A 144,179-nucleotide genomic window follows, 5' to 3' on the forward strand; every position below is an offset into this window, starting at 1 on the left:
TTAAGCTCCAGATCTTTTTTGCAATCCCAGATGGAAACTCTACCCATTAAACAATAACTCCCAGTTCCCCCAAGCCCCTGGCAACCTCTATTGCATTTTCTGTCTCTATGCATTTGCCAATTCTAACACCTAATGTAAGTGGAATCATACAGTATGTGCCCTTTTGTGTCTGGCTTATTTCACTTAGCATCATGTCCTCAAGGTTCATACACATTGGAGCATGTGTCAGAATTTCAATCCTATTAAAAGCTGAATATATCCCATTATATATGTATGTATACACATATATACACACATATTATGTATATGTATCACATTTTATATATTTTATATAGTATATAATCTTATGAATTATATATACACCACATTTTATTTATCCATTCATCTGTTGATGGACATTTTGGATTCTTTCCACATTTTGGCTATTGTAAATAATGCTGCTATTAACATTAGTGTACAAGTATCAGTTCAAGTCTCTGCTTTCAATTCTTCGGGGTCTACCCCCAGGTGGGAAATTGCTGATTCATAAGATTCTATGTTAACTTTCTGAGGAATTGCCTAACTGTTTTCCATAATGGCCTTGCCATTTTACACGCCTACCAGCAATGCACATGGGTTCTAATTTCTCCATGTCGTCACTAACACTAGATACTTGCCATTTTTAAAATGATACCTATCTTAATGAGTGTGACTTGGTATCCCATTGTAGTTTTGAGTTGCATTTCCCTAATGATTAATAATGTTGAGCATCGTTTTGTGTATTTACTGGCCATTTGTGTATCTTCTTTGGAGAAATATGGATGTAAAGGATGTTCAAGTTCATCCTTTGCCCATTTTTAAATCCAGTCATTTATTTGTTGTTGTTGTTGTTGAGTTGAATGAATTAAAAATAACTCATCACTGTGTTAGGTGCTGGAAGTATAGACACTTGCAGGCTAGTGGGAGAAGCAGACAATATTCTATTTTTTAAAAGATTTTATTTATTTATTTATTTGACAGAGAGAGAGGATTGAGCACAAGCAGGGGGAGCAGCATATGGAGAGGGAGAAGCAGTCACCCTGCTGAGCAGGGAGCCCGACGTGGGACTCCATCCCAGGACTCTGGGATCATGATCTGAGCCAAAGGCAGACGCTTCACTGACTGAGCCCTCCAGGAGCCCAAAGTAGACAATATTCTAATGCGGTGTGGTAAATCCAATGACAGTTATATGCAGAAGGTATTATGTCAGTTTCAAAGAGGGGCACACTAGTGGAGGTGGGAAGCAGACATAGAAGTTTTCCTGAGGGGAAGCAGACATAGAAGTTTTCCTGAGGGATATGGTGCTTTGGGATTATGTTGGTTTCAAAGGATCCTAGGCAGGCAAAAGGGGGAAGGGCAGACATTCCAGGCAGAAAGAAAATCATGAGCAATGGCTCGCAGGCATGAAACATTCTGGAAACTACAAGCATCTATCTGCTATTGAAGAAGCAAGTCCAAGGCAGGCAGTGGCAAGAGATGAGGCTGGAGAGATAGACGGGGACTGGATTATGCTAGATGTTATGGGCTATTGTAAGGTGTGTTTAAGGCTTTATGCTGAGACCTATGCAGTGATTGAAAGGTTTTAAGCATAGGAGTTACATAGTCAAACTTGTGTTTTAGATTAGAGCTTCTCAATCTTTTTTCTTATTCCATCATAGTATATATACATAGCATGAGAATTTTGTATGGCATTCTGAGGTAGGTAGACCTGCAGCTGTATGCTGCATGAGATGACAGGCCCAGGCTTTTGCTGCCTCCAACCCAACACAGCTGTCCCGAAAGCTGAGATATGGGGGCAGGGAGTCAAGGTAAGATTCCCAGGTTTTTTGCTTGGACAACTGGGTGGAGGAGCCACATGTTTGAGAAAGGTGATGCATCTAGAGATAGGTGTAAAGATTTACTTTGAGATGAGTGGCTGGAGATGCTGATAAATGGTCATTATGTCCTTGTTGGCTCTATTGGCTATGGAGCCATGAAGCATAAAGACCGAGGAGCTAGTGCAGTGTGGAAATTCATCTAGCTTTGAAAGGAACTCTGGGAGTGATTGTGATGGAGATCCACCTCCTTTGAAATGTTTCCCAGCCCACAGCCTCAAAGAGGCAACCTTTCATATTTACCATTTGACTCCAGCCTTTTGGACACAACCGAATGTTACAGGGATTAATATTTGATTTACAAATCAAATTCTCTCTCCTGAGAATCAGGCATTGGGCCCCAGAGACTGAATCAACTGTGGGAGAACCAAGGCTGAAGGTCAAGTAGATCAATCATTCTCAAACAGTGTCCCCAGGTTATCCGAATCATTTGGGAACTTGTTAGAAATGTAAATTTTCATGCCTCACCCCACAGCTACTGAATCAGAGACTCTTGGGTCCGTCCCAGCAACCTGTGTTTTACAAGCCTTCCAGGTGCTTGTGCAGGTTGTCACTGATATGGACTCCTGGGATAAGATTACCATTCTGGAAGTAGCCCTGATCAATCACCTGAGTGTGATAAGTAGGCAGAAAAAGCTGGTCTTCAGAGAAGCAGGAGACTGAAGCAGAGACTGAAGAGAGGGACTGAGAGAATAGAAGAGAAGAGAGAGACAGGCACAGACGTATACAGAGAGGGAGAGAAGAAACAAGCTACCTGATAACTTTTCAGTCCTATGAGGCCCAATTGTTCTTCCTACGATCAGAATTTGTGAAATTTCCCTCTATCATTACATAAATCTCTTTTATTTGACTGAGGTTTTCTTTTCTTTTCCTTTTTTTTTTTTACAATAAAAGTGCTCTGATTCCCTAGTTGACTATTTCTCCAAAAATCTATTATGCATTTATTGCATGGCTACTGTCAAGGGTATCAAGATCAAGTAGACCTGGTTCTTGCCCTTGAGAACCCCAGTTTAATGGAGGAGGAATATAGACAATGTCAGGAGGGTAGGGAACGTGGTTACTGAGCTTTGAGGTTACTTGCTAAGCACTAAATAAATATTAGCTGTATCTCAGTGGTACCTGGTAAAGCCAGAAAAGACCTCAAGGAAGACTTAATAGTTGATATATACCTTGAATGACAAGTTTTTAAGAAGAGGAGGAAGATGGAAGGTGTTTCAAGTGGAGAGTAAATTGCACAGAGGTATGGGAGATAATGGTATGTACCTGGGAAACGTGAGTGGTGTAAGGGCAAATACAAATTAAAAATAAGAGGCTTAATTTTCGTTGTCAGAAATAAGGGAGGAGATTCCTCCCACCTCTCTCCCTTTTCTTACAAAATTTCTTCCTCTGTCCTTGGGTATGTAAATCTTAAGCAATAGCTAAACAAGTCTGCTAGCTTCACAATTCCCCCACCTTTCCACAGGGACCAGGGAGCCACCTCTTTTTTTTTCTTTTTATGATTTTATTTATTTATATCATGAGAGACATACAGAGAGAGGCAGAGACATAGGCAGTGGGGGAAGCAAGCTCCCTGCAGGGAGCGTGATGCAGGACTTGAACTCAGGACCCTGGGATCAGGACCTGAGCCAAAGGCAGACAGATGCTCAACCACTAAGCCACCCAGGTGCCCAGAAGCCACCTCTTTGAAATGCAAACATCAAGGTTCTGGAGCCCCCATCTCAGTTCCTGTAGCAGGGTCACAGCCTAGCTTCCCCAGGGAACCTTGCTCCAATTTGCAAAACTGTCTCTTGGAGGTAAAGATATGAAAAGTTTGTTTCTCCTATGGATAAAGTCAACACAGGTCATCTCCCCAGTTACAGGATAAAGTTAAGATGAACTATGAAAAGAAAAAAAAAAGATGAACCACAAATGACAAAAGGTGCTGTCAAGTCCTCTTACTTAAGGACCAGCTGTTGTTTATCTTGTAAACATGTATGTAATGGGTTCTATCTGCTGGCTATACAAGGGGATGATTCCTCTCTGCCTTCACAATTTCTTAGTGGATTGCCAATGGTGTGCATCCCATTTTGGTTTGATGTTCATTCAATAAAAACAGTGTTTGCTTCCACTGCTACCTCTGTGGGGAGGATTTATTGGGCTAGAAGGTCTTGGTCTTAATTGTATTTCCCCAGTGGTGCTTTGGTTGGGCTGGAGTTGGGCAGGTTACAGAAGGCAGGGGAGAGGAGAAGCTTGAGGGCAAGACTAAAGCCTGACTGAGTACAGGAGTTTGGTGTGTTTGAGTGTAGGCTTTATCCCATAAGACAGGGAAAAGAGCTGGGATATTTTTATTTTATTTATTTATTTTTAAATATTTTATTTATTTATTCATGAGAGACACACAGAGAGAGGCAGAGACACAGGCAGAGGGAGAAGCAGGCTTCCCATGGGGAGCTTGATGCAGTGCTCAATCCCAGGACCCCGGGATCACACCCTGAGCCAAAGGCAGATGCTCAATTGCTCAGGTGCTCCGAGATCTGGAATATTTTTAGCCAGGGAAGAGAAATCATGAATTTTCCAGCTTAGAAAAATGACACTAGTAGTAATGTGGAGGGTGGATGGTGGGGGGTGGGGAGGGAAGGGCCAAGTGGCATGGCACTAACTGTGGGCAAGGTAATAATCTTAGAATACAATTTAAGGGTTTTCTTAATCTGTTATCACTCAGAGGTTATTCTTGGATTGACCTTTCCCTAAGCCCCAAAACAATATCTGAACCTGTGTATTTTTATTTTTACCATAGGGGCATCTCCCCAGGATCCAGAGAATAGAGGACAAAAGTAGCAGTTGTGCCTGCATGTCTGCCACTTCTGGGCCACTTTTCTTGAATGGTCTGAGTGTCCCTCAGGCTCCAGTCTCATCCCAATGACTCTTGAGGTCCCCTAGCTTCTTTAGGATCTACAATATCTCTGACAGTGTTCAGCAGGAGAAGGAAAATTGCTTATCACAGTGGTCTCTACCGTTGGCTGGTGCTCGGTTTATGGTGAACACTCGCTGGAGATTCAGTGAGGTCTGAATGCCTCATTGATTACAGCGCCTACCTGTTGCCACGGATTGTGACTTCGAATGTCGGGATTCACGTGAGTTCAGCTCTTCCTATGCTAACAACCCACAAATGGATTTAACATAGGACTTTGTACATAGAAATTGAGAAGAACCAAAGCACTTTGAATGAACTGCGCATATGTTTATTAAATAGTTGACAAAGGGACATCAACAACCACTTATTACATATATATGTATATATATATATATATAATTAACACAGATATGTTTCTCTCTTAACTGTCAATTTCCCCAAGAAAGAATTGTTCAACTGTTCAGTTCATGAAAGCTAAAGGCAAAGTCTCAGTCCCAATCCTATTCTTCCCCACCCTCTTCTTACGACCTACATTGATTCTCAATGAGTTGACCATCACCTTCTGTAGTCATAGCATCCCCAGAAGCATGCTGACAGCAGAGACTCCTCAGATTCCTTCTGTGTTCTCTTAAGCCCTGCTGGTAATGAGCAGGCTGTCCACTTTAACCAGTGTTGTTGCCACTGCTTGTTGCTGTCCAACCACTGTCAGCCTGTGATTTTTCACCAATCTCTTTGTTCGTATACATACATACAAAGCACTGAATCATTTATGGGGAGAAACCTCCCTCATCGTCATCAGGAAAACATGATTTCTCTTGCATCTGTTCTGTTTTTGTCCCAGGCACACCCTGCCTGCCTCTGCACTGCACTCCATTTTCCATTTACAACACAAAAATGCTGGGCTACGCTGACCAGAACTTCCTTCTTAGACTGATTTCTTCTTATTCTGATTTCCATTTTGGAATGCTCTGCTTTTGTTTCAGGCATCTGTTTGTAAGGACAGGAATTGGACCTTCTGTTCCTCTCATAAACCTCACCTTTCCATCCAGGTGGCTTCCTTTTTGTTATTGGAGCTCTTGGCTATTATTCTCCACATACACACTGTCTTCCTGCCTAAGAGAAAGGTGTAAGTCCAGGCACTGAGAGGAAGATCTGGGTGGGCTCAGTTAAATTAGAATTTCTAGTGCAAGAAAGAGTAAAGAAAAAAAAATCTATGTGTACCCAACTGTTGAATATTAGCAAGTGCAGGCATTATTAGACTGCTCTAGGAACGTGATCATGTATCAGGCCTATCCTGTGTCATGCTCTTTACCACAGACATTGACCATGTGGGTGGATTTTAACATGTGGAGTTTCAGAATGTTTACTATCTACTCAATATTTTAGGTTCATTATTATATCATAACTTTCCTGACAATAACAAAAATACAGGAGCTTTCTTTTTTGGCCTTCTTGAGATGGTGAATGAATATACCACTCATCTGTAGGAATCTGCTGCCTAAATGCTGTTTGTTGCAGTAAAACATATATCCCTCATCTAGGCACATGACCACTGGAGAGTCATGCCTTTTAATTTTTTATCGATTTATTTTTTAAGTAAGAGCTACACCCAACGTGGAGCTCGAACTCATGACCCCGAGATCAAGAGTTGCATAGCTCTATGACCAAGTCAGCTAGGCACCATGAGTTAGGCCTTTTTAAATACAAACACTCCCAGGAGGCAGCACATAAACACTGCCAGTCTCACACCATAGTGTGATTGTTCTCTTAGTTCTCAGCTCTGAGATGCTCTCCATAGCTTGAGGTGCCCCAACAGGGAAGTTATGAAGGAGAAAAGTCCAGATATGTTTGGGGGAAGCAGGCCTGGTAAGTTGCTACCATGGAGCTTCTAGAGAGCCAGAGGTCACCATGGGGGATGAGGAAAGGAGGCTCTTAGAAGGATAGTGAATAAAGAGGTTGAAAAATGCCAAAGTAAACAGTTTACATCCAGTTTTGCCTGTGGGTCAACTTCCCTCTGGCCAACAAAGACTCCATTTTGATGGTGGTTGGGAATGCCTGCCCTGAATTCTTATCATTCAGCAGTTTCAAAAAGGAAGACATAAACTCAATATTGAAGAGGCCCAAAGACCTTTTGCAAATGTCTATATACTGAACTGGTATTCATGCTGGGATTACCAGACTCACAGAATCATATACAACACACCCAAAGGCTCTTAGTTGGCTCATTGAGAAACGCCAGGGTGGGAACCACACTCAGAAAGGGACAAAGTTGCTCTTAGCTCTGTATGATTCAGCTGACGCTGGACCTCCTCCTTGGCCCTTGGCACAGTTATGGACATGTGAAGGATACTCAAATCTGCCCTAGCCTCTTATCCAAAGCCTCTTCACCTCCATTTTCTATCAGCCTGGCTATCAAACAGTGGCCAATGTGGAGATGTTCACAACTAGTGTTTTTTTAAGTATTTAGAAATCTGACAGAGTAAAATATCACCTAGTTACATTTTGCTTTCTTAAGGAACAAAAATTATCTTTTCATTCCAGTGCCATTTTTTGGCGAAAAGCAATTTTAAGCGAGAGAAAACATTGTGATAGAAAAATTCATGCATCTCATTGTTATGAAACCATTGATGCTCATCTTGAAAAAAACAAAACACACAACACTGGTTTCATGTGTTCCACTGAAGATGCAAGATAGAAATGAATAACTGGAAAATACAAACTTCTAATAATGTATCTTAGGAAATACCTCAGAATTGCTGGAGCACAATAGAAGCCAGTAAGCATTATCTCAAAATGTTGAGTTCTCTTTTACTAAAATACAAATGTGCCTTTCTTGTGTAATTTCAATATCAGAGGAATAATACATCTAATACAATGAATGTATTATCTATATAATTCATAATACTGCAGGTATAATTGGAAATGCATTTCTTCTATGTATGAAGTAGAACTTGGGACCAAATCACAAATTTAAATTTTATATTAGAATTACTAAATTTGAGGATTAATATACTAGAACAGGAATAGCTTTTAAGTAAACTCTTAATGTGTGAATATGGATTCATAAAAAAAGACAGAACCATGAAATTTACACATTTTATTAAAAGAACCAAAAACAAAAACACAGAAGTAGCATACTAAAATGAGTTGCATAATGCACATTTCTAAACACAAACAAGCAGTACAGCACTATAACTTGGGGAGAAAAAAATCAAAGCATCTACCCTAATAATAGCAGTTGAGGGAATGAGCCATTGCATCTTGCAGGCAAAACATGATGGGAAGAGTTTTTACATCTGTGAAACATCGTGGTCATTATTAAATTTATAATTGTTGCACATGGCTAATAATTTTCTCATCCACAGGTAGTTTTAAACTGACATTCTTCTGTCCCAAATACATGCTTCATTTTCTACATTGTACTGGATTGTTATATAAACACACAAAGTTAGCCCTTAAAAAGGGAGTACATTTAGGAACATCTTTTCTTAAAATTTGAATGACTGTAATTTAGGGGTATGATAACAAACTCATTCATTTGCTAATAATTAAAGAAGCAACAACAATAATAAAAGGAAATTTATTTTGAAAAGGGCAATCCCAGAACCCAATGATATGATGGTCATATCATTCTCTCAACCGCTAGACACAAAAGAGCAACAGAATAATTTGGTTTCCATTATGAACAGATAGCATCTGCATACAGAAATAAAGCTTTGCATCCATGCAGTTCTATGTTAGATAAATCTTTCAGTTGTGTGTTTTGGGAGAAAAAGAGCATGGCCTAAAGTTGGGTTACTTTTTGGTCTTGTTACAGAGGTACTTTTTTTAAAGATTAAAGTAATATGATGTAGAAGGTGACTAGTGAGAATTTCTGCAATACCTTCAAATAGTTGTGATGTAGTTCACAGTGATACATTTCTTTTCTTTTCAGGATGCTATAATTGAGGATATGTCCTATCTAAAGATAAAATTTCTCTGGCATCATCCTGCTTTGGAGTATGAATGGGTGATTATTTTCTAGGCAAGATCAAGTAGAGGAGCTGGCTGAAAAGTGTATGAATTAGTCAAACCAAGCCCTTTCCCGGGTTTAATAAAAGAGGTCCCTTTTTGGCCTCAAGTCATTCATGTTTTGTTATGCTTCATTCTCTAATTTGACTCACTGAAACACAGCCACTGTGTTTAAGCTCCAAAGAGGGTGATCCAGTGGCTGTCAGCATGTACAACATGCCATCAGCTAATTGGTTATCTTTTGTGATGCTTCTAAGTTCATTCTTACTATTTTATAGGTGATTCTTCTTCACTTAAAATTTTATACTTCTCTTGTCCTTATGAAAATATATCCTTGTGGCTCATAGATTCACAGGGAAATACCAACACAAGGACATGGGGTAAGCTGGGCAAATACATTGGTGATGAGGTTGAAATTGGAGTCCCTAACTACAGAATGCATGAATGCTGACATTTTGTACTGGTGGAAATGCTGGTCAGATGGTCAGGCTGTTAGTTGTGTAGCTGACTCTGATTAAGGGCTGAAGGTGGGGCAGGCAGGGAAGAGAAATTTCTAATCAACTGGCCCTGAGCTATTGGACAACTGTAAGGCTTGGATTACTTTCTGGCTCTGGCTTATTTTTCCGTCTCTGTGAGACCATCAAAATGGATATTGATACTAGTACCAACTCCCCTAATCCCAAAATGGGTTCCTTCTCCAAGGCAAGGGCGACACGCCCCCAGGATGTGAAGGACTCAATTTACCAGTGGTGATCTATCCTTACACCTTTCTAACCTCATTGCCTAGAGGCAACAAAAAGTTAAATGGTGAATAGTAGATGATCAGGGAGCTAGAATCCACAGAGACGGTCTGATTGAAACATTCTTTTCCAGCTCCTATGTATGTGAGATTTGGGCGGGTTCTCTCCTGTTGAGTTAAAACAGTGGGAGGCTATAGTGGCAGAGTAAAGCACTTTCTAATCTGGTAGGGGCAAGTCAAAAAACAGTTTCCATTCAATAGGTATAAGGTAAATAAAGCCATTTATAAAGTGCCAGAAGCACTTTTTTTCTTTTGTTGGAGGGAACAAAATGCCTCATGCTGGCCATACTTAACTGTAAAATTCAGTCTCTCAATGGTTGCCAATGGGTTTTGGGATCTGAATTTTAAAGGGGAAGTAGTGGTGAATGTTAATTCTTTGATTGCCACTTAAGTGGATATTAATTGATGTAACTGATACATCTCAGTTGGTCATGTTCTGTCAAAGAACTATCCATCTTGCAACTTACAGGGCATCTCACTGCTTGCAACCATTGAAAAAAACAAAACCTTTGCCAGAAACCTACCTGGTGAGTGTGTGTGTGTGTGTGTGTGTGTGTGTGTGTGTGTGTTTACAATGGAGATGAATCTAAAAGGCAAACAATCTTTGCTACTGGTTTTGCCAAAAGATGAAGGACCTTTGCTCTTGGTAAGCTGAAGGTGACTTGTGTTACCTGTTACCAGTCTTCTCTTTTGGTGAACTGTAGCAAACCAGAAAGCCTCCCCAACAGCAAAGCGACACCATGCTTTAGTTAATTAAGTCTTCTAGCAAAACTCCCCTCCTTCTCAAGGCTTTAGGAATAACTCTATCTTACTAACATTTCCGCTATTATCACAGATCTCTTATATTAAAAAAAAAAAGCTCCAAGCATAGCGTTCATGGACTATGTACATAAGTGCAAAAAAGGTGTGTCTCACACTGTCGCACCCTAACTGAGACCATCAATGAACTGCAGCATATGTCTCTCAAACACTGTCAAGGGGTCATTCCACAGTATCTGCATGGTTTTACAAATGGAAATTAATCTTAAAATACACTTCTATCATTCTTTAATCCGCATTTGGATGTATCGGTGGTATATGATTCCAGAAGAGACAATTTTTTGTAGTGATAGCTATGTCTTGTGCATAGAGTAATTTGGAATAAAAAATGTTATGAAAAAAGGTCAGGTAATAGGTTATAAAGGCAACGATCATGTTTTGAAGTCTAAATACTGTGGAACAACCCTATCCACACAACAAATTCCATTAAGCTATAAAGCCTGACTCTAGAATCCATGTGTTGTAAACTTTTTGATTAAAAAGTCATATAAGGACACAAATTCAGCTATCACCTCGCGATTTGGGCTTAAAGAAAAATTTAGCCATATCTATTCTCTGAGTTTTGAGCTGTACCTTCTATATGGTCATACTGTCAAAAACCATGTATAGTTTACAAGTAAAATTAACAGCAAAAAAAAAAACACCAACAATAAACAAAAACAATGTGTCTAAAGGTAGCCATGTTGTAGTTTTGTTGCTAAAGCAACGACTAAATATAATTAGTTAAAATTATTATTCATATATAAAGTTAAGTTTGTTCTTAAACTGTGAAGTGTAACGAATAGTTACACGAACTATAATCTATATCTTATTATGCGCCGGTGTCAGTTTAGAACCTATCTAGGTGGGTTGAGTACATGTAGTAAAATCTTAAAACTTTTCTCTAACTCTCCTGCGAAGTTACTTAGTTATAAACTTTTCTCTAACTCTCCTGCATTAGTTACTTAGAAATATAAAAATGTAGTAAAATAAAAACCTTAAAAACTAAAGAGAAAAACAAAGGACATGGCACCAATTAGTGACTTGGTGCTCCAAATCTATATTCATAATTATTATCTACAGTTTGATGATGTTATCAACTAAGTTTGCAAAAAAGTTGTGATACTCTTTTAGATACTATTCATTCTGGTGCCTTTGACAGGCACTGGTGAAATTAAAAATGAGGCCACTATCTTCCTACATCTATTCAACAGAACTGGGAAATTGTATTTCTCCTCTTCTATTTCAATGTGTGTAGAAATGGAGAAAGCAAAAAGAAAGAAGATTCTAGTTTCTAATCATTCTGTACATTACATCCTACCCTACAGACTAAAATAAGTCGGAACTTTAGTGAACACAGCCTAACGGTGTAGGACAACACTTAACGGCAAGATCAAAGTGCTTTCGTATGTTCAAAAACGGATGGTGAAGGTTGATGGAGAAGGGAGAAGATGGCTTTTCACATGACAATGAACTACAAATTAGACTCTACTCTAGACAAATGAGATGAAATGCAATAGCTGGTTACAGAATCATGCTCTGATTGCAAAGGTAAATACTGTATTCAAATAGCAATTTTATGAATCCATTTGGTTTTAATTTCATCTTAATCCCTCTTTTAAAATATACTTCTGTTCACATAGTACCTTTTTAACAAAAAAAAATTTTGATACTACTAAAACCCTCTTAACAGATACTTTTAGATTATTTTCTCTGTATACCTGACCTGTTTTATCCAAGTTTCAGGACTCTTGCCTATTTTTGCAAAAGGCTGAGAGAAATGGACAAAAACAATAATTTTGGATAAATAAGAATAGAAGTCCTTGTAAAATACAAAGCTTATAAAATGTTAACTAAGAATCACAAGTGGTTAGAATTTTATATATACAATTCATCCAGTAAATTGTTGTTTAGAGTCACTGATTAGTTTGTGACTTGGCTTTTTAACTTGAAATTTATAGTCTAATGACTCTCCTTTCTTCTTTTCTTTTCTTGAGTAAAGAGAATTTGAGTAAGCCATTCATTGCACAACTCGTTTGAAGAGTGCTATCTTAAAATTGCATTTTTGTTGATGTTCTTTAGCATCCGATCGAAATGTTAGTGCTTTGAATTTTCTTTCTTTAAATTCACTTAACAAAGTAACTGTTAAAATGCCGGCAATATCAAATATCGTGGCACTGAAACTACAACTATCCTGAATATCCTTCACTAAACCTCTTACTAAAAAATAAGTCATTACTGCTGTCTTCCAGTGCTCATAGCATCACAAAAACCACCGTACGACTCTGGGCTTATTGTCTATGTAACATCTTCATTAGAAGGTTAAAAGGTTAAATGAGACAGTACGTTGTATGAAAACATCTAGCTATGCAAAAGAGTTCATTTTGCACTGAAGACATCTCTATCACCTTAAAGGAAGACACCAAACTAGCTCAGGTGCATCCTTCCTGGATTTGTGTGATTAGCTCTGCCCTTCTGGAGAGGCATTGGCACAGGTTAGACAAAACTCAGTTCTATACACAAGTCATTTCACAAAGGCATATTCTACTTTCTTCTCTAACAACATTAAGATTTTGGGAAACAGAAATTAAGTGGTTCAAGGAATCAACAGGTAAAAGTCAGGACACTTCTTGTTCTCTCACTCCAGGCAATACTGTTAACAGGTGACAATGTCTTGATGCAAGCCAAGACCATTTAGAAATTACTGATGATCATGATATAGGATTGATCATTAAGAACAACAGGATACCAACTACCAAACAGCTAATTTTTTGCTAAGCGAAGTGGATCTGCTTTGGAATGGAGTCTCAAATGTTCTGAAACACAGACAATGTGAAACAGAGGAAGCAATGAAAGTTGGGAGATTTTTCTGGGTCTGACTGCCACCGATTACAGAATGGATTAGGTAGCTATGGGCAGGTCACATGTCCCGGGCCTCAGTTTCATCAATTGTCAAAAGGTTGTGCCAACTCCACTGTTCTGTGATTAAACACTGCTAGCCAGCTTAAGGTATTCTAAATCTGATTTTCTCTTTGCTTGTTATTTTCGTGAAGGGAAACAAACCTGCTATACATATTAAATTTGATGATTGTATGCTTTCTAGCAGGAGAATATATATTTAGTAGAAAATATTAAATCTAAGTTGATATGAAATATCATATGGTTCAGCACTAACAATAGTAACTAATGAAAACCTCTCTATTATCATTTTCAAATACATATAAAACAAATTTAAATGAAGAAACAAAAAATGGTTTGGTTATGATATGACTGTTGTTAATAAAGTCTGGGAAGGGCAACACTTGACACAGGCGCTCGCTCCTTCACAAAGTGTTCAACGGAACTGGAAATTTGGTTGAACTGAAGCTAAAGACAACTGTGGACAGCCTTCCTAGAAGTTTTAAGTAAATCAAAGAATACTTTTACATGCCTCCCTACCCCTTCTCCCCACCCTCACCATTTCTCCAAACCTATATACTTCTGCTCCAACTGTGATCAGTGGAGAAGACTGTCCATTTGGGGAGGAAAGGCCTCATTGGAACCAATTCTCTTTCACCGTGACTTTTGCAAGATTGCGTCTTATTATTCAGAGTAGTCTAAAGAGCACTAGCCATTTTCATTCACAGAATGGCACTTGTGAAAAAGGTTGCATTGCAATGGTTTTCACACATTTTCCTCCAAAACATGAAAACTACCTCCATGCCTCCACCTCCCTGTTTAATTTAGAACCTACAATTAGCATACCTTTAAGCCTCCAAGTACCAATTTTCAGGTAAAGTTGACAAGTGGCTCAGCTTTAGACACTCAATCTAGGAGATAGGATCCTTGAACCACAGAAAAATGTAATGGGCATTTTACATAAATGCTGAGAAATTCATTTAAGGGTAAATTGCAATTTTGCAAGCTTTTTATGGAGTGAGACTAGAGGTTCATATTTTAAGAAGTTCTCTGGGGGTTTTTTGGTGGGTAATTATTTCTCTCTCCCCCAAAAAACCTAGGCATGTGATTGTATTATGCAAGGTCAGATCTGCAGGTATTACACGCATATTTATGAACAGGTTTTGTGCACACTCAAAAGTGAGGTCTTTTGAATGTCTGCCATAAGAAACCTACAGAAATTTTCTAAAGAGAGAGAAAGCATATTAACATTAATCTGTCATGTTTTTCAAACACAGATACTTCTGTTTCCCATTAATAATATTTTAGTTGAAATCTAACACCACACATCTAGAGGAAAACACTATAGTATGTAAAAATCTAACACACCACGCCACACCACAATAGATACAAGAGTGGGGAAAATGCTACTGGATACATTTGTTACATTCTAAATAAACCCAACAGACTATTGTGTAAACAAAACAGTAAGGTAACACTTCAAAACAGATGAACATTTACCCACCAAGAATGCACAGTAAGCCAACAGTGCACTGTGGAGATTCACTCAGCATAATGGTTATTGGAAAATCACAAAGAATAATGTAACAAACTACAAAACTTTATGGTCATGTTCTACCTACTAATTCAAATAAGATAAATGGTAGTTATTAATTTTCTATTCATGTTTTAACACCTCTGTTGACTGGTTAGTGCTTCATTGTTTTTCTTTGAATGTGTTGATATGTGCACTTTGTTTAATATATTGACCGCACCATACTTATTGTTGCGTTGGTAGAAGAGGACCTATGAGAATATATATAGAAAGGCCATATGGAGGTTCTCACGGAGAGATCTTGATACTCCGTAACTCTGTTGTTCAGAATTTCAACTGAAATGGAAAAAAAAAAAGAGAGAAAGAATGAGAAATATTAAGGGGTCATGGAAGAAGGAGTCAGGATACTGGCTTCTTGTGCCATTTCTGTATGCGAACTGCCAATATACTCCCCACTCTGAGTTTCATATTCTACATTTGTGAAAATGGGGCTGTTGGAAAGGGTCACAAAGAGTCATATAGCATGACAGTTTATGGTTCTCACTGAGTGCTAGTGCACAGAATCGCCCTAAGTTAACAGAGATATGCTCAGTAGCTTAAGGCATCATCCACACAATGCCTCAACGTATTGATAAGCCTCCACCCATCTACCCACTTCCTTCAATTTCCTTCAAACATATGTTGAGAACACATGTTTGATACCAACCATTGTGAAATATGCAAATGTTAAACACACTTTAAACTTTTTAATCTGGACGTTTCGGACCATGTAGGAAATAGCCAAGGTGTGAAATCTAGGTATACAGTATTTTACAAAATTATGTTGCTGAACTTTGGAGAAATTTCCAACATCTGTTACATGTGGAAGATCATGATTATGGTGTGCCAAATATGTCTAAATTTTCTAGTGGAATATAGCAAAAAGGAATCCCCTCAAATATGTTCTGTTGGAAACTTTATCATTGTACAGGACAACTTTTGTTTACCATAATGTAAAGTAGCCCATGAGAATCAGGCAAGTATTTGCAAAACCCATATTCTCATGTTTGATGCTAATTCCAAGTTGCTGCTATCCCAAATGATACTCCTGGACACAATTACAATTTATAGCTACTTCTGTTATTCTGTGTACTCAAAGGGGTCTCTTTAAAACATTCCTTATGATTGAAAAGGCTTGTTTGTCTAATATGCAGTCAGCTATAGGCTCTGTCCAGGACAGAGTTTGCATGCTGGGCCAGGTTCTGGGGAACCAGTCTGTCAAGTGAACAGAACCATCACCTCCGTCAATTAAATGAAACGCTCCAGTTGTGAGAGCTTCAAACTTTCATTGATGAATAGATGCAATTCAGAATTCATACACCTGTTTAGTAAGTCCCTATTGGTAATTAATTAAGATACCTAGGAGTCTGAAGTGGCTTGAAAAGTCACATTTTCCAAATGAAATACTGCTCAAATTAAGTGTGTGCTCTGTCTGGCTCTGGACTAGGCAAACAGGAGATTAAATGTTCAAAGGTGTGGGTGGTGGGGGAAGGGGAATCCAACAACAGTTGTTGGGTTTTTTTTTTAAAGCCACGATTTGAAGGAAAATGATTACATTACTAAATTATGTCACTCAAAAATTCAAAACAGCTGGAGCATTTCTGATAGACCTATATGGTAAACAACACAAAATGGCAGAGTGTAAAAAGCACGATCTTTTACAACATCATGGGAGTAGCATATTCCTGAGTGCCTTTAAGATATTCATCATAGTCAGACCAACAAAATTACTTTGCTTTACTTCAACAAGGACAAAAAAAAAACCAAAGCTAGAAAAGTGTTAAAGAATTAATATTCAAAAGTGATTTGTGTAGTGGGCTGACAAATCAACCTCCTTTAATAACAGGAAAACATTTCAGAATTTGTAAGCTCATTGGGAAAATATAGTACCAGCTGTCATTTTTCATAGAAAAAGTTGCATATTTGCTTCCCACATCTCAATTTGGAAAATTTAAAATGCTTAACTCAAGCTCTAAGTTATAAGGACACCTATTAATAAAAATATTTACCAAAGCCTTTAGCAAATGTAATTGTGTAAATAAAAAATATAACCTATAAATATTATTCATATGAATACTTAAAGAAACTTACTGTTCTACTGGTAACTTCTACATCTGTGAAACAAACATGCTGCTATTCAGTTCATCTACTGATAATGGGGTTATCTATAGTAGTAAAAAAGATTTTAGATTAAAATAGTTTCTTGAGAGAATCCCATTTATTTTGTTCACTGTTTGGACATGGTAATTAAAAATCATAATCAATTTCACAGAAAAATTTAGACTTATTGACCATATCCACTAATAGTTAATTTTGCAAAGCACAGATTAGAATGTGGCTTATTCCCCCAGTGGATTAATGCTCTACGTGCTGTGTGGTTATCATGGTAATTGAAGCAGCTGTGGAATGTGTAGTCTTGAAGCATGGTTACCACCTTAATAAGGCAAAACAGCCTTCACATTACATGATGATTATTTTATGTATCTCATTACAATTTTGAGACTCTCTCCCAATTTAAAATTTGTCTTTGGACTCTGCCTGTAAATACCTTAAAGCAAATGAAAATCACAATAACACAGGCACATCTAATGTCAGTGTGAGATCTCTGATGTCACCGATGAGTGTCACCGAGTGTCAGAGTGTCAGTGTGACATCTTTGATGTCATCACAGGGTAATGATAAGGGTATCTGTGTGCTGGAAAGAAGTGTGTTATCTGGCTTTCTTTCCAGCAGATCTGAAGGTAAAAGGTGATGATTGTACCAAGTGCAAGTTAAAATGGAATAACCAAAAAAAAAGGGGGTAGTAAAATAAAATAAATTCTTCTCTTGACCAATGAGGAAGCATTTAAGGAGTATTTAGTATATGTGTTTGAGGATTGGTTTGACAGTGACAATTGTGAATATGACATATGAAGAGCAACTTCTGGTAACTGATTAAAAATGAGAAAACTGCTGATTCACCTCAGGATGGGTGGCAGATACACCCCTCTAGAGTATACACAAGACCAAAAATTCTAAATGTAACGACTTCTTAGGAAACAAACAGGAATAGGGATCAATGTCTCTTGCCAATCCCAAAAGCATATACTGTGCCTTACCAACACACGGTAGTTATCTAGGTCTGAACAGGTAAAATAAATGGCCAAACCTGATTGCCTGTAGCTGTTGCAGCGAAGGGAACGCTGGTAGCAGGTGGTGTTGCTGCAGACACAGTGGTAGGAGTTGCGCCGTGCATCATGGGCACTTTCAGTAGGAAACCATGGGAGCAACACATGGGAGGGTGGAGAATTTACACAACCATGACATAAACGATGGGATGGGGCGTGGTAGGTATCACAGCAACAAGCCATGTGACATCATCGTGATGGACACACCAAGGTGCAACATGCAATCACAGTCAGTGCAAAGCAACACAGCGTGGAAGGGGGAAAAATTTAAAAAGAGAAAGGGGAAAGCCAATTATAGTTACCATTAAGGAAAATGGAATCATTCTCAACAGTTAGTTGTTTATCAGAATCCCATTATATAGTTGAGTTAAAAGGCCAAATTTTCGGAAGGGGTTATGATGAGCACATATGACAAAATCTGATTTTACCAAGGCTGGCTATAGGAACACCTTGCTGAGCAGACAAGTGACTGGGTTGCACATTTGAAATGTAGGTAGGGAAGTGTGAATTGGTGTTTGGCTTCAGTAACCTAAGAGACTTGAGCATGGTCACTATATTGTCAGATACCAAGAGACAGCTACAGGTATACTTACCTGATCTACATGCAAAAAAAAAATTGGCAGTTTGATTGGTGGGTATATGATGGGGAAGCAGATATGAAGAATACAGTGGAGTATGTATGGAGGTTTTTAAGTATGTCTCTGGCAAATCCCTTGGAAATCTAGGCTATTCATCAAACACACACATGGCAGCACTTCCTACTAAAAATCTGACAAAATCTTGTCTTCATTGCAATTAATAAAGTGATGGCAGTATGACTAGCAGCTATAATGCCTGTTTCAGGATGTTTTCTTTTGCTCTTTCTAGTTTCTACCTCATTTTAAAAGCTTTTTGGATGCTTTTCTCATTTCTAGCTCATTTTGGAAAGCAAATTAAGGAATTAATGTGTGAATGGTACTGTGTGAATGGTGAGCATGCATATGTAATAATTTATGTCTATATCCACTGAATTCAGATTTTATTTTCTTTTTTTTTTTTTGAATTCAGATTTTCTGAAAGTCTACAGAGAAAGCAAATGGCCTGGAGAGAGAAAAATCAATATACACAATGTTACAGAAATCACAAATGTGCCCCAAATGGTGATTAACAGAAATCCCATAGTGATCTCTTATGTGTCCAGTTACACATTACTTATAGACATCCATTATCAGATCACATGCCGATTCTAAAAACACTCTTGTTTTCCCTTTAGACCACAGCAACTATGCAGGAAGCAGTGCCACGGAAGCATGCAGTTTGCATTCCTACACAGAGCTGTTAGGTGAAAAGACAGGGGAGGAGAGTCACAAAATGCGAAGACAGAGATACATTTCACCAACTTGCAGAAGTCTATTCTAATCATATGCATATGATGCTCCTGTTAGGATCAGGTGGAAATGTTTTTACTTCCTACAGGGGACAGCCAATCCCTCAATAGCAGAGGCCTCCCCTCATAGCCAGGGTTCACCCCCTGCCTCTGTCTTTGACCGCTACTACTATGTGGTTGTTATTCTGACCTTCTGTTTTATCTCAATAAACCTGTTTGGCCCTTTTGGGATCTACATCTACTCTGGTCAACCAACAGGATGGAGGCTAAGCTGTGGTCAACTTCCAAAAATGATGAAAAGCACTGGACTGATAGGACACGGGTAGGGGTGGGTATGGTGGGGTAACTCCTCCATCTATCAAACAGAGCTACTTTCCTCTGGTCTGTGCCCATGGACTGTAGGAGCCAAGAACTCCTACAATGAAAACAAGACTCTTTCTTGTCTTCTTCAGTAGTAGTAACAGAAAAATGGTCTTGAGATGGCTACCAGATTGTATTGGTGACTAATTGAAGGATCTGTGTGTAAGTGATCATGAATAATTACATACTTCCAAAGAGTCATTTTGAAATCATTCTGTTGTGCCTGGGTTCCACGCACATGACACTGCATCCTAGAACGCCACAGAATTCATCACATAACACTACAGAATGCCCTAGCTTTGCATAACTCCTCCTTTGTCAACATGTGAGTATTGAATGATTTAGATCTTCTAGATAACTTTGGAGGGGGGAAAGCTTGGTGATACTTTAAAATACGAAAAGTGCAGAATTCTCTTATTTTCTTCTTATTTGGGATGAAGTACCCTAACCTGCTCACACTTTACAATGCAACTGGTTTTCTATATCATCTGTATGTATAAATTATTCCAATCATGACATATTTGCATTATAATTGTAGGAAGAGGGGAAGGTCTGGTAGCCATAGTGGTGAAACCGGAGGAAAAAAAAAGCTTCTTGAAACTTTTGTCATAAATATGCTCAGCCTTCCATTTGGCAATGGTAGACCCCCAATAACATTTTCCAAGCTTCTTTACCTGCTGTTTTCTCTCCTCATCATGCCCCGACTCTTTCCAAATGCCCCCTCCTCCCAAGCTGGTGGCCCATGAGCCACATCACCCAGTCACTCATCTCTTTCACAGTCTTAACAGAGAAATACTTTTTTCAGATTAGAAAAAGGTGAGAATGTTCATACAAAACCTACCAACACTTGAAGCGGGTGCCATGCACAGTATTGGCCCTGTACACCATGCAGAAAAGCGTGAAAAGTAAAGGAGAGAGATTTCATTATTAATTCTTTACGGAGAGAAATAATTTTTAACTAGAAAGATATTCTTTGCATATTAATTAACGAGCACATGCAAATCCAGTAAACTCCATGCTTACAATTACAGCTTAGTTTCAAGCTCCCCAACCCAGGTAATCAAAGTAATTCTTGGACTCTTAGGTATAAAAATGACCATAATTTTTCTTTAAAGGAATTACCTCACTTAAATTGCAATTTTATTTTGGTCACATTATCACAGCCTCCTCCACATCACGACCATGAACTTTGCTAGGCACAAAGGGCAAATAGGCTTTCCATCAAGAGGGGGTGCTAAGCCTGACAGGTTTTAATTTTGCTGTTAATTAAGGGGAAACGAATGCTTCTGACATTTGGCTCCTAAATCTAGACTTTAAATTAGCCATCTCCAGCAAAAGAAGTCTAAAAATTTTAAAATTGTGTTTTTTAAATAAAGAACTACTGTGGTTAGTTAACTAAAGACTGGCTTTTTATGGCTTTCTAAATTAATTAGCTAATCAATTTATCCATTAACCACTGGGTGTTTTCAAGTATAGGTATACAATACCATGTGTTCGCTATGTTTATGTAATTAATAAGGCTTTCTAAACTAATTTGAAAGCATGTCAGTTTCATTTAATAATGGCTTCCAAACTGGGGCATTTATGACTCTGGTAAAAAAAAAATCTGTTCACTCAGTGGTTAGTATTTTCAATTTATTCCTAAGAGACTCTATGCTCATTCTTAAAGTATTGAACCACAGGAAGAAAAGTATTTCCCCTCATATATGATATTTATTTGAGCAGAATTTTCTATTCAATTTGGTACAAAACTGTTATGCTATTACATTTGAATGTTGAAGGTAACAAAATATCCTGATAGTATCAGGAAAATATGATAAACTGCTGTATTTTAAATATTAATTGGTATTTAAGAGTTAAAGGCTAAAAGTATGTGATATATATATGTGTGTGTGATATGTACGTATATATATACATACATACATATATATATATCACAAACACATAAACTATACTGTCTTATAACCACTATAAGTTCAAGGGTAGTTTTATTATAACTGTCTTTGGCATATTGAAGATATATAAATTACATGTTTTTACAATGCTGAAGCTAGGAAACATTTTTTTGAGGGGTAACCAGTGTCTTTTATTTATTTATTTTAAAGATTTTACTCATTTATTCATGAGAGACACAGAGAAAGAGAGAGGCAGAGACACAGGCAGAGGGAGAAGCAGGCTCCATGCAGGGAGCCAGACGTGTGACTTGATCTCGGGTCTCCAGGATCATGCCCTGGACCGAAGGCGGCACCAAACCGCTGAGCCACCCGGGCTGCCCTAACCAGTGTCTTTTAAGGGGATACCTAAGAGTCAAGGAATTAGTTTGAGACTGAACCAAGTGAAACATTCATCAGAAGCAAAAGCTGAGAAATGCTTTTAAGAAAAATGTTGACAGATTTTCCTAGTTTGATTTCAAATCATTACTTTTGAGGAACCATAGAAAAATTTGGTTCTATGGATGAGCAGATCAAGTACAACTGCCTTGTTGTATTTCCCACCCAAACACCTGTTGACAGTTCTCCCATAAAAACTCTTGGGCAGCTCGTGTGCCCTATGTATACATGCACAACATGGCTAAACTGACAGTGCCCAGAGCCCTGTACTCACCTGTAGGGATAAATGCCGGCTGTGGGAGCTGCAGGTTAGCCAGAGCCTGCTGGCAGTGGAAAACATTGGGGTTAAAGACAGGGGTGGCACCATTGGTCTTTTCAAGTGCTGATCTCTTTGGTATCAGTTGAAGCGTACCAGGCTGCAGGGCCTGTGAGGGAGGGATGGATTAATAAATAGTACCAGAGAAAGGAAAAACAGGTACTCAAAGCAAGCAAGCAGCAGTTAGATAACGTGTGGCCCTAGAAACCTCTGCAAGGGTATCCTATCCACTGAGCAATTTGCTAGGTGAGTACTCAGTCCAAAACGGGAAATAAACACACAAGGGGAAAAAAAACCCATGATTTTTCAACTTCACTCATTTAGGCAAATAAAAAAGTACCTCATCATTTGAGCCAAGATGTGACCTGAAGCTTAACAGCAAATAATCACTTAAAATTCACATCTCAGAGATGTTCACCCATGAATCTATTACAATGAGATGAGCAGAAGCAACAGATACATCAAGAAAGAGATTTTTGCTAGTTAAAATTCCAACATAGATCTAGGAGGTCAATGGTATATAGGTGATAAAACAGATGTCGAGGGGTCAGAGTCTGATACTGTGGCCCCATAAAACAAAATCCAATTTATAGAAGGACTTCAAGTCTAAATCCTAGAACTGTGCTTCTCCCAACTACCATGTAAGGGAAAAGCAAATAAATTATTTTCTTCCCCACTACCTGCCTCACCCAGATAACATAGACAGCAAAATATGTGCAATTCTCATTTGTAGATGCTTGCTGTGCATTTCGGGATGTACCACTGGTTTCATTAAGTCCTTGTCAAGTTTAATTCTAAAATGCATTAGAATCTAAAATCCTTCTTTCATGTCTACACTTCTTTCAAAATCCCACTGTGCTTATTATACCCAGTCAAATTTGCTCCTGGGTCAGATTCACTGGAGAAGTTTGACATGACTTGTATTTTTCTGTCAGAAAATTACACGTGACTTAAAAAACATGCCCCAGCGACAAGAATTAGGTATGCTCCAAATTCCTAAGGAGACAGGAACACTTGTGTTGAGTGACTAGCATTCCATATGCCAAAAAGGGGGCAAGCCATGACCTCCTTTTGCCTATGGATAACAAAGTCTAAACCTATCTCTATATTCCTTTGGGAACTAAATATTTACCCTTCACCTCTTTTGCTTTTATTTTTTTTCTCTTTTGCTTTTAAATGCAGGGATGAAGTCAACCTGAGCTAGGCACATGAACATGAAGAAAGCAGAAAAAAAACCCCAATATTTTACCAAGCATTTCAACTCTTGAATCTTTAAAAATACAGAAAGCTTACATTTCTTCAGGGAGCCTTCTTTATTTGATCTTACCTCAAACCAATTCTGGTAGACCGATCTTGCCTTCCCCCTAAGATTCTGCTCTGATCAGTTACTCAGAAAGGAATTTTATATGATATTCATAAATACTCAATGAAGGTAATAGTTAACTCTATATGGAAATTTGGGGCTGACTTAAATGTAGCCTACCAAACACAGCTGAATCATGAAAACAGACACATACATATGAAGGCCCCATGCCCGAGCATGGAAGAGGTGCACAATGGCATAAGCAAACCATTCCTTGTACACCCCAAACACATGAGAACCTTTCCTTTTAGAGGGCCTACTGTTTTCCTCTTCTTTATTATAGGCTTACACTGCTTCTAAACAATATGTCACCAACAGCAGTAAAATCAAAGAATTGAAGATCTAAAATCTGCACTGAACATTTTGGATACCTTGTTATTTTCATGGCTTAAAATCCCTTCATTCAGTATAATTTAAGACAAAAACCACTTGGTGAAGTCTTTTTAGAACTCATCAACAGGGATGCCTGGGTGTCTCAGTGGTTGAGCGTCTGCCTTCGGCTCGGGTCATGATCCTGGGTCCTGGGATCGAGTCCTGCATTGGGCTCCCCACGGGGAACCTCCTTCTCCCTCTGCCTATGTCTCTGGCTCTCTCTCTTTGTCTCTCATGAATAAATAAATAAAATCTTAAAAAAAAAACCCAAACCAAAACCACTCAAAAATAGTTTCCTGTTTATTTATTTATTTATTTATTGATTGATTGATTGATTTATTTTTTCTGTTTATTTATTTTTTTAAAAAAAGATTTTATTTATTTATGAGAAACTCAGAGAGAGACAGAGAGAGGCAGAGATACAGGCAGAGGGAGAAGCAGGCTCCATGCAGGGAGCCTGATGTGGGACTCAATCCCAGGACTCCAGGATCATGCCCTGGGCCGAAGGCAAGCGCTAAACCACTAAGCAACCCAGGAATCCCCTAGTTTCCTGTTTAAATGACATAGTTTACCCTCTCTCTAAAGATGGGGGCAAAAGCACAGTCAATTAAAAGCCTTAGTAAAGCTTTGAAACAATGAAACAATTATCTTTAGAACATTTTAGAGAATGAAGCAGAATAAATAGGTGCTCTCTTTTCCAGCTTATAACCCTGGCTATTTATCTTAAGATTCATTCATGACTATCTAAGATTATGGTTACAAGTATTAGACAAGTTGAGGAATATACTATTATTTACCCAAACAGTTCACAACTCCAGGCCCCTTCTTACCATTGTGGTGGCAGCTGAGTGGTTCATCTGGTGATGAGCTGCCCTGAGTTTGGCTTGCAAATGGGCAGGAGGATGAAAGTACTTGCATTTCTCCCGGGAGCATCGCCCTTTGATGTAATCCATGCAGATCGTCACAGTATTATCACTTGCCTCAATCATAGAAACATCCGTAGGGTGAGCATAGCGACAGTCATTTTCACCACGGGTACAGTTTCCACGCTGGAATTCTCGGCAAACCTTATATTAAAAAAACAAAAACAAAAACAAAACAAAACCCCAAAATACACATCACATTGATGCCTGGAAGGTGATTAGTTTTTACTTATTTTGCCAGTAAATCCAAGAGTAATAGTTTACATGATTTTGTCATCTATTTAGGAAAAATCTATAAAGCTGAGGGATAATGTAATGCCATATTCACCGTGAGATGTAAACATAGACATTTCCAGTCCTAGAAAAAAATTCCCCACTGTCTCTGAAGGAAAGTTGTCTGTTGTCCTTATGTTGAAATTAAAGCGCTTAAAAGTATTGTTGCAAACCACTTCATCATCTTCCAGTTAATTCACAGCCTGAAGTGTGATTAGCCAAATTTGCAAGAGGGGGTTGTTTTGCTAAAGTCCAAGATGAGTCTCCCATCATACAGCAACGCAGTTTTCCCCCAGCAAAATCGTGGATCATGACTGAGCTACATGTACAATCAGATTCTATTATGACACACTGCCAGGCATTGTAAGTCAGCCAATGGCACTGACTCTATGAAATGGACTAGTTATTTATTTCAACATATGAAGAATGACAAGGGAAGACTGAAGAACTTCTGTGAGTCAAAGCACTGTGTGAAGTTTCTTTTACATTGCCTTTTTGTAGGCAGTGGGCATATTTATTATCTACTCCATCATTCTTAAGATGGAGAAAAAGGCTTAGACACTATGATAGTCATTTAACATTCTGCATTCATAGAGTTAGATTAGTCTACTTCTCCTCTCAGTCTGATCATTCTAGTAAGTAGAGACTCATTAGCAATACAGTTAATTGCAATCTGTAAAGTGGGAGCCTGGGCAAAAGGAGCCTTCCCACCAGGTTTCCTGCACCATAGCAAAGGGGATGCATAGTGTGTGGCTGCGCACAGTAAGACACTGTCTGATCTGTTGTACAACTGAATCAATGCACTTCATAGTAGGGTACAGCTGCAGTAGTAAACCATTTACCATTTTCCTGACATTACACTTCATAGGCTAGAAACCCAGGTGCACTTATTTAAAGCATTCAAAACACTGGGCTCTGAGAAAGTTGCTTTATGCATGAGACTAATATCTACCCTATAGATATTTATATATTTCTACACCAATACCTCCAGTTTATCCGAACGCATCATCTTGGGACCAGGAGCTCCTGGCAATGCAAGAGGTGGGTTTCCAGAAATCAGAACTGGTCCATTTGGTAAGAGTTCAGCAGGAACCAGGCCCATCCCAGGATGAGGTAAGTAGGGATTGAAAGCCATGGCAGGATTAGCTGCAAGTGACGGATTCATAGGAAAAGAAGTCTATATGTTTAAAAGAGAAAAAAAGTATTAGAGGTAAATAGATTCTACTATTACACAAGGACAGTCTTTCAGAAAGCGTCAGTCATATCCAAATTTACCACTATTTCTTTTTGAGTCTCATATTAATTACAACATAAGGAGTTACTTTAAACCAACAAATCTTGTTGAGTAGCAAATTCATTGGGAAACTGATAAAACCAGCCACATAATTTTAAGTCATGAATTGGCCAAATGAAGTCTCATTGATGAAATCTCTTTGAAATGTGTTTTCTCTCACACTTCCATTTTTTAAAAGATTTTATTTATTCATGATAGTCATAGAAAGAGAGAGAGAGAGAGAGAGAGAGAGAGAGACAGGCAGAGGGAGAAGCAGGCTCCATGCCGGGAGCCCGACACGGGACTTGATCCCGGGACTCTAGGATCACGCCCTGGGCCAAAGGCAGGCGCTGAACCACTGAGCCACCCAGGGATCCCCACGCACTTCCGTTCTTAACCTAAAAACCATACCACCGATAGAGGCAATGTGCCCTGCAGACCAATTTCAGGTTCTCCTGAAAGCCCCTTCATTCCACCTTCCTTCTTTGGCATCAGCACTGCCAAGCTCTAAGCCTGCCAATCCTACCAAAGTTCCCACCAACCCTATGGATAACGGACTTCTCCTCTGGGCCCACAATCAATTATGGAAGACAGCAAGGAGTGTGGAAGAAAGGGGTAGATTAAAGAAAAGTGAGAGTTCTAACTTCTTGCTGTCCACCTAAAATGAGATTGGTATGGTCATTTTATTTTTTAATTTTTTTAATTTTTTAAAAGATTTTATTTATTTATTCATGAGAGACACAGACAGAGAGAGAGAGGTAGAGACATAGGCAGAGGGAGAAACAGGCTCCATGCAGGAAGCCTGAAGCGGAACTTGATCCCGGGTCTCCAGGATCACACCACGGGCTGGAGGCAGCACTAAACCGTTGAGCCACCTAGTCTGCCCTCATTTTTTTTTTTTTAATTAGGGATTCTATTTCACAAACAAATCTGACTGGTCCAGCCTTGTCTTTACATAGGGGGCCAGAAGATATCCACAGTTCAAAAAGGGGTCCTATAAAAGTACTCCAAGGATCTCTGTTAGGCAAGAAGAAATGAGATGACAAGACTTTATTTAATGGCTATCAACCAGACAGAGCACAACTTGTAAAGAAAAGCATTAACAATGCAAATGGATCCCACGGTTTCTTCTGTCTTGTGAAAAGTCCTAATCTCAAGAAGCTTGATATATGTATTGCCTTCATTGTCTGTAGCCATGTAATTGGTCACTTTATGCACTATTTTCCAGGTTGTTCCTAAGTGGGCATCATCTTTTCTTCTCAATGTGATTCTAATTTCTTCAATAGTTCTCATCTCCACTATTGTATCTCATTCTTAGCAAATGACTGATAGAATCCAAAATAAGGTTTAAAAATAAATTAAAGTATTTAATGAGTTAATGACAAACCAGGGTTAAATGCAGTACATTTCTAGCAGGGACTCTAGGAGGTAGTTAGCGCACTGGTGTGCACCTGGTGGGGTGTCACCGTGTGTTACGAATGGCATGTATTCTTGTCTTCTTTTTTTTGTGTGTGAATTTATTTATTTTAATTTTTTAATTTATATTTTTTTGTATTTTTTTATTGGAATTCGATTTGCCAACATATAGTATAACACCCAGTACTCTCTATTTTTTTCACTGAAGAATGGATCTTCTGCTCTGTCAAGATGTGCCTGAACTTTCTGCTAAATCACATGAATAGGAACAGCTTAAAATACAGGTAGAATGGGAGGCTGTGGAGTATGAAGTGAGGGGCAATATATATTCACCAACCCACCCCTTAGTCACCAACCCACCCCTTAGTCTGATTTGAAATCTTCACCTGCACAGCCTCCTCCACAAAGCTCAACCCAGGGCCCTGAGATCTTGATCTGAGCTGAAATCAAGCATCGGATGCTTAACCAACTTAGCCACCCAGGCACCGCCAAAACTACTTAATTAAGTGAAAGACTTGTAGGTGAGTGGGTTTTCCATATTAAATATCATTAGTCATTAATACATACTGATCAATTAATAATATTGAAGCCTAATATCTGAGTAAGCGATGTTTCCTATTTTTTGATAGCTCTGAACTTCTGTATTTTTTTCCTTCCTTTTTCAGGGAAATTTTCCTGGTTAACTTCCACTTCCTTTGGAATATATTGTAACCTTTTTAGGTTTGTTATATGCTTTAAGTGTGTGAAAAGAAGTCGTAAATTACTTAGAAGTCTATATCTATATAAAAAGTGCAAGGGGCTTGCTGAAAATGTTTGGACTTTTTTGAGGTTGCACCACAAACTATATGGTGCTATCTTCAGGTTTTAAAATGAGTATTAAAACTTTTATAACCATTTCCTCCTTGATTATAAACTTCATTCTGTAACACTGTTTATTGAGAAGAAGCAAGTTTTTCTGTTCACAACCCTCAGGCATAGGCAGGAACTCCTGATCTCCTTATTTACTTTCTTTTTTTTTTTTAAAGATTTCATTTATTTATTTGAAAGAAAGAGAGAGAGCGCAAGTGGGGTGGGGGTGGGGCACAGAGGGAGAAGCAGACTCTTCCTTGAGCAAGGAGCCCAAGTAGGGCTGGGATCATCACCTGAGCCAAAGGCAGACTCTTAACTGACTGAGCCACCTGGGTGCCCCTGGATTACCCACTGTCTAAGAGCTTACGTTCTAGGGTAAGGGTTGGCAAACTCCAGCCCCTGAGCCAAATCTGGCCTGCCTGATCCAGATGCCTGGCCAGATGGTGAGAATGGTTTCTACATTTTTAAGTGGTTGGAAAAAAGTAAAAGATGAATATTTCATTACACATGAAAAGCATATGAAATTCATATTTCAGCATCCCTAAATAAATTCTACTGTGTTCATTAGGAGACCTGTATTAACAAAAAGTCGTAGATAGGCTTCTTGTCCCACGAAGTCTAAAATATTTACTATTTTGTCATTTACAGAAACAATTGCTGACCCTCATTCTAGAGGATTCCAAAAAAGTAAAGCACACCATCAATTTCTGGAGTAAAGCGCTAATTCTATATGTATATGTATATAAATCTAATGCTTGTGACAAGATTCTGCAAGTTGAAAAAGTTTGGCTTTAGAAACCAATACTATAGTGTTCACTAAAATATTTTTTAATCGGTACTAAAATTAGGATTCTAAAAAATAAAATAAAACAAAATTAGGATTCTATTTACTTAAACAACAATAATCACTCAGTGACTAAGAATGGGAAGACAGAAGGAGTCTTGTAAAGGTAAAATTTTAGGAGCCACTACATATTGGGTCTTAAAGGATTCTGAAACATCTTTGAATCATAATTCAATTCAATAAAAAAAATGCCTGAAATAAATATCTCTGGTTTACACATACATTTTAGGAATGTCAACTTATTATTTAAAATGGGTTATCCCTCAAACTAGTATAAAGAAATAGAAGTGAAATGATATTCCAGAGCAATCTTTGTGACTTCCCAACAGCTTACATCTATATGTACTTCAGTAATATCCAAGATCAGTTACAGTTACTGTTGGATGAATGAAAAATACTTTAAGTCACTTAGGTTAATCCTGGCCTGAAGTCAACATAATTGAGGCCTTCCCTCTCTGAGCTCCTGTTTAGAGGCAGATGACCAAATGTTTTCTTTTATAGGATGGCAAACATTTGGTAACAATTTGTTGACCCGAATTTAATACCAGAAAAATACCACTCTTCATTTTTACTTGTACTCATTATACCTTAACTTTATTGCTCAGTGACAAGCATTTTTATAGTATAAAAGGAAGCCCCGCTCAACTGTCAGTCACCATGTGAATTTCTGTACTTAGAGCACAGTGAAATGTATAATTTTAGTTTCCCTTAGACTTTACTGATTTCACGTGGAGCACAAGAGAATAATCTTTGTTTCAGAGTTTTTGCTTGGTCACCTCCACACTCTCTGAGTGATGTTCTGTGGGGACTAAGGTGGCCAAATGGCATGCTGTAGGAGGCCCCTGCAACCTTCAGACTGGTTAATTGGTCCCTTAATAATAGAGAGTTAACTTTATAAACAGATGCAAGCTGATAGTGGTGTTTATGTTCTAATCATACTTGCTAATGAATAAGTCACTGTGGCTCAAGAGAGAGCTAGAAAAAATAAATAAATTCAAGGACCCAAAGGGAATGGTTGTCCTCATCTAGATCTGACTTTTCTGACCTTAATCACAGAAGTTTCCACTGAAGGTAGGCAGGTAGGCAAAGGATCAATAGATTAACTCTGAATGTAAAAGGTGCACCTAAACACAGATCTGCATGACACCAGATGATTACTACAGGTAAGAATTCAGCAAGGGGCAATTGGCTTCTTTTTTTAGATGCACAAGGCAATTATAATTGTTCCTGAAAAGTGATCAAGGACTCAACCTAAAAATCACTTCTTGGTGAGGTGCTATGTCATTATAGTGATAAACAATGAACTAGTCTTCCACTAGAAAAGGAAAAGTATTAAAAAATCAAGTGGTAACCCAATTTTAACAAAGGGTATTAAACGAAATGTAGATAAAGGGGGGATGACAAGAGCTAAGAAAAGCAAAGAACCTACAAGAAGCCTGGAGACTATAAACATTTCAATAGGAATCCAGGATAAATGGATGCTAAGGGTTATAATTTTCAATGGTTCAAATAACCTCCACCACCATCACCACCATCAATACAACAGCACAAATCAGAGTAAAACTTTGCATGGCTAATGGAAAGATGAGAAAAAAAAATTCCAAGGCTATAAAAAAATACAGAAGATCAGGTAGAAATCAGAAATTAAGAGGATGGGAACCCTGGGTGGCTCAGCGGTTGAGCATCTGCCTTCATCCCAGGGTGTGATCCCGGGGTCCTGGATCGAGTCCTGCATCAGGCTCCCTGCATGAAGCCTGCTTCTCCCTCTGCCTGTGTCACTGCCTCTCTCTCTGTGTCTCTCATGAATAAATAAATAAAATCTTTTTAAAAAAAGAAACTAAGAGGATCACCAAAACATTAATTTTCCATCTTACTATTGTTAGATCATACATTCCTAGAGGGTAGAGACTGAAGTTTATCTTTTTATCTACCTCTTACCCTCTTAGATGCCTGGCACAGAGTAAATGCTCAATAAATATTTACTGAGTGTAATGAAAAGAGATTCCTAAGTCATTGATGACTTCTGGGTTTACCAGTTAGAAAAATCCAATTCAAGCATCACAGTACAAAAGAAATATTCAGGGATCAGAAGTGGTGGCACAGAGATAGAATAAATCCATCAATTTTGCTATCTGCTGAGGAAGACTTTAAGCAGGCCACTCCCAAACTGTCTTTTCACATAGATGTGAAATGCTAAATCAAATAGTATGAGAAGCACAGGATACTTTATATACACAGTATGTGCCTGTGCAAGCAGACACAACTTTGCATATGTATGTGCATTTTATTTACTTTTTTAAATGATTTTTTTATTTTTTTGAGAAAAAGCAAGAGAGCATGAACAGGGGGTAGGGGCAGAGGGAGAGAGAGAGAGAGAAGCAGACTCCCTGCTGAGCAGGGAGCCAACTTGGGGCTCAATCCCAGGACCCCGGGATCATGACTTAGGCCAAAGGCAGATGCTTAACCAATGGAGCCACCCAGGTGCACCTGTATGTGTGCATTTTTAACTGGAGTAACTAAATCATCACTATCAGAGGGGATACAATGCAAAGTTCTGAAAAAAATGGCTTAGTGATATCAAAAGATGCAACTTTTTATTACAATATGTGTGGTTCCAGGGGACTTGTGAATTGTTAATATGACTGGCATCCACAGAATGGTTTAAGAGCAGAGACTAGGTAAAGAAGAGTTTAAAATGTCTAGCAGGTGTGGGGCACCTGAGTGGCTCAGTCGGTTAAACGCCTGACTCTTGATTTCAGCTCAACTCATGATCTCAGTGTTGTGGGATTAAGCCCTGCCTTGGGCTCCACATTCAGTGGGGAGTCTACTGGATATTCATTCATTCTTTCTTTCTTTTTTCTTTCTTTCTCTCTCTCTCTTTCTCTCTCTTCATTTTTACTTGTACTTTCTTTCTCTCTCTCTCTCTCTCCCTCTGCCCCTCTCTTCCACTCCCCTTCTCTCGTGTGCTCTTTCTCTCTCCCTCTCAAGTAAGTAAATAAATCTTTAAAAGAATTTAGCAGATACATAAAGTATATTAAGGCAAAATAGGATCATTTGGGGGACCAATTTAAGATTATGATCAGCTGCTGGGGACAACCACAGGCACTTTACACTCGGTCTCCTGATGGCTCTCTTTACTGAACTATATTGATCTAAGCAAGGAGATGGTTTTGATAAGAAAAAAAAAATCATCCCAGATAGGTGAGATTGTCAAGTACTGATTTTGTTGGCTGTTATTTTATCTTACATTAGGAAAGATTTTCACAGAGCCCTCCAAACTTCCTGCCCTCAACTCACTGGTGATCAACAAGCAATTCTGAGGTAGCTGGCTGTAGCTTAGACTGTGATCTAGAACAGAGAAGCTAACAGGCCCACATGGTCTCATTAGCTCCAGGCTCTAGCCAACTGAGCTAAGCAGCCCCAGGGGAGGAGGACACAAAATGGGCTGAGAGGAGATTACGTTGAATTTACCCCACGGGAATATACGAGGGAGGCTAACGGGAGGATGTTGAGATTTGTTACTATCAGAGGACCGGGGCACCATAAAAAATATCCTGTACAAATGCTCTCTGGCCACAAAATTGTAGCATTTCTGTTTAACCTCCGCAAAAACAAGGTTTTAGTTGGGGCAAGGCGGCAAACCTGCTGCTGGTGGGAATTCTTTGGTTTTACCAAAAAAGGAGCTTTGAGCTGTGTGACATGCACAGCCTAGGGAAAGGACCTGAATAATGAATTCTTGGGACCAATAACTGCCATCAAGAGTGAATCTAGGAAAAAAAAAGTGAATCTAGGATCCCCAGGGCCTGAAGTTTAGGCAGTAGGGTAGAGGAGGGGAGTCTTAAGAACATAGAATACAAATAGATCTTGCAAATTTTACAAACATGTTGTAAACACATGGCTAGGTCTCCTTCCAGGACCTTGGATGGAGACCATGCACAGGAGGGGGCCTTGAGCCTTCACCAACCTCAAGGTGAGCCTACCCTGGGAAAAACTGGTTGAACAAATAATCTAAGGCTTCGGTTGCTATATCTCAAAGTGAAATCTTATCTAACCTTCTAGTAAACATGGCAAAAACCCATATGAATTTGGGGCTAGCTGCACTCCACACATTCCCGCAGCATGGTTGGCTTAGCCCCCATCAATGCAGACCTTCATGTGGTAATGACAGTCATCATGACAGCAAGAGCATAGCAACCTGATAATTACTACATAATGCCTGTTGTCATCAACTTAAACATTTTGCAAAAATCACTTCACAAAATATTTAATGTCAGCACATCAAGATGAAAGAGCTAAATGTCATCATTTATCATTTCGAGAGTAGATAAATTGAAAAATCTCCTGAAGAACCTTCATTAAAATACATAATCATTTCTGTACTGATCATGAAACTGGTCATCTGACATGCTGGAAACTGGAAAAGGGACATGATCTCCTTTTCTCTAATATCTACAACATGGCTTGCCCATCTTTTTTCATAACTTTAGTTTGTTGATTTTTTAAAGATTTTATTTACTTATTTTTGAGAGAGAGAGAGAGAGAGAGAGAGAGAGAGAGAGAGAGAGAGAGAGAAAACAAGCAGGGGGGAAGGACAGAGGCAGAGGGAGAAGCAGACCCCCTGCTGATCATGGAGCACAACTCGGGCCTCAATCCCAAGACCCTGGGATTCTGACCTCAGCTGAAGGCAGATGCTTAACTGACTGAGCCCCCAGGTGCCCCTCATGATAACTTTTACTAAAGAGCCATGACAATAGGGAGATAGCAGATATTCCACAGTCAATAAAGTTAGTTTTGTATGTGAACATACTTTGTGAAGTATGTGAACTAGAAAACGTGTAACTCTGATGTGCATATGCAAAGTGTAGAATGTATCATGGTTAGGGAAGGAGGAAGGATGCTATCCTTTGTCTTTATCTATTGAATCATTTAAGTACTTAACATTTTAAAAAACTAAAAAGTAAATAGCTTATTTTGCAACTCTGCTTCTATTTACTTAAAACTGTCCTAGTCCAGTTTTGTGGAATTATAGAACACCTTAGAACTCCTATTTAATTAAGGGAGAAAAGCATTGAAAACTTTGGTCTCTAGATATTATTTCTTGTCAGTGTATCTCCTTTCCTAGTTACTGGTACTACCTATTATTTACCCTTTTGGTTCTGAGGTACTGTATCATCTTCGTTCCTTGCTATATATGAGCTTGTATATGGGAAATGTATTTGGTACACAGAATTCTAAAAATGATGTAAAAAGGTGGGGAGGGTTCAGACAGACATCAGATGATGCTATATGTAATGAAGGAAAAGTCTGGAGTGGAACCCATGTTGATAGCCTCTGTGGTTTGAAATGCCATAACCTGGCCACAGGAATGTAGGCCATGTAAAACATATAGCAGACCAGGGCATTTGGCACACCCTGATGGCTGAACCAACAACCTCTCTATAAATCATTATGTGAATACACTTGATTGCATCAGCCAAGTGCACTTGCATGTAAAGAACTGCTTCCAGGGGCACCTGGGTGGCTCAGTGGTTGAGCATCTGCCTTTGGCTCAGGTTGTGATCCCAGGGTACTGGGATCGAGTTCCGCATTGGGCTCCCCGCAGGAAGCCTGATTCTCCCTCTACCTATGTCTCTTCCTCTCTCTCTCTCTGTGTCTCTCATGAATAAATAAGATCTTTAAAAAAAAAGAACTGCTTCCATGTGCATCATCACATTCAAAGAGAGAAACTAAAGGAGTTTCCAAGACGTGGATAGGTAGGGTCTAGATTATGCAAAATGTCTAAATCAGAAATGTTTTTAATAGACTTATGACACCATATCTGCTTTATATATGCATACATTACATCCATCAGTGAGAATCCTTCCTCCTGTAATAAAAATTCCTAGTTGTGAAATTAAAATTTTAAAACATTAGCTTTGCCTGAGAGCAATCCAGTGTGTCTGATTTCCCTAAAATTCTTCTACAGGGCTCCTGTTTGCCTCCTAATTATGCCTGCCAGGGGGAGTTCTCAAACTTTTTTTTTTTTTTTTTTTGCTATGAACATCAGAAACCATCTCTTAACTGCATCAAAAACATTGGGGAGTCACGCCCTTTGTCTCACTTGCTAAACTTCCTTAATAAAGCTAACAAAAGCTTTCAGAGGCAGAATTTCATACTAGCAAATGTCAGTTAAGACCTGCAATATACAGTGAACAAACTTGCCTGCCACAGCAAGCATTCCACCCAAATGGAATGCTTTGGTATGGCTTTTATTCACTGTTCAGTCACACCGAACAGAATCTGTTCTCTAGCTGCCATCCCATTTAGGTTGACATTCCCTTTATCTGGGACTTATAATAAGCAAACCATACTCAATTTTCCGAAAGCAGATGTGCTCTTTTGGTATCCTAGAAACGGATCAAAGTATGCTTTGTGGAAAGACCTGAAGTTCAAGCCAGTGATACCAAATGGGTCTTAATATGCAACCATACAAATATTGGGTCTGGAAATTTAAACAAAAGCTTGACTATTCTAGGGAGAAGTATAATATTATCAGGGTGGTGGGGTGTTAAGAGGGATACAGAGTTGTTTTGGAGTATAGGTACCAGAAAAATCAAGTAGAATCATATGTTACTTCTATGGTTATATCAAGATCCATAATAAAGAACATTTCTTTCAAATAAGACTGGTAAATGTCACTTAAAATTGCTCACACTAGTGCAATTACAACACGCCTACAAAGCTTTCTAGACCACAAAATAGGATCATATCAATCATCTCGGGGTTAGTTTTTTGTATACATAATAACTGCAGAAATTAATCTTTTATCAGTTTATCACATCACAACAGCTATTGTTAAATAATCTACAAGATAGAAAAGCAATTTTCAATTGTTCCCTGGGGTCTTCTAAGTAATGTCTTGTATCTTACGATATGCTATAAAATAAATTGTACTCCTGTGAGTCATATCAGTCATATTCTGCAGCCTGAAATCTGAAATCACCCTCATGGAGGAAAAAAAAAAGGAAATGTACTCTATTATAGAAAGCATGGAGAATTAAATTAGAAAGCACAAGAGGCTGGAGAGCTCAATGGATCTCTTATTGGACTCTAAATAAAGGCCACTCCCTAGTCTCCAGGGTGAGCCAGCATGATCAATAATGCATGAATGGTTGAGACATGGAATGGAAAGACTCTCCTGGAGGCTAAATAGAAGATGAATAGTCGCCTTCTGCCCTTACCCCTACTTTATCTCAGGCCTTGCTCTCTGATTCCCTGAAACAGGGCATTTGATTGATGTCCCAATGCTGTCCCTTGACCTAAGAAAAAACACATGCTGGGCTCAGGTGTGTTATACAATCTGGCCCCTATTCTTTGCTCAGTCTGAAATTGGGACATCATGAGAGGCCAAGAGTAGTAATAGTGGTGGGTGAAAAGCTCCCTTGCTTTATTCTCCTACTACTCACATTTTCTGGACTCACCACGTGCATTCATTTCTCTGTGGTGGTTTTCATACTATTCCCAGTACCTAGAACACCTTCTCTTCTCCACCCCTTTTAGAAATAGGTAAGAACTAGGGATCCCTGGGTGGCGCAGCGGTTTGGCGCCTGCCTTTGGCCCAGGGCGCGATCCTGGAGACCCAGGATCGAATCCCACATCGGGCTCCCGGTGCATGGAGCCTGCTTCTCCCTCTGCCTGTGTCTCTGCCTCTCTCTCTCTCACTGTGTGCCTATCATAAATAAATAAATTTAAAAAAAAAATTAAAAAAAAAAAAAAAGAAATAGGTAAGAACTAAAATACTTCAGTGTGTGAAACCTAACGAAAGAGTTTGAAGAATTTCAACCACCTGAAGTATTTTTTTTAATTTAAACTCAATTAGCCAACATAGTTTCAGATGTAGACTTCAATAATTCATCAGCTGCATATAACACCCAGTGCTCATCACATCATGTGCCCTCCTTCGTGCCAATCACCCAGTTACCCGAACCATATGAAGTATTGTGCGAGGTCAAAGAAGAGCTCAGAAGAGCTCACTGATGACCTTCTGGCAACTAATTTATCAATGTAATTAATCAGCACTGGGTTCCAAGGCAAATGTTTTTGGCAAACTAATAGTATAGGAGGTGAAATCTCATTTTACTTAAAGCTGTCTGGGCCTTCTGGAAAAAGTGGATCATGATCCAAAATTTCAGTGACTCATCAATGTCCCTACCACCTGTTTTGTGCACTATCTACAAAGATGTACCAGGTGAAGGGGTTGCCCTGTCCACACTGATTTCCTTGAATTCTGAGAAGCAAATTTATAATGAAATAGACTTTGCTGAGAGCAGGTTAACCTGCTAGCACATTTTCATTGTATCCATCTAAATACTATATAGTTTTTCAGTTTATTACAGAGTTTATTACATAGTCACTGACCAAATGGATAACAGATAAAGACAACGTAACGCTTTCAAATTGGTATCTAAATAACAAAAGATCTAAGACTAAACTATAACTTTATATTATAAGGTATCAGGACAAGATGAATTCTCAATAGGACAAAATTACTTTTTAAAGGATCCATTTCAACTCATTGATCCACAAAAATACCAGACGCTGGTCTAGAATGACAACATAATCTTTTTAATTCCTGCAAAGGGAAACTCCATAGCTGGGGTAAGTTAAACCACCATCAAATACCTGCCCAGGATTCCTCAAGAATGTCAAGGTCATGGGAAACAGGGAAAGACTGAGAATTGGTCACAGAGCAGACGAGAGAGCAGAGACAGTAGTCAAATAAATGCACTGTGGTACTCTGGGTTCGACACTGGAACAGAAAGAGGACCCTAAAGGAAAGACTAACAGAAGTCTGAAGAAAGTGACAAACATGCCATGAAAACATAAGAAATTAACAGTGGCGGGAACTCTGTACTATCTTTGCAACTTTTCCTTAAACCTATAATTATTTCAATATAAAAAGCCTATTAAAAAGTAACAAAACCACCATGAAAGAGCAATGAAATTTGTTTGAATTAAGATCCTAGAATTCATTCAACGGCTTACCTGTAATAACAATCAGACCCTCTCTTCATCTTAAAATGCCCCTGCTCTTTTATTAATATCCTTCTATGAACTGAATTCATGATAAATGCAACCCAGGTGTTAAACCTAACACACTCCAATGCTCCCCCTCCTATGCACAGCAGCTTTGTAGTGTCAGTTAACACATTAGCACCGTCGTCCTTAATCCTTCTGTAACTAAGTTCCTGAAAGCCCAACAAGGTGATTCTGGTCTGGATCTATGTTCTTGGGGAAAAAAGAAAAGACACACATATGCAGTTTTTCAAAGACATAGCTGTGACTTACAAGGGATGACATTTGAGCATTTTGGAGCATAAACTGCATTTGCTGGGCGAACATGGCTGCGGCAGTCTTTTGTTGAATCAGATTGTTCCGCCCATTAATTTCCAGCTGTGTTTTTAAGTGTGGAGGAGGGTGAAGGTACTTGCAGTTCTCTCTAGCACACCGGCCCTGAAAATGAAGAATTAGAGGAATGGGCTTAGAGGAATGGGCATTGATATTTCTAAAAATTTGGTAACGAAATAACAAAAGTTTATGCAGCTTCAAGTACGTGGTGGGTGGGTGGGTGGGCTGTAACTTTGCATTAATAAACTTATTTCGTCTTTGGACGAACCCTCTAAGAGTGATACCCTTGTGATCTTCACCTTCCACCTGAGGAAAGGAGACTAAGAGAAATTCACGCAGCTACAAAGTGATAAAACCCGAACCAAAACCCAGTTAGTCTGATTCCAGAACCCATTTTCTTTTCTTTTTTTTTTAAAGATTTATTTATTTATTTATGATAGACACACACACACACAGAGAGAGGCAGAGACACAGGCAGAGGGAGAAGCAGGCTCCATGCCGAGAGCCCGATGCGGGGCTCGATCCCGGGACTCCAGGATCGTGCCCTGGGCCAAAGGCAGGTGCCAAACCGCTGAGCCACCCAGGGATCCCCAGAACCCATTTTCTTAGCTGCTCTGTTCTGCCCTACTTTGATATGCATCAAATTATGTTTAAAAACAGAATATTAGAGGGTGCCTGGGTGGCGCAGTTGATTAAGTGCCCAACTTGTGGTTTTGGCTCAGGTCCCAATCTCAGGGTGGTGGGATCAAGCCCCGTGTGGGGCTCCGCTCTCAGCAGGGAGTCTGCTTGAAATTCTGTCAGCCCCCCGACCCTTGCTGTCTCATAAATAAATCAATCTTCTAAAAAGACATAAAAGAGTAGGAATACTATGATACTCTCACAGCGTTATGGATGTAAATAAAAATTTCCCAATGTGTCATGCATGTTAAATAAGATTCAGGATTTGCATTTGCATATAGAAACAATCAAGAAAATTGAGGGACAATGTTAGATAACTATATACACATAAATATACCTGATACATTTTAGATCCAGTTTTCTGGACAATTCTGGGTCTAATATACTTTTTCCTGGATTCATACAATGTGAGAAACATCCTGAAATCCCGTGATGTTCTGTTCATCAGAGAATAAATGTTTATACCTGCCAGTTATGTTGTTCTTTAGGTTCTGGAGGCAATGGCCCTAGATCTCTTGGATAATTGAGACCAAAGTGTATTTTGGAGTCTTGGCTCTTTCGAAGTCTTATTGATGGTTTACATACTTCCAGACAGGATAATATGTTAGTTCTGGGCAATCAAATATGCCTTTGGTGTTGCCTAAATGCTGACATAGCTGCTAATTATGGTAACTGCTATGTGGCAGAAAAGGCCGTCTCTGGATAGAGATTTATCACAATGTCAAATGTGTCCTGGTGTTCTGTTTGTTTAACTCATGAGCACTATACAAAGAGGCTGCTGATGATCCCATTTGTATTACCAGACACCCACTCCCCATAATAATCGTTTTCAGACAAGCACAACTGTAAGCAATCCTTTTTCCCACAGATGCTAAAATTCTTTACAGTGCATGAGCTTATCGGAGAGAGGGGTGGAGAATAAAGGCAGCTTTTTTAGGGGGCGGGTAACCCAGGAGTGCACGCTGCTAGAGCACCTGAATACACAGGAGAAATGAGTTAGTTCATCAAGTGTTTTTAACGCATACTATGAATTTTTCTTTACTTAAGATGGCTAAACAGTTCCCACAATCACTCCTCCACATTGAGTTATCTTAAAGCATTCCTATAATTTCACTGCAAACCAAGGTGCATCCTTCAAAACTTTATGGAGCTACACTGAACACAAACTCAGATGCACTGCGAGAAGCTGAGTATAACTTAGAACATAGCTTGAGAAATGCAAGGAGCCACTATTTTTTTCTGTCAGGTTTGTCCTTTCATTTCTCCCGAAGATCACTTTATTTTAACCAAATTAAATGATTTAGAACATCAAGTCATATCTTACTTTCAACATACCTTTACATTTCTCTGCATATCCTGGAAAAGGAAGCATTTATTGGTAGGAAGAGTTGAGAATGGTATTAACCCAGTATTTCTGATTTCATAAAAGCAGCTTAGGAATATCTACATAATTTCAGTACATAAAAGGACTGTACAGAAATCCTTATTTGTGTTCAAAAACACAATAATGGAGGTCCTCCCTCCTCCCCCCACTAATGTGCCCCCTAGGAGAAAACAGAAGCTTCATTTTTACACCTACCACAACCTGCAGGGAGGCAGTCACAAAGGTTCTAGTTCCTAGATTCTCCACCCTCCACCCAGTGTAATAGATTGGGGTTCTCTGGTTCAGAATTTTGACAGCCCCTGGGGAAGCAATGATGTTTGGTGGCCTCCACAGCCAAGCATACTAGTTTATACTTTGGGGTTTCTCTTCCTCCTCCTGTACCCTAATATTAAGATTTCCCCAAGGCTTGGTCCTAAATCCTCTGCTCTCCTCTCTAATCTCTCTTCCCTGGAGAAATGAAGTTCTTATAAAGTTTCATCTATCACCGCACTGGCTCAGATTGTAAATCTTTCTCTCTACCTCTGTTCCCTCTTTGGAACATCAGTGCTTTTCATCACTAACTGCAGCTGCATTTGGAGATCCTGCCCCCTAACCAGGTCTAAATAACTTACTTCTGACCTTCCTTCTCCGTAGACGGTTTTTCCTCTTCCTGCACCGTCCCCATTTAGGATCATTGCTCCAATTCCCATGCTTTGGGACAGTTACATAGCAGCCGTGAAAAAAGAAATAAGGCACCTGATGAGCAGGATTGCCTGAGGATTGCAAACCCACCTTGATAGCTTTTCCAGACGAGTGGCAAACACAACCAGAGACGTTTACACAGAACACAGTTTGTAACCCCTTCCAAAAAAGCTTTATAATGAGGGCTGTCTCTTATATTCAGGAGTTCCAAACAATAGATCAGTTTAAACAATAAAAAGAAAAGGAATACATTAGGATTTTACCATTGTTACAATTTAGAGTTTTAACATCATTTACATTGAATGCAATGAGAGAGAGGGGGGAAGAAGCCAGGGAGGGAGAGAACGTCGTGTATTTGGCACATTTCCTGCCAATCTACAGATAAAGAATTACTGCCTGACTTTGTGCTTTTATATTACTGTCCTTTACATATAATAACTTTTCTTAAGCTTTGTCTTGGAAAACTAATGACATTTGTACAAAGCAAAAACAGTACACAGAAATAGAAAAAGAAAAGAGAATTACATTTTAATAATTACATCAAGTTGGGCTGTAAAACTCAAGTATGGGATATGAGGCCCCATAAGACTTCAAAAAAAACCTTGTTCATCTTAGTTATGAGATTTTACTTGATTTATAAAGCATTCTCTTTTGAACGACAGACTCCAAATTTAATTCTATAACAATGCAAATGCATAGCAATACTACCTTACCAGAGACTGCTGCTTATGTCAAAGAAAGCTTATAAAAGACAAAAAAATCTGCATTTTCTATCCAAACAATAGATGATGAGACCAAATAATGTAATATCGATGTTATCTGTGGAACATAATATTTCAAAAGAAAACCAAGCCTCTTAAGTTTTTTCAAAATGACTTTGGAACTCAGGGTAATATATTTACATGCACGAGACTCAGTGATAATAAATCTTTTCCATATAGTATTCATTCTTCAAGAGGCCCGAGCTTAATTATAGGCCAAAATACTTTCATTAGAGTTTACAGTGGGGGGATAAGCTTTGTTTTGACATTTGCTAACATTTGCTTTTGGTCCTTGTAGGGGATTAAGGCTTTGATAAACACCGTGGGGATGGGTGGGGGTGGAGCCAGGGGAGGGGAGGGATGGCCCAGCACAGTATGTGATCACCTATTGTTCTTGGCCACTGGAAAACTAATGACTAGAAAGGTTCGAGTATTTTCTTTAGACCAGCTAAGCACTTTGAATGGGTCACAAGATATCCTATCACACTGGGTCTGTAACAGTTCAGAAATGATCTTGGTCTGAAAAAAAAAAATCACCCCTCAGGTTCCCAAGCCACATCGAAGGTGTCCCAAGCCCTCCTTCTAGACCCACAGGTCCAGAGTTGCCATGTGCTCAGTGGACCACATCATAAAGGACTCTACGAGTCTTGGACTTGTGACAGTTGCCATCCACTGGAAGAGCTGGCTCTATCCAAAAGATAGTAGCTAAGGCTTATCAAGACAAAGAACTTCCTATGGAGTGGCTGGGTGGTGTAGTTGGTTGGGCTTCGGACTCTTGGTTTCGGCTCAGGGTTCTGGGGTGGAGTCCCAAGGCAAGCTCCATGCTAAGCAGGGAGTCTGCTTGGATTTCCTCTCCTGCTCCCTCTGCCCTTCCCCCGCCCCATGTGCACCTGGCACTCTCCCCCCCTAAATAAAATAAATCTTTTTTTTTTTAAAGAAAGACAAGTCTCTCTCTGCCTCCTCTACACATGGAAAATGAAAGCAGCATCGCAGAGATGAGTGTGCAAGTTCATGTATGCTTGCCTGAATTTCGCTTCTTTTCCATTTCCTTTTGTCTTAAAAACAAAATCATTCTCCTCTGGCCTTTCACTATGTTACTGAGTTAAGAAAATAGCAAAGTGATTCAATAGGAAAGTGGTTCTCTGCTGAAATAAAAGCCACTACGCCCATGAATCTTCCAGTTCGCCCTTCCCATCGACTTGCTTTGAAATTGCACCCAAAAAGCAGCAGGGGGAGAAAATGGTCAATGAAACTTCTGAAATACATCTGCATCAAAAAGTTGATGACAGACAAAGGAAAAAGTTGCAGAGCATTTGTAAAACCTCCACAATTCAATCTATTTCCTTTTTCCTACCTTCAGGCTTTTGACAAATGAGTACAAAGCCTTTGACGGAGAGAGAAAAGTAGCATTGTAGAGATTCAAATCCCACCTAAGTCTTGGGAGTTATGAGAGTGAGTCTGTCAGATCCAAGATTTCCCATGTACTTGGTGGTAGAAAAACCCTGTGAAATGTACTTTTTTTATGTTCCTAAGAGAAAGCTCTACCATCCATCAGAATAAGAAAAGGACCCTAGGAAGCTGAAAATTACCCTTTGTCAGTCACAGAAACAGCTGTTTGCAGAATGACTGGCTTCTTCAAATACATTTGGAATTAAGGGGTTGGGGGACCCCTCCCCTAAAATTCAATAACTGGGTTACCTTTTCAAAGACATTTCACAGCTCTGCTAGGTGACCAAGAGTTAAAGTGAAATGCTAAATAAAGGTAATGAACAGATGATTTGTTCTATGAAACAAATTATGTTTTTTTCGTTTTAATGATCATGTGTTAAATGAAAAATCCTATTGATCACAGTGCCCCACTGACACATACTAACATGCATAGACACGGCTTCTCAGAGGAAGTAACAGTTATTTGAGAATTACAAATCACACATCTGAGGTTGCCTGGTTCCTACGACCATCAAGACCTATTTAAAGGCTAGGAACAATCTAAAGGAGCTAAAAGCAAGGGGGAGAGCAACATAAACTGAGTATTAGCCAGATGTCAGCATACTAATGGCTAATTTCCCACTTTCTTCCACTTAGGGTTCTGTCTTTCTAAAAATGGATATAATCTGCATCATTTTCTCCTCCAACATTATACAATCTATGAACATTGATAAATATGCATACAGAGCATCCTTAAATCTTACATACAACTTGTAATTTAAATTTGGGATGCAGACGAGAATCTTTTTTTTTTTTAAAGTCTTTAACAAACCATTTCCTGAAAATTCTAAAGGCAAGATTAATGAGGCTGAACATAGACCCCTATGGAGAGGAGCAGCCAAGTACACACACACACACATCCCAACTGCAGTCAGCTCTGCATCTCATTTCCTTATGCTGCTGAACTCTGCTTTCTTGACATCCCATTTATGCATACACAGGGCAATGACTTTGGTGCAAACTGGACATCAGGTCTGAATAGGTAAGAAGCTGGGAGGAAGGCAGAAGAATTTTCTTGCCTATCTGCCTCAAGAAAGCTTTAAATTTGTGACCTTGAAAAAGATGAAGGGAGTAGGCGCAACGATGACTATTCTGAAACAGTCCACTAAGATAACTTGATTACTAGCTTGTAACATTTAGGGCTGAACTGGATTTTGAGGAACATCTTGTGTGCCTTTATCTTCCTGAGACAGTAAAGACTAAAGAAGTGAGAGGACTTGTCCTACTTTACAAGCAGCACGGTAAGGACTGAAGCCAAGTTCCCAGGCTCGCATTACCCAATATGGATTTTCCATTCAAATGATTCTTCCCCTGTAAAGATTTGCCTGGACTCATCTCCCCACCCCCACTCTCCTTCACCTCTCCCTCTTTTGTGCCTCCATCTGCACCTTGCACTCAGTTTTATCCCAGCACTTATCACTGTGCACATCGATAAATTGTTTGCATGCCTAGACTTTGAGCTTATCCAAAGGCAGGACTCTATCTTCTTCATCTTTGAACCTCCAGGGATGTTTCTGTGCCTGGTGAAGAGTGGTCATTCCATATGCTTGTTGAGCGAATGAATAAAGTTTGTGAGAATGATTTTATAGGGAGTAACACTAAGTCTGCCTTAGAAGCCTACTTGCTTCTCTGGCTGTTTCCTTCCATTAAGTTTTCTTCTTCTTCCAACACAAGAATAGCCAACTTATGAATAAGGCCATTCCTGGTTGCCTGTCCCAAATGACTGGTTATTCTATTCAGGTCTAAAAAACAGCTAATTCATTTCTTCTTCTTCTTCTTCTTCTTCTTTTCTTCTTCTTCTTCTTCTTCTTCTTCTTCTTCTTCTTTTTCTTTTTCTGCTATGAATATATACTTTGGGGTGTATGTGACACAATGGCTGAAAAATCCTGGTAATTCAATATAACTGAACCACAAGGGTCATGAATCCATGAGGCACAGAGATACAAATCCTGGGCTGATTCCAGGGGTCTGTAGCCACAAGAACCCCTAGGATATAGGGCCCCACAGGGCTGAATAAAGGAACCTGCAGCTGATTCATATGTAATCAGCACCTGAGTCCACCCAAGGGGAACACTGAATTTCCAGGGTCAACTTCAAACACATTGCCTTCACCAGCTGCTCCACCCTGACCCACATTTCTCTGAACAAATTACAAGTCAAAATCCCCGAAGCTACTCAGACAAAGGTAGAATATGTGGCTTTACAACAAACACCAGGTGAGGCCTTCTTGTGGGTCTCTATTGCATATGCTGACTTCTTCCAAGAAAAATATTCCCACTATACCTCCAGACCCCCTCCCTCACCCGTTCAGCTGCATTCACATCAAACATTTGTTTTCAGATAATCCTGAGCTTAGATTTTTACGTGAATTTTTTTTGAAGAGCAGATAACACTAAAAACCATAGTGACTGTTTGCAGTGAAACCAAGCCTGCCTTGCCAATATCTCAAATCTGCTTCCTGCCCCTTCTTCTATGCCACCCACCCCTCCCAACCCTGTCCAATCTAATTGAATACTTTCAATTGAATTAGAAAAATATTAACTGAATATCTGTTCAATAATAAGCTCCTCAAGAACTTACCCTCTCTGTTTACAAAACAGCTAACTGGAATAAAATGAAAGCCCCCAAACAATGAAAGTACACCGGTACCAAGTTACCAAAGTCAGAAGGCACTTCTCATGCTACCTATTCATGGATGCTGTCTTTAAACTAGTTTGATGGCTGCCAACATTAAATGTCATTAAAATACACAAAACAGGAAAGAAAACATGACATTCAATTTGTTATTCTAAGGAATAAAATACAAATAAAATCATACAACATAGGCTTTGTCATGGAACAACAAACAGGAGTGTCTTTCTCTCGTCCCATAGTCAAATGTTGGGCTCTTAGGGTTCCTTCACCACTCTTTTTTAGACACCCCACTTAGTTACGTATCATAGCAATACAGACCCAGGACAAAGAGGACTCCAGCTGCTTGCACCCTTTCTTCCTGGCTGGGGCTTCTGCCTGGAACCACCACCACCCCTCCTGGCCCCGGGTTGCCACATTTATCAGATAAGAAATATAGAACTCACAATCAAATTGAATATCAGACAATGAACAATTTTTTAGTATAAGGATGCTCTCCATTTAATATATTATCTGGCAACCCTCTCCGTATCCATACTTCTACCCTGGTGAGTTGAGCTAAATAAAATCAATCCTCAAAAACCCATTTTACTCCCTTTACCTTAAGGATATAAGGATTTCCCTCCATGGAATCAGCCCAGGCTCTACTAGGCCTTCCGTTGCCCCAAGCAAAGTAGAAGGCACCCTCAGTCCCCTCTTACCTGACCAGCTGCAAGGAATTTAAGGAAGTTGGCTGTTGGAGCAAGCAATTTTTAATCCATGGCTCCTCCCACCAAAAGCTTCACACAGCTCCCTCCTATCCGTCAGCCAGTCTACTTTCCCACCCACAGTGGCGCAATCCTATATTCAAATGACTTTGTGCCTGCCCTGGGCTCCTCCTTTTAGCTTAGGACCAAGAAGGGCATGGCCGGTGACGACCATGCCTAACTCCTCTGATTTGGAATTTATACACATATTTGGAACTTAGGAATTACTACAGGAAGATGAGGCTTTGGTGTTTTGAAGGTTTTATTTGAGTGTGGGAGGGGTAAGGAGGGTGGGTTAACTATTTTCTTTCTTCAGCCTTGTCTGTGGGATACTCAAATTTCAGCAAAAGTCATCCATTAAAGCTGAGCAAAATGATGGCTTAAGCATCATGTTTCCAAAGACACACATAAGATCTATGCAGAAACATATTCAAAACATGCAAACAATGGCATGAATAGCCATTATTTGCATAGATGTCTTTTTCAGTCAAACCTTGATTACTCATATTAAAAGAGAGGGAGAAGTAAAAGGGCATGGTTAATTCTAATGAACAAAATAATATACTCAGTAAAAATGGCAATCCATAATTGCCCTCCCACAGCAGAATATGTATATCACAAAAGTGGTTATTGTGAACATTTAGGAATCCATTACTAGACATGGTCCTGAATTTATTTTTTTTAGTCATTAGGCATGCAGACTCCTCTCGTTCCTGCTTTTGCATTCAATTGTCGCAACATCACCCATCACGTAGTCTCTGGAAAACTCCATTCTTGAGAGAATGACGGTGAAAATAGGAGATGACATCTTAATATAATCACGAAAACAGTTTTGATCTCGCAGACCCCAGAAAGGGTAGTCCTGTAGTCCTTAGACCACATTTGGAGTGCTGCAGTCCCTAGTAAGTATGCAATGATCTCTGGTGTAAGGAGCATTCACTCGTCCATAAACTCTATAAGGGCAGAAGCCATGTTCTATGCATGTTGTAGTCCCAGCAGAGAAGCCAGCGCTTGGCTGGGAGCAAAGATTGGCAAGCGATTGATTGCTCATCTGCCTGATCTTTGACCCCCAAATTTCAATACCTCATAAACTTCACTTAAGTTTTTTCATATTTTTCCTATGACATATTAACAAGCCGTTTTGAAACAAAAATGCTTTTAATTGCACTGTGCATTCCAAAGCATTTATATTCCATGAGTGCAACAGAGATAGGAATGTAATTGATGACTTCTGTATTTTTAAATGCAGAAATTCACAGAATAAGAGCAAGTCCGTCCGTCTTAAAACATTCAACGAAAAGATGCAGATGCCCTTGTTGGAATAATCAAAGATTTAGAATAAGGTCAGAAAGAATGAAATCGTACTACCCTGGGGAAGTTTATATGTTTACAGGCAACACGTAATGGAAACACAGTCAAGCTGGAAAGCATTCATCAGAGTGCGTACCGGAAACCACTGTTTCCAAGAGAGGAGCCTCAAAAGCCCAGTTTCTTGGTGAAATTCTTATAAGAATGACAGACTACATTCTCTCTTGGAAACTGACACAACATCAGAGCATATTAAGGCATCTCTCTCATATGTCCTACAGTAAAGAAACCTGCTATCCTGGGACTCCTGGATGGCTCAGTGGTTGAGCTTCTGCCTTTGGCTCAGGGTGTGATCCAGGGATCCTGGGATCGAATCCTGCATTGGGCTCCCTGCAGGGAGCCTGCTTCTCCCTCTGCTTATCTCTCTGTGTCTCTTATGAATAAATAAATATAAAGTTAAAAAGAAAAAAACCTACTACCACAACACAGCTGAATCACAGAAGCCATCCTTCTTTTATTCATAAAATACCTTTTACCAGTATCTCACTAGACTGCCCCTCTGGAAAATGCTGATCTAATACTCCCTCCTACTAAAGCTCAAACCAAGCCCCAGGGCATCTGACAGGACAAGTTAGTTTTCCCTTCATATTCCTTATTTCTAGTTCTCTCTTCCTAACTAGAAAAAGACAGTGAAGTTCCAAGAACTGGATGTTTCGTTGAAATGACTTTGAACATTTTTGCCTTTGCTTGGGTCTGCTGACAGCTAACAAGGAGGAGCTTTTCCCTGATTGCTACAAAGAAAATCTCACAATCATTTTCCCAGGTTTCTTCTTTCAATACTTCAGCCAGGCAACCACTGGAGTACCAACTTTAGGGCTTATCAAACAGGCTTCCCCTACACCGTGACTCCAGTCCCTTGAAGCCATGCCACCTACCTTAGGTTTCCCATGACTTAAAACTGCACTAAAACTTGGGAAGTAAGGAGGTATTTGGCAATCCCCTCGATTCCTAAGGGTCTTAGTTTTACACTCAACTTAAACCTTGGGGTTTCCACTTGGCAAAACTTAGTTTCCTGTCTCTGAGTGAAAAGAAAGTTTCAAAGAAATAAAGTTTCAAACAGCTCAGCAAACTTCTAAGGAGCCTATAAAGTGGGAAAGGCACTGATGATTGTTCAGCTTGCAAAGATTTATCTTTGTAGGGCTCAGTATGCCACTGAGAATACGTTAAATAATTGCATCTCTATAGCCAGGCACGGATCCTCCACCCAGAGGTTATACAAAGGGCAGGTATAGTTATTGATTTACCTTTGCATTTTGAAATTAGAGGAACAAAGATGACAATCAGTCCCTCTTTTGCTAAACCTAAGGCTTCTCTCAGATAAAGAAATTTAAAAGCATGGTATCCAAACAGCTGTTTGTGGAGTCTTGCTAAATTCACAAATGTGAAATCCAGTTTCCAGCCCCAAAGAGAGGCCAAATGTATCCACTTGAAATAAGCATTTTCCTCACACGCTTACCCCACCACCAGACTAATGTGGAATTGCAATTTCCAAGCAGGAAGTCTTAGGGGTATTGACTGCCATTCAAATACTCTGAGGCAGGGACTAAGCTTATTTTGTTAATGGTAATCTATTTTTGTCACCAAAACTCTTAATGAAAACTCTATGCCTACCTTGTTATTAAAATTGTAGGCATTTTAGAGTACCAAATTCCTCCCCCCAAAAAACTTTAAACTCCAAACGCATCGTGTACTTAAAGTGGCGTTTTGAAACCAAGTGATTTTTTTAAAAAGGGTATCTGAAAACTAGGCCAACTTCCTGTTTGTTTTGTTCTGTGAACATAAAAACAAGCAATTTTATTGCTACAAATGTTTTCTCTTTTCAAAATAAAGATCTATTCTGCGTGGCCTGAATATCTGCCGAGTATATTAAGCTTCATCTGCAATTGGTTTCAGGGATGTGAACATAATTGAGAATGTTCCAGATGCAACTACAGAAATTACTGTTAAAAAATATATGTTTCAAAATGAGTCGCTCTTAGTAAATACAGCAACCTTGTGGAGCTCACCTTCTGCTCTCTGTGAGCGGTTAATATTTGATGATGATGAAACTGTTCCTAGTATTTAATGAACCAAACAAGGCCATCCACAAACAATGTCACTAGAAATGGCATGATTTTAACGAAGATAGAATGATAAGTGGAGATTTTATATTTTAAAATAAGTCAATCTCTCAGCCATAAATGTCTCATAATCCTTATGAAGGAGAAGCTGAAATATGACCTCTGTCAAAGAATGCTTATCTCCAGATCTGAACAAGGCAAAAATAAAACAAAGTGAAGAACAGCAAAAGTTAACTAGTTTTCAAACCTATTATTTGTACTGCCAAGTCAGTTGAAGCAGCTGGAACAAGAGTTATTGGGGGATAATACACTTGTAAGTGTGTAATGTTCTTGAACCATGTGTACCCTCTCTATTAAGTTTCTAGAATCATGGCTATAGTCTAACTAGTGCCTTTTAATTACCTCAATCCTTATTTGGGGGAGGGAAAAAGAAAAGAATACCCCTCTACTCTACTTTCATTGTGCCTTCCCTGAAAATCAGAAAATTAGAAAACTTCAGGAAGTGTGGCTTTCTGAGAGAAAAAAAAAAAAAAAAAAAGGCCAGTTCGTGTCTCTCCTAACAGGTAAATCAAATTCCATTCTAGAAAAATATTTCAGAAAGTGATACAGTGAAATGAGTTAGGTAGTCTAAAACATCAGTCTGCCAATCTTTTGCACTTGTTTTTCTACTAAAGATAACTAGAGCGTGTAATTAGCTTTATTTCATGTTTTACATCGAATTTATATACCAGATTCTGGGATGTAAGGTCAAATGATCCTTCGGAGGCAAACTGTGACCATTTATGAGGGTGCTGGGGAATAATTGTGTCTCTAGTCTTAGCACATGCTCCTCAGCATGTGACAACTCTTGACACACATTTGGAGAACAGGTTGAGGCCTTGTAAAATTATATTTTCCATTCATATCTTGAAAGCAGTCATAATGACAAAACCCATTTGAGGGATTTATAGAACACTGTGGTCTGGTTTGCATTTTTTTCACACCACTTCCACTTGAATACCAGCTGACTTTCCTGTGTATTTACCGCGTGCTGGACACCGTTCAAAGCGCTTCATGTAATTTCCACAATAACCCCGGTCAGTGTTTTACTGAGAAACAGCAAGGTGAAGAAAGACCCACAGAATGACAAAACAAATGGACCAGAACAAGTATTTGAACCGAGATGCGCTGGGTCTGGAGCTCACCTTCTTACCCAGTACAGTACTGCTTTGCAATCCTTCGGCATGTGTTAAACAGCGGAATGAGCTAGTTCAAATACTTCTGCTGCCTGGGCCATTATTTTCCCTCTAAGATTGTAACAGAGATTGCACATCAACTGACAGTTAGGTATGCCCAGAAATGATTTAATAGATAAATGCACAGCAGGGATGTTTTGTTAACTGCCTAGGGATCTCGAGGGACTTGGAAAAGAATAAGAGAAGGTACCTAAATGTTCACCTGAATAGTCACGGCTACCTTTACTGTGTATTTGGCCACGTGCTGGGCACTATTCATGGTGCTTTATATGCACTATTAAGTCTTTCATCCTCAGTGAAGCAGAACAATTAGGACAAACACGTCTTCTCTTAGCACAGATTTTTAGTAAATGTTTGCATGATAGAATTTTGGCCAGTTGGTCTGGGGGAAAGCGGTGTCATATGATCAGGAGTTGGGTTAAGAGAGCTTAAGCACAAATGACCAGGGCTGGACAAAAGCAACAGTCCAGCAAGAACCCACAGACATGAAACAGATGGAAGTGGGCTCAGCAAAAGTTGCTGGTGTGCATTTTGTGGCTATTGTTACTGCCCTAAGAGAAGAAGCTTTGCAAAGTACAGTACTGCCATTCAGAAGCAGGTTTACTCAGACTGTAGATGCCTGAGTGCTAGAGGTTCCATACTATAACAAAGCAGAGAAAATCTTCAAACAATGACAAAAGATCAACCTTATCACAAAAGAAGTACCAAAGTGTTCCTCTGAAGTATTTCATCCTACTGAAAGCACAGGCAAATGATATTTCACATATACTGCACACACCACCTCGCAAAAGTCTATGCCACTGAATGCTCGGTTTTAGTAGGGATTTGCTTTAAACAACTAGGGAGTGTCTATACTCCGAGGGTGCAAAGCGGGGTGATGATTTGTAGTCCTGAAAATTAGGGTTTGACTTTTTCCACACTCCAGCTGTAGCCTATGAACAATAGCTACGTTTGTTTCTTTTCTATATTGCCAATTTATTTTGGGTTAAGTACATTATCCACAAAGTAATACTAAAGATTTCAAAAGGCAAATCAATATTTAGAGGAAACAGGTACACACATTAATAATATAAATATATCTGTTCTGGGGATCCCTGGGTGGCGCAGCGGTTTGGCGCCTGCCTTTGGCCCAGGGCGCGATCCTGGAGACCCGGGATCGAATCCCACATCGGGCTCCCGGTGCATGGAGCCTGCTTCTCCCTCTGCCTGTGTCTCTGCCTCTCTCTCTCTCTGTATGACTATCATAAATAAATAAATAAAATATTAAAAAAAAATAAATATATCTGTTCTATTCAATATAACTTATCATTTAGGCTTTTCCACAGCTTTTAGAAGACAAAATAATACAGATATTTGTTGATGACACTAATGTATCTGGATCTTATAATTAGAGAGTAGACAATTGCAAGTGTAGCTATGCTTTTAAAGATGGTATGATAAAAAAAAAAGATGGTATGATAGAGAGGTGCCTGGGTGGCTCAGTCGGTTAGGTGCCCAACTCCTGGTTTTGGCTCAGGTTTCGATCTTATGGGTCATGGGATGAGCCCTGCCTCAGGCTCAGCACTCAGTGGGGAGTCTGCTTGAGTATTCTATCTCTCCCTCTCTCTCTGCCCCTCTCCCCATATCTCATTCTCTCTCTTTCTCTAAAATAAATCTTTTAAAAAAAGACTATGTGATAGGGAAAATAATAATAATAATAATAATAATAATAATAATAATAATTCCAGTGTTGACATGAATCCATTGTTTGGAATCACATCACAGGCTATTTGTACTTTTGACTTCAAATGTATCTGTTCTTAGACAAGGCAGTAATACATCTAAATTGTAAGATGAAAGCAGTATTTTATCAAAAAAAGTTCTCGACTAGGATCTAAGTGCCCTGGATTCTAATTATCTTTAGAGCATGGCTAAATGATTTTCCAGTTATGGTAAACAGTTTGGATAGGAATAATTCCTGCCCTTGTATACCTCACAGGTGCTTTGAAAGAATATAGGAAGAAAATGCAATTTAGTGTGCCTTGGAAATAAAATCAGTACAAAGTGTAAAAAATATTACAACTATTTTCTTTATTACTTACAATAGAACTAAAATTGTTACTGTGAATTAAGTATAAAAAATACTACAGATTACAAACTATGCTTTAGCATTTTGCTTCTCCAAAAAAGGTCTTGCATTACTATATGGGTAATCCTTGATTACATGGGAAATAGAAATTATCACATGCCCAGGGATGGAATTTATATACAATGTTAAAAAGCCAAGGACACTTTGCTTCTCAGAACTAGATACCAGAGGAAAAAGAAAAGATCCAGGTTTTAATCTTATCCTTGAAAATAACTGAAACAATAAGCTAGGGCCTACTTGGGAGACAAGTTTATCTAGTCAAAAGACACTTTCCCACCATCACAGGCTCCTTACTTAAAGATCCCACAGAACACAAATTTACTTTAGAATCTAATGAAGAAAACACTTAAAGTGATTTCTATTATATGAAACATTTGGAGCATTGCACCTTTCGGTTGGTGCTTTTTCAATTCTTACATCATTACAACTGCTGCTGTATTTTATTTATAACATATATTAAAATGATCAAAAGAAATAAGGCAAGTCTTTTTCCCCAGGTAAGTTAGGAGAACAAATTAAGAGTCTATAAGGGAAGATGGTAATAGTGCCTAAAATACTAGTAAGTCATTGATCAAAGGGATTTTGAATATTACTTACACAAATTGATAAGTAATAAAATTGAGTCTTGTTATAACACTGTTTATAGGGATCCCTGGGTGGCGCAGCGGTTTGGCGCCTGCCTTTGGCCCAGGGCGCGATCCTGGAGACCTGGGATCGAATCCCACATCGGGCTCCCGGTGCATGGAGCCTGCTTCTCCCTCTGCCTGTGTCTCTGCCTCTCTCTCTCTCTGTAACTATCATGAATAAATAAAAAAAAAAAATTAAAAAAAAAAACACTGTTTATACATTTTTAAAAGATTTTATTTATTTATTCACGAGAGATACAGAGAGAGAGGCAGAGACATAGGCAGAGGGAGAAGTAGGCTCTCTGCAGGGAGCCCCATGCGGATCCTGGGATTATGACCTGAGCCAAAGGGAGACGCTCAACCACTAAGCCACCCAGGTGCTCCTCTTTATACATGTTTGAGCTAATTTTTCATCTCGGTAAGTCGACCTCTTAGAAGCTGAGATTGACTCATAGAAGTGTGAAACATGATTGAATATGTGATATATCTATTTCTATTGTAAAAAAGTAGTAAATATATCATGTATATTACACATAAGCATATAGCAAGGCACGTACGGAATGGGACCAGATTTTGCCACCCCAAATTATGCCCCTTTGGCATATTGATAATTTTAAACCAGTGATTTTTAAGAAATGGCAGACACAGGTGAAGCCCTGAAAACTGAGAAGTTACCCTTTTGTACGGGACATTTACATTTACACTATTTGTGGGGATGTCCTGGCTGTACTAAGAAGAGGAGGATGACTCTAAGTCTGCAGAATCTTAAATCTGCGTAAGGATCATACCCATGTTTATTGTGCTTTTCCTGATCACCTTTTTGTCTTTAGCTAAATATGGTAGATAAGGTGATGGTTTTGGCCATCTGGGGGAATGACTCAGTTTTCCTGGGTCTCTCCCGTGTACATAGGAGAAAAACATGTTATTAAATCTTTGTTTAGCTGCCTCCTGTTAAGCTGTCTGATAGCAATCTAATTCTTACACCAGCCAAAGAGCCTAGAAGGGAAGAAGGGAAAACTTTCCTGCCCTTACAATATATGTCATATATATATATATATATGCAAGTCCCCATACTTGCTTGGGTATAAAACTGTCAATGTCCGCTGTGGCAGCTAGCAACACCTACAACAGAGCTTTGGGGGTATGAAAAAAGTCACTAATCTTTCCAAATGATTAGAATTGATAAATTATTGAAATCATTTTTTTTCTTCTTGGTTTCATACATTTAGACACGAATGGGAAGGTTCTATATACTCCACAAAAATACATTTCTGTGGGGGGGGCTTGGTTGGCTCAGTGGTTGAGCATCTGCCTTTGGCTCAGGTCCTGATCCTAGGGTCCTGAGATGTAGTCCCACATCAGGCTCCCTGTAGGGAGCCTGCATCTCCCGCTTCATATGTCTCTGCCTCTCTCATGAATACAGAAATAAAATCTTTTTAAAATTGGGTTCTGTGGCCAAAGAATTTTGAGAAATGTTGGCCTCAGCAGAACTAAACTGTCTTCCTTGCAGTAGGTCTCAGCGCCTTATCTTAGCTACTGAGTATTGTGGTGCTCCTGGCGGGGGAGAAAGAGAAAAGTTTCCCAGAGATACGGAAGCCTTCCAGAACAGACGTGGCTTTCTTTCCCCAGGATCGTAATAGAAACAATAACCCAAGTATGAAGTTTTTGGGACAAAAGTGGACAGAAAGAAAGGCAGAAGCATGAAGGGAACAATGCAGAGCACTGAGAAATCTCTAAATCAATGGTTCTCAAACCTAACATTTGTCAGAATCACCAGGAGGGCTTTTTCAAACACTATCAGACCCGCCCCTGGAGTTTCTGATCCAGCAGGTCTGCAGTGGGGCCTGAGAACTTACATTTCTAATAGTTCCCAGGTGAAGCTGGAGCTACTAGTGTGCCAACAAGAGCCTTGAGAAGTTCTGCTCTGTGGGAATACTATCCTATCTGACAATGGATTTAGCTATTTATTAAGCATTTTCTTGTGTTACCGATAATCCAGTTTCCAAAAGGTCAGACCTTTGGGATTTGGATACTGGAATCCCACATCTCTAACCTCAGTAATGATGTTAACCGTCATATGAAAGAAGGCCAGTCCTGGGGCACCTGGCTGGCTCAGTCAGTTGAACATGTGACTTTTGGGTCTCAGGGTTGTGAGCTCGAGCCCCACAGTGAATGTAGAGATGAATTAAAAATAATTTTAAAAAAAGATTGAAAAAAAAAGTCCAGTCCAGATCATGAAGAAAAAGAATTAGACTTTTTGAAATTCTATTCTATTACTCTTAGGAAACACATTCATTTTCTATTTACAAACAGTGTTATTAGTTTTAAAGGTACTACGAGCTGTGTATTTATTACATGTCACTTGCATGTGCTCTACAAGCCTCACCAGAGTGTGTTTCTCTAAATGTTTCCCATGTACCCAAGTTTAAGCAACAAAAGGTTTTCTAGAAAATTCTTCTCAGCTCTCCAATAAATAAGTACCTTTACTTACTGCAGAAAGCACACTCTTTTGGAAGCTTTACCCCTTCTCCTCACATCCCATCCCCAAAAAAAGACGTGGGCAAAGAAAGCTAAAAGGAGGAAACTACTTTTCATGTCAAATAGGCAAACAACCCAATGCTGACGACGGTATTGCAGCATGGATAATCAAAAGCTGAGGTATTGATAGATTCCCCAACCTCAAAGCAAGCACCGAATACAAAGTTCATTGGTTGTACGTGCAGCGATGCAGTAAAGAAACAGTACATCTCAGACAACACTGTCCATCCTTTCCCTTGGAAGAAACTCAACAGCGGTCTAAGGAGTGTCCGGTATTTGTAATTCTTCCCCTTCTGTACAATGAGTAGTCTCAACAGCACTGACTTTCCTTCTGAGTACCACTGCCAGCCTGTTTCCAACAGAGGCCCCCCGTTTCCAACACCAGACTGACTGCAATGTGTGGTTGCGTCTAAATGAAAACCAGACAGCTTCACAAGCCGAAAATAGTGAATTCAACATAGATTTAGCTCCTTCCCTTGGCCTCTTGCTTTCTCACTGCATTCCTCCCCAAAGACAAGAAAGATATCTTGCCAGTAAGATCACTATCTAAGCCTAAAGAGTGAGACGATGTGTTGGGGAAGGTGGGACGTCAGGAAGAACACACAAAAACTTTAAAACTCTAGACGCAGGTTAATTACTTTGGCGGTGCCCTAAATGGAGCTGTGCGCTTTCTGGCAACCACAGTACATGGGAGAATAGATTGAACTGCATTGTTCTCGCTGCCTGATAAAAGAAAGTATACTGGTTGATAAGCATCTCTTTGTAAAAAAGACTGCTGGACCCTGAGGAAGATCCACAGAGGAAGAGGACACGGAACCTGCCCACGAGGAGTTTGCAAATCTTTCTCCCCAGACCGCAGAGACATGTGACGCTCTAGCACTTGACACAATGGTGACAGAAATCACAGAAAACCCAGGGGGCAGGTAAACATCAAAGGTGACTGATGTGAGGCATGTAGTGATGCTATGGAGAAGGAGGAGCATGTGTGATTGGGAGGATGAGACTTCTTGGAGCCTGTATTCATCACAGCTGTTCATTGTTGCTTCAGAGAAAGCCAAGAAGTTTAGAGTGGAGAATGTGTGATGAAGAATGGTACAGGGTAGCCCGGGTGGTTCAGTGGTTTAGCGCTGCCTTTGGCCCAGGGCGTGATCCTGGAGACCCAGGATCAAGTCCCATATCAGGCTCCCTGCATGGAGCCTGCTTCTCCATCTACCTGTGTCTCTGCCCCTCTCTCTGTGTCTCTCATGAATAAATAAATAAAATCTTAAAAAAAAGAATGTTACAGATAATTCTCTCTGGGGGAGTCTCACTTTCTCTTTTACTGCCTTTTCATTAGTGTGTGATTTTATCCATTAAACCTTCATTCTGATTTGTTTCAAATACATTATTATTGAGCTGAAGTATTGCAGAATGAAAAGCTTCTCAACAGGTGTCCCTTCCTTCCTTCCTTCCTTCCTTCCTTCCTTCCTTCCTCCCTCCCCCCCTCCCTCCCTCCCTTCCTCCCTTCCTCCCTTCCTCCCTTCCTCCCTTCTTTCCTTCCTTCCTTCTTTCCTTCCATCTCTGACAGGAAGCAATGTCACTTTTTCTTATGCATTTCTCTGGTGGGAGAATGGGAAATTTGCGGGAGCAACAAGTGAAATATGATTAAATATGTTTTATCAATAATACTTCAAAGATGGAGTAAACGTCCTGTGCCCCCAGAGTGAGGTCTTGAGAACTGGGGAGAAATGTGAGAGTCTCAGTTTTGGTTTAGCTGTCAATTGCCTATTAACATATGCCAGTCACAATTATGGATATTACTACAAAATATTAGATGATGTCGGCTTGAATGCTAAATCCTAAAAATTATTAAAGTTTCCTTCTTTACTGAGACATTTTTCTAAAATATTCCAGGCACCTTTACTGTGTTTGAAAATAGTTAGGTGCCCAAACCTGAATCGTATCTCCATTAATGAGGATTATACCCATAGCAATTTCTGTTCTGAAGAACAGATAATCATGACACAGAAACGAAGAGGAAGATAGAGAAGGTACAAGAGATTGAGCTTGATTACACAAACTCCAAGATATAGCTTATAAACCTAGACAACATCTTGAAATCATTTTTCCGGGGATCCCTGGGTGGCGCAGCGGTTTGGCGCCTGCCTTTGGCCCAGGGCGCGATCTTGGAGACCCGGGATCGAATCCCACGTCGGGTTCTCGGTGCATGGAGCCTGCTTCTCCCTCTGCCTATGTCTCTGCCTCTCTCTCTCTCTCTCTCTCTCTCTCTCTGTGACTATCATAAATAAATAAAAAAAAATTAAAAAAAAAAAAGAAATCATTTTTCCCATTTCTTTTAAAAGCCGATTACTTGCACTCAGTTCTAGCTATTGAGGGCTCTAGTTAAGTGTGTGGGAAATATCAGAAAGGGAGACAGAACATAAAGACTCCTAACTCTGGGAAACGAACTAGGGGTGGAGGAAGGGGAGGAGGGCGGGGGGTGGGGGTGAATGGGTGACGGGCACTGAGGGGGGCACTTGTCGGGATGAGCACTGAGTGTTGTTGTGTATGTTGGCAAATTGAACACCAATAAAAATAAATTTATTATAAAAATAAATAAATAAATAAAAATAAAAATTTAAAAAAAGTTTATTTAAAAATATCAGTGCATGGGCTCTCTCTCTGGGAATTTTTCTTTGCCTTTCTATGATCAAACTCTTTGGACTTTTAAAAGATCACATTCAGAGTAAGTACATTCAGAGTAAGTACATTCAGAGTAAGTTATTAGTTAAACTTCAGATATATATATTTTATTGGATTAAGCAGTCACCTTTTACACAGAACCCTTTTCTGCAGATTATGACTTTGTACTTGACTCAGAATGACCTTATTAGTGCTAATCATGTTTCCAAGAATACTTTGATTTGCAAGCTAGCCATTTGCTGTGAAGTTCTATTTCAAACATTGTAAGGCAAAAAAAAAAATAATGCTTGAATGTTACAAGATGATCACACTAATCACAATAATAAACAACATAAATTTATTACCACACACAATTAATTAATCACACAAATAAATACTTTAAAATAATATTTAAAAAATAATATTTAACAGGGGCCACTCAGCAAAAATCTTTTAAAATCTATATATGGAGTAAAAGCACTAAAAAATGCAACATTTAGAGAGCATCCAACAGCATTTGACTAAAGAAGATCTCTATAATGCTAAGGGATGAAATTAAATTTGCAAAAACAAGCAGTGTGTAAGCCATCATATCTAGGTTAAAATATGGTTGAGTGAAAAGTCAGCACATGGGCATAAACAGTTTTCAATTCATATTTAAGTAATGGGGGTAGAAGTCCAGACACAGAAAGAGAGGTGACAGGGCACCTTGCAGGTGAGCCCCGTATTTATTCTCCCCTCCTCCAAGTGATTCAGCAAGCTCATGTTTCATCCAGCAAATACTTTCCAAGCTCGCAATATGTACTAGACTTGTGTGAGGCACAGAAGATACGGTGGTAAACAAGGTGAAACCGAGAAAAGTATGGCAGACCTTCACTTAAGATGATGTCAATTCTCCACTTAGAAACCGTCAGACTCCTCAGAGCTCCAAATCAAGTTCAAACTCCTCATGGACTTTTAAGGTTACTTCTCTGACAACACAAGCTCTAGCTTCAGCCAAGCTGACTTAACACCTCACTCCCTCCCCCTACATCCCACCTTTTCCTCTCTTTGCTCAGGTTATGCCTCTCTGCCTGGGATACCCTCCTATCCTTCCTTCAAAGAATATCTCAAATAGTACTTCTCCCATGACTGCACTTTTCAATGCCACAGCTGGATGTAATCTCAGCCTCCGCCTCTTCCCCTGGACTCTTAGCGGTTAGTTTGTACCTGGCTTATGGCACATAACACAAGCGGCTTCATACTAAGAGGTCAGGCAAGGATCATGTCTTCCATAACTGTATCCTGCACAGTCCTGAGCCCTGTGCCCAGCAAGTAATAGGTTTCAATAAATGTTTGTTGAATGAATCATTTCTTTGGGGAATTGAATGTATATAGAATTCTTAATGGATTTAACAGGACTTTCAGCATTAAATAACCCCTGACATTTATAAAATCCTTGTAGTAAACCACAACCAATAGTCCTACAAATTGAGTGCTGCTGCTTGCTCTTGTATGAAGAGAAACAGAGCGTCTTGCTCAAGGCCACACAAGGAGTCCTTGCTTGGGATGTTATTACAAGGCAGTGTTTTCTCTGTTTGTACTATTTGCTGATACTACGCTTGGCTGCGGATTATTTCCATGATTACATCTGTTGTTCACTCAAGAAACAGACATTCAACCAGACAGAAGACTTCTAAGACTTCTTTGAAAAATAAGGCAATATTCCAGTATCCGTACAATGGAATATTATTCAGCCACTAGAAAGAAGGAAATCCTGCCCTTTGCAACAACATGGATGGACCTGGAGGTCATTATGTTAAGTGAAATAAGCCGAACACATAAAGACAAATACTATACGATCTCAAGTGAGAAACAGAGAATAGAGTGGAGATTACCAGGAACTAGGGGCTGGGGGTAACAGAGAGATGTTGGTCCAAGGGTACAAACTTTCACTTATAGGACAAATAAGTTTGGGGATGTAATGTACCACTTTAGTGAATGATAACTGAATTATATTCTTGAAAGTTGCTAAAAGAGTGAATGATAACTGAATTATATTCTTGAAAGTTGCTAAAAGAGTCAATTTTAAACTTTTTCATTGCAAAAAAGTAATTATGCAAGTGATAGAGTTAAGTAACTTTATTGTGTTAAAGGTTTCACACTACTTGTATCAAATCATCAGTTTGTACAAGTTAAATTTATACAATGTTATATGTCAATGATGTCTTAATAAAGCTAGAAAAAAATATAAATCCGTCCTCCATTGGAGTACTGGCAAAATAATAGACAAGGTTTTAAAAATTTTCAGTTACTTACATTTGAATATTTAATTTGCTTCTACACAGAATGCTTTCCTGGCTAATAAAATAAAGAGAAATAACCATGAATTTGCAAAAATTCTAGAGGTCATATTTCTACAAAAACTACAGAAACTTTAAGTTTGTTTAATGGAGCATGTGATAAGCATAAACACAACAGAGAAACAACTTCTGAGATAGGTATGTATCAAATGTTTAAAACAAGAACACCAAGTTCTTGAAGATAAACATTCTCGAAGTGTTACTTCAGTGTTAATTCTTTCATAAATAGAATGAACAAAAATGTTAAGACAATGAAACAGTGCGGCTGGTCTAAAAAGAATGTGTGACCTTTAAAAATGGAGTCTCCAAAAAGGTTTGGAACTGAGTAAGAGCTGATCGATACTACAATGCTGCCTACTCAGTGCACCTAGGTGCATATAAAAGGTGGGTGAAGAGTTTAAAGTTCCAGAGAAAAAGGTTTCTTGTTTGCATTGCTGTATGCTAGGGACAGAAATTAGAACTTTACTATTTTATAGTCAGCTAGCAAATCATGGCTGACACATAAGATAGGTCTCAGCTGAGGGAATTTGTCATATTTAACACATATTTAACAGTTATATCACTGTGAATGGTACATTTTCCAACTTGTGGATGGTTTTCACAGTGTGGAAACTACCTTCACTTGTCCACTGCGTATCCACGAACACATGGGTAGGAGCAAATTTCTTCTCTACCAATTTCCAGTGGGTAAATAAAAATTGGAGTTTCAACAAAAAACATATGGCCACTTAGGATAGAAAAAAATCCAATTTATAGCAAATATTTAAATGCCTATGACCAAATTATATCTGCCAAAGTTGATGGAACCTACAGATATATCTACTGTACTTAACTAAATCACAGATTAAACTAAGCAACATCATACAAACTCATCATTAACAAGATATTGAAAGAAATAATTTACTGACTTTGGAGACAAGATGGCCAAGCCCAAACAGTGGAGATTATTTAGAGAATAAAAGGTTGAAGAATAAATGGAATCGTTTACTGACTTTTAAGAAAGCAATATCAAGAAAGGCAGGAAAATGAGCCAATCAAACTCCTAATTACATCTAGCAGTAAAACTTGACCCTATGAGGAGAATCAAAGGCACAGAAATAAAAGCATTGTTTCAAAACCTACACAGGATGGAAAATCTGGATTCTACAGCATTGACTACAAAAAATATCAATTTAAGAAACTGAAGACTGATTACAGAGAGGAGGAAAATATGGAAGAAAATGAAAAGATTATTTAGAGATAAGTGAGGAAAGACCAAACGACCAAGATTCTTCTGGAATATATAACCCTATAGGTCAATAATCAAGCAGCAGGCTGAGACAGAGGAAAAGATGGTAAGGTCAGGGCCATTAAGAGCAGAAAGCTAATCTGTAAGGGCAAAGAAGAACAGTAGGTAAATGATGTTCTATGAATAAAGTCAGGTTTCTCGAAAAGCTAATTGCTATTTCCAGATGCACAGAAGTGCCTGGCATCCACATTTCACAAAAACTTTAAGTAGGGAAAAAGACAATATTTGTAATGACTTCAGACAGCTCCACAACATGAAGAGAATTATTTAATGATCAAGTAGGATCAGGTATACATTTCTCTAACATGTAAGAGTTTCTTCCAAACAAAAGAGTTGACATACAGTAGGACAGTTCTCAAACTTCTGATTTTCAGGTATTTCACACTATTCAAGGTTCCTGTGGCAAGCAGTTGGTCTTAATGGCATCAAATTGTGGTAGAAAAATACAACCCTGGCCAAATTGCAATTCCTTTCTCACCTGATGGCCAATGGCAGCCTTGGCTTTGAGGTGGAGAGAAATGATCTTGAGCTATGCTCCCGTAAAACAACATTTTAAATGAGTTGAGTTAGATTCCGAGTTATTTTATGAAATAGTATTTGACCATCATGAAACTTGAACTGCCACTGCAATAGTTTCAGCTGATCTGTGACAGGTACCTCTCTAACTAACTAGAGCATTGTACTAATGAATATATAAAAGAATCAGATGTCAGAGTTTCATGCAGCGAAGATGTATATGATCCACATCCAGTCAAAATCCCCAACTCTAGCTAACTAACTCAGCAACACAAGGTTTGGGGGAGAAAGATAGACAAGGATGTTGAGACAGCTTGGTGTTCTGACTCTTGGCCCTTAAATAAATCAATGAAAGAAACTAATTAAATCATGAAGTTAATTTTGTCTACAAATAAAAACCATCCAGCTACCTGACCTCTCTTCCTCTTTCTTCTCAAAATTAATAGCCCCAGTGACTATCAAAGAACTAAATATGAACCTTAATTTAACATCCCAATCTAGGGACGCCTGGGTGGCTCAGCGGTTGAAGGTCTGCCTTTGGCTCAGGGAGTGATCCCAGGGTCTGGGATCGAGTCCTGCATGGGGCTCCCTGTGAGGAGTCTGCTTCTCCCTCTGCCTATGTCTCTGCCCCTCTGTCTGTGTCTCTCATGAATTAATAAATAAAATCTTTAAAAAATAATAAATTCTCAAAAAAAAAAGTCTCAACCTAAATGCAGGGCGCCTCGGTGGCACAGCTGGTTGAGCGCTGGATTCTTGATTTTGGCTCAGGTCATGAGATCAAGCCCTGCCTCAGGCATGGAGCCTGCGTAGGATTCTCTTTCTCCCTCTACCCCCCCTCCCCAAAACCCTCGCCAGCTCAAGGTTCTCTCTCTCTCAAAAAAAAAAAAAAAAAAAAAAAAGTCTTCGGCAGCCCAGGTTGCTCAGCGGTTTAACACTGCCTTCAGCCCAGGGCATGATCATGGAAATTCAGGATCGAGTCCCATGTCAGGCTCCCTGCATGGAGCCTGCTTCTCCCTCTGCCTGTGTCTCTGGCTTTCTCTCTCTCTCTCTCTCTCTCTGTGTGTGTGTCTCATGAATAAATAAACTCTTTAAAAATAATAAAAATAATTTTAAAAAGTCTTAATCTAAATGCAGTGTCATGAAACAATAAATGAAGGAGGGATTAGGAATGGCAACATTGGCTTCCTCCTCCCGCCCCCTGGCCCACCTTTTGAAGTACAAAAAGTGAAGGGGAACCACAAAACTTCACAGACAGCACACACCAGTATCACATGACACAATCTGACCAAGGTAAGGGCCAGATGATTTTGGTCTAGTAAAAATGACAGCCCAATTGATGTTTTTTCCATTTCCTTCTTCTCTATGGCAGGGGGTAGTGGGGGTGGTAACTGAAATGATTAGAAGACTGGGGTCCCCAGGCTCTCTGGTAACTGCTTATGTGACCTGGGGTAGGTGACTCTCCCTCAATGGATCTCCAGTTTCCTTATCTGGAAATCCTAACAGTTTGAATTCAGTGGTCTTCCTTCTCCAGCCCCAATTCTAGATTATCTAGGTTTGCGAAGCACTACTACAGGTATGAAAGCTTTCTTTCTCTTTTCTTTTTTTAAAGATTTTATTTATTCATGAGAGACACAGAGAGGCAGAGACACAGGCAGAGGGGGAAGCAGGCTCCCTATGGGGAGCCTGATGCAGGACTCAATTCCAGGACGCTGGGACCAAGACCTGAGCCAAAGGCAGATGCTCAACCACTGAACCACCCAGGTGCCCCTGAAAGTTTTCTGAATGATTTAACTCTCTGCCTCATCCAACTGGTTGTGGTCAGGCCCAGGATCAGCCATTGCACAGACATCAGCATTTTCTCATGAACATACCTGAGGCTGAAGAAAGCAAAATGAAAAGAAACAGTACCTCACTGTATTTCTGAGTATCAGAGGACAGGAGATGCTTGTTTAAGAACAAAAAAGCTAACTTTTAGAAACATTTGATTTGGAAATAACTCTAGAGTTACAGAAAAATTGCAAAAATTGTACAGAGTCTGTGCATACCCTTCACTCAGATTCCTATCACTCACGTAGACAACTTACATACCATACATAGCAGTGTTATCAAAACCAGGAAATTAACTCTAGTGCCCTATTAACTAAACGAGAGACTTTTTGATTTTTACCAATTTGCCCCCAAATGTCCTTTCTATGTTCCAGGATGGGATCCACAATGTCACATTGCATTAACCTGTAGATGTCTCCTTAGTCTCCTCCAATCTCTGACCGTTCCTCAATCTTTCCTTGTCTTTAAGACCTTGACACTTTGGCGGGTGGGAGCCTCTTCAGACTGGCTCCCATGTCCTCTTGTCATGCCCTACTCATTTTTGAGCACTTACTTACTTTCTGGCCCCATAAGACATTAAAGGCTCATCTTTTACTTTCCCTGCTTCAGTCTAGCATCAGCTATTATTCCAAGGAGCCCTGGTTCCCTTATTGAAGAATGGTATTTGGAGACCAAGAGCTGGGTGCTAGGTATGTTTATTACTATTGGGGTGCCCTTGCTTGTGGGTCCTCCTAAGACAGAGCTAGGAGACATAAGCATGTATGGTGATCCATGCCTCCACACATCTCTATGTCTATTTCTGTATCTGTCTGTGAATATATGAAAATGAACATACTGATGTTTCCACTCTAATCCACACCACATGATTCATTCTAGCTTTCCCCTTTTCCTTACTTTGAACTCTTTTCTGTGATGGTGAAGAAGCTGGCTATTGTTATCAATTCTCTATTCACCTGTTTGTTCAGCCCCAGCATCCATATAAAGTACTTACATGTGCCTGTGAGTGACAGATTTACTAATTAGAACCCAGTATTTGTGTACATTAAAGATAAACAGAATTGCACACAAATACTGGGTTCTAGTTAGTAAATCTTTTTTTTTTTATTAATGTCAGCATGGTATATCTTTTTCTCTCCGTTTAACATTTGTAACTAAAACAAAAATAGCAAGGAGAAGAACAGTATGCTACTATTTGTGTAAAAAAGTGAGACTCGGTATGTATATATTTGCATGTATGTTCATAAAATATTTATGGGAGAGAGAAAACTCAATACATTGGTTGCAAGGTCATAGCCGCATGAAAAAAAATGAGAGGGAAACTTCACTGCATACCCTTTATTGGTTTTTTTACTGCATACATCTTATACTTAATTTTGATTTATTTTTTGAGATATTTATATATCATAAAGTCCCCCCCTTTAAAGTGTACATGGCAGCGGTTTTCTGTATATTCACCTAGTTGTGCAACCGTCACCACTGTCTACTTCTAGAACATTTTTATCATCCCCAAAAGAAATCTTCTACCCATTAGCTCTCTCAACCTATTCTCTCCTTGCCACCAGTGCCCCTGTCAACACTGATCTGCTTTCCATCTATGGACTTGCTGACGACTCTGGATACTTCACATAAATGAAATCATACAACACGTACAATATGTAGTCTTTCTGAACTGCCTTTTTGCACTTCACCTAATGTTTTCAAGGATCATCCGTATCACTACGTCATTCCTTTTTATAGATCAAGAATAGCCCATTATATGCAGAAAACACATTTTGTCTACTCATCAATTCATGGTCATTGGTTGTTAAAATTTTTTGGACTATTAGAATACACTGTCCATTCAAAAATTAAATTTTAAAAAACAAAAAGGGAAAGAAACAACCCGCTCATAACATTTTTTCTAAAACGTCAAAAGTAAAAGAAAATCATCAGGTAAATAATGTATATAAAGGATAATGTGTGGTGTGGAAGAGCCTTGCTTGGCAATTTGCCAGAGGCTTTATAGGACTCACTGGCTAAGATTTATTACAACAAAAAAAATACAGAGCAAAAGCAGCAAGGAAAAGATATACCTCAGAAGAGTCCAGTTGACGTCTAGCGCAGGCTTCCAGTGTCCTTCCTCATCTCGGACATGATAGACACAGCCCCAACTCATCTCCTCATTCTCCTGTTACCTCTCCCACTTCATTTCCCACCGCTCTTCCCTTCATCCCTCTGCTCCAGTCACCCTGGTGACCTCAAGATTCATAAAACACACCAGGATCATTCTTGCTTCGGGGCCTTTGCCATTGCATTTTCCAGGACTTTGCCTGGAATATTCTCAGAAATCCTCATAGCTCACTCGCTCACCTCCTTCATGCCTCTCCTCAAATCTCTCCGCCTGGCTATTTAATGTAAAACAGCAGCCCCCCTCCCCCATTCTCTGTGTCCTTTCCCTGCCTCATGATTCTTCACAGTGGACGGTGAAATTCACCTGAATATTGAATTCCTTTTTGTTTGTCCCTCCCCCAAATAGACTGTTGGCTTCATGGGGGCAAGGGCTGTTTCTAGTTCACTGCTAGATCCCCATGCCTAGCACCATGCCTGGCACCCAACAGGTGCTAAGTACCTATCCAGTGAATGGACGAATACACTGCATCTATCTAATGTATCCATCTATGTATTTATAGATCGATGTATCTATCTATCTATGTATCTATCAATGGACACTGAGCAGAGGGGAAGAGAGAAGGTATTTGGGGCACATAAGATTCCGTATTCTCAGCTCCAGATGGTAGAGGAAATGCTCAATGAAATTTTCAACTTTCCTCTGCAGATGTGAGTAAGCAAACATTATATTTAATATCATAAAACTTCTTTGATAATAAAGATGATTTTAGTTTCCCCTTGGAGGTTAACCCTGTCTAAAAGGTTTTCTCTTTCCTTCTTTTTTTTTTTTCCTTTTGATTAGGAGTAACAGTTTTGTGAAAGAAAACATGAATAATGCAGAAAGAACTAAAATACAAAGCAAGAGTTCTCTGGACTGGAGGTTGGGGAGAGAGTGAGGTTGGGGGAATGTACTGTGATGAGAACAGCTGAAACAGGCGGCTGTGTCAGGGTAGTTGTGTCAATAGGATGCACCCAAATGTCCCCATGCTGAAACTGGCTACATTGGATTGTCTTGCTTGACTGTTTCTGTCCTTTAACTATTTTTCTAGGAAAATACCATTTGTAATTTTTTTAAATTGTAAAGCTTGCTGTATATTAAAGACCTTTTTATCTGTCAAATTAGTTACAATTTTCCCCAAATTATTTTTTTTAATTTTTATTTATTTATGATAGTCACACAGAGAGAGAGAGAGAGAGAGAGAGGCAGAGACACAGGCAGAGGGAGAAGCAGGCTCCATGCACCGGGAGCCCGATGTGGGATTCGATCCCGGGTCTCCAGGATCGCGCCCCAGGCCAAAGGCAGGCACTAAACCGCTGCGCCACCCAGGGATCCCCTAAATTATTGTTTATCTTCTAATTCTTTGGTGTTTACTGTCACTCAGCATGATTTTTATTGTGTGGTCAGTTCTAATAATCATTTGCTTTGATTGTCTCTGCCTTTGATGGTGTGTTTCAGTCTTCCCCTCCCCCTAGGTTATAAAAGTGTTCACCTGCACTTTCTTCTATTACTGTGATAGTTTAATTTCATTTTTCATGTTTAAATTGTGAGGGCACCCAGAATTTATTTGGTGAACACAGACACTTCTTGAGGGCTGATAATGAACCAGGCTCTGTTCCCAGTGCCTTATGTGGATCACATCATTTTAATGCTAACTCCAGAGGTAGGTGCTGAAAGGTTCTTTGTTTTTGCAAGTGAGGAAACATAGGGACAGGAAGGTTGGTACTTATTCAAGACCACACAGCTGGCGAAACCTGGCCCATCCAACAGTAAAGCCAACACAGGGTTATGGTGGGGGTTAGAGTCAGCATGTATAAAGTTTCTGGAATATAGTAGGCATCAGTATAAGATAAAGCGTATTATTAACAATTGCATAGTCCTCAAGTAGAATTTCTGATGGCTGCATATTATTTGAATAATAGTATCTTTTACATGATGTATGTTTCTAAAATACTATTCTTTCACAAGTATGAAAAGCTTTTGGAATTCCATGGAATGGCTGAAATCTTTTTTTTTTCTTTTTGAGGAAACAGTTGTCACTAAAATATATTTTGAAAAGACATATATTTAAGAGATTCATCAGGTAACAGACTTACAAATTTGGGTTTTTTTATGAAATCTTTGTCTCTATATTACAGTTTTCTTTTTTAAGATTTTATTTATTCATGAGAGACACACAGAGAGAGGCAGAGACACAGGTAGAGGGAGAAGCAGGCTCTCCATAGGGAGCCTGATGTGGGACTCAATCCCAGGACCCCAGGATCACGCCCTAAGCCAAAAGTGGACGCTCAACCACCGAGCCACCCAGGTGTCCCTCTATATTACAGTTTTCTAGAAAAGATGTTTTCATTTTCTGACCAGAAAAATTGCCACAATAAGTGATTTTTTTTATTTATTTTTATTTTTTATTTATTTATGATAGTCACACACACAGAGAGAGAGAGAGAGGCAGAGACACAGGCAGAGAGAGAAGCAGGCTCCATGCACCGGGAGCCCGATGTGGGATTCGATCCCGGGTCTCCAGGATCGCGCCCTGGGCCAAAGGCAGGCGCCAAACCGCTGTGCCACCCAGGGATCCCAATAAGTGATATTTTTTTTAAAAAAGTCTCTGAATGAAAGATCAAGCAGTATCTAGATTTCCTTTCCTTTCCCTTTCTTTTCTTTTTCCTTCCTTCCTCCCTTCCTTCCTTCCCTCCTCTTTCTCTCTCTCTTTCTCTCTTTCTTTCTTTGGTACCCTGGGAAGAACATGACGCTGAGAGGAGGGATAAATGGAGGGAGAGTTTGGCTCCACAGGATGGCTGGGAGAGGGAGTGGTGGAGTGAGGTCTGTGAGGACCATTTGCAAGACCTCTTACCATTTGCAAGAGGTAAAGCAAGCTTTATGAGACATATATATAGTCACATAAAGGATGGAGAAACTGGATGGAAATAGAAAATGATGATATTGGCAAAGTGGGGATGATGTTTACATTTTTACCTACCTTTTGTTACATTTTATTCTTATCTTCTTATGTATGACTTTTTTAAAAAAAATATTTATTTATTCATGAGAGACACAGAAAGAGAGGCAGATACATAGAGGGAGAAGCAAGCTCCTCGCAGAGAGCCCGATGCAGGACTCAATGCGGGACTCGATCCTTGGACCAGGATCATGCCCTGAACCAAAGGCAGACACTCAACCACTAAGCCACCCAGGCGTCCCCTTGTGTATGACTTTCAAGATTTCTTTTGTATTTTCCTTTCCTTCATAGAGATGGATAACTTCTACAATTGGGGGAAATATTATTTATCTTGGAAACAATGGCCGGTAAGTTTTCTGATGTAGGAGGATCATAAGTTAGAGGTGGCCAGGGGCATGGACTTCATTCAGCATAAGGGTCACCCATTGTCACATGACAGGGACGGACACATCACAAAACTTCTTGGGCTTCTCATCCTCCAGTGTCCTGTCATTCTGGTGACCCATCACTGCTTCTTTTTCTGTTATGCCCTCACTCTATTTTCTCCTCACTTCCCTTCTTGAATGACCGTTAATTATAGACACAAACTACCCATCACTTCTAAGGAAGACACTCGTTTACATTTTAACAGCTTAGATATTAGGATGTCCCTTACAATCAAAGGCATATTGTAAGAGATGATGAATAAATGAAGAAGATATTTATCAATTTGCACAAAAGGAAAACTGCCCACTTTACAGCAGAGAAACCCAGCAGACATCATCTTAATCAAGTGATTAAGGTTAATATAATGAGTAATAAGCTACATCAACATCATGCACTCTCAGATACAATGCACATCTTTTTGGCGGTTTTCTTGCCAACAATGCTTGACCTTAATCAAATCACAGGAAAGCATTTGACAAACTGAAATTAAGCGGCATTCCACAAAATAACTGAGCAGTACTCATCCAATGTGCGAAGGTCATGAAAGATAAGGAAAGACTGAGGAACTGTCACAGAGTGGAGGGGACGAAGGAGATATGACAAGTAAGTGCAATCTGTGGGATCCTGGATTGGATCCTGGAACAGAGAAAGGACATGAGGGAAAAATTGGGGAAATTCAAATAAGGCCTCTAGTTTAGTTAATAATATTGTACTACAGTTAATTTCCTGGTTTTGATAACTGTGCTAAGGTAAGTAAGTTGTTGACATTACCAGAAGCCAGGTGACGGGTATGCAGGAACTCCTTGTTCTATCTTATTTATTTTAATTTTATTTTAATTTATTTTAGAGAGAGAGAGATGGTGGCGGGGGGGCAGAGGGAGACAGAGAGAATCCTCAAGCAGACTCCCCACTCATCTCAAGGAGTCCAACATGGGATTTGATCCCAGGACTCTGAGATCATGAAATCAAGAATCAGCCACTTAAATGACTGAGTCACCCGGGCACCCCAATCCTTGCAGCACTTCTGCAACTTTTCTGGATCCCTGAAATTATTTCAAAATAAAAAGTTTAAACAGTCTGAGTTGTTAATATGTTATTTGTTTAGGTACTAATTGTAATTCCATTTTTCTTTCAAAAAAAGTTTTTGAAATGTCTGAAATAGCATTGACTTTTACCAAAGATGCTTTCAAAAAAAAAAAAAAAAAAAGATGCTTCCTTTTCACAGTCAGTATTACCAAAGATAGATATCCTCAAGGAAGAAAAATGTTATTTTCTCTGAGTCTCAGGATGACAAGTGCTGTCTATGTGCAGGCAGTCCTTTCTGATCAAGCTTAGAAATGGTTCTAAGTCTTGCATAATCTAGTAACCCTTGGGATTATGTTGCTAGGAGTCTTCTGCTCCCAGTAAGTTTTCCCTTAGCAAACAGGGATGACATAAATATTCAGTCAAAAATTAAACTAGTGAACATGGCTGTGACTAGTGAGACTAAGTACAGAATATACATGTAACTCAGGGCAATCTGACCTCCAAGGATGGATTCAAATCCATACGCTTAGACAACAGGTTTCACTTGTCAAAATATGGTTTCACTTGTGATCATATGTAATGTTTGAAGACATGGTATGGGGCTATTTTATGTGCATTCGGCACCCAGTTTCCATCTTTCAGGAATGTTATGTGGGTTGACATGACTGTCCTCTGACTATACTTGCTGCCAAGGCCTTTGCCAGGAAATTTTTGTTACAAAACTACTCAAAGTAGGGAGGAGGGTGGGCAGATATAATGGGTGTTGACCTGTCATAATGAAATAATCACAGCATTTATACCCTTCCTGGATAACAAGTGGTTGACGTCACACTGCTTCAGGCATGGAGGGGAGATAGCATGGCATCGTCAAAGCAGAATACATGAAGATAATAATCTTGGCTACGGAAATGATCACAAAGATTCTAGTGTGGTCTTTTTAGTGATGATATATTGTTAAATATAAGGGACATGCACTGGAAGTATCAAGATAGGTCAGCGGCAAACTGTCATATCAAGAAATTGGCATAGAACAGGTTAACCAATATTTTGGAGAGAAATTTTGAAATTAATGTGCCCAGCAGGCTAGGCAATTGAGTAAAAAACAGCTGCATATTAACATGACATGAGACTCTTTCATGTGGCTGGAAATTAATCTATGGGCTGTACTGTCTAGATGTCTATCTGAAGATGGTACAACCTTCATCAATGAACACTCAACATTCATGGAGTGATGGGCACAGCACTTCAACACAATGCACAATTAGCCATCAAGCTTGCCTTCCTTATTTTTACAACATTCGCTCATTATGAGGTGAGTATAATTGTGTGAGGTGAGTAGAACATCTTGTCTATGTGCCTATTATGAAGGCAAAGAACCATCATCATCTGGTAGAGTACCTAGTGCTAATGGAATCCTTACAAAAACAAAACACAGAAAACCAAAAGCAGCAGCCCAAAACTCATCAAATGATTGCTTCAATTATTTAACCACTCATAGAAATAGAAATAGTGCACAGATGCATTTCAAAGGTGTTTCAATTATACAACCTCAAGGAGGGTAGCAAATGCTACAATAAACATTGAGGTATGTTATTTGTATATTAGAAATAGATAGTTGTACAATCCACATAGGTCAATTACTCTTGACTCAGTATAGGGTTCATATCATCAATAAGGAATAATATAAAAGCAGAGAACCACAAAGCTTTTGTGTGGACGTGGAACTGTGACAAATGTGCTATCTAAATGGCAAACTAATTAATTGTTTGAAAGGCTTTGGGTATTTGAAATATTAAAATTTTCATTAAATATGAAAATGTGAGGATTATAGAAATCGTCTTTATCCTGTGTGATTGGTCATCAAGATATTAACATAATGCAAAAATTATTTTAACACCACTGGATATAGTGAGTAGACAGGGTATTTAAATAATTAAATGGCTTATTAATATTCATTGGCCATTATCCATGTCATCTCTGAATCAAACATTTTCCAAGCTTTAAAGTGGTAGCACAGTAGTGTTTTGTTAACAATTGCTTTGCTTATTTGCTTCAAAACGTTTTCTTTATGGCACTCCAAGTAGGAGAACAGACCTGAAGTATACCAATGATTAGGAAGATCACACATCTCCTTCCACCAGATGTCTGGAAAGATAGAATTTACAAAGCCTGCAAGGAACTCTATCAAAGAGTAAACTATAAAAACAGTGATACCCAGCTTGAAGAACTAATATGACACTCATGGCAACTGGATTTGGGCATGTCCATTTGGACTCTAGGATCATGACCCAAACTGAAAGCAAATGCTTAACTGAGTGAGCCACAGGTGCCCCTTGGGCATGTCCATTTGAAACATGAGTTTGTAGTTTTAAACAATAAACCCTAGTTAAATAGAGCTGTTTTAAAGAACTCCTAGGACGAACATTGTGAGAAAATAATCTTCCATTTAATTCACTCTTAGAGCAATACACAAGTTTTCATTTACGTAATCTCATGGACCCTCCATAGTCATCCTGGAAGTTAGGTTGAGATAAAGTAATGTAAGCCTTATCAGAGTAAGTAGCTAAGGTCAGACACAGTAGCAAGGCTGGGACTGTACCCCGGGTCCCCTGAAACAAGCACAGTGCCTTGTGCTGTCCCAGACCCTCTAGATAGACTGGATGAAAGATATCTCCTGTTTTCCCTGAGACTAGACCAGTGCTCTTCTCTGCTTCAAGGCATTTCTCGGCAATACAGCAGGAAATTTCAGTAACATACAAAATAATTGTAGATGAAACTTGAATGACAATGAAATGTAGAGAATAAGCCCTTTAATGATAATATCTCCTGCAAATAAGAGCAATTCAGACATTTTCAATGGTAAGGATTACTGTTTTTTTTTTTTTTTTTGGTTTTGTTTGTTTGTTTGTTTTTACAATAACAAGTTTCCATTCTTGACTTGGGAGGGTCTGCAACAAAAACTAGTAACCACGAAAGAAGGTAAAGTAACTATGTGGGATCCCTGGGTGCCTCAGCAGTTTAGGCGCCTGCCTTTGGCCCAGGGTGTGATCCTGGAGTCTTGGGATCGAGTCCCACATCATGCTTCCTGCATGGAGCCTGCTTCTTCCTCTGCCTGTGTCTCTGTCTCTCTCTCTTTCTCTGTGTCTCTCATGAATAGATAAATAAAATCGTTTTTAAAAAAAGTAACTATGTAAGGTGTCATTTGATAAAATGTTTTCTGAAGAAATGATCACACAAAGGAATATCTCTGTCAACCAATGCAGCCATAAATAAAAATGTTAATGATGTAAAATTGGTCATGATGAGGCTAAAACAATATCAAGAAATTAAGAAGGTTCTTATTAAGCTTAATTCATTTTGATATATTTAAAAAAATTTGCGAATGCATCATAGCAAATCTTATTAAACCAGGAATCTATTATCATTTTTTTACTTCTATGCTTTAATTTATACATCTTTGTCCTTAATTTAAAGATAACTATGAATAAAACATGAAAAGTCAGTGCATTTTCTTGTTCTGCAATCACATATGTTCTATTCTACATAATATCTCATTTGCTCTTGTATTTTGGTTATACTCTAGTACATAATATTTGGGTTTGATGACCTTGGCAATAGGACTTTGCTTATAAAATGTACTCACAAATCTAAGCTTCATTAATCATCAGTTCTGGAAGAAAATTAAGTGATTCTAGTTTGGCAGCAATGTTTAAGTTAAAAGTTCAAAATATACTTTGACTAAGAAAGTTCAAAATGCTAGGGGGCCTTGGCCAGCTCATTCTGTAGACTGTGAGACTCTTCATCTTGGGGTTGTGAGTTCAAGACCCATGGTAGGCCGAGAGCTTACTCAAACAAATAATAAAAATTAAAAATAAAACTGCCAGGTATTTGGGGCACCTGGCCAACTCAGTCGGAAGAGTGGACGACTCTTGATCAGCTGTGAGTTTGAGCCCCGTGTTGGGTGTAGAGATGACTAAAATAAATAAACTTTAAAAGATATTTTCTTCCTGGATGATGAGATTTTTTCACCTTATAATATTTCAGTCTGATTTTACTTGTCCTCTGAAAGCTGACTGGTCCCTGCCAAGTGTATGTTGATAACACAGTTAATAGGGTTATAATTCAGTAAAGGGCTTCTTTAGGCTCTACAAGAATTATGATCACTGTATTCAAAATTTAGATCAAATGCAAAGAAGTAAAGTATGGCAAGGCTGCAACATCTCACTCCTACAAAAATTCTTTAATTTCTTTTCCTTCAAGTCTGTCTTGATCAGTGGGCTTTGATGAGATGAGCTATAGTCCGATGTAGTCCTACAAACACAGAGTCTACATCCTGTCTTAAAAAAAAAAACAAAACCTACCACTTCCATGCTATTATTAGCTTTCCTCATTTCAAAGCACATCATATTTCAGTACACATAGATATTAGCAAATTTAAATGAAATATTATGTGTATGTAGATGAGACTCACCTTTAAAGAATCAAAACACGCCACCACACGGCCATTTTCCACGTGGCAGACTCTTGGCGGATGGGCAAACTTGCAATCTGCATCAGCTCGAGAGCAGGTTCCTCTCTGAAATTCTCTGCAGACTTCTAAAGTCAGCCACTTGGTGTCACGAACCAGGGTGACATTGACAGCCGTCATATTGAAAGCAAAGTTAGAATCAAGTGCACCCACTCTAGGACAGTTTCACTCCTGTTAAAAGGTAAGAGTGAATTCAAGCTATATGTGAAGCGGTAAGGTTGCTTTGGTGAAATGCTTCTTTGTTAGCACTTAGGTTTTTGTTTTAGCCAAAATTTGGTCTTGTCAAACAAAAAGCCAATCACAAACCAAAAACTGTATCAAAATAACTGAAAATTAAATTAGAGACCAACTCCTAACAAGGCAACCAGGAAGGTTAAGATATTGCTTGTTTAATTTTTTCCTTTGCCGAAGTTACTTCAAATAACTGGCAGGCTTTCAAAAGAATTCTGTATTCTCCAGTTGATGTTTTCAATTATTCTTGCAAAAAGCATATGCTGCTGGTTACCCTTCAATTTATGGAATGGTCTCAGATCAAGGGAAGAAATGTCCTTCTCCCTATTTCTTGGATTTAAGGATTAAGATTGGTAAGGATGTTACAAGTGTAAAAAAAATTACTGCTAAATAGGAGGAGGGAAAATGACTATGAAAACTGGGAATCAAAGGGAAAAAAGAATGGACAAGTTGCTGAGACTGAACTATAAGCGCACCAGATTTGGGGGTTGGGTAGGGTTTATAAAGAGATAGCTCTAGAGTGGAATCCAAGCAGCAGTTTTCAGAAAAGGCACTTTTCAGAAACCTGCAAAAAAAAAATAAAATAAAATTAGCTAATCTAATACAATACTTCTGTTTTAAACTCTAGATTTGGAAAAGAAGTACCATATCCTATTTAAAAACAGGAAGCACCTAGATATTGACAGTGTAATGCAGTACCGTTGGCCACTGTCAATAAAAAAAGCATTTCTCAGCGTAGAGTAAAAGGAGGCAGCCACATAGATTTACTGTTGAAATACAAGCCCAACTGGGGCATTGGGGTGGTTCAGTTGGTTAAGTGGTGGACTCTTGGTTTTGGCTCAGGTCATGATCCTGGAATCAATCCCTGCATCCAGCCCCGTGTCCAGTCCCACGTGGGTCTCTGCACTCAGCGGGGAGTCTGCTCAAGTATTCTTTCTTCCTTATCCTCTGCCTCTCCTCTTGCTCACCTGCTTGTGCTCTCTCTCTCTCTAAAATAAATAAATCAATCTTAAAAAAAATACAAGCCCAATTAAAAAGGAGAGATGATGGTTTCATTCTTTTTGGGGGCAGAAATTCATTTAGGGGTTCACTGCACAAAAAATGCCAGAGCTGGACAGGACAGCCCCTCAGTTTCTAGAGGCTACCAAAGACCTGTCATTAAACTGGCTTTACTATGGTCTGATCGAAGGCTTTCTTATCTGCTCTCAAAATCCAGACCAGGAATCACTAAGAAAGTTTAAGTTGCTCTTAGAGGTCACTCTGTGTGTGTATTTAAAATGTAGTTGTTGATGATCACGTAAAATGGTCGTGATGTAACCTGCTGGACACCCACTGCAAGTGAGGTAGGAGAGAGGAAGTAAAATGTAAAAGGGCTTCAGATAAAGAAAAAAATCCTCTGAAAAGATACTGGTATTCCCCCCCGCCCCGTGTTTGCCCTATTAGTTCTTAGTCTCTGTAAAGGTCTACCGAAGGAGGTTTCAGCATTTACAAAAACATGGAACAGAAAGTACTGTTCAGTCATACATTAAATACTTTGCAGCTTTAGGATTTGCAGGTTAACCCAGTGTCAACCAGCAACAATTTTTAGCAACGCAGCTGAGAGAATAGATAAAAGGTTAATTTAATGCCATGATGTCATGGACACATACTGAAATAACAAGGACTTTCTAAGATAAAAATAAGTTTAGAGTATCAGTCAAATTAACCAATGGTCAACTTTATCATGAAAGTAGAATTCCAGTTCTTGAAAACATTTCTTTTTTTTTTAAAGATTTATTTATTTATTTATTTATGATAGACATAAAGAGAGAGAAAGAGGCAGAGACACAGAAGGAGGGAGAAGCAGGCTCCATGCTGGGAGCCCGACATGGGACTCGATCCCCGGACTCCAGGATCGCGCCCTGGGCCAAAGGCAGGCGCTAAACCGCTGAGCCACCCAGGGATCCCCTCTTGAAAACATTTCACTTAATTTTTTTAACGTGATTTTTAACAACTTTACAGAATCTGAATCTTCCATTTGTCTTTCCACATTCAAGATGAAACTCAATATCATCTGTTTAGATATCTCCAGGAAATTAAATATCTAGAAAACTCAGGCAAGCTTATCCATTCACACCTGGGTTTCTCTGAGTCATTTTTCATGCAAACCTTTCTAAAATGTATTATATGTAGCTTTGCTTTCTTACAAAATACTGAACATAATATGACCTCTAGTTGATAACGTGGTGTCATAAACATCCTAGAAATTATTATAGTTTCCCTCCTTTGGTGATAGATTGTTATTTGTCACTTGTACTGTCATTTCTCTTCCTGACATAATACCTGCCATAGTAGATTGTCCGGCTCCCTTCTGGAAAACATAACAGCCAATCATGAATGTAGAATAAGAGTGAATATTAGTTACTCACTGAATGATGAGCCTAGGGGGCAAAGTGCAAGGCTTTCGTGCAGAAAGTCTATGACTGCTCTTACTGGTTTGGGGGCCCTTTTGCAATATATTCCATGCAGGATCACGTTCTAGAGAGTTAAGGTTGTCTGGCGAATGATCTCTAGGAAAATATTTACAATATATATTTTTAAAAAATAGCCAGATGGGGCAATGTAAATGAAAACCACGATGTGATACCACTTTGCATGCACTGGGATGGCTATAGTAAAAACCAGAAAAGTTGGAGAAATCGGAAACATCATTGCTGATGGAAATGTAAAATAGTGCAGCTGTTGTGGCAAACAGCCTGACAGTTCCTCAAAATGTTAAACAGTTACCATATGACCCAGCACAATACCCAGGTATATACCCCTAGCAATTGAAAGCAGGGTCTCAAAGAGCTATTTATACATGCACGTTCATAGCAGCACTATTCATGATAGTCAAGAGGTAGAAACAACCCAAGTATCCACTAACAGATGAATGAATATGCAAAATATGACACACCCACAAAATGAATATTAGTCCCTCATTAAAAGAAACAAAGAAAAAGAAAAGAAACAAAGTACTGCCACATGCTACAACATGGATGGACCTTGAACACATTATGCTAAGTGGAAGAAGCCAGTCACCAAGGCCACATATTATATGGTTCCATTTATATGATATATCCACACTAGGCAAATCCAGAGTCAGAAAGCAAATCAGCAGTTGTGAGGACTTTGGGGAGAGGAGAAAATGGAGTGATGAAACTATTCTGGAATTAGAGGTGATACTTGCATAATTTTTTAATGCACTACAACCCATTCACTAAATTTTACACTTTAGGGATCCCTGGGTGGCGCAGCGGTTTGGCGCCTGCCTTTGGCCCAGGGCGTGATCCTGGAGACCCGGGATCAAATCCCACATCGGGCTCTCGGTGCATGGAGCCTGCTTCTCCCTCTGCCTGTGTCTCTGCCTCTCTCTCTCTCTCTCTCTGTGTGACTATCATAAATAAATAAAAATTAAAAAAAAATTAAAAAAAAAATTTTACACTTTAAATGGGTGAATTAGATAGTATGTGAATAACATATCAATAACACTCATAGTAAAAAGAGTCTAAATAAACATTACAACCTTCCCCCTAAAAAAGCCCTCATGAGTGATAGAACTGGCTACCCTAAGCTTTCTTTTTTAAATTCTCCTTAGACACAAATTCTACGTAATGTTCCTAAGTGGAATTTCAAGAGTAAGTTAGTTTCCATAGTGTAGTTGACTTAGTGTAGTATGGAAAATACCCTAAAAGAGAACATTCTGCAAGTTTGTAAGCTTATATTTAAAAATATATTCAAAGTTAATCCTACAACTAAATTATATAGGCTGTCTGAACACATGTGAAATAAAAATAACCAAAAAGGAATACATATATATGTATGCATATATATATAATCATATATAATTATATAAATGATTTGCTTAGAACATAAACAGTGAGGGGAACTGGAGAAATATTTTCCTTATAGAGGTCCATGAAGTACAGAAACAGATAATGAATAATAAATTTGAATTCTGAACTTTTGGAAAAGAAAAATGCAACCAGGAACTGGACTCTGGCCATACATTTTATGATAGATGGGGCAAAGGGGGGAAATAGTTTTCTTCTTTTTGAAATTGGCCTGCAACCTCTGGTGGGATCCTGGCCAATTCTTCAAAACAGTCTGTAGCCAGCACATGTCTTCCTTCAAACTTGGAACTGTTTCTGGAGCTGGCACAGAGGCAAGGTGCGGCAGCTAAAGGGAGCTGGTGTGCTGTGTGGAGGTAGAGTAGTTCCTTCGAGTCACTCTGCTCCTCTGGCTGTGTATAAAAGACAGGGAATGGGCCATTCCCACCCCACCCCCCACCCCCGCCCCACTGTATTTTAAAGAAGATCAACTGTGTCTCAGGGACCATACAGGTTTATCTTCACTGCCTTACACTCAGGTAACAGGAATATAATTTTGCTTTTTATGATTTACCCTCCTCTGATGTAGAGCATGAAAAGCTCCCATTTCTTAGTATGTTTGTACTTGTGTAGTATTTGCTAGTTCTCGAGTGCTTTTATTTCCTTGATCTTTGGAGCTCTAAAGAACACTCAAAAGCATAGGTGGTCGCCCAAAAAGACCAATGAAGAAATGAAGCCCAAAGAGGTTAAATGATTTATCTACAGTTACCGAGCCTTAAGTTGTAGAAGCACAACTTGAGGCAAGATTGTCTGATTCCAAATCTGGTGCTTAAATCCTGGCAGAGAAATGTAGTAGAGATCATTTCTTATCTCTTGTCTCTCTTGGGAATCTTAACCACGGAAAGCCAGTCATTTTTGTGTTGTACCTATGATTCCTTCTCAAAATTACATTCACATTGTTATACAAACATCTTCTTAATTTCTCTGAGTTGAACTGCACCCACATTTACCCAGAACCTACTATGAGCCAGGCACTGATCTAGATGTTGGACAAGATAAGGTCCCTGCTGTCATGGAATTTCCTATGCTCATTTAACTGGAGAAGAAACCTAAGGCACCAGGAAGAGAAATGATTGTGAGGGTTTATGAAGGGCTGGAAGCAGATGCTAGGTCTTCGGACTTCTGCATAGGCTAATTGCCCATGAATGAGACAGCAAGGCCTACAACTTACGAATGCTCTTAAGCAAACACTCAAACACCAGTGCAACAAAATGCAGCCCCAAAAGGAAGACCTCAAAATGACTCACACCAAGTCTTACTGCTCCCTGGATTCCCCTAGGGGGAGGGGGATACTATTGTCCCATTTTACGGATGGGGGAAACAGAGGTAGAGGAAAATCAATTAACCTTGTACAACTTCGTGTGGCTCATAGGTGACCAAGCTGGTTCAAACCCAGGCAGTCTGAGTCCAGAGTCCCCTCTTCACCACATCACAATACTGTGTCTGTCTTATGGCACAGATCACATTTGTAAACGTTCTTCCTCCTTATCAACCCTTAACTTTTCTCCTTTACTAGACTATATATTCCTTGAAGGTAGAGATCACGTCTTACTTAGTTTTGCCAGCTCAATGTTCTAATGGGAAGTTAGAACCATGCAGCATTCCCCAGGATTCCTATTTTGAAAGGTCAAAGAGTAAGTGAGAATTTAACATTAACCCTTCTGTTTACCTTGCTGGCAAGTTTTGTTGAACACCCTCTAGGCTGGTTGAACTTTGGCTACCACTGTTGGTTTTGAACCAATTGGCCCTGTAAAGTTGAGTATTTTCTCACAATTCTAGCTTTCAAATAAGACTGTTTAATGCCTGGGATTCTTGATATATAGCACATTCAGTTTTCATCAGGAATGATCTATTCCTGCTCATTTCGTTGCAGTGAGATCTTATCCTGGGTTTAGAGTAAAAATGTGGGACACCCAAGTGATTTCTGTCTATATCTTCAAAGAGTAGGGTAATCTTTGGAATGTTTTTGCCCAATAATCAGTGTGATGAAACTGAACTGGGAGTGGGGGTGGTGATTTCACTTTGAGCCACAGGACGAGACATTCCCTACATATTCTTCCTTGAAAATACAAGTTCGTTGTGACTGTTCCTTAATGCTTATCTAGAAGAATTCTAGAGAAGACATAAATGTTCCTACTTTAAAATTATATACACACTAGATTCATTATTAAGTGCTTCCTTTGAAAAACTAGATTATAGCTTTTTAAAGGATTCATACCTTTTCTTATGGAAGTTTTCTTGATGGTAAAACAAAAGAAATAAATATTTTCTACTGATCTAATGGAAATAGTAACTTGTTCCAAAGCTGTCTACATGGCCATTTTTCCTACACTCTGTGTCTCCTCCTCTCTTTTACCTTCCTTGCACAAGTCAGCACATAACGTGGAAATGCTGCCAACACCTGGTCCCAAAGATCACACAGATTCAATTTGGCCCCTAAAGCACTATCTGAAGAGGCATTTCTTTCAATGTATTCATCAAGCTCTGTATAAACAATGAAAACAATGTTTGCTTGCCTTCCATGTTAAGCTTCCCTTATATCTGCATTGGCTTGGAATTTCTTGGGACCATTTATTTTGGCTCCACGAATATATGACACACCTGCCACACACTGCTTGAGTTGGCAAGCTGACAAGGTTGAAAAGCTTTCAAGTTTTCGATTTTGCTTCAAGTCCTATTTCCCTGACGTGTTTTGGTTAGTGGTCCACCAATACATGTTCTTTAAGGCATGGGAAAAGTGCTCAGCACTGCAGATGATTTCATAGGCATCCTATGGAAAATAGGCTTTGCTGTCCGAAAGAAAAGGCTGTACAAATAAGAATATTTTGCCTATGTATGGAACTTTTGCATTGTTGGTTTTTTTAAAGCTTCATTGCATTTTGTCCCATAATATTCCTAGAGTAATACATTTAATATACCTTCTACAAAAAAAACCCGGTAAGCCAAGTTATTCCATTTGATAAAGCAATTAAGAGACCCCCCCACCTCAGTTCATACATATGATCACAGGAAAAAAAACCCACAGGTGCCACAGTGTCTCATTTGACCATAATCATAGCAACTTATGTGACTGGTTTTGTCTGTCAAAGGAGTGCATTTTTTCTTTTCTCTTTCTTTCGTTCTCTTTCTTTCTTTCTCTCTTCTTCTTCTTCTTCTTCTTCTTCTTCTTCTTCTTCTTCTTCTTCTTCTTCTTCTTCTTTCTTCTTTTTCTTCTTTTTACAAAAGGTATGGCTCTTTTCAATAATATACAAAATTACGAGAACTTGCTAATAAATGCCATTTAAAGAGTTTAAATAAATCCAATTTAATATAAATACACCTTAAAACCTGGGTCCTAAACACAGTTGTTATTAAACAATACTGGTGAATTGCTTGCTTGTGTTGATGGGACATAAGTTTCAGTGCCATTAAAAGCTCTTCAGTAATAAACTGGACTTGAACTTGAAGTCAATGGGAATATAACATATTTGGCAATTCGAGTCCTATAATGCTCAAGCATTCAAGATGAGTAAAATACAAAATGAGTCCTAAGACTGATGGCATGTAATTATATGCAGGGTGATTTTCCTAAAAATCCATTCAACAAATCTTTATCTGGCATCTCATGTGACCCAGGCACGGACCTAGGTGTTGGCTGGGCCATGGCTTGGGAGGAGGAGGGGCAAAAAATAAACCAGAAAACTGTACCTTTTGTTCCCTTTATCCATTTAACAAATATTTATTGTCACTCCCTAAAATTCAAGCAAATGAGGCCTTTAAAAATGTTCATGTGTGACAATATCAATTGACCAAGAAACATTTATTGTACACAAACTGTATGCTCAGACTTCTGGACCAAGCTTCCGGGGGAATCAGAAGAGGTGAAAGACACAGCCTCCGCCCTGAGGAAGCCTCTATGGAGTCGGGGAGGCAAAAACAACATAATGTGAAAGAAAAGCGCCCAATGCAGATACTTCAGAGCTGACTTCAGGGACACTAACAACAAATGCACGAAGACTTCTGAGGAAAGAATGTCACTCAGGCCTGGAGTCATCATAAGAGTTTTCCAAGAGGAGCAAGTGGCGCCGGCCCTTAGAAAATGAATGAAGAAACAGAAACCGGGTGGGGCACACGGGTGGCTCAGTGGTTGAGCATCTGCCTTCAGCGCAGGGCGTGATCATAGAGTCCTGGGATTGAGTCCCACATCTGGCTCCCTGCAGGGAGCCTGCTTCTCCCTCTGCCTATGTCTCTGCCTCTTTCTCTGTGTCTCTCATGAATAAATAAAATTTTCAAAAAAAAAAAAAAAGAAAGAAACAGAAACCTAGTGAATGAGGGTAAGAAAGAACACTAGTTGGCCAGGTTTCCATCAGATGGTGAGCAGACGTGGGCTGGCCAGGAGGGAAGGCAAATCATGTATAGCTAGTTTCCGAAGGACCTGGAAGGTGACCCAAGGAATATATATTTGCTATGGAGATCTTAGGAGCCTCGCTCAAAGATATTAGAACCTGACTGGCCATAAACGTCATATGGTAACAATGATCTGCCTTGGTAAAACAGTTTTCTTTGCGGAGCTCACAACACCCAGTCAGAGCAAACTTTATGCATCCAACATAATCTGGAAGAACAAACAGTAAACAGGAGGTAGACAAAGGGCAGAGCTCTCACAGGCTGCATGAGACCCGGCCAGGGAGTGATTCAAGTCAGGCCGAGGTTAAAAGTAGGCAGAGAAACAAGATGGAAAGTGGAGCCTCTTGTTTGCATCTTGCTAACTACCTACCCATTTATCAATGACCCCAGTCATTTAGGGACATGTAACTGTATTCCCATCTTTGAATTGACTCAAATACTCGTCAGTCTTAATCTCTGTGGTGGAAATTCCTTTCTAAACGCTCACTGAAAGCTCCAAGAGGATTTTTTGCAGTTCCATTTTGTTGCAGAACAAGCTCATGCAGGGAGTTGCATTGAAATAGCAACTTTCTGGCTCTGCTGGCATCCTGTAAATTCCTGCTACAGGACTTTAACCAGCATCCGAGTGGTTTGAAAGTGCTTGTGCTCCTCCCAAAGTACACACAGTGAGTTGAGTTGAATTCATTTGAATTTTGGGGGCCAATTTACTCACTGATAAGATTTGGTTGAATATTCACTGTTCATCAATAAACACACACACACACACACACAAATACACACACACACACACTGCAAAAACAATGATCAAAAGCTATCACTAGGGGATCCCTGGGTGGCTCAGCGGTTTGGCCCCTGCCTTTGGCCTAGGGTGTGATCCTGGAGTCCCGGGATCGAGTCCCACATCAGGCTTCCTGCATGGAGCCTGCTTCTCCTCTGTCTGTGTCTCTGCCTCTCTCTCTCTCTCTGTGTGTGCGTGTCTCTCATGAATAAATAAATAAAATATTTTTTTAAAAAAGCTATCACTAAATGTTTATTTATCCTTTAAGACTTATAAACAGCCAAGTAATTGGTCAAGCATATGAGTCACATAAGGATGACCATTTGTCAGAGAAGTAAACTTAAGTCACATCTAAGTGATTTAATGGTGTAAAGGAATGCATGGCTCTATCTAGGAGGCATCCAGTGAGGGCTGCCTTACCTGAATTCATCACTGGTACTATAGCCACGAAATTAATGTTCTCAATCTCAATACAAAATCTCTGCTCCTTATTATGAGTGCTTATAAAACTAGTAAAAGGATAGAGGACAAAGGTTTGTGGCTGAAAATGCTGGGAGAAGACCAAATGCACCCTGATTACAAGGACCCAGTAGTTTAACACATCAATACCAAAATTCCCAGTAGACTTGAAGTTTTCTGGGAAAGTGAATTTTCTAGGCACATGTACATAAGTGTTTTCCCTTTCATGTCTGAAGTTACGTTTGCTAGAGGCATTATTTCTCCCATTCATATCATATACCTGACTGAAAGATATCTCTATAAACCAAATGCCTAGAGTTGATTGGGGAGCGGGCTGCTTTCGTAAAGAGTTAGCTGTGAAGAGCTGGGAGCACAGGACAGAATCTGCCCAACTTCTTCCAATCTTCACGAGGACCTGAGAGTATCCTTCCTTGAAGGCTTCTGAAATAGGAATTCCAGGGCTGCCTGGCTGGCTCAGCCAGTGGAGTGAGACTCTTGGCTTGGTCTTGGGGTGGTAAGTTCAAGCCCCACACTGGGCGTAGAGATTACTTAAAAAGAGAATCTTTAACATAGATAAATAAACAAAGAAAGAGAAAAAGAGAGAAAGAGAGAAAGAAAAGAAAGAAAGAAAGAAAGAAAGAAAGAAAGAAAGAAAGAGAGAAAGAGAAAGAAAGAAAGAAGGAATTCTATTTTTCTCGATATTTCAGAGAGATTTTTGCGGGATTGGAAGTCAGGGGCCTTTCTTTACAGAAAAATTTAGAGGAAATGTAAACTAGGATGGCTTAACATCTTTTCATTGCATTTTGTATAAGTGCTGACTGCCTCTAACACTAAAGAATGATGTGTCACTATTTCTCAAGCTCAACCTAAACAGGTAAAAGGGATTTAGAGAGAAACTTTTTCTTTAAGATTTTATTTATTTAACAGAGAGAGAGAGAGAGAGAGCACAAGTAGGCTGAGTGGCAGTCAGAGGCAGAGGGAGAAGCAGGCTCTGAGCTGGGAGCCCAAGGACCCCAGCTGGGAGGCTTGATCCCAGGACCCTGGGATCATGACCTGGGCCTAAGGCAGACACTTAACTGACCACCCAGGCGTGCCGAGAAGCTTGGTTTGATTATACCATGAGAATGAAAAGCAACACCTTAACCCTGAAATGTAATACTCGCCTTCAATAACAATTCTGTGAAATCTATCAATTTCAATTCCTGTTTGCCTCAAAAAATGGAGAAATAACTTACGTGCCTACTCCTGTAAGGTGTGTAACTTAAATCCAGTTTTCAGGTTTTAAAAAGGAGGGTGTGGAAAAACAAATTCACATCAAGATGACAATACTCCAAAAAACTCTACATGAGCTCACGACAGTTACCAAAGCCAGTGAGGAGCAAAGTAATCTATTGATCACTTTGACCTTGAACAGAGGCCCAGAGAGGTTCATCTACTTGGCTGAAATGCCTAAAATTGTTAGTGTACACATGAAAAGCTCGTGATCCGATTTCATCATATCTTACATTTTGGCAATCTGTGATCTGAATGGGTAGGCAGAGTTCCCAGAAGTTTAACTCCACCATCCCGATACATCTAGTGTCTTCCACTGGCAACTCATAACCCTAGTGGACTTTAATTCATGGCTATGGAGGCATTTCACACTACTGAAAACCAGAAGGGTACTTTCCATAGCTTTGCATCTGTGGGGGAAAGGCAGTCCCCTGCTTCTGGGATTATAAAGATTTATATTTATATTTATTGACCCTGTGAATCTGTGTCTTTTGTTAATTTCAATGCAACTGCATTGAGAGTGAGGAAGAGGAGGTATCGGGGGAGAATATACCAGCAATGAAGGCCTAGGAAGTCTTATCTCTATTATTATTCTTTCAGAGAATACCACGTTCTTTACACACATGATTTTGTCCCAACTGCCTCTCTACCATAGGTTGCCTAAACTGTGGGCTCTGTTTTTCTATCATGCTCTATCTGATCCTCTCTAATTCTGAAAATGTCTTAGAATCAGACTCCACTTACCTGCTCATAACCATCTAACCCTCCTGGCCACAATCTGCTACTAGCCACAACATATGAGCTCACATATTTCTCCTTTAACCAACTGTTTGGGCTTTGCTTTTCTTCTTTCTACTTTTCTTCTTTCTACTCAGAGGAGAGTCCATTTCTCCTGCTCTCCTCTGGTCAGGATAAACATACATACAAAATGCTCCATAAAAATATTCTCTGTATCAATTTATAATCAATTGGGACACTGGGGAATTTTATTGAGTAAAAATTCTAACAGTGAGTTTAGGGTTCACCAAAAAAAAAAAAAAAAGCAAAAACACAATGAGGAGGATAAATTTGCTTTGCTGAGCACATTTTCTGATGTATTTGAAAGCAGTATCTGGGTTATTGAACAATTGATATTCCTTGATGTTAATAATCATTAACATTTATTGAGCTCTTATTCTGTGCCAGACACTGTATTAAGTGTTTTATACTCATTATCTCATTCAACCATTCTAATGCCCTGTAAAGTAGACAATACAAAGGAGCAATGTTTTAATTTTTTTTTAATTAATTTTTTTTTATTTTTTTATTTTATGATAGTCACACACACAGAGAGAGAGAGAGAGGCAGAGACACAGGCAGAGGGAGAAGCAGGCCCCATGCACCGGGAGCCCGACGTGGGACTCGATCCCGGGTCTCCAGGATTGCGCCCTGGGCCAAAGGCAGGCGCCAAACCGCCGCACCACCCAGGGATCCCTTAAAATTTTTTTTTAATTTTTATTTATTTATGATAGTCACAGAGAGAGAGAGAGAGAGAGAGAGAGAGGCAGACACAGGCAGAGGGAGAAGCAGGCTCCATGCACCGGGAGCCCGACGTGGGACTCGATCCCGGGTCTCCAGGATCGCGCCCTGGGCCAAAGGCAGGCGCCAAACCGCTGCGCCACCCAGGGATCCCCAAAGGAGTAATGTTAAAGTCTAATTTCAAAAAAAAATATTTCACAAATTTCAAGTCACCACCTGTCACCAAATAGTGGTATTGAGGTTTTCCATATTTAATATTCTCAGATGTCATAATAATAGAGTCTTGGACACTAATGAAAAAATCTCCAGTTTCTCAATTTTCTTCCCAGCTTCCTGTAATTACAAAACGAAAGCTCATTACTGCCTATCCATGGAAGCCAGAGGATCCCGAATTGCTTATAATTTTTTGAATATATCTTCTCCTGCATGTCTGGCAAATAAGTTCAAAAATGGTTGATATATTGGGTTGAAAATCACCCATTCAAGAAAATATGTGGTCCAGAAATCTAGCATCCAGCTGGCAGAAGGGAAGCATAAAAGCCTCTGAGCATACTAAATCCTTCCTTTAATAAAAGTTCTGAACAAGAAAAGTTCTCCAAATCAAATAAAAAATTTCCAATTCTGAACAAGAAAAGTTCTCCAAATCAAATAAAAAATTTCCAAGCAAGATTTAGACATTTATGAAACAACTGTTAAACTATGATACTACAACAAGCTAGCCAGTACCTTCCAAACCTCCTCTCTCTGTTGCTCATTTGTAAGCTTGCTATGTCAAAATCTGGGGCATGCCGATCATAAAAAGAAGGAAAATTAAACAGATTTCTTTACGTGAGGGCTTCGGGATAAGATGTGAGGAAGAGCCTGGAAAGAAAGCAGGGATTTGAAAATAAAACTCCAGGAAAAACTGAAGTCCAACCAGCAAGGAAGTCTGTGCATTGAGGTAAGCACCAACACACATGGAAAGTAAGAAGATACCTATAGAGTAAGAATCTTAAAAAAAAAAAATCCACTCAGCTTACATGGCCAAGCAAAAGAGGAAAAGGAGAAATGGTCCAAATACTGAGTTAAAGGGAACACTTACACTTATACTGAACAGAATGTCCATTAGAGCTTTAGAAATTCCAGGGGCTCCTGGGTGGCTCAGTCGGTTGATCATCTACCTTCGGCTTGGGTTGTGATCACGGGGTCCTGGGATGGAGTCCCACATACGGCTCCTTGCTCAGCGGGGAGTCTGCTTCTCCCTCTCCCTCTACCCCTCCCCCCAGCTCCTGCTCTCTCTCTCTCTCTCTCTTTCTCTCTTGCTGTCTCACTCTGTTCTCTCTCTCTCAAACAAATAAAATCTTTAAAACAAGCTGATAAAATTCTATACTGTAGTTACCATGTTGTGTTCATTAATACAAAATCATGTGAGTACACCTTACAGGGATGAGGTGGAAACTAATGTTAACATTATAACATCTATATCACCAAGTACTGAATGACTGAAATGATGAAATGTGACTGTCACATAATTTACTATATCGATGAAGGAGACCAAAATGCCTTGATTCTATTTAAAGTAATAGTATAATCCCACAAAAGATCATAAAGATGCTCAGCATAATAGAAACTCCTTCAATTCGCGCTGACATAAAATGGAGCTTAAGTTCCCAGGGTCCAAATATGGAAGGTATTATCTATCACGTGAAATGGCAAACACTGTTCCACCAAAAACATTCACGTCTCAAGCACCAGAACACCTTTCACATTTAGTGAGCACTGAAACAACACAACTTGGGTTATCAGGTTTGTCAAAAGTCAAATGAAACTCTTTTATGGACCAATGAAGATTTTGAGAATTCTAGAATTACAAGGAATCTTGAAAGATCAATCTAGCGCATTACCTTCAGGCAAGTATATGAAAGACTCTAAACTACTCAGGGTAAATGGCTCATATTCAATTACAGAATGCATATCAGTAGTAGTTCTCTGTAATTTCTCTTTCATAAATATAGTCTCCCTTGATAAACATTTATTAAGGATAAACGTAGGGCCACATAACTGTGTCAAGGGCATAAACATGGACAAGCCGACAGCCTCTCATGTTATGTTTTATTTTCAAAATCTCAAATTTCCAAAAGATAGCCTTAGGGGATAGATGACATAATTTTAGGAAACAAGACGTTATATACTCTTCATTTTTGAAAAACTTATGTTTAAGTCCACAAGGGTTTCTGATGAATAAGCCAAACCATAATGTCATTAGGAACTCATCCATTCTTTGACCATGATCCTCAGGTATCTTCCCATTATCTCTATTATCTCTTAGGGTGCAATTCTGTGTCTCCTCCAAAATAGCCACGTGACTTTTTCATACTTCAGCTCTGCCTCTTTCTCAAGGAAAGCTTCCTAAGCCTTCATTGCTGGAATATTCTCCCTCTGATACCTTCTCTTCCTCACTCTCAATCACTCTTGCACAGACTATAGTCTGATGGCTTCCATCTCCACCATTCTATTAAAACCACTCGAGAATCAACGACTTCATTCAAGAACAATACTAATCCAAATTAAACATCGCTAGAAGTGTACGTATATTTACTATTAGCTCACCTAGTACAGTACCTGACACAACTAGGTTCTCCATAAATACTGAGTTGATATTACATCAATAACAAAGGCAGCAGTATGCATAACATAGTAGCCACCCATTAAAATCTTGAACTGTTAGTCATGTATAGGTAAAAGTCCACATATTTACAACAAAGTTTTTCTTGTTTGCCCAGCAAATATGTATTAAGTACTATGTACAATGCATTGGACATGGGTTCTATTCTCATGGACTTTAATCGTCTAGCAAATATGTCAGTGCCACACACTTAAATTTGTTTTTAAAAGATATATATTTTAGGATTGTATAGAATTATGGAAAGTGCCTCCCATAAAAAGGGAGAAATCCCACTCATTCTTCTAAGGCCAGTTTCTCAGCTCCACCAAGGAAAAGAGACCATCGAGCTCTCAGAGCACTGCTCAAACAGAACTCTCCACCCTGAACCTGCTGGATCATAGGTGTGCAGTTATTTCTGTGAAATGCTACAGGGCAGAAGGCTGGTGCCTGACACTTAGTGGGCTCTGAGCCCACTTGTTTTCATTGCACATATGAGAACACTGAGGCCCAAAGACCTGCATTTGTACTTTGGTTAACATACTTAACTAACTCAGGGGTGACTGAGGGGTCCAGTCAGTTAAGCATCTGCCTTTGGCTCAGGTCATGATCCCATAGTCCTGGGATCAAGGCCTGTGTTGGGCTCCCTGCTCACAGGAAATCTGCTTCTCTTGCTTGTGCTCTCTCTTGCTATCTCTCTCTCTCTTTCTCTCAAATACATAAATAAAACCTTAAAAAAAAGATACTTAACCTCAGCCTCTCAGTTTCCCAGCAGGAACAAATCATAGGGCAGATGTGAACTCCCCGGTGTAAAGGAGGCAGACGATAAGCCCAGTTCCCAGTTAATGGCATAGTATGGTATGAAATGTGGTAGGTAGGTTGTGAGGAATTTTAAGACAATGAGAAAATATGTAAGTGAGAAAATTACTTGACATTTTGGGCCTGACTTTAGCCAAAGTAAACATCTAAAGAAATCCAGTTTAGGAGAGGACAAAGGACCTGGCTGGAAAAAAAGTAAAGTGATGCCCCAGGGATGGAAAACAGAGCTGATGTAACAACATCCTTAGAGGCTACAGTAAAACTCGCTCAGATATTAGCAACATCAGTTAATTAAATGGGAAAAAGTTTTATATAATGCAAGTAAAAAGGTAGAGTGCTTCAAGATGGCAAGAACAAATAGAATAGATGATTTCTAGGTCTTTAACAATACCTTTTTCAGATCTTTAAAAAGGAAAGTGAATTTGATAGTATTAATAAATGAAATGCCATGAAAAATGGGAAACTTTCAATAATTGGGTGTTTACTTGTGCAAACAAAAAGAGAAACATTTAAATGTCCCTCCTTTTTTATGAACCAAGGATAAATCTCCCACCATAGTACTGTGGTGGAGTGCAAGATTTTTGCGTCAGAAGGTTTTGTTCATAATCCTACCTCTTAACTACTAGTTGGGAGACCTTGGATAAGTTACCTAAATGATGTATACCTCAGTTTCCTCACCCAGAAAATGGTGCCAATAATAGCATCTATCTAATAGGGTTGTTTTCTAGATTGAAATGTGTTAATATTTATAAAACACTTACAACGGTGCTTGGCACAGGATAAGCAGTAATTAAGTGCTTCTGAAATAAATTACCTCGTCTTGTTCAATATGGAAATGGGAATTTGACAAACCTCATCCCCTGACTTTAAAATAATTATAAAAAATTGTTTAAATGTTTTTGCTATGTATCTACTCGGAAGCCACCAAGTACCTTATACAAATGCTTTTAAAAACGAGGGACTCTGGAGGTGAACAAGAAAAAATAAGAGCAAGAGATTGACTTGTTTTTCTCTTTCTCTGAAAGGATCTATAGATAAAAGCTAGAGAGAGTCTGAGAGAGGCATAGTTGAACTTGACATAGCAAGGGGCTGGCTGACAGCTTGAGCTGGCTCACAGTATGTTGGGCTGCTTCCTTAGGCGGGGCACTTGTCTTCGCTGGGTTTCTACCACTTGGCATGGGAAACTGGGCTAGAAACTTCCAAAGCACCATGTCAGGCTAAGATTCCCTGAGTCAGTAACTTTTTATTATGGTATCAGAGAGGAAGTGCATCGGGGACTTCGGTGCTGTGTGCATAGCATTGCATTTGGTCTGTGGGTGACATGGAATGCATATAAGACATATTGTCTTCTCTCATGGAGTTTGACTCTAGCTATGGAGATAATCTCACATCCACAAATTCTTTGAGGTAGCATACAACGAAGTTCTGAATCTCACTTCCTTTATAAGCACAAACTCCTAGAAACACAGAATGGCAATCTATGCCCTCTGAGAATACTTTCTCTTATCTAAAAGTAGTATTTCTTGTTCCTCACAGTGACTGGTGTGTTTATGCAAGTGGAAGACAGAAAGATCCACTTCAGGGTTCAGTTTTCCTTTAATGTGCGAACGAGAGTGCTCTATCTACCAATGTCTCCTGAATGTAGAGGGCTATGTTGATAGCAGCAGGTCCGGGAAATGCAGGACACAAAAAGGAAAAGAATGAACTTATACATTTTCATTATTATAAAATGATCTGTACTTTTTATTGCTAGTTCAGTTGTTCAATCATGAACCCGAGCAAGACCTCAAGCACAGCTGCATTTCCTACATTTCTGCTTTAATATGGGCCTGAGTCACAGATTCACAATGTGAGCAATGATGACCTACAGGCCAATGCCCTAATTTTTCAGACAAGACAACAAGACTATAAAGATAAATGACTCGGTCACAGTTACAAAGAGTTAGTGACATAGCCAGCATGAGAGCTCAGTTCTAATAACCAGAGTGGAATCCTCAGTTACTTTTTTAAGATTTTATTTATTCATGAGAAACACACAGAGAGAAGCAGAGACATAGGCAGAGAGAGAAGCAGGCTTCCCACAGGGAGTTCGATGTGGGACTTGATCCCAGGACCTGGGGATCATGACCTGAATCAAAGGCAGATGCTCAACCACTGAGCTACCCGGGTGCCCCAGAATCCTTAGTTCTATACCTTGGAGAAGATTTAAACTCAATCTCTCAATAGCTCCCTCCCTTCCTCCCTTCTCCCCTCCCTCCTTCCTTTAGTGTCTGATTAATTCTTTCTCCCTCTTTCTGTGCTCTCTCTTCATATTTAAACTCTTAATTTCCATGGCATGAGAATACATCCAATCGTAAGAACTGATTTGGGGAATATAAATAATAGTGAAGGGGAATGAAAGGGAAGGGAGAAGAAATGGGTGGGAAATATCAGAAAGGGAGACAGAACATGAAGACTCCTAACTCTGGGAAATGAACTAAGGGTGGTGGAAGGGGAGGAGGGCAGGGGGTGGGGGTGAATGGGTGACGGGCACTGAGGGAGGCACTTGACGGCATGAGCACTGGGTGTTATTCTGTATGTTGGCAAATTGAACACCAATAAAAAATAAATTTATTATTAAAAAAAAAGAACTGAAGCCTCTGTGTTTCTACTCAAAACCTATTCCATTTATTTATATTTATTTGAAAGGGAAATTGAAAGAAATGTTTTCAAATGTTCAGAAGAAATAGAGTAAATGGCCTATTTTTACAAAGCAACCTATAAAACTGCTCACAACCTGCTAGGGAAGTTAATAGATAATCTTTACTATTTGATGCAAATTAGCTTTTAAAACAATCCAAGCGTCAAAGTCCAAGAGAAAGCATTAGTTAGAATAAGTTATAGAAGTCAGCTGGGTGGAAAGGAGACCACCACAAGATTAGTCAGAGACCAAAGGAAGATTCTATGGATGTATGTTACACTGCTGGAAACCTGTGTGTCTGCACATGTGTATGTTTGTGGGTGCATGTGTGAGTGTTATAGGGGGAAGGGACAGAATCTTAAGACTGCTGGCTAAAAAGGAGATAAACCTAGTGAGACATTTTACTGAACATGACACAATTCTTTCCTACATAAAGAGTGCCAAAGAACTAATACTTTTACCTGAAACCTAAAGAAATCAGACTTCAGTCATTTAGGGCAACAAGAACTAGCAGCAAAGCAATTAACTGGGGCAGTAGAAGGGAAATCTATAAGCAGAAAACCTACAGGAAGCTATTCATAGGCATATGGCCCAGAGCTTCTTAGTACAAAGTATTTTGATTAAAAGGAAAAGTTCTCCTTAAAGGAAAAACCAAAGAAAGCGCTGAGGTTAACAACAAAGATGGTGAACGAAAGTGGTAATTATGCCACCTGGCGGCAACTTCCAGAATTGCAAGCATAGTGGATTTCCCTGCCTAAGGCTACCTTTAAAGCATAATTTAAGAAATATGTACCCTATAAAATGTTTCCAAATAACTAAAACCATGCCTTTACAATGACTGCTCTTCTCACCTTGGTGGTATTTAAAATTTATACAGATTATTACAGCTGAATCAATTGCATATCAATTCCTAACAATGGATAGTGTTTAGAAAATAAGTGGACATAATCATAATCAATCAAACATAATCTGTATAGACAGTACATTTAACAAAGTTTCAGCCATCACTGTTCCTAAAAGAGGTTGGCTGAAATTCTTTTTAAGGGATAAGAGAAGACGAATGTGGCGTGAGATTGTTAACATAATGACTGGATGCATGAGAAGAAATAGCTTTCCTTCATCAGTTTTATGAAAAGATAAAGCACGTTGTCTGAAATTAGTAGATCATATAAAACAGGATGAATTAATGAAAATACTGGGAGAATTTTTTTCTTAAATCGTGGTTACTAGGAACCACTTTTGTTAGAAATCTTTTCAATACAATCCTTTTTATGACTTACTAAACAACATAAAATAAACATAATTAAATCTTTATCTCATTACTAGAGATATTATAATGCCTTGAGGCCAGCATCCCTGGACATCAATTCTTATTAAGGTTAATAGAAGCTACTGGGGTTTGGCTTCAAAATGAATCTACCTCAGGCTACAATACAGGTTATTTTTTTTATCTTTAATCTCTGGGAAATTCGTGTTTTATTTCTCATAACAATGGAATGCAGATAAAAATTATTATTGAAAAAAAATTATTATTGATTATGAGTTTCAGACAGTTGAGTTCCACTTAATTAATATCTCAGTGTATTTGAGAAAATGTGCCAGCAACTCTTACAAATGGAACAATATGATGCTCCAATAAAATCCAAATTAAATATACCTTGTACTACTAGCTAAACTCAAGAGAACCTGCTCCTTACAATGGCAAAGGCTGGTAAGATAACCAATGGAGGGATTCTCCCTTTTCACATGCAGTGGAAACTAGAAATGAGAGTTAAGACCCAAGGAAAACACTAATTCCATACCTCATTTCGTTACCGGGTTATTCACGTCAACAGAAAAATCAGGAAAACCATTAGCAATAAGTGGAACAGTACTATCTCAGCTAAACATGAAATCACACATGATTGTGTGATTATCCTATTCACACAATCCTATTGCATTTGCTATCCAAATACACTCACTATGCTAAGCAGAGGTAAGAACATGCTTTAAAAACCATCTGATACACCTGAAATGCCATTTTCTAAAGGTAGTGGAAGTGGAAATGATAAAAGAGGATTACTAAGCCAATGGAAAGGGAATAATGCAGAAAAAAGGGATCAAAACAGTTTTAGTGCTGAGCATATAGTAGGTTTTCAAAAATATATGTTAGCATAAATATCAGATTCTAATATGGAGTCTATCAAAAAGCCTCCCTCAAGTAAACTAAGTGTATATATTTGCACATAGAAAACTCTATTTAGGGCACATTTGTAAGTTACTCTGTATTTATTTTCTCATGATAGTGGTAACTCTTAAATAAATTAGAATATTCGTTGCTCATTGCTCTGAATGATAGAGTTGACCTTAATGTTCAAAGCTACGCTTCTGAAGGAAATGATGGAGTTTTTTCCCCAAGCACACACAAGCAACATTCACATTTCTATAGTGCTCTTTTCCAGAGAATACCACCTCTAACACAAAGTAGCAGTGAAGATTCACATCCACCCCCCATTTGAAAGTCCTTGCGTGATAAGCAACATGTTACTGTTATTTGAAAAAACTTCCACTGGCGAACTGAACTTCAAAAAACATTTTAGTGTTCTTCATCTTTATCCTTTTCGTCTGCATTGCTATTTCTAAATAATGCAGAAGTATTTTGAAGCATGTATGATATTGATGAAAGAAAATAATTTTCCCTCCAGATACAAATGCATATTTATGAAATAAAAAAAGGTGCGCATGAAAAAAATCTAGGGGTGATAACAGTTCATTTTAGACTCTTCTACACCAGGCTTTCTTAGACTATTATTAAGTGAGAAAATAATTCCTCAATCAAATTTCATTAAAAAAGAGAACACAGAAGATTAATATTCTATAGTCTACCACCCACCCAACTCTATGAGCTTGGAAGTGCTTTCACTGAAAGTAGCTACCAGTAGCTACCAATCCCCAAATAATCTTCTCAACACCCTAATTTCAAAGACAAATAATTTTTGTTAATACTGCTGGCCCATAAAGATACTACAAAAGTCCATAAATTCGTATTGAGGTCTTATTATATTAACACCTCATTGATTGGAACTGTCAAGCAAGGAGAGGATCAATAAAAATGAGATTTCAAAAAACAAAACTCTTAAACATTAATATTTGTTGCTTTTAATCAGTCTTGATGGATATCTTTCTGAAATGCTTTTTCAAACTTTGTTGCCCCCTTAGACATAGTATAGGAAAAGCAGAATTATGCCTTTTCTGATAATTCTGGGTCATGATTAAAAACACCAGTCACGGGGCACCTGGGTGGCTCAGTTGGTTGGACATCTGCCTTTGGCTCAGGTCATGATCCCAGGGTCCTGGGACTAAGCCCCACATCAGATTCCCTGCTCAGCAGCAAGCCTGCTTCTCCCTTTCCCTCTGCTGTTCCCTTTGCTTGTGCTTGCTCTCTGTCAAGTAAATAAACAAATTCTTAAAAAAAAAAAAAAGTAACACCAGTCATGCCTTGAAGGATATATTGGGCACTCGGTGACATTTTTGTTGCTGAATCATGGGGACGTACAGGAAGTGTGCAGTGGAAAGGGTGTTCTGGTCAGTGTTTATGTTCCAACCAATAAGACAGTATTCCAGTAAGTATTTTAATATACTGCTTCTGCATACTGTTGGACTATCACACCGCTATTTTGTGTAAGGTGCTTGCTAACACATACCACATGTTCAGATCCCTTGGCATATGCACAATGTACAAGGATATACAAGACCTCGGGACTGAAGTTGATCAGCAAGAGGGAGATTTAAATTTTCCAGCCAGCCAACTAGGAGAAAGCATAGTTTGGATTCCTAGGGAGAGACAGAGCCCTCCTTAAGTCTAAAATATGACTACAAGGCATGCCAGAGATTAGGAAATGCAAGGGAACTGGTTAGTGCTGCTTCTGTTTATTTATCTTAGTAAAAGCTCTGGAGAGTTAGTCACTGAACACATGATGATTTCTGGGGATAATTACAGTAGGTTATAAAGGTTGTTGGTGGATTTCTATAGCCAACTTAACTGCTTACGTATTTTCTGTGAGGAAATTTCTGAGTAAAAATTTATATCCGTGGTCCATGTAAAAGTTTATTAACCCATTTACTTATGGCTACTGAGGAAGCCGGCTTGGTGAGCACAGCATCCACACGGTGCCACTTAATGACAAAGATAAAATCATCATCTAAATAGAATGCTGAGGAAATTGTACAAACTTGGTCCATAAAGTGGATCTTCCCTGGCTCTGGCTTGAGCTGCACTTAGTATAGCATCTAGTGCCACCGATCTCCTGTTTACTGGGCCAGAGTGGCCCCCTCATTCCTCTTTGCCATTTTCAGCATTTTTTTTCCATTTGACTAATCATGAAAATGACTATATCATCACTGCCCTGGAAAGAATAAATGTGAAACAATACAGAAAGACGAAAGGCAAACAGTCATCTCAATGTTAATTCACTGTTACTCTAAACGACTCTGTATTTGCCAATTTGTCTTGATCACATGGAATTCCTGAGCATTGCCAAAAACAGTGATCAGAAGTAGAAGACTGAAGCTCACCATTAAATTTTGGCCCCTAGACAGCATACTGTCAAAGATGTTACCAGGTGACTAAAGAAATAGCCATGTAAATCAGAAGGCTCAAAGGCAGCATGGCATCGATGGCAGTCAAGAAATGTAAAGCAAACTCTGTTGTATGCTTTATTTCTTGTAGCTTTTAAGCTACACAGCAAATGTTTTAAAAGCACTGATCCCTTAGCATGGGATAATGTGTGAGCTATGGAGATTTTTACCAAGCTAACAGGAGAGAGTCTTGTTGAACTCTATGGCCACATAACAGGAGCAGAAAGGAATGTCAAAGTTGGCCTCTCATTTCCAAGTATAGATAATTGTGAACTTACTTGGCTTTTGCTGTGAAAAGAATCAAAGGGCTAGAGACTTCATGTAATAGAAACCTTCCCATCAATCTCTAATGATTTGAATGTTCTTTCCAGAGGAGTGTGTATGATTTATGAAAAACAGAATAAAGCATGTAATTTCAGTTGAATTGAAAATATAACAGCAAAAGTGCAGTGTTTACTATGTCTCTGGCACTAATCTTAGCTTTTTCACATACATTGATTCATTTATTGCTCATAAAAGTCCTGTGATGTAGGTACTGTTACTGTCCCTATCTTCTTTTTATTTTAAATACTTTATTTATTTATTTTAGAGACAGAGGGAGAGAAAGCACGAGTGAGGGGAGGAGCAGAGGAAGACAGACAAGCAGACCCCATGCTGAGCATGGAGCCCCACATAGGGCTCCATCTCCGGACCCTGAGATCATGACCTAAGCCAAAACCAAGAATCAGATACTTAACTGACTGAGCCACCCAAGTGCTCCTATTGTCCCCATTTTCCAGATGAAGAAATTGAGACACAGAAAGATTAAGTAGCTTAGTCCATAGCCACACATTGGATGACTAGTAAAGCATAGATCAAATTCAAACATGCTCCAGAACACTTTCCATCACCACTCTGTCCTGCCTCCTGTGGGCACAAAAATGTATAAACATCACCTAAAATGTATAGGCGTATTACAAAGGATTTGGGCACAAAATGAATCCAAGTGCTTTTTTAAAAAAAAAAAAAACTGTTAAGATTGGGGTGCCTGGCTCTTGATCCCGGGATTATGAGTTTAAACCCCATGGTGGGGTAGAGCTTACTAAATAAATAATTGTAAATATTATTCAAAGTTCTATTAAGATATAATTTGAGGAGATGCCAAGCAATATCAACAACAGCTCTAGTTAAGTTTTATTTACAAATGAAATCTGTAATTACATGGCATTCATAGATTTGAAGTCAAGTACTCAGACATTTGAGATTAGGAGAATGTAGATTAACTTCCCTGTGTTGTTACTAAAAAGTGGGTGCCTTCTTAATGGATGGGCTCAAATGTAGGAAACAATGCCCCAGAAGGGATATGTATATCAGATAAGTGGATGAATGAGATCCAGCGCAGAATTCTATTCAATGTTTCAGCATCCCCATCAAACATGTCTGTCCATCTCCAGCTCAACACTTGTCACACGGTGGAACTCTTGATTTAAGCTGTCTGCTTGACTGTGAACACTTCAGGGACACATCTTATTCATCCTGTCACTGACTCAATAACTCATATATACTAAACTCTCAACAAATACTTGCTAAGCTATGGAAGTAGTGAGCACCTGTTGTATATAAGACATTGCATTAGCTGATGGGAAAACAGAGATTTGGTCCATGTGCAGAGTGGCATGGCAAAGTGCCAAGTACATGGTGAGATCAATAAGAGAAGATGGTTGAGTATGGGTCTTCAAGTAAGAAATGAACTTTATCCTTAAAGGTGGCTGAATAAGTGGGAGTCCAACACTGTCTCAATCCATTGCCTCCCTTGACTTTCATTCTTATTTGCCTCTCTTTAAAAATACATGAATAACCCCCTCAATTTAGCTGTTACTTTGTTTTTGAAAGTCTTTATAGAAAAACATCTAAGTTCCTTAACATTAAGACTTATTTGAATACTTGCTCAGGGTTCTATCCTCAGCACCTAGAAACATGGCTGGCTTGTGGACTATGCTCAGTGAGGGTATGCTGAATGAACAACCAATGTAGAGACACAGAGAGAGAGAAAAAAAGAGAGAGAGGAAAAAAAAGAAAGGGAAGAAAGGAAAGAGAGAGAGAAAGAAAAATGCTATAAGTGGGATGGGAAGGAAAGTGAAACTTGGGAAATCAAATATCAGAAAAATCAATCCAGGATTTAAAATATGCTGTGATGGCTGCATCCATTCAGCGCAGTTTACCGTAAAATCTCCTAAACAAAAGATTGCTATAAAAATATCAGGCAGGGACGCCTGGGTGGCTCAGCGGTTAAGCATCTGCCTTCGGCTCAGGGCGCGATCCTGAAGTCCAGGGATCTAGTCCCACATAGGGCTCCCTGCATGGATCCTGCTTCTCCCTCTGCCTATGTCTCTGCCTCTCTCTCTCTCTCTCTCTCTCAACCTGCGTCTCTCATGAGTAAACAAAATCTTAAAAAAATATATCAGGCACCACCACTATTAAATAAGAGTTTTTCTCACCATAATATAACTTTTAAAAGTCTGGTTACTATTACTGACAGTGGCGTGCAGAGAGGACTTATCCCACACAAGGATGCCTGTTATTTGGGTGATGTTTACTCCCCTTCACTTCTAAGAGTTTGTGGTTCTTTTTTTTTTAAGATTTTATTCATTTACTCGTGAGAGACACAAAGAGAGAGAGAGGCAGAGACACAGGCAGAGGGAGAAGCAGGCTCCATGCAGGGAGCCCGACGTGGGACTCGATCCCGAGTCTCCAGGATCATGCCCTGGGCTGAAGGCAAGCACTAAACCGCTGAGCCACCCGGGCTGCCCAGAGTTTGTGGTTCTATAACTTGGGCAGTCTGTAGCCTTTGCTCTGTCCAGATGTTTACTTCATTCCAGGCAGCACTGTCTTCAGCCAGCACCCTCTGTCTTAGGTCACTAATGCATTGCAAAAGAGATAGCACACTCAAGTTCCCAATGGAAACCTTTTTAAAAAAAATATTTCCATAATATAAACATGGAGATTTTAAGCACAGACTGTGGAATCAGGGGGTTAAGTTCAAGTTTTGATGCTGCTGTTGACTAGCAGAATGTCTTTGGGCATGCTACTAATCTCCCCAGGCATCAGGTTCCCCATCTGTAAAAAGGAGATAAATAATAACACTAATGTCACAGGGTGGCAGTGAGTATGAGATGAGAGGATGTGAGCAAAGTGCTTATCAGAGTGCCCAGCACAGAGTAAGGAACTGTTTCCATGAGAAAGGAGTACAGGGCACCTGGCTGGCTCAGTCAGTGGAGCATGTGACTCTCAAGGATGTGTTTTGAGCCCCATGTTGGGTGTAGGGCTTACTTAAATAAATAAGCTTTTGAAAAAGAGCGCAAAATTTTATCACCTCTTCCTATCACTTTTTAATATTCCTTTTCTTTTGTTTTTCTCTTCCTAGTAGATTGTTCTATTGTGAGGCCTGTTCTGGTACTAAAAACTGGTTATGATTCATATTAAATTTAAATAAAAGGTATGATTGATTGATTCTAGGTCAGATATTACATGAGATGATATAACTACAAAAGGTCCACAGCTACTACAGATCTGTAACACAGCTGCAAACTACTACAGAACTCAGGTTTAAATATAAGTCAAAACAATGAATGAATTGAATGAATGTCAAAACTGTTCCTGTGTGCATATATGTCAGAGGGGAAGCATTTAGCATTCAGGATGGCCTATTATAAACTAATAAACACGTAGTCTGTAAATACGCTTTATAAACCAAAAGAAGACATGATGTCTGATATATTTTATCACCAAAGCAATTTTCCAAGGTTAGAGGTACAGTGATTACCTGGTCAAAGCCTGCTTTGGAAGGATGCCAGAATTAATACCTGTAGAAAGTCAACTGCACAAGTCACACACAACTGGTATACCTGATCTCTCCCCATCTATTTTTTTGCAGATTTGTTTTTTTTTTTTCACATGCATTTAGGTAGCTTGTTGACTGGTGTCAGATAAACCAGCCCCCTACCTCACTTTTGCCAACTGTTCTATACATACAAGGCTACAGTTTTCAATTCCAATACCAGAAGAATCAAATTCATGCCAAGAAAAGAGGCTACAAAACCTCTGAATGTCCACATGGATGTTAAGGAACATGAATATTATACCAGGAACTGAGGTCAAATGTAAGCTTACCTTTTGATGAACACACATAAGAGAAATCAAATGGAATTTGAATCTGAAGAAGTGAATACCTCTCCAAGACAGCAAGTCTGACAAAGCCAGACTCTCCTAGCTTTGAAAAGACAAGATACTTGGGATTCTAGAGTAAATGTTCGTCTCTACTGAACACAGCTGGGCAGAAGTGGAGGCAAAGGGTTTCTCCTATCACTCACTTTTGTCTTCCTTGCTGGATTTTTTCCCCACCGTAAGCTCAACAAACAAGTCGTCATCTCTTCTGTATTTATTACAATGATAATCATACATACACACAAAGAGAACACAGTGCCAGTTTTTGGAAAACATATTTTTCTATATTATTTTAATTATTTTAACATTATTTATTAATAAGTTAAATTATTTTTAACTTCAATGTGCAGACCTCATTGTTAAAAATACAATTTTGCTGTGCAAAAGGACTCTGAGAATGTATTAGCATGGATACTAATCAAATCCAAAAATGACCCATTTGCAAATTCAATTTTTTTTACTGATCCAATAAGTAATTGTAATAATAAACTGGAGAGCAGACTCCGGAGGAGGAACTGAGATGCCTAAGAGGTATAGTTAATTGGTAACATGGAACAAGACCTTTGAAGAGGTATCAGACTAAATTAATTAGTTAAGAGAGGCATAGAGTTCAAACTTGATTACCAAGCTGTTTGATTCCCTCAACACAATAGCCTTAATTTAAACCAACCCATATGAACTTGCCTTCCTGTGCAATCCTTTCAATTATCAAGCAAAGAGTTGAAAATTGTTGATCACAGACTGAATAAGCCCATTCATGCTATCATTTTAAGTTTGGATCTGCTGAATATTTTCACTTGAACAAAAATACAGAGATACCCTCAATAACCTAAATGTAAAACCATTTGGCTTGCTGCTCAATTCAGGATACTATAGATACCTATTCTCCAGTCAAATGGTAAGGAAGATGTTTAAACTAGAAATCATAAACAGGAAACGTAAAAGCAAAGATTTCACAGTTGTTTTAGAAATCTATTTAACAAACATTTTTCCTGGGGAGGAGGATCTTTTAATCTAAATACTGCTGATTTTGTGCAGTATATTCTCTTGGCAGGAAGATGTCATGCAACTATTTTGATGCCTGTTGATGGAGTATTCATAAATTCTTATCATCAAGTAGTGTTTGACCAGTGACTTAAAATGCAGTATAAAAAACCCCTTGAAATTATAAAATTATATATACATATATACACATACACTATCACATACACATATATCTCTAGATACTCTGGGAGTGGGTAGGGAATATAGCTTTAATGCAATTTAATCCTCAGAATGTGGTATTCATTTTAACCATCAATTCCCAGGCATCCCACCTAAGAAGCATCCCCCTCCCCCCCCTTTTTTTTTACCTGGAACATGTGGCAAAATAAACACAGACTGGGAAATGCGGGTTTAGATAATTAGTACCTTTACAATAACTCCAAAGATTTAAGTTTTTCAACATGTTGTCAAATTTGCATCATTTTCCTCTTTCAAATAAAAAGCATTTCAGAACCTCAAGGCACCAACCCTTTCTCTTTGACTAGAATCAACTTCAACCGAGACATTAAGTACAAGGCTCGTGTTCAAGCTATTTTGTACCAATAACCATCAGCTGCTGAGAAAAGAAGAAGAAAATACGTTCTAGAAGGGAAAATGGAGAAGGTGATTGCAATGAAGAGGACTGAATCCGGACCTTAGGCTTATTTTTTGAATTACATGGTAAAAGAAAAGACACCCCCAAAACCAGAAGGATCAAATACAACAGGGAAGGGGCTGCCCATGTTGAAATTTTTAACTTTATCAAGGACTGCCACGGGATCCTCATCTAAAGGACAGTGACGAAGGAAGAGCCCATCCCTGGCAGTTATATTCAAAGCTTCATTATTCTTTACAGCTTTCCCCACTCGTCTTTCATTTTCCTGGAGCCCAACCTATAGAAAGATGTCAGTCACATCTGCACCAATTCAGTAGCATCGACAGGTCTCCCAAGCCATTTAAAAACAACCGTATCTATTATTCTGGATGAATTCCTTTGTCTTTGTTTTGTTCCAACCTATCCCAGTTCTTTTTTGACAAGCTTAATCCTATACCTTAAGGGCAAAAAGAATAAACACAAGGGTTCTTCGTGGTTTACTTAATCAGGCTGCACCGGTAAGACTGGGCATATTAACACAGACGCTGTGTAAGTAGGGGAGCCATGCTCTTTGTATCTGGCCATTTACAGACCCTTCCTATGTTCTATGCTTGGTGAGGGAAAGGAGGATCAAAGATCAAATTCTGCTTTGCCTCTGCCTCCCTGCCAGCCAGGGAGCAGGATCTAAGTCACTCCTACCTTAAACACAAAATAACATTCTTTCTTCCTTTAATCAGAGAGATTCCTCCTCCTCTGTTCTCCTTAGACTGCATGGGCCATTCCTAGGAGTGAAAGACAGACTCCCATGGTCTTGCTCTGTTACTTTTCTCTTCACTCTGCACAAGTTTCATCCAACTTTGTTCTAGGATTTTCTACAGTACACATGGTTGCACTCAACATCATTTTCCTGACTCCTACTCTACATCCTTGGATTTTTCTTATCCAACTGTAGCACCATCCACCAGATAGCAAAACTAGTTTTTTGTTGTTTTTGTTCCATTGGGATGAGTGAGAGATTAAAGTCAGTCTGATTTACCAGGAAAAAAATGCCTTTGCTGATGGAAGAGGCAGCCCATAAGACATGAGTTGTTTCCCCAGTGATGAAGAGAACGCAACCCAACAAAGAAGAAATTATCATGTGTTGGGTGGTGGTGGTGGGGGGGTTTGCTCATTTTGAAAAGTGAGCAAAGAATTGAAGGTGCCATTTTTAGCCTGATAACTATTAGATGCCAAGGAGAGTAGCTGCCCGGATAGAACCCATGGTATTTCATAGCTCAAGGAAATTTTGTCATAACAAAATGAAAGCACCTATCAAAGCATCTGGCATATAGTAATTGTTCAATAAATGTCAGTTGACTCTAAATAAATACCTATTATAGGACGTTTTTATTGGGTGTGAAAATGGGGGTTCAAATTTTATTCCTATATATAAACTCCGGCCTATGGATATTAAGATTGATTTTAAAGCATAAGACATTCCTGGAGATGAAGGTGGTAGCAAAAGCTGCCACTCAAGAACTCCAAGAGCCCATGTCAAGGCCCCTATTGGGGCCTACCAGCATGAGGAAGTGTCAAGGGAAGTCACAGGCCTCTGACATCACACCTGGTGACAAGTCTATGCCATCGTTCACACCAACCAATTCAGAAAGGGATCCTTAGTGACACAAAAGAAAGCAATGGTTGTTGATTTTATTTTCTGACTTCCTATTTCCTAAGTCTGCTCTGCTTTAGGAAGCTAAAAGTAGGATGTCTCAGAAGTCTGGATGCATACTTCATGGTAGTCCCCTTATAGGAATCCAAGGAAACCCAGCTTATTTTCACTCAAAAACAAACCAACCTCTCGTTTCAAGAGGGTTTTGTTGTGTTTTGTTTGGTTTGAATTGTTACCTACCACGAGGAACAATATGAGCTGGATCTCCTGTCCTGGGGCTGAGATGATCAGGCTTTTTGCTTTCCTTCTGCCTCATCACTGCAGGCTTCCTGCGAGTGCTGATGGCTGCAATTCTTCAGACCAAGGGGTTTTCCTCACTGATGAGCCAACAGCAATATCAACTTCTTAATTTTCTTCTGGCCAATAGGGCTCCACAAAAATGAGGACTACAGTATGAGAGGTTATCCTAGCAAAAGACTAGCAAATCTAGCATTGGTCTCTTCCTTTCTATCTCCCTTAGTCATTCTAGAAGTTAGTTTGCCCTCACTGTCTCGTTGCCTTCTGAAGGAAATTTTTGTTCACAATAAATGAAAAGAACTCACCTGTTGAAGGTGTGTGTCTGCCTCAAAGTTTTAAATGTAACTTGGCAGATGTGTCATGCGAGTTATCATATTTCACAAACACACCGGGAAACAGTGGAATGCTAAGTGAAATGAACAAGAGCTTGGGGTTTAGTTGGCCTTAGCAAACCTTCTTATGTAGCTTTTCCTATCACTAATCATTTGCCGAGTATTCCATAAAACAAAACACAGACGGCTAAAGTGAAAAAAAAAAAAAGGATCTGACACCCCAAACCAATGACTAATTTTGTTTGCCTAAAACACACCACCAACCATAACCATATGCTTGCTGCAGCTGGAAATCTTAATGTGTGCTCTAAATGCCCACACCTTACTATACCTACTCTATGCTCCTCTGTAAATGTTGTTTATGGTGCAATCGCTGCTACGAGCAACGTTATCCTCCAGCCAAGAAACATACATAGTGATGCTTTCTAAAGAGTTTTAATGAATAGAATGAGAAATAGCTAAAAGCTGTCACTCCCAGGATCTGGAAATGTACGCAGTTTCACTCATCAGTGTGTGTTCATTTTTCTCATCATCAATATGGTAATGTATGTAACAAGGTTTTTTGGGGTGTTTTTTTTTTAGGGGGTGATGGAGTAACACTTTATTATTGTGCTTATTTTATTTATTTATTTTATATTCAGAGGTAACTTAAGTTTAGCATTTAAATGTCTGTGATGAAAAGCCTAATTTCATTTCAAATTCTCAGACTTGAGAAAGCAGTAGTAAGATTTAATGACACTGGGAGGCAACTGAGGGCCAGGGTAAGGAGGTGGATGGTGGGGGGTAAAGACAAGATCCTTAGGATCCAACTGGAGATGCCAAGTGCCCCAGAAGGCAATGTTTTCCTCCCTTCTAATGGTTATTTAAGTCAAGGGAATATGCAAATATTGTCCAGGTTTCTAAGGATGTTTCCAATCTCCTAAAACAGTACACTCAGTACCACCTGTGAGTAAAGCTTTTTCTTTTCTATTACTGGGCTTAATTCTCATTAGTATAAAATAGTAATGAGAAAGGCTATGTGGCTATTGTCTTCTCTATTTGTATAATCATTCACATCAATATCCTAGGTATATTGAACAGACGCTTGCCTTCTGCCTCCTATCCACAGTTTTCAAATTCATTTAATGTCTGCCTTTGTTCACTGCAGAAAAAACAACCATGCTCAGATTTTCTCCCAATGTATGGTAAATGTGTACATTCATATTCTTTAAAAATCAGCTTTCTTCTGGCACATACCTTCTCTCTAGATAGGACTGTTTTTTATTTCTAAGAAATCAAAAGCAATTTTTGAACACTTTTAACTTACATTTAACTCATCCTAAAATAAGGTGGGCTTTATCTTACATTTAAATTTTCTTGACAATTCTTTTCCTGCTAGAAGAACTCAGGCCCAACTATCCCAAGATTTTTAGTGTGTTTTTTTTTCCTAAGATATACTTTTTTGCCTTCTGTTCCTAGCTAGCAGTCTTTTCTTTGTCTCGTGTTTTAGCAATACCACTTGGTAAATACAGAATACTGACAGGAAGTGGATCTCCTCAGGATTACAAAATACCATAGACATTAAACCTTATAGCAAGCATCCCAGCAGCAATATGCCTCATTTTTCAGATTGAAAAGTAGATACGTGACTGTCAAGGTATTTAAGTAGCCATTGCTTAGTGTGTCAGTACCACAGCCCCCAGTATCCCTCGACCACTTTCTCCTCAAAAGCAGGACAAAATGTTTCTTTTTTTAAAGATTTTTTTATTCATTTATTCATGAGAGACACAGAGAGAGGCAGGCAGAGGGAGAAGCAGACTCTCTGCAGGGAGCCTGATGTGGGACTTGATCCTGGGTCTCCAGGACCACATCCTGGGCTGAAGGCGGCGCTAAACCACTGAGCCACCAGGGCTGCCCTATGTTTCTGATTCAGTTTGAAATAAACGCCCACTAAAGCACTGACTTCTCAACCTTTTTGCTAGCAACAAATAGTAAGAAGCATATTTCACATTCGAAGTATGTATGTATCTAGATCTGAAAAAGCCTCACCAAAAATATCTAATCTTCCTACACAACATATTTTGATATTTTCTTACTATTTTATTCAATTTTGTTTATAAGAGTGCTAGTCACAACCTACTAAATGGTTTTCATTATGCACTAATGAGTTGTTGCCTACCACTTAAAAGCTACAATGACAGAATGAATAGACTTTTCCCATGCCATGAGCTAATGTTGGCTCCATATATAGCAGGGTAAATCTTCATTAACTTTGATGGCCCTAGTACAGACTGTGGCAGTTACCTGAGCCAGCTTGAAGTTTATTTTTGAATAACCTATAAAGAATCTGCTAAACAAAATAATGTCAAGGTGGAAGGGGTATGTAACCTCTCAGAACAAGATACTTCTAACATTTTTTGGATCATTATTTAAATGCAGCTGTGCTAATTAAATTTTAAATGAGTGTTAATTTTTCAGGTCAATAGAACACCTACTTAGAAAAACCTTGTTTGTTCTTAGCCCACAACATTTTGTAAACCAGAATATTGTCTTTAAGCTGAGCTAGGAAAATTTTAGTGTATCTTAACATCCAAACTCGGTGATGTTCAAAGAATAAAATCAGGTCTTTAAAAAATATATTTTGTAGTTCTGCCAGTCACTCTGTTTCTACATCTCCTCGAGGTTTCATCTAATAGCAACAACAGTAATGGGTATACAGTTCCTTCGTAGAGTGCTTTAAACTTCAGAAAACTCTTTTATTTTGTGAACTGGTAATGGCCAAAAATCCTTGGATGACTGCATATTTTAAAAAGCATATAATGACATTTGCCAGACCCAAAAATGAAACTTAATATTTGGTTTGTTGTGCATCTGACAGATTACTCAATCCCATGAAGAAAGCCAGGTGTCTGGCCTGTAATGATTGCCTATATTTCAGAGGTCCAGCTCACCCCCTGCACTCCCCCCACAATTTGGAAGATATGAAAAAAGTTAAAATTTTCAAGGTAAAGGATCAAGCTATGTTCAGAAGTGGGAGTGTCACACAACCTCCCTTACATGGTGGTATCTACTCTAGAACTCGGAACAGATGTTTATCTTCCATAAGCATTTAACATTTTGGCAAACTGACGGCTTAGGAAGTTAAGGGAGTGAAGGACAGGCCAGGAAGTCCGGAATTCCTGGATATGAACCTAATCTCGGTCTGACTCTGTTTTTGCTCTAAATCAATGCCAAACTCTTCACACCTCAGCTGCTTTATAGCAGGCAAGAATTATGCTGAGGACAAAACTGTTTCCTGGGAATGTCTGAGGTTAAACGGTTAACATTACAGCCCTCACCCTCAAAGGAACTTCCACAGAAGGCAGAGTGCTCCTGGTACACCTTATGTACTGTCATTATATCAGGGAATCCAAATGCAATATTGGTGTCCTGTGAAACTGACCTCGTAAAGGTATCATGCCTTCCATTCCTAAATTCTCGTCTACTTTAGCAACAATCAATTATCTAACCAATTAGGAAAGTCATTCATGTGAGTCTTACAGGTTTTTAAGGTAGCTGTAACACCTGGGAGGTGAGTGTTTTCTCTCAGTTAATACTGGGGTGAGTTAGGGGGCCTCATCCTTATCTGTCCCTTCCACCAAAAGGAAAATGTCCTAGCTACCCGAGTCTGGATTTGACAACCTGTGGACCAGCTCGTTGGTTCCTATCTTGAAAAGTGGCCCTGCATCCATCTGTGGCTCTGCCCACGCTGTCCTGGGCCCTTCAAAAGGCAGAATGTGGTTTCACTTTCTCCTCACCACCTCCTGATAAAAGAGCCCTGGTCTCTTCGTGGCATTTAATGAATGGTCCTCTACTCCTGGATTTGGACTTTTGGCCTTTCCAACCGGTCATTAACTGGCAGGAAATGCCCTCCTTGGCAATCACTATTGTGTAAATAGAGCTATAAACTTTCGAAGGCCCCATGCAATTCCCAGACCCTAAAGCTGCACGTGTGTGTGGGGGGGGACTCTTGATTATAACAGCACTGCTTTCCAAATTAAACTCAAACCACATGATACAGTCCATAAAATATACAAAACATGCAGTCCAGTGACAGATTTATTGTGGCCTTACAGAATAAAGCAAAAAAAAAAATCTATATGGAAAACACCGCTACTTTTGACCCAAAGAGCCCCCAAACAGGAAGTTGAAAGCAAATCAGCCAGCTGTGGTCTCACGGAGTCACGAAGGAGAACGAGGTGCAACCAGCATTTCCTGTCATTGCTTGTCACCATTTCTGAATGCCTCTGTCTGAACTGTTTTCTTCGATGGTTAAAAATACGGAAATTTCTTTGGGGATGGATGGAAGGCCAGGAGGCGGCTTAAAAGTGAAAAAAAAAATGTGACTTTTACCACACCCCCCACCCCCAGGTTACATAGCACAGGTCACACGACCAGTCACTTGAACTCCTATATTTTAAGGAACTCAGGAATGGACCATATTAGTAAAATAAGTCTTTACAACTGGACATTAGCTAGCCTTATTGTTTCCTGTTCATTTAGGATCAATTTTGAGAGCTGCTATTATATTAGTAAGGGAGAGGATTGCAGACTGCAGCATCTCATAGAGGAGGAACTCACTTCTGAGACTTGGTCTCTCTGCCCTGGTTCCCTCTCACCATTCCACAAGGCGACTTCAAAGTGCGTGCGTGCATGAGAACTTTCCAAGGGAATCATATCTTAGATCCTTTTATTACTATTATCATTATCACACTCTTTGCAACACGTGGAGGTATTCTTGTCTTTTTCCAGCAGTATGAAATGCCAAGCCCTATGGCACATTGTTCCAGCCTGTCAACTTCGCTATACAAAGGAGCTTTGGAAGAGAAGTTTTAGCCAGAAAGTAAAAGCATTTTGCCCTCTTATTATCATGACGCTAAAGCTCTCAGTATGTACAAATGAGTCCCCCAGCAAAACCAGGTTTCTCTGTCTGAGAAAGAGGATTCACACATGTTAGCAAGGCAGCGAGTTGCCTGGGCAAAAGTCCCCCCACCCAAATCTAAAGTCTTTCTCAAAAAGGCCCTCTTGGGGTGCCTGTCAATCAGAGCCCAGATCCTGGCTCACAGAAAGCTGGTAGCGCCCTTACTGACTGTAGCCTCTGCATCCACCTGAGGCCACTGCCACTACCACAGGCAATCATGAAACAGATCAGGTTATTTGGCACTCCAGTCTCCCACCTCATGTTTTCTGTATTTTGAAGCCTTTAGACCTAAAATGTGCCCTTATCACGCATACGATTTTTCACTCCTAACTTCTGGGTGAGCTAATAAGGTCTTTCTTCATGCTATCCAATTAGGAAAAATGCTCACATGAACTGAGGAGTTTAAATTGTTCTCAAAATCACTTTGGAAAAGAATACACTCCTCTACTTTGGGATCTTCATCGATCACAGACAGCAAGCATTTTGAGAAGAATCTGTGAACTGTGAACCCACAACTGGACCATCTCTCGAACACCTGACTTTTCAGAGAACAAATGCAACCTCCATGTGGGCACTACAGGGAAATGTGGCCTCCAGTGTTCCATGGGTCTTGCTGAATGTGTCTCTACACATTTTTTAACAATGCAGAAGCAGCATTACATAGTACCTGAATCGAATCTTAATAGAGCAGCCACTTTAACAGCACGTGTTCACCTCATTTTCTTGGTCTGTAAAGCACAAAATAGGAATTATACTAAGGGCTATATGCCCAAGATAGTATTATACGTGGTGCTTTTGTTTTGCATTGTTTTGTTTTCTTTCGTGAAGGTTGAGGACTACCAGACAAAAGGTGAAATGCAAGCTCTCTGGTTTTTACTGGCTTTTTTTTTTTTTTTTTTGCTAACAGCCCTCCCCCCCCCCCCCAAATCCTACTCTCTTGTTTGGTCTCTTCATACTGCCACATAAGGGGAGATTGCTTGAGGCTGTATCTAAAGAGTGATGGTCCTCTGGGCACAAAAGATAATTGTGGGAGATGCGAAATGGCAGCTCTTGTGTCTCTTGTACCCTGTGGACTTTGCTTTCTGGATCCAGTAAAAAGAGGCGCTATTCATACCTGTATCTTGGTAAATAAAAACCTATGCAAATTAAACCTCCAAATGGGCAGTGTTTAACTGAAAATGAGACAGCTCTCAGCGTCCTTTTGGTTTTTGTCTGTAACTTCATCACTTTCTAAACTACACGTGGCACAAGGCTTCGAAGTCCCCGTATTTCTCATTTTTTTTTCTTTTTCTTTTAATCTGGTGCAACGGTTTGAAGAACTATTTCTACAGAACTTCTTGTTGAAGACTGATTTCCCTGAGACAGGAGGCAGATACAGGTAAGTGTAACTGCACGTGATAGAAAAAAACAGCAGCTGGCTTGCAGGCCACTCCAAAGGCTGCCGCTGCTTGCTCTGCCCTGAGCCTGTTCCAGCTGTTACTGTGACTGCCAGAGGACACTCACCCTGGGCTTCAGTCTGATTGTTGCTGTTGTGGTTATTACTGATTTTGCGGGGAGGAGGGGGGACGCTAAAGATAGAGATACTGCTACCTGAAATCACAGGAAAGATGTTGATAAAAATCTAAGGACCAGTTAGAAAGACTAATCTACACTTCTATTTAACAAACTTTCATGGAGCGCCTACTACATGCCGGGCATGGAGGATGTGAGGCCAGAAAACCCAGCCACCTGCCTGATAAGTGGCCCAGGGACCCCTGAACAAGCCCGAAGATACGTCTCTCAAACTTCCACATCAATTGCAGGAAATGCCAGGAAGCTCAGGATGCAAAGAATCCGACGCAGATAATTTTGAAGCAGTTTGAATGATTCAAAATGGAAAAGAAGAGTCAGCTGGGATCCCTGGCTGGCTCAGCGGTTTAGTGCCTGCCTTCATCCCAGGGTGTGATCCTGGGGTCCTGGGATCGAGTCTCACATTGGGCTCCCTGCATGGAGCCTGCTTCTCCCTCTGCCTGTGTCTCTGCCTCTCTCTGTGTGTGTGTCTCTCATGATTAAATAAATAAAATCTTTTAAAAAAAGGGAGGGGGGAAGAAGAGCCAGCAAACTGCCAAGCTCTAGGATGCTCCCATGGCCTCAGGAGATCAAATAGCCTGTCAGAAGTTTCTAGTGCCAACTCCCCACATTTCGGTCCAGACTGCCTTTCTCAATTGGAGGCCCTTTCTTCCTGGGCCCATTGAGTTCACCCATGGTGCAGGCATAAAACAAACTCCTGCCTGAAATGGGAAACAAATCACTCCTACTCATAAGCCAATTTGGCACTGATGGAAGTGGGCCTTGAGAGTGGACATAGTATTTAACAAGCGTGCGTAATTGATTCTTAAATCTCCAAACAGGCTCTTTTCTTCCCCTTAACACTTTGTCCTCACGGCTGTTACAGAGTTCTGGGATGACTGTGCTGGAGTTTCTTGAAAAGCATCGTATGCACACAGAGGGAAAATTTATATGTGTATCATATATACATGCACGTGAATATACACGTAGATACATATGCATGTTATACTCACATACATACATGCACTACACACACACATGCTCATGTGCATTTAAATCAAACTTCTGGGATGCCTGGTTGGCTCAGCGGTTGAGTACCTGCCTTTGGCCCAGGGCGTGATCCTGGAGCCCCAGGATCAAGTCCCACATCAGGCTCCCTGCATGGAGCCTACCTCCCCCTCTGCCTATGTCTCTGCCTCTCTCTGTGTCTCTCATGAATAAATAAATAATACCTTTTAAAAAAAGACATTTAAATCAAACTTCCTTTCATTCTTCCTTTCTCTTGAGTATCCTTTTCCCAAAAGTTCACTGCCTGGAATTGAATAGATATTTGCCCATAATCTTCTAGGCAGAAGTCAACGCATGGCTGTATATATTGTTCAAAAGTGACAACTATTTTGTGCACGCATGTACGTGTGTGCTTGTGTGGATGTGCCCAGACAACCTGGGAATACCTTTATTTTTCACCCAAAAATAAGGTCCCTCTTCCCAGACTGCATTATGCCTCTGACCAATCTTTTAAAAACACTGTCGCTCCATTTAATATGAAGTAGAAATAAATGATGGATTGATACTGCGTTTTTACTAAAATGAGCTGGAAAAAAAACACCTCTCTGATCCCTTTTAGATCACATGGATGTCATTAACACTTGGTAATGTAACAGATACCTTATTTATCCTAATCCTCAAAGGTGTCCCTCCAACACTGTCATTTGGCTGTCTTGAGACGATATATAACCATTTAGGAAGAGCAGGATGCCTTGGAACCATCTGGTTTCCTTAAGATCTGAAAGCCCACATGAATACAGATCTAATTGCTTTCTTTTTGGCCATAATTTGTGTTTGTTTGTTGTTTGGTTGGTAATTAAAATTAAACGACTTGCTCCCAAACACAGTTTATTCTCCTAGGGAAAAAAGAAAAATTGCCACCTCATTTTATCTGAGGTACACATTTCCTTCTATTTTCGAAGTGACAACCGTATCACACCTCAGGAGGGGCAGAAAAAGCCCACAAAGAAACACAACTTCTGACTTCCGTTTTCTGACATAACATACACTGAGAATGGGGTTGAGGGGAATCCATCTGTTCAGCCTGAGAGACCCTGTTTAAGAAAACACAAGAGTGTGGAAGAACCTTGAGGTAGAGGTGACTGTAGCCTCGTGCTCTTTCAGACACTAGTGTTTTTTTGTTTGTTTGTTTGTTTTTGGTTTTGTTTTTGTTTTTTTGACACTAGATAGTTTTAACATGGCAGTGACCATTATCTACCTTTAATTACAGGATCAGATTACTTGTCAAACATGTAACTTATTCTTATCTGCTATGCCCCAATCCCTGTTTGTTGTCCTACCAGACAACATCATTTATTTCCAAACATGAAAATACCATCCCCTTCCTGAATGTATTGTGTTATTAAGCAGGAGCAGTGTATGATTTTCGGAATGAAAATCTACATCACTTGATGGCTTCTCACCCCCTTCCTCCTATCCCCTCTCACATCTAAAGACAGCTGGGTAGAGAACAAAATTGTACTTCAAACTATATTGTCAGCATTTGCAGAGCAGCCAAGAGACTGTCACTGTTCCAGCACGTGCAGTACAAAACCTTTTTTTCCTTCCCCCAAGCTGCTCTGGTTACTTCTTCATACTGTAGAGCTGGGCAAAATAATAAAATACCTACTGGTCAGAAAAATGAATTACATGAGAGCCTAGAGGTACAGTGAGAGGCAAACAGAATGCAGACAATTAGGAAAGTGGACCATCTCACCTACTTTAAATTTTTCAGTTCCTGCAGGTACACAAAAATGTACTGTTGCAATTAAAAGCTGGGCACAAAATCTGCTCCTTTGTGAATTTACAAATTACTCATTTTTTTCTTTTCTGATTCAACATCTTGCAAGTGTCTACTTTGCATGAAGCTTTGCTTAGGTAAAGGGTGGGTGCAAGGGAATACCAAAGATACTTTGGATACCAGCTCATAATCATAGGTTTTATATCCCCCTGAAAGAGCAGCTGCTGTAAAATGCCTGGAGTGGACAGTTGAGGAAAAAAAGGTACTTTATAATAGTCCTGGGAATCATTATGAGTGCTTAAAGCAGCAAAGGAAATTAGAGAAATGAAGTAGCTCTTAGAAGTAGAGCAAAACATGCAGTCACCACCTCCAGCCTTGCACTATATCAATTCTCTCTCAAAATATTTTTTTTTTCCTGGCAAACCCCTTCATTGATGTTTTCACATGGGGTCTCCAATCTCCTCACTATATGAAGCTGCAGCATGTTAACCGGCAAAACTTCCCCCTAACGTCTCTGCCACTAGTTTAGCTGGTCTATTCTGGCCTCAAGGTTTAATCTTTTCACGTTTTTTTTAAGGATGCTTTTGGTCCAAAGTCATTCAGCACCAAAGCAGCACATCAGAGGGCCAAGTGTGTTGAAGTGAGATGTAAGTCTTTAAGCACTAAAAATGGGAGAAGTTGGTCTGGGTCATCCTCCACCCCCCTTCCCCAGGGCAACAACACAGGTATCTGTTTGCTCTACCTGCAGGAACTCTCCTTTCAGATGTGAAGCAATGAATCCCCTATACACTTCTCTCAAAAAATGATCTGGAAACACTGACGCAAAATTCATTGTATAGTAAATTCCACTGTAAACAGTTCATTTTTTCCTTTTTAGGCACACCGCAGCACCTGGGCAGGAAAACTGCACTGTTCTTTAATAGGTGCAAAACAATCTCTTTCACCCCTTCCCAGAAGCTTGCTAAATTTAATAGCAGAAGAGTCTGCCAGCCAGTAGCTTCTATTGCTCAGGGAGAAGTAAAAAGTAGACAGAGGCAGAATATCAGCCGGCTATAGGCAAAAGCCCTTTTACACTATGTTTAGGGAAGTTTCCATAAACGTGAAGGCAGCTCCCAAAGGTACTGCATGCTGGGGCAAAAATTTAAAAACAACTTTAAAAAATTGTCATTTAAACATCTGCATAGGCAAAAAAGAAGGTATGAATATAACCAGAAATATCCGAGGTCTCTGGTAAGCCTCACTGTCAATATTCCTTTTATCAGAGGTTGGGGAGAACCACGGATGAATTATATTAAGGATGCCTAGTCACTTGGATTGCTATTTCAAGTGTCCACTTTCCAACCATCACATCAGTAATCACCCAGACTTATCGATTAAACCAGGGAGTCAACGCAGTGAAAAATCAGCAGTCATTTCAAAATCAAATCTTGTAATAATTGTTTTAATTGATGCTTTCCCATGAAGTTAATACATTTGTAGAGAAAGGATACCTGCTCATAATCATAAGCTTTATCCCGTATGTGCGGATCCATGCCCAATTAAGCAATTTGGGAACATGAACATCTAGGAAAAAAAAGAAGTCCTCTAAAATACACTACCTCGAGTAGAGCAATATAATAAATTCAACCTCACTGTTGTATCTATACATATCAATCAATAGACAGTAGTCCGAGAAGTACACAGTAGGTCAACTACAGTAATGCTAGAACTACACAAATAAATCACCTGAATGTTAAGTTTCGTTACTTGCCTTGATTTAATTTCGTTTTGTTACCATAAAAGCTGACTGTGTGAATGCTAAAAATAAAGTCACCTTTTTAACAGCCTCCTAAAATCTATCCTCATGCCCTTCAGATGCCGGTAGTAAAAGCAAGCTGCCAAATGTGTTGATCCAGAGCGGGAAAAGACAAGGCTCTGCAAGGAAGCTGAGGCACTGCTCACGATATCGCAGGAACACGGGGAAATTAGGTGTTAAAAGCCTTTGCTGATGATATGCCACGCAAGAAATGCCTTTAAATCACACAGAAAAAAAAAATCCGTATAGAAATATAAAAAGAAGAACACGAAAGAAAAGGCAGAGAAAAGGAAAGACGGAAGAACAGGAAGAAGAAGAAAGATTAAAGCCCTCAGATTGCAGCAAAGTTGCAGTATTACTTTTCCTTTTACTTGCCACTTGAAAACTAAAGTTTAAAAGGCATTTGATTTCGTTGGCGTCCCAGGAAGGCAGCCACTCTCACAACCCCGGCTCAACTCCAGCCTTACCTTATTATGCTGCCAGCGCAAACCCAGGGGCTAAGGGGTCTTGCTCTCAGCGGCAGCGGCGGGGGCAGCGACAGCGGCACATGCCATCTGTTAGCAGCAGAAGCAAAAGCAGCGCTGCGCGAGGTGGCCCCGGTGCCGGGAGAGCATTTAGCAGGGGTGCGTACTGAATGCCGCCATTTTAAAGCGAGGCTCCTGAAATCATTAGATATAAGCAAATTAAAGCCCGCCCCACCTACAGAACTTCATGACTGGGACGTGCAACCCTGCTCCGAGTCGCCGCTGTGGGGTGTAAAATGTGAAGGCGAGAGACGCGCGCACAGGGACTCCCGGACTGAGGCGACGATCCCGGCGCTTCCCCGGCCCCTCCGCCCCGACCCCCCCGGGCTCGCGCGAGCCTCCCTTCGGGCCCCGAGGCAAGGAGCTTCGCTTTGGCTCCCAAGCGCGGGGGCTCCCGGCCGAAGCAGGCCGGCGCCCTGGAGCGTGGGGGGCGCCCAGCCCGGGCCTCCCCCCCACTTCTCCCAAGCTCTTGGTTTAGTCCGCGCGGAGCACACCTCAGAGCTCTCGGCTCCCTCGCGGCGGCGGGCGTGGGGCTCCCGCCCCGGCTAGTAGCTGCCATGGCAACCCGGGCCCCAACCCCGCCCGGCCTCGCCAAAGGCGTGCCCTGCACCCGCCGGCAGGGTAGAGCCCGCGGCCGCCGCCGGTCCCCCTCACCCCCCACCCCCGGCGCCCGGTCAGCGGGACGCGACGGGGGAATGGCGCTCATGGGGGTTTCAGGCGCCAAAAACGGCAACTCGCGCGCAACTCTTCGGGCGGGTGGAGCGGCTCTCGGGCAGCGGGAACGCTGGGCCGGCCCTCAGCCGCCCGGCCCCGCCCCGCCCGGCCAGGTAGCGCGGCGCGCCCCGCACCGCCACAGCCGCCGCCGCCGCCGCCACCGCTAACCTCACCTGGCTCGGCACGCGCGGCTCCCGGCTTCGGCTGGCCGCTGCGGACAGGGCGGGAGTCAGGCAGCGGGCGGCCCCAGCTCCCGCGCCCACCCGTTCCTGTGGTCGGCCTCCTTCCCGCCGCTCCCAAAGAGCGCCAAAAGTCGCGCCCCCGCTCCGAGTGCGGGCACTTTCCTTCTGCAGGGCGCTGTTTGGTCGCCAAATGTATTCTTTGTGTGCTTCGTTCATTCGTGCGTGGTTCTCCGAGAGCGTCGCGCGGGCTTTATTCTCAGGGGGTGTGGCGCCTCTCCCCCCAAACCCAGCGGCCCAGCCTCCGTTACAAAGGCTCTCTGTCGTTTCTTTATTAAAGGAACGGGGGACAAATCATAACGCTCAGGTTTTACAAAAGCGAAAACAAACAGAGCTCGCGCACATCCCCGGAGAAGGGGGAGGGAGGCGGCAAAGTTTCTAGAGCTTCAGGAACTGAATTGCGAATGAGAAATGCGGTGTGGCTCAAAGCTGTACGCTTAGAGTCACTTCAGATACGGGTGAAGTGAGACAGGTAATTCCCTAAAAATGGCCTTAGTCAACAAATATGTTGGCTCACTGGAGGCCAAAAAAGAAAAAGAAAAAGAATACTCACCAGCTGCTTTCCTGGGAGCTAACTTCTGTAAAAGTCCCAATCCTTTATTTCCCCTTAAGAACCTCCGGGAAATTTTGACTGGTGCCAATAGTTTCCCTTCTTCGATGGACTTTGAAGGGAAGCAAGAGCCCTAGGGTAGGGTCCCCGATACTTGTGAATGAGAAACGGACAAAGCAAATGCAATTTCATATTTTGATTTAAAAACGTGCATCTGGACAGCTAAATTACCAGTTTCGATCTAATGCAAGTGTAATAGGAACACCAGCTGTCCCTTAATTGGAGCCCCAATAATAAACGCTTGCTTTTATTTAATTTTATTAGGACAATTGTACTTGATAACATACGCATATGCGAGAGCCTCAGTGATAAGCTCATAGCAATTCATGTGCTGCTCTCCTGCCATGAACTGCTTCACCCCACTGCAGAGTTCTACATGCTCTCCAGAAAGTGCAAAAAAAAAAACATCGCAGGAGACGTTTAAGTTGCAGTTAGGTTGAGAAGCCAAGCGAATTCTCAGGCCCATTACATTTTTTAATTCTGCCAGACTGATCCCAATAGAATTCTCCCATCTAATTTTAGGTAAGAAATCAATGTCTGCTTGTTAAATGCCAGATAATAGGAGCAGGATCCTAATGGTTGGAAGGAGAACACTGGCACAAACTGCCCTTTAAATAATTGAGACACACCCCCTCCCCAAGGCATTTGGCGAGGATTGTGAAAGTTATCAGGACGATGTGCTGGGACAGCTTCTGATACTTTTGTCATCATGGCTAGAATCCTACCGTAAGTGGAACAACGCATGAGCTTCTGGTTATATGAAGAAAAACGTAAACAGAAAGACTAATTCCTAACCCCTTCTGCCCACCTCCTATGGAGCTTGCCAAATTACCTGCACTACTCTCTCTAAAAGTCAAACTTGGCTGCCATGTAGGAAGTGGCTTTGGCAGTCCAGGAACTACCATAGCTAAAAGGAGGAGATGTTGGCTACTGCAATAGTCTGGAGAGAAGGGCAGGGCTGACTTATATAACTTTATACACCATGATCTAACAAATGAGGAACTGTTATCACAGTGAGTCAACAAAGGAGTCTTTATACTAAACGTAACTTAGGTCAAAACCAGTGCGTTTACCTCTGTCCACCATTGTAAACCACATCTCCTGTGGGGCACTCCAGCTTTCCCTAATCCCCAAACTGGCTCGATTTTATTGTTATTGCATTGGTGAAATAATCGTTTTATTATAAATGTAAGGTCATAAATAGGTCAATTTGCTAGCTCTCAAGATAGTATAGCTTCAACATATTATTCTTTTGTTCACCATGTCTGACCAGTGAAAGTTGCAAATGAGGCTTTATTATTCTCTTTTGTCCATAATGGAGAGGAAGACAGCCCTATAAACAAATTTTAGCCCAGTAAATTGTCCTTTTACCCCAGGTGGTATGGCCTCCACAAATGAAGCTAGACAAATTTTCATGCCACCAGGTCATTGGGGAGTGTTCTCAAAGACAGTGGGAAATTGCTGTTACCTCCCCTTAGCACTATAGAAGGGCTTATTTGCTCTGTAGGGTGGACCCACCTTGGAATTACTTTCTACTTTAGTAGTTAGAGCTAACCAACATTTTCTTTTCTTTTCTTCCCCCTTAGGCATGATTGGGGGCACGACCCAGGAAAAATCGAGTTGCGCGCTGACTCATCCACAAGATGAGTTCTTAATGTATATACATTATAGTCTCTGAATTCTTACACTTGTTCCCCAATTGCATTTTGGGCTAGTCTCAGAATCACTATTCCTGAGGGATCTTTAAAGGGAAGTACCTCACAACACCTGGATTTAAATGTTCAGTCCTGTCCCTCTGCCCCAGCCAGTCAAACAAAGGTATACACAGCAAATATTTGAATACACCCAGGGAATATGTTCCCGTACTCTCACTATGTCTTAATGCTTAAGCATTATTTTTTTTTGCAGTCTTTATTTTTTTTAATTAATTAATTTATTTATTTATGATAGTCACAGAGAGAGGGGGGGGGCAGAGACACAGGCAGAAGGAGAAGCAGGCTCCATGCACCGGGAGCCCGACGTGGGATTCGATCCCGGGTCTCCAGGATCGCGCCCTGAGCCAAAGGCAGGCGCTAAACCGCTGCGCCACCCAGGGATCCCTTAAGCATTATTAATAGACGTTTACGCAGACATGTGTAAGGCTAAAACTCTAGATAACGAGGTAGCAGCCTCTCAAGTGACACATTCATCCAATGTATATAATTAACTTTGAAACAGGAAAGAATTCTCAAAGTTATGTAATGGTTTATTATTATTTATTATAATCCATAACCTAATGAACATTGCTGTGTTTTCAAAGATGCTGGATGGGTGGGGTTGTTGAACTCTCAATATTTTCCACCAAAGTTATTCTTTTACTCCTGTCAAGGCATTATAACTCATTTATTATTCCCTTTAAGAGATTGTCAGTGGACATCCGGGTGGGGTCGTGCTATGCACAGAAGGTGAAGGATCTTCCTCTCCTTTTGAACCTGTAGAATTATTCTCACCAGCCTAGCATTATTAGCAAATAGTTAAGTACTGTTTGCTGCTGCTCTGTTGTGGTCATTCCATACAGAAGCCTCTGGCGATTTAAGGGTGGTTGACATTGATTATTCATCCATTTCTGAAGAGTCTTTTTCATTGGGAATTGGGGGTTTGGGATTCACACAAAGGTTCTGACTGATAGGGGAGGGAAAAAGCAGAATTGGGATGTCAAAAAGGTTTAGACAATCAAAGAAATGTTCATTTCCAAGGTAAGCCCTTTGTAAAATGATGCACACTGTGTTTCTTACAGAAGAGAGAAGGCAATGCAATAAGTAATTGCATGCCAAAATCATTGCAAGCTTAGATAATAAATTGATCAACAATTCTCAGGTTGTAAACAAAATTCCTGAAATTCAGATTTTTCTTTCACTTGGGCAAAATTTTCAGAATTCTCTGGACATGTTCTAATAAACACAGAAGAAAACAGGAAAAGTATTGAAGAGTCACATCCTTCAAAACACACCTAGGCCTGATGAATTTATAAAACAATTTTTCCCTTAAGCCTTTAAGGAACCTATTATATGAATTATCCCTGGGTATTGAAAAGTATGGTTTGTTTCTTATAATTCTCCTTAGAGGGAAATGTGGCAAGAATGATACAGATGAAAATGATACAAGAATGTAAGAATAATATAAAAGGTAAGAATGATATGAAGAAGAAAAACATGGCCTATTATCACTTAGGAATACGATAGTTATAATAGCAACAATTTAATGTGGAAATACTCCAAGCCAGGCACTGTACTAAGCATTTTTTGTAAGGTAGCTCATTTGATCTTCACAACAACTCTTATAAAGTAACTATTATTGTGCTTCCTTGTTAAGAACAGAAAAGTGAGAATATAAGGGAAGGGAGAAGAAATGTGTGGGAAATATCAGAAAGGGAGACAAAACGTAAAGACTGCTAACTCTGGGAAACGAACTAGGGGTGGTAGAAGGGGAGGAGGGCGGGGGGTGGGAGTGAATGGGTGACGGGCACTGGGGGTTATTCTGTATGTTAGTAAATTGAACACCAATAAAAAATTAAAAAAAAAAAGAACAGAAAAGTGAGAAGTGAGGCTCATCCAAAGTGATAAAGTTAACAAAGCGATTAAGTGGCAGAACCAGGATTCAAAGTTTTCTCTGTTGGTAAGGCTCATGCTTTTTGCTACTACAAAGCACTGAATAAAGCTATTATAGGGCCCAGTTGAACTTGAATTCAGATGGTTGCTCCTTTTAGTATACCGTACTGCTTCTCATTGATGTAGGCATTTTTTTATGTGAACATTTTAATCAAAATGCTACCAATACAATACAGCAACTCATTAAAATAAGTTTAAGCCTTGCAAGTATTATTTATCCCATAAATGTACAGATGACTTCAGCCAAAAATCAATATTATGGGGGCACCTGGGTGGCTCAGGTGATTGAGCATTGGACTCTTGATTTCAGCTCAGGTCATGACCTCAGAGTCCAGAGTTCCAGCCCTGGCTTCAGGCTCTGCACTCAGCGGGGAGTCTGCTTGAGATTCTCTCCTTCTTCCTCTGCCTCTTAAATAATAAGTCTTAAAAAATCGATATTATGGAAAAATGCATGATAAGCTTAGTAAATGCAAAAAAGACATGTGACAAAAATCCATCTCCTTTTTATGGTCAACATCTTTAAATATAGAAATAGTGAACTACCTCTTTAACATGATAAAGAATGAAAAAAAAAAACCCAAAGAACTAATCTCCTACCAATTGGAAAAACAAAGTCATTTTCCATAAAAACAGGATCAGGGGCTGCCTGGGTAGCTCAGCAGTTGAGCATCTGCCTTTGGCTCAGGGCGTGAACCCAAGTCCAGGGATAGAGTCCCGAATCAGGCTCCCACAGGGAGCCTGCTTCTCCCTCTCCCTGTGTCTCTGCCTCTCTGTGTGTCTCTCATGAATAAAAGATTTTATTTATTTATTCATGAGAGACACAGAGAGAGAGAGAGAGAGAGAAAGAGACACAGGCAGAGGGAGAATCAGGCTCCATGCAGGGAGCCCGATGTGGGACTCGATCCCGAGTCTCCAGGATCAGGCCCTGGGCAGAAGGCAGATGCTCAACCGCTGAGCCATCTAGACATCCCAAATAAACAAAATCTTAAAAAAAAAAAAAAACACACAGGACCCAAACAAGCTTTTGTTCCTCTGTAAGTTCAGTGTTTCTAAGAAAGTCTTATTTTGGTAATAAGGTATGAAGATAAATTAAAAGTGAATATTACAGAGGAAAAAAATAAAGTTAGAGAATTTTTTAGACAACATTAGAATATACCTAGAAAAGCCACAGAATTAAAATGTTTAGAGGGAGCTACAGAGTTCACAAAATAAAAGATTCGTCTTGGAAAGCCAATTAAATATCTACCAATAAGCCAACAAAAAGGAGAAGTAACACATTTACAACAAAGCAAAAACATTAAAGTATTTGGAAAAAAGTCATATACACAATAGTGTGAGAAAAAGAAATAATACAACACCTTCATGGAAGAAAGAAAGAAAAACCCGAGTAAATGTAAAGTCACACTACATTTCTTTTTTTTTTAAATAAATTTTTATTTATTTATGATAGTCACACACACAGAGAGAGAGAGAGGCAGAGACACAGGCAGAGGGAGAAGCAGGCTCCATGCACCGGGACCCCGACGCGGGACTCGATTCGGGTGTCCAGGATCGCGCCCTGGGCCAAAAGCAGGCGCCAAACCGCTGTGCCACCCAGGGATCCCTCACACTACATTTCTTTTTTTCTTTTTTTTTTTTTCTCACACTACATTTCTTAATGGGAAACCAATAGTATGAAGCTGATACTTCTTCACACCTTGATTTATAGATGTAAACTATTCAAATAAAGACATCTCGTATTTCAAAAATGATACCACATTAACTTGTAATGGTTGTACGTGATTGTCCTAGAGAAACAGATATCTAACAGAAGTAGCAAATAGTATAAATTAAAATGGTTAAAATAACAGAATTCTGACACAAATCAGAAATATCGATGAGTAAATGTGTTACAGATACCAGGAAAAAGGCTGTAATAAATGCAAGAATTGAATGTTTAATGAACAAAGCATAATAAACAATGGGGAGAAAACTCATTATTTAGCAAATTCAACTGGGGTATACGTAATGATTCTTTCTGCATGAATAAAAAATCAAACATCTAAATAAAACTAAAAAAATTAGCTATCGACTACAGTATGTAACTCAACTATAGGAATTTTAAAGTTTTGAAGTGATAGAAAACATTGCAAAGGAAACACTGGTCAGAGAGTACAACATAATACAAAAATGTAAAACCATTATCAAAACTAAGATTAAGTGGTGAAAATGCTAGGAAGATCATGGATAAATGAATGATCATGGATATGACCATTGATCATATGATTGATCAAATGATCATGGATAGCATGTAAACTGTATACAGAGGTGCTATATTTTCAAGACCATTACCAGATCCCCAAGAGACAAAGAGTCAAAGAATATCATGTCACTAGAAGAAATATATATAGTTCCAACTAGGAGGCACCATTTGATACTTGAGGTAATTGCCAAAAGTAATTTACAAAACCCAATACTACACAGGATCTGGAAGAACTAGCCCGTTCAAGTTGCTGAAGGCATTGTAAAATGGGTCAAGAGTCATAAAAATGTTCATAGTCGTTGAACAGAGGAGCCCAATTCTGGGAAATTATCCTAACATAATAATTCAAAAGAAGAAGAAAAAAGCAGCTTTCATTTTAATATCAAAAGCCTTAAAACAACCTAAATATCCAATAATAAGGGGAATGATTGAAGTATTTATTATATATTAATGCAGTGAAATTATATGAACATGGTAGAAAAACAGAAAATTGTACAGGAAATAACGTTAATAAAAGGTTAGGATGCAAAATTATATTTTTCCACTGATTGCATCCATGAGTATTCATAAGGATAATGATCTGGAGAGCCCAAAGATTTGTATCTAGGTTTTTTTAAGCTAATACTGGGGACATTTAAAGGATTTTTTTTTAATTTTGGCAATCTGTCTAATAAAGCAGTATTAAATTGGAGAGATAATTATTTCGATGTGAGAATTAGGCCTCTCAAATAAACTACTTCTATTTCTCTCACCTTCTGCTATTTATTTCTCTCTTCCCATGCATTTCTCAACAACTGCTCTTTTATCCTCTCCAAATATTTCTGCAGCCCTTTGTCTCTCTTCCAGCCATCTCTCTTTCTTCTCTTCCATCATCTCCCTTACTCCACCTTTCTTCTTTTTATGCTGAGCTTTTTGTGCTTCTGTTCTTGGAATGGTTAAAATATCAGACAGAAATATATTTTTTTTATCTGTTGAAGAAAACACTGCTCTTATTCCTTGTAAATGTGGATGAGCTGAATTCATTATTTTAAAAAGGCACCTGGATTGGATTGTGTTTTAATTATTTATGCAAGGCCAAGGCCAAATCAAACGCTTCTGCCAGGCCCTAAACTATGTCAAGTGGAAAGCACTTCACATCCTAATTCCATTAGATTTGTCATCACAGAAAGAACAACGAACGTTAATGTGAAAGATACATATTCGCATGTATAGGAAACCCTTGCTCTTCCCATTTTCACATTTTCAAGTATCCGACTTTTAGTCATGCCAAAACATGCTCTAACCTCCATGCAACATGTGGATACAATAATGACTATCTCATTGCATTTTGCATTGGAGATATTGTGAATGTCATACAGATAATGAACAGGCATTCTTAATCATGGAACCGGAGGAAAAACTGAATGGTAACAAACCAATGCTGAGAATGGGCAAGAAGCTCAAAAGTATCCCTTGGTAATATAATATATAAGTTAATTTAATCTTTCTCGATTTCCTGCTATAGAAAGTGAGGTCATTCTAGAATCTTCCTTATAGCAGATGTGGTGGGATTCAAAATGACAAGGTTTGGAAAGCACTGACTGTGCCTGGCACATAGCGAGTGCCCCTTTAGTGAGAGAAGGTAAAGGGCACTGCAGATTTGAAGTCACAGGGTGCACATGGGCTTATAGGCGGCAATTCGAGGGCACGTCGGGGACAGAGAAAAGACTGGCTGGTCGGTAGTCTTACGGAAGGGTTAATTTCGTAAATTTTCCTTTTCCTTTTAGAAAAGATAATTAGTCACACCTCAGGTGTTTCCTATCAAACCTTCAGCTTGGCTGCCAACCAGGTTGAGGCATTCCTTCCCATTCTGGAGTGGAGTGGAGAAGGGAGGGTTTTCAGGGCAGTTCCTCGTCAATCTTTGTGCAACACAGGTTGATGTCTGGAAGAAGAAAGAAGGTGCTATCAGTCCCAGAGTAACTTAGGCTCCTAGGAGCAAGGTCAGAATGCTAGAGCAGTGGCCTGTCTCTGCCCTGCTGAACGGGGGCATGGCTGCAATATCCTGGATGTGGGACAAGAGCATGTACCTCGCTGGTAAGTCTCTATGAGCCCATGGTGGTGTCTGGTCTATCTGCTGACGCTATGTGGGAAGAGGGGACTTGAACTTGAGATACTGAAGGGTATAGTATAGTGATTAAGGGCACAGATCCTAGAGCCATGTGTTCAGTTAGCTCGAGTGTTACCTGGAGCAAGTTACTTACCCTCTCTGTGCCCTGGTTCTTCATTTGATAAGGGATGATGATAGTACCTACTGAATTAAATAAGAGCACCGCCCACCAGATCATGAGTGTTGGCAATTTTCATCCCTGGCCAAATGGCCCATTTCTCAGCCTCTCTTGCGATCAGGAGAATTTTCTTCCCGGGTCCAGGGAGGATACGTAAGGAGGATCGTGCATTTTCCTCTTTGAGCCAAACTTGAGTGGGTGGGACATATTAAAAGCCATAAGACAGTGGCTTTGGCACCAGGGTGACTTTGCAAACGACCATAGACACCAGAATGCAGCTAATCTTGAAAGCTTGGGTCGTGGGAAGCACTCTTTTCCTCTTTGGGCTGCAATGAGACCTCAAATTTTGTGCCATCATGCTTAATGTCTTCAAAAAACCCCTCTCGAAATGAACAAATTACCCAGGAAGAATAACACATTAACCTGCTAGCTGAATGAACGCTTTAGTGCAGATTACTTTTATCAGGTTACTTAGCTTCTGGAAGCTGGGCCCAAAAGCCCATAGATGAGGGATGGGTAAATGGTATTGAGAGGGAAGGAGGAGAGAAGGGGCATCTAGGGGCAACCTGATGGCTCCTGAGGATGAAAGCTGAGCAAAGCCAGGGTCTGCATGGGCTCTTGGATGGAGCATAAGACCCCTTGACCCCTTCTGTCCTTCCTGCTCTCTCTACCCTGTTTCATTTTCTCTGTCTTTTCATTGATCCTACATCACGTCACACCAGACCAGGCACATAATCAACAGACATTTATGAACTGTCTGCTGCATCACTAAGTGCATAGAATGGACAGAAGTCACCAACTGTTTCACAGATGCGCCATCTCGAACACAACTAGGTACAACTCTATGACTGCCAATGAGGAGGGGTTATATCGATCTGCTCCATAGGGTGAGGCAGGCACTTGAGGCTAGGGATATAACATATACAAAGAAAGTACTCAAAAAAATAAGTGAAATATAGTGAGGGGCACTTGAGAATCAAAGCAGGGGTAGAAGATCCGAGGCAAGATTCGTTCCAAGGACCAGGAGGAAGCTGAGCTTCAAGGAGAGAGGAAATTACAAAAAGCAGCAGCTCTTTATTGAGTGCCTCCTGTGTGCCAGGCACTTTTACTGACTCTAATTTATTGCTCATGATAGGGTCAAAAGGAATTATTGTCTCAATTTTTTCATAAATGAAAAAAACAATCATCAGAAAAGCTGGGCAGATTGTAGCATAGTGAGTGGCTGAGTGTGTAGACTTGGATCAGAACTACCTAGGTTTGAATCCTGGCTCTGCCACATATTAGCTGTGTGGTCTTGGTCAAGTGACTTAACCTCTCTGTTCCTCTGTTTCCTCTACAGTAAAAATGAGGATGATAGTGACTACTTCATGGAATTATTATAAGGCTTACATGAGTTAGAAAGTGTCTGCTATATATGGAATGTTTTATGAGTGCTTATAAAATAAACCTGCCCAAAGTCATAAGGTGAGTGTAAGAGCCCAAATCTGAGACTAATGCCAACTGCTTCAGTCCTAGCACAATTCTTAACTTCCATGGAGGAGTCCCAATTTTCCTTCTCTCTCTCTTTTTTTAAAGGTTTTTAATTTATTTATTCATGAGAGACACAGAGAGAGAGGCAGAGACATAGACAGAAGGAGAAGTGGGCTCCCTGTTGGGAGCCCCATGCGGGACTCAATCCCAGGACCCTGGGAACACAACCTGAGCCAAAGGCTCAACCACTGAGCCACCCAGGTGCCCCCCAATTTTCCTTCTCTGAAAGGACTCCTTGAAGCCTTCAGTCCTCCAGGAACCTTTCTTTGACCACTCCCTATTTTAATTCACAGCTTAATACCCAGTCACAAACTGCTGACCTAATGATTTGAATTGTTATCCTGCACATTATTTTGGTTCCCAAACTAGCTTCTACACCTCTTCTGAGGGACTTCACTTAATTTGTTTTCACCCTCCAGACTGCCTAGCCATTTTCTGTCTTTGAAACTGAAATTCTGCTCACAGTTCTTTTTTTTTTTAATTTTTATTTATTTATGATAGTCACACACACACAGAGAGAGAGAGAGAGCGAGGCAGAGACACAGGCAGAGGGAGAAGCAGGCTCCATGCACCGGGAGCCCGACATGGGATTCGATCCCCGGTCTCCGGGATCGCGCCCTGGGCCAAAGGCAGGCGCCAAACCGCTGCGCCACCCAGGGATCCCCTGCTCACAGTTCTTAGATGGACTGGTGGTCTTAGAGACTTTTGAGCGGGACAAGCATGGTCACAACTTCAGGACGTAGTTTTCCACTTCTGTCCATTCATATTCACAGTTTTGGTTTCTCACTAATCAATGGCTGAAAGTCATGTTATTATGGTTTTTAATTCATTCTATATAAAGTCTTATCATGTCTTTTCTCTATATTTTTTTTATGATTCTCTCAGCTGTCATCATTTTAAAGCATTTGCTGAAGCCTAGTTAATAAGAGTCAGAGAGACAGGGAAACAATATGGTGCCACCAAAGTTCCCGTAAAAATATAATTTTTATGTTATGCCTTTCCAGGCATATGGCACTGAGTCATAAGAAATAATAGCAATGGAAAATGGCCAAATGCATACTGGTGTACTTGAGCTAAGTACAAGAGGAGATGTAGAGTTATTTTGAAGATACAGTCTATTTCTAAAGTGCTTTCTGAGTCTTCAATATGCTGTACGGTCATATCTCTGAAGGGAAAGAGAAATGTACCTAAGTTCTCAAAACACTTGCTGAGACAGTAAATGAATATGCTCGATTTCCCTGATCACAGGCCTTCATTCCAATTCGATGCAAGCCATAAATGAAATGACTTGGCTGATTATAAGTCAGTCCCCCATGAACATTTGTTTACCTCTGCAAAGCACTACATATAATTGCTGTCTCTGCTCAGGGGAGGCCCAGCTGGGATTACAAGAAGTGTTGCAAGGTTCTACTGAGGTGTGATCACCAGTTACAGCATGAACCTGGCACTGCGCGTCCATACTCTGTCTGCTTTAGCGATTGGATCCATTCGTCTGTCTCCTTCAGACAACTAAAATTAGCCAGAAAGACAGCAGAAGTATTGGGACCCCAAGTTCACTTTGCTCCTGAGTCATAGTCTGTAATCATGTGGCAGTTACCACAATTCTTCCAAAAGCCAATGATGATACATAAGTCAGGATCACGGACCATTGGTACTGATTGCCCAGAAAAATGGAAATGGGCAATTTTTCTTAATCAAGTTTCTTTTACTCCTTATTATTGTGAAAGCAATATAGGTTTGTTTTTCTAAAAGAATTCTGGAGTTATGATTGGCATAAGAAGCTGTATGTACTTAATGTACACAACTTGAGAAGTTTGGGGATAAATATATGTCTGTGAAACCGTTATGACCATCAAGGCCATACACATATACATCAATTCCCCTAATTTCCTCTTTATCATTACTACTGTTGTTGCTGTTTAGTGGTAAGAACACTTAATATTAAATCTACCCTCTTGGCAAAGTAAGTATAAAGGATTGGTAGTGATGGGCACTATGCTGTATAGTGGTTCTCCAAAACGTACTTATTTTGCAAAACTGAAATTTTCTGTGCTTGAACCATCAACCCCCACTTCCTTCTCCCCCTGAAAAACCACCATTCGACTCTTTGCTTCAGTAAGTTTGACTATTTTTGACTCCTTATATAGGTGGTATCACATAGTGCTTGTCTTTCTGTGTCTGGCTTATTTCACTTAAGCATAATGCCTCTAGGTTCATTCACCTTGTCGCAGATGGCAGTATTTCCTTCCTCCTTTTTTAAAAGCTGAATAATATTCCATTGAATGTATGCACCATATTTTCTTCATCCATTCATCCATTGATGAACAAGTAGGTTGTTTCCATGTCTTGCCTAATGTGAATAATGTTGCAATGAACATGCAGATGCGTGTATCTCTTTGAGATGGGAGTTTTATTTCCTCTGGATCTATATCCAGACATAGGATTGCTGGATCATATGGTAGTTCTATTTTTAGTTTTTTGAGGAACCTCCATACTGCTTTCCCTGATGCCTGTATCAATTTCCATTCCTACCAACAGTGTGCAAGGATGCTCTTTTCTCCACATCTTTGCCAATACTTGCTATCTTTTCTTCTTGTTGTTTTTAATCCTACCACATCCTGACAGGTGGAGGTTTTGATTTTTCATTACCCTGATGATGAGTGAGGTTGAGTGCCTTTTCATATTTCTGTTGGCCATCTCTATTGTCTTCTTTAGAGAAATGTCTATTCAGGTTCTGACCACTTTTCAATCATGTTATTTAGTTTTTGTTTGTTTGCTGTTGAGTTGTATGAATTCCTTGTGTACTTTGGATATTAATCTTTTATTAGATCTATGGTTTGCAAATGTCTTCTCTAGCTCCGTAGATTGCTTTTTGTTTTGTTGATTATTCCCTTTGCTGTGCAAAAGCTTTTGAATGTGATGCAATCACACTTGCTTATTTTTGCTTTTTTTTTTTTTTTTTTGGTTTCATAGCCCAAAAATCAGCACCAAGACTGATGCCAAGGAACTTTCTCCTTTTGTTTCCTTCTACGCTTTTTATGGCTTCATGTTTAAAGTTTAAATTTTTAATTCATTTTGAGTTGATTTTCGTATATGGTATTAGATAAGGTTCCAATTTTATTCTTTTGCATGTGGATATCTAATTTTCCCAATAACATTTATTGGAGAAACTATCATTTCCCCATTCTGTATTTTTGGTTCCTTGTTGAAAATTAGTTAACCATATTTGTGAGGTTTATTTCTGGGCTTTCTAATTTGTTCCATTGGTCTTTTGTGTCTGTTTTTTAATGCCGGTGCCATATTGTTTGATTACTGTATCTTTGCAACATAATTTAAAATCAGGAATATGTGATGCCTCTGGTTTCATTCTTCTTGCTCAAGATTGCCTTTGGCTACTCAGGAATTATTGTGGTTCCATGCAAATTTTAGGATTTTTTTTCTATTTCTATGAAAACTGCCATTGGAATTTTGATAGGGATTGCATTGAATCTGTAGAGTGCTTTGGGTAGCCTGGACATTTTAACAGTATTAGTTCATTCATTCCATGAACATGGGATATCTTTCCATTTATTTGTGTCTATTTTAATTTCTTTCATCAGTGTTTTATAATTTTAAATGTACAGATCTTTAACCTCCTTGGTTAAATTTATTCCTAAATGTTTTATTGTTTTGGTGCTATTGCAAATGGGATTGCTTTCTTTATTTTTTTAGATAGTTCATTGTTAATATATAGAAATGCAACAGATTTTGGTACCCTGACTTTGTACCCTGCAATTTTCCTGAATTCATTAATTAGTTTGAATAGTTTTTGGTAGAGTCTTTAGTCTTTACTAGACATAAAATCATCTCTACAAATAGAGGCAATTTTACTTCTTCCTTTCCAATTTGGATGCCTTGTATTTCTTTTTTTCCCCCTAATTGCTCTGGTTAAGACTTCTAATACTGTGTTGAATAGAAGTATTGAGAGTGAGCATCCTTACATTCTTCCTGATCTTAGAGAAAAAAACCTTTTGCCTTTTCACCACCAAGGATAATATTAGAGAGGTGATAGCTAACTCTCATTGTTGAGAGATTTTTTTTAACCATGAAAGTGTGTTGAATTTTGTTAAATGCTTTTTCTACATCTCTTGGGATAGTCACATGATTTTTAACTTTTATTCTGTTAATGCTGTGTGTCACATTGATTTATTTGTAGATTTGAACCATCCTTAGGATTTGAAGCATCCTAAGAATAAATCCAACTTGACCATAATGTATGATCCTTTTAATACATTGTTAAATTGGTTTGCTGGTTTTCTGTTGAGGATTTTTGCATCTATGTTCATTGAGGATATTGGTCTGAAATTTCATATTCTTGTAGTGCCTTCATCTAGCTTTGGTATCAGGGTAATTATGGCCTCATAAAATGAGTTTGTAAGTGTTCCTTCCTCTTCAATTTTTTGGAAAAGTCTGAGAAGGATTGGTATTAAATCTTCGTTAAATATGTGTGGGAAATATCAGAAAGGGAGACAGAACGTAAAGACTGCTAACTCTGGGAAACGAACTAGGGGTGGTAGAAGGGGAGGAGGGCGGGGGGTGGGAGTGAATGGGTGACGGGCACTGGGGGTTATTCTGTATGTTAGTAAATTGAACACCAATAAAAAATAAATTAAAAAAAATTAAAAAAAATATTTGGTAGAATTCACGAGTGAAGCCATCTGGTCCTGGGCTTTTCTTTGTTGGAAGGTTTTAGATTACTGATTTAGTCTTTGTACTTTTTATTGGTCTGTTAAGATATTCTATTTCTTCATGATTCAGTCTTGGTAGGTCATATGTTTCTAGAAATTTATCCATTCCTTCTAGATTGTCTGCTTTGGTGTCATGTAATTGTTCATAGTGGTCTCTTATGACCACTTGTATTTCTGCACCTCTTCTTACATTTGTGATTTTATTCAAGTCTTCTTTCTTTTTTCTTAGTTTGGCTAAAGATTTGACAATTGTGCTTATCTTTGAAAAAAAAACAACTCTAAGTTTCATTGATCTTTTCGATCATTTTATTTCTGCTCTAAAATTATTATTGCCTTCCTAATGCTAACTTTGGGCTTAATTTGTTCTTATTTTTCTAGTTTCTTGAGGTATAAAGCTAGGTTGCTTATTTGAGATCTTTCTTTTTTCTCTTTTTTAAGTGAATTTATTTTTTATTGGTGTTCAATTTGCCAACATATAGAATAACACACAGTGCTCATCCCGTCAAGTGCCCACCTCAGTGCCCGCCACCCAGTCACCCCATCCCCCCAACCACCTCCCCTTCCACCACCCCTAGTTCATTTCCCAGAGTTAGGAGTCTTTCATGTTCTGTCTCCCTTTCTGATATTTCCCACTTATTTTTTCTCCTTTCCCCTTTATTCCCTTTCACTATTTTTTTATATTCCCCAAATGAATGAGACCATATAATGTTTGTCCTTCTCCGATTGACTTATTTCACTCAGCATAATACCCTCCAGTTCCATCCACGTCGAAGCAAATGGTGGGTATTTGTCGTTTCTAATGGCTGAGTAATATTCCATTTCTTTTTTTCTCTTTTTTTAAGAAGACTATTCATGAGACAGAGAGAGAGAGAGAGAGAGAGAGAGAGAGAGGCAGACACACAGGCAGTGGGAGAAACAGGCTCCATGCAGGGAGCCTGATGTGGAACTCGATCCCAGGACTCCAGGATCACTCCCTGAGCCAAAGCAGGTGCTAAACCGCTTAGCCACCCAGGCGTCTTGAGATCTTTCTTTTTTCTTAATGTAGGTGTTTATTACTATTAACTTCCCTTTTATTTTTTATTTTTTTAAAGATTTTATTTATTTATTCATGAGAGACACACACACACACACACACACACACAGAGGAAGGTAGACACACAGGCAGAGGGAGAAGCAGGCTCCATGCAGGGAGCCCGACATAAGACTCCATCCCGGGTCTCCAGGATCACACCCTGGGCTGAAGGCAGCGCTAAACTACTGAGCCACCCAGGCTGCCCTAACTTTCCTTTTAGAACTACTTTTGCTGCATTCCAGAAGTTTTCGTATATTGGTTTACACTTTCAGTTGTCTCATGATATTTTTTAATTTCTCTTTTGATTTCTTCTTTGACTCCTTGGTTGTTCAAAAATGGTTGTCTAATTTTCACATGTTTTTGAATCCAACCATGAGTCTAATCCATTTGAATAATTATGAGACACAAACGTATAACTGCTTTGTTCCTTTATTAACAAATTTGCATTTTAAATAAACTTGTTTAATGTCTGTAGATTGGGGATATAATATTACATAGCTTAAAAGGTAGCTGTAAGTATTCAATGAGTTTACAACTTTTATAAGTTTTAGAAAACTCTTAGTACATAGGAAGCCCCATAAAAATGTTTGCCATATAAATTTAAGAAATGAAAAGAAAAAATTATAAATACTATCAGAAACTCCTTTTATTTTCTACTACTAGCATTCCCATTCAAGTGACAGAATGTGAAAAGAAACTTTTGTGGTACAGTATTCCTCTCATTAGCCTGCTGTATGGTATAGACTCGTGGCACATACTCATTTCTAGATCTTTTTAAAAATATTTATTTATTTATATTTGAGAGAAAGGGGGAGAGAGAGAAAATGAGAACATGCACATGGGGGAGGGGCAGAAGGAAAGGAAGAATCCCAAGCAGACTCCCTCCTGAGTTCAGAGCCCTACACAGACTCTGAGATCATGACCTGAGCCAAAATCAAGAGTGGAATACTCAACCAACTGAACCACCCAAGGCGCTCCACATTTCCATATCTTATACACACACTTTTATTTTCTAATTGTATAATGTGACCCAAAGAAATTAAATCCTGAGTCGAGAGTCTGGATCATTGCCCCCCCACCCACTACATTTATTGCATATTTTAGATAAATCATTTACCATCTTATTTCCTCTGATATACAATACCTTATCTCTATAAAGGATATGGGCCTATTCCACAAATATGCTTTTAATGTTCAAGGAAAGTGGTGAGCTAATTATTCCTTACCCTTGCCTTTATTATTAGCAAATAATGATAAAATCAGATTCCCCGATTAGGTCTGTTGTTATTGTTGTTGTTTTTCTTAATGTTCAAGCCTTGTGAAATAGAACCTCTGATGATGGCTTAATAGAAGAGCCCTTTGAAGTTGGTCATGGGAGTAATTCCAGTAACGTTTCCAAAAGGTGGCATGGTTGGGAAATGAGGCATTCAGATTCACCAGAGAGAAGGGAAATTTTTTTTCCCTCCAAATGCAATAAAATTGTTCCTTGCTGATGATGCCTCCAGCAGAGTGGATTCCTTTTTACCTCTCAGATGAGAGTGACAGGTGCACTACTGATCTAAGCTCTCAGTTAGGGATGTTTAGAAATCTAGTCCTTTACCAACCCAGACCATCAATCCTGGTGACAGCTTTCTTAGAAAGAGGCTCACGAAGACTCCAAGTCCAGGTTGGCTTGGGTGACTCTGGCAGAGCAGAAGCAGCCTGAGAAAAGGGGAGGGAGCACTGATTCTTTATTTCTCATCATGTTCTCTAGTGTTCCACGTTCCGCAAGAGAGTGCGATTTTGCTTCTGTGGAGTTCTTTGAGTAAATGGTTTGGGTATTTCTAAGTATTTACAGAGGCAAGGCCAACTTGTCACGACTGTGCTGTGGTGTGACTCCAAATCCCTTTATGATTAATAGCAAGACAGTATCAAGTTCTGCCTCCACGTAGGCCATAGGCAGCTCACTTCCCCTCTCCACGCCTCGTTTGCTTCATTAGGAGTGCTGTTACCTGCTCTTTGGATTATTATTATTATTTAAACTCATTTTGGTGAAAGTGATCATCCTCCCTTTTTGTGCCCCCATGTACACTGGACACAACTCAGTCCCTTTACTTTCTACTCAGTCTGCTAACTCGCTCTTCCATCTCTGCCTCCCACTAGGAAGTGAACTCTTTCAGAAAAGGGACCATGTCTTCCTTATGTTTGTATCACTAGCACCTTGAATGTAATGAACATTCAAAAACGTTGGTAAATAAATGAATGAAGGAAAGAACAAATTAAAGAATAAAGAAATAGTGGAAAGGGTTAGACTAGATGTCTTCTGAGAGCTCCCCATGATAGACTGAATCAATACCTCCTCATCCAAATTAAAACTGAATTTTGTATTGATTCAAGAATAGATGAAGGAATGATTCAGAAGAACATAGGAAATTATAGATGAATGCATTAAATTTCTTAGATTTCACATGCTGCCTCCTCCCTACCCCCCAGTTATCCCTGTCTCTGTCTCTTTTATCCTGTGGACTAAGATCTGCTTTTCTCCCTCCTGAAGCTGAGAGAAAAACTTGACATTGACAGGTTCTCCACCAGCCCATGTGTCTGTTTATTCTGAACAACAACATGCAAACAGACAGACAAAACTTCCCAAAACCTTTCTAGCTCCTTAAAGACAGCTCGGGTACAGTGGTGCAGTATTTCCTTGGTAAATGCAGCTCCTTTAAACTCACCTGCAACCTGCATCCTTTCCCCCATGCACAAAAGCCAATGATGTACCACAACCAGCAGATCAGAGCCATAGAATCCTGTCACTTAGAAATACCACCTATGGCTACCATTAGCATAAGTGACATATTTCTCAGCAACTTCAACCTCTTGCCCACTATGTGGGAAGACTTAGGCCAGCTTTTGGAGTGCAGGCCTTCTGGGTAGTGTAGGCCTTCCCACATTCCACCTGCAACTACAACTTCTGCCAGTGGTTTGAAGGTTCTGGTTGCCCTGGTGACAATTAAATGGGAGTGGGACTATAATATTGTGAAGACCTTTACATTTTACATAAGGGCAGAAGAAAAAGCAACTTTGAAAACAATGTATACTTGAGTAGTACATTATCAAAGTTGCTTTTCTTAGGTACGTCAGGGACTATGTGAAAGTTGAGAGGTACAAATAATTAATTACAAAGACTTAGTAATGCAGGTGATTTTACTAAAAAGAGAGAGAGAGTGCAAGTGAGAGACAGAGACAGAGAGAAGAATGGGTGTAAAAGAGGAAATATGGAAATATAGAAGGACTGTTGGTTTCTGTTAATGCTGTTTCTATCAAATAATTCCTTTAATGGTGCTTGCTTCAGCAGCACGTATTCTAAAATTGGAACAATACAGAGAAGATTAGCATGGCCCCTGTGCAAGGATGACATGCAATTTCATGAAGCATTCCATGTTTTTTTGCTTTGACATGGATGGAACTGGAGGGTATTATGCTGAGTGAAATAAGTCAATCAGAGAAAGACAATTATCATATGGTATCACTCATAGGTAGAATAGAAGAAATAGTAAAGGATACTAAAAGGGAAAGGAGGGAAACTGAGTGGGGAAAAATTAGAAAGGAAGACAAACCATGAGAAACTCCTAACTCTGGGAAACAAACAAAGTGTTGCAGAAGGGGAGGTGGAGGGCATGGGGTAACTGGGTAATGCACACTAAGGAGAGCACTTGATAGAATGAGCACTGGGTGATATACTATATGTTGGTAAATTGAATTTAAATAAAATATTTTTTTAAATAATTCCTTTAATGAACCTAGAAAGGCAGGCCAAGGAGAATGGGATGAAGAAAGGCAGTGAAATTGAAAGCAATGGTTTATAATGATGTGTAATGAACAACTAAGGCTTAGATCAAAGCCCAAACGGGGAAGTGTAGTTCAGATTTGGCTGTAAAAGTCAAAAGTTAAAGCACACATTAAGAGTGGCCCTCTCTGGCCAGTACCATCCCTCTGCAGGGCTCTTCATCTTTTCAGGAAACATATGCCACAGCAGCAAAATCTGATCAGAAGGAGTCATTCTTTTTTTTTTTTTTAAGATTTTATTCATTTATTCATGAGAGACACAGAGAGAGAGGCAGAGACAGAGGCAAAGGGAGAAGCAGACTTCCTTTGTGTTCTGTGTGTTCCTTTACTGCATAAGTGTCCAAGAAACCGAACTCCTGATGGTGTTATTGCATAATGACATAGAAAAACCCAAAGAGGACAGCCTTGGGTTTGTAGATTGCATGAACTCTAACCAAAGTCAATTTCCAGATGTTTGCTCTCGCCAAACAAAGCATTATAGAAAGAGGCATCAGGGTCTCTTCACAAGAGTATGGAAATCTGCTAGCCTTCTGGAAAGGCATTGACAGTTCTCCTCCTCCTCTTTGTCCCAATCCTGCTGTGGCCTGTGCCTTCTGCAAGGAGGCTGTGTGCCTTGCCACCAAGAGTTGGCTGCATTTCAGTAGCAAAGAAGAAAGACACCACGGAACCATGACTACTCCTTAATCCTCTTGAGTAGGATTTCTCCTGAATCCCATTATGTATTTTTCAGCATGGTTCTGTTGCTAAATCCTTGGGTAAAGCCCCTTTTAACACCATGGCCGCTCAGAATGAAAAGGATGTTGAATGTTGCCAAATACATTTGATTCCTTGTCCTGTACTCAGTCATGAGCTCTACTGCACAGTACAAGCTGCACACAGACAGGTTCTTTACATGGGAGGGAGAGTTAGGGTAACTCACCTAACTTTTAAGATTCCTCAATCTAATTACTTGTCTTCATTAAGATCCTTCCTACATCAGCAGGACATTCAATTCATTCTTCATTTTGATCCTAAAGGCCCCCTCAGGGGACCCAGAAGGTGTTATTTAAGTGGGTGGGACCTAGAGTTTTCAAAATAAGGGACTCTTGCTGAGTGGCTGAAAGCTTGGTTGTAACAAGATATAGTCAATGAAAATAAAATGATTCTTTTTTTTTTTTTAATGATAGTCACCCAGAGAGAGAGAGAGAGGCAGAGACACAGGCAGAGGGAGAAGCAGGCTCCATGCACCGGGACCCCGACGCGGGACTCGATTCCGGGTGTCCAGGATCGCGCCCTGGGCCAAAGGCAGGCATTAAACCGCTGCGCCACCCAGGGATCCCAAATAAAATGATTCTTAAATCTTCAGGGAACAGGCTGGTCCTCTACCCTGTAATAACCTCTGCCTGCCTAAAAAGCAACGAGACTATTTTGATTCCACAAAACTCTCAGCATTTACAATATCCCAGTGACTTTTATCTTTCAAAGATAGTCTCTCTGCTGCCAATACTTCACATTTTGGAATTCCTCCTGGGCAAATGCCTCTCTAGCCAGTATCTGAGTCATAAAGAAGAGCACACTCATTCCTTCAGATCCACACCTAGGCATTGAATGAAAACAGTGTTAATCGGTTTGATCCACCACCCCCCCCTTGTTCATCAGACTTGGCTCTTGGAGATTATATGCCTTTTCCAAAATTGAAATCCACTCTCAAAAGGCCAAACTTTTGCACACTGAGACTCAGAAGAACGGGTTTTGAAGGCAGTTCCCAAAGAGGACAGTCAAAATGTTGGAAGCCCCTGGATCCCACTGGAATAAGTATGTGGCCCAAAAGGGATACCACTTATTTCTATGTTTAAAATATGGAATATTATTTAAATGGTGCGGAAGGATAAAAACACTTAGTTTCAAGTGGATATAAAATCTAGGCTTTCTCATTTCTAAAGATAAAAATGGAGATAAAACAACTAAGTCCAAAGGGCTGTTATGATAAATAAATGAGAGAGATGGATACGTTTTATAGGCCCCAAGGTGGACATTCAAGAGTAAGACATTTGTGTGCAAAGAAAAGTAAGCATAAGTATTTGCATATCTACACACTACATAAAATTAATGCTATTGTACTCTTGTCTTTTATCTATAAGGCAAACATGAGAAAGAGCTAAAGAGGATGGAAATGAAAGAGATGAATAGTTGAGCTTAGATGGATTAAAAGAACAGAAAGGTGAATGCAGATTTAACAGTAGAATAAGGTGGCTTGAATTTTACTAATGATTCACTTTTTCTTTCTTAATGCCAAATGATGCTATTTTAAAAAGGTTAAACCCTCTGAAGACAGGACTACATTTAAATACAATGAAAGAGGTATTCTCAGTAACTGCTAATGGTGCCTAATTACTCCCAAATTGACTTAAGATTTATTCTTATTATTCTTATACTGGAATTTCAACACAAAACACATTTAATCAAAGGAAGCTAAATGAATGAATTGAGAACTTAATTTTAGTTCACTTGAACAAAATTTTCCTAGATGAGTTTCTTTTTCAGAAATATAATGCTTGATGCCACTCAAGACCCTTAAAATAAAGGTAAATGCAGAATTTATCACTGACCTTTGAGTGAATGATTAGTTTTAATACTTCTCTTTTTCCTTTCAAAATTATATGCTCAAAAGATCATGAGGATATTTCTCTAGTTTAACTTAACACTCAGTTATTGATGGCAGGTAAAAACTCAGTTAACTGGAACTCAACTGGAACTCTCACATTACCAGAATGTGGCTGTCATTAACTTTTACTCAGAAAGAAGCAGATAACAAAAAAGCAAATGAAAATCAGCCTATTTAGTTAACACATACTACCAAATCTCCTGGAAAGGAGGGTGTCTTAGTTTTACATTGAGCTCAGTTTCCTACAATTTTCCTCTGACAGCTACATATGGAAGCAGGGAAAGCAATAAAAGTTTATGCAACACTTTCTATGTGCTCGCCTCTGTCATCTGGCCCCAGCTCACATTTTACACTTATTCCTTCACATATTTTCTGTTCTAGCCATTCTAAGCATCTGATATTATTAAAATCCTGACAACAACCCTATAAAAGATATCCTATGTTTTAGTTTTACAGATGAGAAAACTGAGGATTAGTGATGTTAAGTAACTTGTCCAAAGACATGAAGTTAAGCCACT

The 144,179-nt window shown here is 39.6% G+C and overlaps 1 protein-coding gene, 1 long non-coding RNA gene and 1 other non-coding gene across 13 annotated transcripts; 2 read left to right on the top strand and 1 right to left on the bottom strand.

Annotated features, from left to right (window-relative positions):
- The first annotated feature begins 1,012 nt into the window (after positions 1-1,012).
- Positions 1,013-10,500, top strand: LOC118353677 (uncharacterized). Its single transcript, XR_007409277.1, has 2 exons — positions 1,013-1,216; positions 4,669-10,500. It is a non-coding gene; the product is annotated as an uncharacterized LOC118353677 (long non-coding RNA).
- On the bottom strand, positions 7,868-121,291 carry MBNL3 (muscleblind like splicing regulator 3). 11 transcript variants are annotated; one of them, XM_035711629.2, is made up of 11 exons: positions 121,038-121,291; positions 77,854-77,942; positions 77,090-77,317; positions 39,044-39,208; positions 26,320-26,511; positions 24,969-25,205; positions 22,362-22,512; positions 20,599-20,634; positions 18,013-18,107; positions 16,956-17,029; positions 15,021-15,161 (listed from the first exon to the last, which is right to left on the bottom strand). In XM_035711629.2, exons 3-10 carry the CDS (start codon positions 77,264-77,266, stop codon positions 16,973-16,975), a joined length of 1,110 nt encoding a protein of 369 aa, XP_035567522.1. In that variant the 5' UTR covers positions 77,267-77,317; positions 77,854-77,942; positions 121,038-121,291; the 3' UTR covers positions 15,021-15,161; positions 16,956-16,972. The 11 variants fall into 11 exon arrangements, with proteins under 11 accessions (XP_025287027.1, XP_035567523.1, XP_025287028.1 ...); XM_025431239.3 differs by lacking the exon at positions 121,038-121,291 and adding an exon at positions 120,094-120,383; XM_025431238.3 differs by having other exon boundaries at positions 77,090-77,942.
- Positions 121,292-140,510: 19,219 nt separating this feature from the next.
- Positions 140,511-140,617, top strand: LOC112649568 (U6 spliceosomal RNA). Its single transcript, XR_003129629.1, has one exon. It is a non-coding gene; the product is annotated as a U6 spliceosomal RNA (small nuclear RNA).
- The last annotated feature ends 3,562 nt before the right edge of the window (positions 140,618-144,179 follow it).

Source organism: Canis lupus, chromosome X (genome assembly GCF_003254725.2).
Source record: "Canis lupus dingo isolate Sandy chromosome X, ASM325472v2, whole genome shotgun sequence".
Classification (NCBI taxonomy): domain Eukaryota; kingdom Metazoa; phylum Chordata; class Mammalia; order Carnivora; family Canidae; genus Canis; species Canis lupus.

Coding starts and splice junctions, on each gene's coding strand:
- MBNL3 (XM_035711629.2), bottom strand. CDS start 77,266: ATGACGGCTGTCAATGTCACCCTGGTTCGTGACACCAAGTGGCTGACT. Junction 39,209..77,089: donor CGTGTTTTGATTCTTTAAAG/GTGAGTCTCATC, acceptor CTTCATTTTCAG/GGCCGGTGTGCTAGAGAGAA. Junction 22,513..24,968: donor ACTCAGCTGCCACCACAATG/GTAAGAAGGGGC, acceptor CCTCCCTCACAG/GCCCTGCAGCCTGGTACGCT.